This window comes from Phoca vitulina, unplaced genomic scaffold (assembly GCF_004348235.1).
Source record: "Phoca vitulina isolate PV1807 unplaced genomic scaffold, GSC_HSeal_1.0 scaffold19, whole genome shotgun sequence".
NCBI classification, from domain to species: Eukaryota; Metazoa; Chordata; class Mammalia; order Carnivora; family Phocidae; genus Phoca; species Phoca vitulina.
In genome coordinates this window covers 10272124-10415776 of record NW_022589722.1, presented here as the reverse complement: position 1 = coordinate 10415776, position 143653 = coordinate 10272124, and the positions used below count along the sequence as shown (strand labels likewise).

At 43.1% G+C, this 143653-nt stretch overlaps 4 protein-coding genes and 1 non-coding gene across 6 annotated transcripts in view; 3 read left to right on the top strand and 2 right to left on the bottom strand.

Moving 5' to 3' along the window:
* Window positions 1-44544: 44544 nt before the first annotated feature.
* Window positions 44545-44616, bottom strand: TRNAD-GUC. Its single transcript has one exon. It is a non-coding gene; the product is annotated as a tRNA-Asp (tRNA).
* Window positions 44617-45000: 384 nt separating this feature from the next.
* Window positions 45001-81730, top strand: LTA4H (leukotriene A4 hydrolase). The gene is made up of 19 exons (XM_032416317.1): window positions 45001-45285; window positions 51147-51277; window positions 52689-52809; window positions 54359-54427; window positions 56490-56594; window positions 57579-57631; window positions 60197-60269; window positions 60538-60678; window positions 61445-61468; window positions 61927-61997; window positions 62457-62568; window positions 63332-63476; window positions 64670-64773; window positions 65194-65264; window positions 67826-67880; window positions 73723-73818; window positions 75759-75841; window positions 76450-76554; window positions 77436-81730. Exons 1-19 carry the CDS (start codon window positions 45127-45129, stop codon window positions 77551-77553), a joined length of 1836 nt encoding a protein of 611 aa, XP_032272208.1. The 5' UTR covers window positions 45001-45126; the 3' UTR covers window positions 77554-81730.
* On the top strand, window positions 81727-108893 carry HAL (histidine ammonia-lyase). The gene is made up of 20 exons (XM_032416316.1): window positions 81727-82109; window positions 82713-82773; window positions 82880-82907; window positions 83238-83312; window positions 83402-83474; window positions 83580-83646; window positions 83947-83984; window positions 84589-84714; window positions 88166-88305; window positions 90071-90118; window positions 90759-90906; window positions 91669-91764; window positions 91853-91911; window positions 92829-92909; window positions 95474-95539; window positions 95617-95782; window positions 98201-98335; window positions 102193-102301; window positions 102401-102470; window positions 105509-108893. The coding sequence occupies exons 1-20, from the start codon at window positions 81863-81865 to the stop codon at window positions 105647-105649; spliced, it is 1974 nt and encodes a 657-aa protein (XP_032272207.1). The 5' UTR covers window positions 81727-81862; the 3' UTR covers window positions 105650-108893.
* A 123-nt stretch (window positions 108894-109016) lies between these two features.
* Window positions 109017-127696, bottom strand: AMDHD1 (amidohydrolase domain containing 1). 2 transcript variants are annotated; one of them, XM_032416265.1, is made up of 9 exons: window positions 127517-127696; window positions 126197-126303; window positions 124717-124781; window positions 122135-122412; window positions 119473-119698; window positions 117033-117157; window positions 113720-113813; window positions 112968-113128; window positions 109017-112091 (listed from the first exon to the last, which is right to left on the bottom strand). In XM_032416265.1, exons 1-9 carry the CDS (start codon window positions 127651-127653, stop codon window positions 112004-112006), a joined length of 1281 nt encoding a protein of 426 aa, XP_032272156.1. In that variant the 5' UTR covers window positions 127654-127696; the 3' UTR covers window positions 109017-112003. The 2 variants fall into 2 exon arrangements, 1 of the variants encoding a protein (XP_032272156.1); XR_004300911.1 differs by having other exon boundaries at window positions 112023-112091; window positions 112525-113128.
* Window positions 127697-137354: 9658 nt separating this feature from the next.
* Window positions 137355-143653, top strand: part of CCDC38 (coiled-coil domain containing 38) — a 29030-nt gene continuing 22731 nt past the window's right edge. Inside the window, exons 1-2 of the mRNA XM_032416904.1 lie at window positions 137355-138112; window positions 139495-139660. Of these exons, the coding sequence (XP_032272795.1) occupies window positions 137969-138112; window positions 139495-139660 (310 nt within the window). The 5' untranslated portion in view covers window positions 137355-137968. The remainder of the gene's footprint in view (window positions 138113-139494; window positions 139661-143653) is intronic.

The following is a 143653-nucleotide window of genomic DNA, read 5'->3' as shown; positions in this document are numbered from 1 at the left end:
TGTGTTATGCAAATATCCAGGTAACTTTAAGAGCTTTGTTTCACAGAACTAAAAGAAAGGTAGAGACTTTCGGTCCCATAGCCTGCCACGGGAGCAGAAAATGGAGATGCATTTCTCCCCAGGCAAGAGCATGGCTCAGAACTAGCTGGGTCTGGTCTACCAATCTAAGATTAAAAAAAGAAAGAAAGGAAAAAAAAAAAAGGTGAGGCATGCCATGATTTCTTTGACCATATTCTAAAAGGAAAGCCAATTACTGACTCCTTTCACTTACATCCAGAAACAAGTTTTTAAAAGTAAATCTTGCTATTTTATATCCAGACTTTGTAGCTTTGTGATATTCTGAGAAGTTTCATTTCATTCAGTTTGACAAATACTTATTAAGGGAATAGTATGTGCTTAGCTGTTTTTAGCATATTTGGTTCTGCAAAACGTCATGATAATTACAGAATGTGTTCTTTTTTTTTGTATACAATATGCTTACTAGTATCATAAGGAATGCTATACCATGTGAACTATTACAAAAGGAAGACACTACTGATTCGAGAACTAAGGATAATGCTAAAGTCCTGTGCTCTTATTAATCAATGGCAAGGTTGGAGATGGAAAAGTTACTCTTGTTTTCAAGGTAGAGAAAGGAGGGTGAACTCATACAGCTGTTTGTAGATCTAAAGTTATTTAAACAATCAGACCCCAAGGTGTTGGCTTACAAACTCCAAGCCTAGGAAACAACAAGATTATTGTTAGCATCCAAGGCCTTCTGTAGGTCTTTGAGCAACCCCTCCTAACTTACCCAGCCATCACCTCTGAACAGGTTTTTTTTTTTAAGGATTTTATTTATTTATTCATGAGAGACAGAGAGAGAGAGAGAGAGAGGCAGAGGGAGAAGCAGGCTCCCAAGGAGCAGGGAGTCCGATGCGGGACTCGATCCCAGGTCTCTGGAATCATGACCTGAGCCAAAGGCAGACGCTTAACCATCTGAGCCACCCAGGCACCCCCTGAACAGGTTTATTTGCGTCTCCAGCAGGGATTTTTCAAGGTTGGTGATGATCACCACTTTAAAATGTCATGACTCCTTGACTTTTCCCCATGCTCCCCTTCCCAATTCAAAGTCCTGGGTAACTGTCAAAGTCATTCATCATACTTTCTTCTGTTTAGGTTTCAGAAATACAAATGATGCAGTCTTTTGCAACATAATTGAATGACAAAAGATGATTTGTTTTGTTATATAAAGAACTCTTACTAATCAATAAGAAAATGTAAATATTCTAAAAACATATAGAAGATACAAATGGCAAATTCACAAGGTAATTAGTATAATTAGCCAATATACATTCAAAAAACCTGACTTTACTAGTAATCACATTAATATAAATTAAAATATCATTTTTCTCCAAACAAAAGGAAAAATTTAGAAGAGCAAAACAGTAACATAAGGGAATTCAGAAATGGGCCGTTTCATACATGCTGGGAGAAATAAAAATTAGCATGATATTTCTAAAAGTCAAAGTGCCTTTATAAGGCAAATAAACTGTATATATCTTTTTTTTATCTTTTTTTCCCTTAGGTTTTTTTTTTTTAATTCCAGTATAGTTAACATACAGTGTTATATTAGTTTCAGGTGTACAATATAGTGATTCAACAATTCTATACATTACTCAGTGCTCATGATAAGTGTACTCTTAATCCCCATCACCTATTTCACCCATCCCCCCACCCCCCTCCCCTCTGGTAATCATCAGTTTGTTCTCTATGGTTAAGAGTCTGTTTTTTTTTTAACTGTATTTGTTTTTGACACACCATTTCTTCATCTAAGAATTTTTTTCTAGGAAATAATCATAGATATGAGAAAACTTTAGTTAGAAAAAGGGTCACTGCGGAGTTATCATTATAAACAACTGGAAATAAATTCAACAACAATAAGATGAAATCAGGCAAATAAATGATGCTATGCCTTTTTAAAAAAGATTTTATTTATTTACTTATTTAGAGAGAGAGAGGCCACGAGTGGGGGGATGGGCAGAGGGAGAGAGAGAATCCTAAGCAGAATCCCCGCTGAGCGTGGAGCCCCATGCAGGGCTCTATCTCAGGACCCTGAGATCATGACCTGAGCTGATATCAAGAGTCAGACACTGGGGGCACCTGGGTGGGTCAGTCGGTTAAGCGTCTGCCTTCAGCTCAGGTCATGATCCCAGGGTCCTGGGATGGAGCCCCACGTCGGGCTCCCTGCTCAGCGGGAGCCTGCTTCTCCCTCTCCTCCCTGCTTGTGCTCTCTCGCTATTTCTGTCACTATCTGTCTCTCTCTTTCAAATAAATAAATAAAAATAAATTCTTAAAAAAAAAGAGAGACACTGGACAGATTGCACCACCCAGGCCCCCCATGCCATTTTTATAGAGTACTGTTTAACCACTCAAAATAATGTTGTACAAGGATACATAGCGACCAGAAAGATATTCACATATATTGTTAAGAGGGAGAGAAAGCAGAGTACAAAGAAATACACACAGAAGCATCTGATTTGTGTGTGTGCTTATGGCTCTGTGAGTGTGTGTTTCTAGATGTATCTATATCTGTGTATCTATGATCATTTTTATGTCCATATTCAGAAGGACGTTTCCCCAAAAGTTAACTGGCTATCTGTGGCTGCTAGGATTTGGTTAACTGACATTATCTTATTTAATCTTTACAACAACCCTATGAGTTAGGTTCTATTTTCTCCTCTTTTGCTGTGAAGGAAACCAAGGCTTAGAGAGGTCTAGAAGCTTCCCCAAGGTCCTTACTTACACAGCAAGTCAGGAACAGGGCTGAACTCAAATTGTTTGCCTTTAAAATCTACACTGTGTTTTTATGAAGGACAATGTAGTGAGTTATCTGTGATGCTAAATTTATCCAATAGAAATAATAGTACTTTTTAAGAGATCAGATCCTTCCTGCTTTTTTGAGATGAACATAACCATTCTGTAATGAAAAGATGAGATTGTAAACAGTAACTGTTTTATTTTGTAATGGCCTTAGTTAGGCCATTTAAAGTTGGTAACCTGATACCAATTCTCCCATTTTATTCTTAATTGCACTGGTCCTAAAATTTAAAAGTTACGGAACCACGGATGACTGGGGGAGCAGCGTCTGCAAACCTCATGAAACTATGTGTAAAAATGTGGTTATATGTGGCTACGTGCTTTCTTCCGGAGAGAGGTTCCATAGCTTCCTGGTTGAGCCTCAGAATCGTCCTAAGGAGATTAAGAGCCTCTATTTGATTGCTTCCCCCTTTATTATCCAACACACACCCCCACCAGGCCATGGGATCCCATCCCCTGAGACCATCCTTCATGAATTATCTTTTCCTTCCCCTCCTCTCCTATCTCTTCTCTTTATACCTTCAATCTCTTTCTCTATTCTGGTGCCTTCTCATTATCCTACAGATATGCCCTAATCTCCTTAACTCTTAAAAAAAATCTTCCCTGAGACCCTACCTCTCCCTTAAATTGTCATTCATCTCTTCACTCATACAACGAGAACATACTGAGTATCTACTCTATGTCAACTACTGGAAACAGAGATGAACAAGACAAAGTCTCTGTCCTTATAGAACTTCATTTTTCGTAGAAGACAAGAAAGACCTTATCAGTTAAGAAGGCTGTCAACTACAAGAATTGGAAACCTCACTCGAAGTGGCTAAACTCTTCTTAATGACACAAAGTCCAAAGGAAGGTGATTGCTAGCATCAGTTGTCATCAAGGACCCAGACTTTTTCTGTATTTCTGCTCTGGTATCTTTAGCATGTTGACTTTTTGCCATTATGTTTGTCACTCATAGTCACAAGATGGCCATGGCAGTGCCAGGATTCCACTTTCAGCATAGAAAGAAGGAAACAATAGAACAATAGTGTCTACCTCTTTGGTGAGGAAAGCAAAAGCCTCCTCCTAAACCCACGAGAAGACAGACTTCCTTCTGTTTCATTGTCAGGACGGTGACCGGGAAAATAGGCATCTGGCATCCTTGCATCTGCTTGCAAACAGCAGGTAAGAAGGGGGCTGAGAATGGCTGTGTGTTAGCCCAGACACAGTGTCCAAAACACATAATCAAACCAATAAATACAATAAATTCAAAAAGTAGCAAGGATATAACACACCACTCCTTAAGTATGGGTTGTGCATGCCGACTTCCTTCTGAAGAGTACAGTATCAAATGGGGGGAAAAGAGTAATTTTATATCAGATAACCTGACAAACACTACCTCAGCCAGGTGCCCAAGGTCGACACCAATAGTCATAAATCAAACCAGATCATAAATAATAAACCTTTGATATAATGTGATGAAAATGGTACTTTACCTCTATAGTCTTCCCCCCGCAAACCCATAACCCAGTATAATCATGAGAAAAACATTGGATAAATTTCAGTTGAGAAACATTCTATAAAATACATGACCTGTACTCCTCAAAACTGTCAACGTCATCAAGAACATTACCGCAGGGGCACCTGGGTGGCTCAGTCCATTCAGTGACTGACTCTTGACTTTGGCTCAGGTCACGATCTTAGGGTTGTGAGATTGAGTCCCGCATTGGGCTCTGCGCTCAGCGTGAAGTCTGCTTGAGATTTTCTCTCTCCCTCTTCCTCTGCTCCTCCCCATACTCTCTATCTAAAAATAAATAAATAAATTTTTTTTAAAAAAAGAAAAAAAAGAACATTATCACAGCTGAGAGGAGAACTAAATGTATGTACTGTGGTACCCTGGATGGGATCCTGGATGGGACGTTGGGCTAAAACTAAAGAAATCGGAATAAAGTATGGCTTAGTTCACATAATGTATCAATATTGGTTCACTAATCATGACAAATGTCCCACACTAACGTAAGGTGTTGGTAATAGGGGATATTGGGTGCAGAGGTGGGAGTATGTGGGAACTTCCTGTGTGATCTTTGGGATTTTACTGTAGATCTAAAATTGTTCTTAAAAATGTAGCTTATTTAAAAAAATAATAAGGGCTATGAAATAAGGAGAAGGGTTGGAAGGGCTACTGTAGATGGGATAGTCAGAGAAAATCTCTGAGGAGGCGACACTGAGGCCGAAACCCAAATGCTTATAGAAGCTGGCCATGTGAAGAGTTGGGGGAAGGGCATTTCGGGCAGAAGGAACAGCAAATCCAGGGCCTGAAGGAGTTTAAGGGAGAAAGAAGGCTCATAGGGCTGAAGCAAAGCAAGTGAAAGGGAAAAGGCAGCGGCTGAGGTTGGACAGACGGGCAGGACTGATGGAGCCTGGTCTGCAGATCACAGCAAGGAGTGTGTCACCTCCTCAGGTCGACTTCTGCATTTGACAGCATGAGAATATTAAGTAACATCATCGTATTAATCCCCTGTTGCTGCTAGAACAACTTACCACAAATTTAGTGGCATAAAATAGCACAAATTTATTATCTTACAGTTCTGTAGGTCAGAAGTGTGACACGAATCTCATTGGGCTAAAATCGAGGTGTCATGGGGCCACGTTCCTTCTGCAGGCTCTAGAGAACCTGTTCCCTTGCCTTTTCCAGCTCCTGGAGGCTGCCGGCATTAAGGGGCTTATGGCCCTCCTTCCATCCGCAAATCCAGCAGTCACGGCCCTCCACCCTCTGCTACCAGCATTTCATCTCCTTCTCTGACTGTCTCTCCTGCGGAGTTGGCCTCGCCTCTCTCACATATAAGAACCTTTGTGACACTGGGCCAAACCAGACAATCCAGGAGAATCTCCCCATCTCAAGATCCTTCACTCAATCACTCCTGCAGAGCCCCTTTGGCCATGTAAAGGAGCATTCACAGGTTGCAAAAATTAGGATGGAACATATTTGGGGGCCATTATTCAGCCTATAATAATGATAATAACAACAATAGGACTACAGACATCCGATTGCTGACTATTTTGTCAAGTAGGGGCATTTAAAAAAATGACCATATACCAATTACATTGGAAAGCCACCCACAGGTTTTAAACAGAGGAAAGGCACGATAATGGCCCCCATTTGCTATGGAGACTCCTTTGTGAGGATGCTGGTCTCCCTGAGAGATGTTGTCCTGCAGACTTCAGCCTCCCATTGTCCCCTGGCCCGGCACGCTGGGGCAGAATACAACTACACAGCTATAAGGAGTCATCCTGGATATAACCTCATTTATGTGTGAGAAGTTTGTTTTTAAAAACACCTTATTGGGCGCCTGGGTGGCTCAGTTGGTTAAGCGACTGCCTTCGGCTCAGGTCATGATCCTGGAGTCCCTGGATCGAGTCCCGCGTTGGGCTCCCTGCTCAGCAGGGAGTCTGCTTCTCCCTCTGACCCTCCCCCTCTCATGCTCTCTCTCTATCTCATTCTCTCTCTCAAATAAATAAAATCTTTAAAAAAAAAAAATTTAAAAACACCTTATTATAGAAATCTCAAGCAAATAGAAAAGTAGAAAATATAACACATCTCCATGCACCCATCACCCAGCTCCCACAATTATCAATACATATCATCTATGTTTCCACCGACCTCCTTCTCCCACTGGATTATTTGAAGCAAATCCCAGACATCATCGTTTTGATCATAAGTAAAAATTTTACCCCTGATTTTGTGCAGAGAAAGGTTGCAGGAAGAGGTAGTAGGAATGCAAAAGTAGAGGGCAGAGTGGAAGTAGACCAGTCAGATGACTTGGAGTAGGACAGCAGAAATGGAAAAAAAGAGATGTGGACCCATATCGTCGGGGCAGAGCTAACAGTCATAGCCAGTGGATTGTATGGAGGCCAGAAGGGAATGAAATGAGTCAAGGATGGCTGCTGGGGAATGGCAAACAATACTGAGCTCACCAACTTCTCCTTCCTCTTCCTCTTCTTCCTGGGCACACAACGAGACTACATTTCCCAGACTCCCTCGCAGTTAAGTGGGGCCATGTGATAAGTCCATGCTGATGGGATTTAGTCAGAGATAGTGTCTGCCCCTCCCAGGCTTCAGACCTCCCATGCAGCTCTCCATGCCTTCTCCGCTGATCAGGTGCAGAGATCCAGGACTCTGAGGCTGAGGCACTAGGAGAGTGCTTCCCAAATTATCTGTGGTGGGGATCTTTTCTTTTAAGTTCTAATCTGTCATGGCCTGCTGCTTTTATAAAATACAGTAAAAATAATTGCTGGAAAGATTAAATTAAAAAGGAGGCAAAATATAAGTCCAATTCAATTTTTGTTTTATTATTAGATTCAATAGACCTGAAATTATTCTGTCAAATTGCTATAATTTCTAAACACTCTCAATTCTATAATTATCTTGGCATGAAATGGTAACAAAGAGTTTATGAGCCAGCACTGGCCTGCAGACCACATTTTGAGTAGCACCTTGCAAGAAGATGGCAGAGCCAGGTAGATGGATCCTGGGTCCCGAACGGCTGTGGGGAGCATGGGCATCCCCTCCCCCGACACTCCCTCGCCAGCCAACAGACACTGGACTCTGACATGAATCAGAAAGAAACGTTTGCTCTGTTGGGCCACTGAGACACTGGAGTTGTTTGTTAGGACAGCGAGCACAGTCCAACTAATCCATAGGGTTTTGGTCTGAGCAACTGGAGAGATGCTAATAATTGAGATGGGAAGACAGAAGAAAGACCATCTCTCTCTTTCTTCTTCCTTTCAAGCCAAATTGCTTGAAAGTACAATTTAACCTTACTAAGGACTGTCTTAACTTACTAAAATTTGGTTTCCACCCTATCACTCTACTGAAATTGCTGTGCTCAGGGTGACACATGCAGCCTGCCAACCACGTACCAGTTCAAAAGTCACCTCCCCGGTAAACACTTGGCTGACTCCCTCAGGAAGGGGTAGTTGTTCTGACATCAGTGATCCCATGCCACTAATTTTAGATTAAATTACACTGAGCAAGGGTGGGGACCATTTGTGAAGAATGAATAGATTCTGCACAATATGGGAGTCATTTCTGTGTGAATCCTATCAACCTTCACACCGCTGAGCTGGGTGAGTCCTCGAGGACATGCACGATATTCCCACCACTGACACCTAACTGGGGCTTGTCCTGGATCCTCCCCAGTAAGTGTTGCTACCAGACACCCACTCCCACCTCCTCATGAAGGTTTAACACACACTATCCTCCAGGTAAAGTTCTAAGCTCTAACCAAAGTCCTTGAAGAACTTCAGTGTTCTGCCTATGGAGAGCTATCGGGGAAAGGTAGCACAGAACATTTTGTCAGTTCTTTCTTTTGCTTGTTATGATGCGGTTCTATTTAAAAAGATACCATCGTGGGGCGCCTGCATGGCTAGGTCGGTTAAGCGTCCAACTCCTGATTTTGGCTCAGGTCGTGATCTCAGGGTCATGAGGTCAAGCCCTGCATGGGGCTCTGCGCTCAGCAGGGAGTCTGCTTCAGATTCTCTCTCCCTCTCCCTCTGCCCCTCTCCCCGATAACACTCTCTCTGATAAATAAATAAATCTTAAAAAAACACACACACACAAAACTGCTACCATCCTACCAAGGAGTGTAAAACAAGATCCTGCTAGTTGACCGCAAGCAGTCAGCAACCAGCCTGAAATTCTTTCTTTCGAAAAGGTGAATCTTCAAGCCTGCTGTTCGTCAATTCGGGAAACATTTACTGAGCATCTACTCTTTGCTGGGACGGGGTTAGGTGCTGAGGATACAGCAAGAAGCAAAACAGATAACATCCCTGCTTATTATTAGCTTCCTAGGACTGCTGTAATAAAGTACCACAAACTGTGTGGTGTAAAACAGGAATTTTTTTCTCTCGCAGTTCTGGAGGCTGTAAGTTTGAAACCAAGGTGTTGGCAAGGCCACCCTCGCTCAGAAACCCACGGGGAAGAATCCTTCCTTGCCTTTTCCTAACTTCTGGTGGTTTGGCAGCACGTGGGCGTTCCTCGGCCTGCCGCTGGATGACTCCAATCTCTGCCTCCATCCTCACATGGCATTCTCCCTGAGTGTCTCTGTCTCTGTGTCTCTTTTTATATAGAAAGGACACCAATCATATTAGGGTAGCAACCCCAGTAAGTCAATATCTTAACTAATTACATCAACAACAACTCTATTTCCAAATAAGGTCACATTCTGGGGTACTGGGAGTTAGAACTTCAACATATCTTTTTTGCGGGGACACAATTCAACCTATAACACTGCTTTTATGGAGTTTATAGCTTAGGAAGAAGCCAAATAGTAAACGCATCATCACATAATTAAACATGAAGATGCCATTGTGGGGGTGGCTGGGTGGCTCAGTCAGTTAAGCGTCTGCTCAGGTCATGATCCCAGGGTCCTGGGATCGAGCCCCACGTCGGGCTCCCTGCTCAGCAGGAGCCTGCATCTCCCTCTGCCTGCCTCTCCCCCTGCTTGTGCTCTCTCTCTCTGTCAAATAAATAAATAAAATCTTAAAAAAAAATGCTATTTGTGGTAAATGCTCTAATGGTGACAAGAACAGGAAGAAATTATAACAAGAGAAGCTAAGCTAAGGTAGCGGTCAGTTAAGAGGGAATCAGAAGGAGGTAGTCAGGAAAAATTTCTCTGAGGAACCGAATTTAAACCGAGGCCTGAAGAATTTTCAAGCCTGGAGCATTCCTGGGCACGGAATGACAAATAGGGAGCCCCGGGCTGAGGAGAAATTTGACAAGGGACACATAAAAGACCCTCCACAAAGGGCTGTTAGAGAAAACTTGAGATGAAATAGAATCTCTCTCGTTTCATTCACTTCAATACTCTGAATGGCCCCAACAGGTTGTGTGTGCGTAGGAAATCCAGTTACTCTGCTGAGTCTGTGTAAGAAGGAAGATCTGTCCTATCATCGGGTTCTCGTACTATTTTCGTGATTGTTTTGTTTAGTCTTTTCAAGGACCATGTTGAGTGAGCCAAATTTCACTTACAGTCTTCTCCCTTTGGGATCTGGCTGAGGCTGCCGGGTGTTTTGTCTGACGAGGCAAATGTGATAGAGTCACTTCCAGTTTGAAATGTTTGAGAGAAACATGCCGTATTTACAAGATTTCTGGATTAGTGAAAATCAATGCGAGTGTACGATTTCAATCAGTTGCTGCTGGAATCATTGTGAGTTTTCAGCACAACACTGTTTAGTGAGCAAACCTCTGAAAATATGCTTTTATACTTTCCACTCACCCCCCCCCTCCAAAAAAAGTCTCCAAAACCCAGCTATCCTAAAGGGAGTTAAGACTTCCTGTAGCAGTAGACAAAGAATTGAGTGTTAGCTCCTTGACCAGGTTTGGATTACCTCCGAAGGCAACTGGGCCATCGTACGTGGCATATATTTTTAGAGTTAGATGGGGAGAAGGGGCGGGCTGTTGTAGGCTGTGCTGTGACTGGGTGTGGTGGGAAGTCACCCTCCCTCTTTGGGGACAAAGTGTCCCACCCTAAGCCGGATAGCGACATATCAGAGCTCAGCCTCGCAATGTCACCCACTGGCCTCTGTTTCCCATATCATCCAAGGTCAGAGAGACCCAAACCAACAGGGGTGACTCCACAGCCTCACAGGAAGCTAAAGCTGTGAGAATAAGGATGTGGCACCCCGTGCATGTCCCCAAGGAGCTGTCTGTGTACGGGGCCAGGGCTGCTTCCGGGCCAGCGTCCAGGTCTGCCGCTGAGGGCCAGGTGGTGTTGGAGTTGGCCCACTACCCCTCCTCCATCACATTTTCCAGGAAGGGGTGGGTAGGGACGGGTGGTAGGTGGGGACATTGTCGGCAATGAGTGTTGGTGTTTTTGAGTGGGAGCCAGAGCATTGTGTGTTTCAGGGGGTCTGGCAGACTGCCTCCACCTAGGGAGACGCACATGGCAAGACCGCCACCTCAGCCTATAGCTGATTTGTTTAAACTGTGCAGGGTCGGGTGGACACTGGGGTGAGTTCCGTCATGAGGGCCAAGCCTTTCTTCCCCCCGCCTGCAATCTCCAAGCAAATGAAGCAAAGGGGCTGAATGATGGGCTTGATGAAGTGGGGGGTGCTCTTTATTACCAGTCTTGTCAATCATTTCCAGGGGTTAGATGTTGACAGAGAGTTCTTTTCTTTCGATTGTCCAGTCCTGGAGTCTAGATCTTAGCTGAGGCAAGTGGACATTCATAATGAGGGTCCAGCTCATAGCCAGGGGAGCACACTTAGGCTATGGTGAGTTCCTAACTATTCATCAAACCACTTCCCACCGTGCTTAGACTCCTTCCTCACGGAGCCTTCAGGGGCCCGAGAATAACCCAGGAGAACAAAAGCAGGAGGAGAAGGTCCAACGCCAGAATGGTCAGCTTCAAGCAGCTCTCTAAGAACTTTTCTATCAGGAACGGATCCTGCCAGCAGAGTCTTCTTCAGGAGCCGCGTTGCTGCGGGGTTGGCTTGAGCTGGCCCCTTTTACGTTCCCTCTGATCACAGCTTGTGTGCATCTGGAAGCTTCAGCGCTGCAGGCCGTGTCCCAGCTGGGGCGCGTCTTCAGGGTACTACTGCACCGAACCTAGCATGTGTTACAAACTTGAGCATGTGCTAATTGACGCTGTACAATCATTTGGGAGACTGAATATTCACGGGGGCAGGGGGTGAGGGAGACTGATGGGGTAGAGCCCCAGAGGAGACCATCCCCACTCTCAACCCGAGACCTGAGCATAGCCTGGAACCCTGTCGGTTCAAAATTTCAGAGGCCTTCATAAGTTGCCAGATGTAGCAAATAAAAAATATAGGCCATCCCAGTAAATTTGAATTACAAATAGAGAACAAACACCTTTTCCATCTAATTATGTCCCATATATCACTTGGGATATCCTTGTGTCTAAAAAATATTTGTTCTTCATCTGAAATTCAAATTTAACAGGGCACCCTGTATTTTTCGCTGACAACTCTAACCCAGGTGCGGGATGCCTCCTGAAGCTTCTACTAAAGGCAGAAGTGAAAGGAAACTCTGCGAATGCTGGCTTCTTTATTTGATAATTAGCCTTTCAAGCAGTTCAGAGGCTGTCGTCAGCCTCCAGCAGGTGTGCTGATGGAATGACAGCTTAATGCAGAGAACCTGAATGGCCAGTTGTCACCCACCCAGCTGAAGGGACTCTTCACACAAAAAAAGAAATGTTGTCTTTCTAGAAAATTTAAACCTTGGGGTATTTTAGCTTTATCTCAAGGGCTAGCTGATGCCTTAGCAAGGAGCTGCCTCAGCCCATGCCCTGGGGCCGCTGGACTGGCTTTCTCTTCTTTCCTTGCTCACCTGGCCTCCAGCTGTGAGGAGGGCAAGCCCCACTTGCTCCCCTTGGGTATCTCTCCTCATCCCTCCATGGACAGTATTTCCCTGAACCTGGTTACCTGAGAATCTGGGCCACTACTTGGTGGGAAAAGCAATTTAAGGTTTGCCTGGAGGTGAAATTCCCATCCCGTAAAACTCACCATGTTAAAGCACACGGTTCCATGACTTTTAGTACATTCACAGTATTGTGCAACCACCACCTCTGCCCAGCTCCCAAACATTTTCATCACCCCAAAAGAGAGCCCCATTAAGCAATCTCCAGCAACTTACTTTTGGTTTCTTCAACAAACGGAGCGCTCCCCGTGAGGGAATGAGAGAAAAGGAGGCGGCACACTGCTTTGCTTTACAAGCTTAATCGCATGCCTTTCACTGGTTTGTAAAATGGAAGGTTTCCCAATCAGAGGGCCCCAGAAGGACAGGTGAGGCTCTGGTCAGGCAGGAGAGGGTGAGTGCAGGGCAAGGCTTCCCACGGAGGGTTCTAGAAGCCGCCAGGCTGAGAAACAATAGGAAGGGAGCCTTCCGCACGAAAGGGTGTCTTGTGAAAGGTGTAAATCTGCTCACAGATCACATTCTTGGGGGACAGAGTCAGGGCAGGGGCACCACAAAGGTGCAGAATTGGGCCTGAGCTTCCAGGTTCAGCGGGAGCAAATGACTCACTTTGGGGAGGTGCCGGGCCTTCCCCTGGACCGTCAGTCCTTTGAGGTTTCCTGATTTACAGGAGTCAGTTCCTTTCTCGAAGGAACCCCCGACTCTCCTCTCCAGAGGGACCAACCCTCCTCGTTGCATATAAAATCTGGTGCAACTGCATTTTTGGAGACAACTGCTACTTCCTGCAGTTGACTTGCAGCAGTTTTATTTTCCAGCTGGTTCCAGCTTCCTTTCTTCTTTTGCGGCCGACAGGGGTCCCCAGCTTACTGCACAATCAGAAGCTTCCTCGCGTGGAACAGAGCTGCAAGGGGAGCCCTTTAGTTCAAGATTTAGCTCAGGTATTGAGCTTCTGCCCCTTTTGGTAAAGGATGCGAGAAAAAGAACCAACCAAGAGGGAGATCTTCAGAGACAGCTGGAGCTACCAGAGTGCACAGAGCCCAACAGTCATCCACTCCCCAAACCTGTACTGAGTGCGTGTTTGCACAGGGCCCCGGACTAGAGGGACACAAGGCAGCGGCGGGCCCTTAGGTGTTGCGTTCTGGGTACCAGGCACTGTCTGGAATGCCGCACTGATATTCACTCATTAAAGTACAACAGTCCTGTGATTAGTGACATGGAAATGAGCTTGCCTGGTGGGGGGGGGGGGGGCGGGGGGAGGGGTGGGGGGGGGGGGGGGGGGGGGGCGGGGAACGTCATCCTCAGTGTGGTTCATCCTCTGTCCACCAATGCCCCAGCCTTCGAGAGGAATCCAAGCCCCTCCTTTCCCCTATGCAGTAATCACAGGACACAAAGACGTTGCAGTAACGACAGCAGAGAAGTAGAGGAACACAAATACGGCTACCCCTCTGTGCACGGAGTACCCCCCAAATATCTTTACCCCCCTCCGTTGCTCCCACGGTCCACAGAGGTGAAACGGCTGCCCACTCTGTCCAGCCTATGGACACTCTGCTCAGGGATCAGAGAAGTAACACATTCAAATAGATGCCTTAGATAACAGAACTGGGAGAATCTCTTTGGCCCAGCTGGAAGGTAACCAATCATTCACCCTGGGTTTGGGGGACGAGAGACGTAATTACACTTTTTCCTAATAGAGAGAATTTATTAAATGTATAACAATACAAGTTGATTTTATACCCTGATAAAATTTCTTTTAGATGAACAAATCCATAAATTAGGAAAAAGTCTTTATTGTGTCCTGTAGTGGGGATCAGGAAATATAGTCCCTGTGTTTTTCCTGCCACACTGTATTTAAATAGAACTGTGATCTCTCTAAACTACAGTCCATCTGAAATTATGTCTCACTTTCAAATGTACTCTTGAATGCTGCATGCTCTCACCTTGTTTCCTACCTTGGATCAGCCTGTAGATGCTGTGGGTGAGAGAGAGAGGAGAGAGAGAGAGACTGACTGAGATGGAAGTCTTTCAAAGAAGGGTTAAAGAGTCCGTTCAAATTAGCTTCTCTCCCATGGCGGGACTCAGAATCACAGTGCTTAGAAGAAGTGGGATAATGAGGGAGTTGCTGCTTGTGCTATTCCTTCCCTGGGAAGCTTCAGGAAAGGTGAAGAGGCTAATTGGCTGGTCTGGCAAATGATTCAAGATGAGTCCAAAAGAAGGAGCCAGCTGCTGATAGGAAGTGAATGGAGATTCACCTTCACACTGGCCCTCCGGTGGGGGGATGCACAGATGTGAAAAGCAGAGCCCTTGGGGAGAAAGCAAAGGCCCTTCTCTACATCCCCTGCCAAGAGGAAAGCAGAGAGGATTTGTCATTGCCTCCAGGGAACAGCCTTTGGGGTCATTTCAAGATCACCAAAGGAGTCTGCCTACGTTGCAAGCCAGTTAGCCTGAGCTTAGTGGCTTCAGGCAGCGTCCAGGCAGCGTAACTCGGGAAGGGCTGTGAGTGAGGCTTTAATGGCAGGAAAGCAGATGGAAATAATTGGTTTAAAATACTGGACGTGGGGCACCCTCTCATCTGGGATGACCTAGGGTAGTTGTGCAGGTCGTGCACTATAGAACGCTAGGGGACACCACTGACACGGAAACGGCATGCCCTAGGACCCTGTCCCCCCCCCCCCCCCCGCCCCCCCCACCCCAACACCACCACCGCAGCGGCAGCTCACAGCCCACGCAATTCTCTGTGGCAGTCCTACTCTTGACTTTCTGGAAGCTGAGCCTCCCATTCAATTTCATTCTCCGCAAGAAGCATTACAGCGGCCGCAGCTGCTGCCTGCATCCTCGGTTCCTCAAGGGATTGGCGGTGTATGTTTTTCTAGCATACTCACCTCAAGTATAGAAACTTCACTGAGTCACATTAACCGGGGGAGGGTAGGAAATAAGGAGAAAGGCAATATAAGTTGGTAAAAAAAATTCTGAGTTCTTATAATGACAAGTAATATCGTTATGCTTGAGTACGTAGAGGGAATCAAGATAGGGCTACAAATTTTTTTAAAAGAACACCTCTAAATAGCTTAAATGATGTTGTGAATTTACTATCTTACTTAACAAGAAATCCTATGGTAGGGCAGAAGCAAAGTTAGTTAATTGAATGCTTCAACAATGTCTAGAAAGATTTAGGTTTTTTACAACTCTCCCATGCCATTCTCACTTAGAAGGTCAGCTTTGACCCTCTGGCTACCTTACCTCATGGTCACAAGATGGCAGCCATGGTTCCAGACATTCCACACAAACCCCACAACATCCTTTGGACAAACAGTCATTTCTTGTGTGTGAGTGTGTGTTTGTGTGTAGGTATGTGCGTGTGCATGTGTATAGGTTCATGTGTGTGTTTTATCAGAGAGGAAAAGCTTAGTCAGAAGCACTCCATATTAGAATACAAGTTAAGCCACTAAAACAGAAAGTCTCAAAAATATGATGGTTTAAAAAGAAAGCTTGTTTATGTCTCATGTACCAATCCCCATGTAACTAAGTCTTTCTATCTTGTTACTCTGCCATTCCCTGGAGTTGTGCTCTTGCTTCAAGTTGGATCACAAATACCAACTCCCAGTCCGAAGAAAGTGGAAAAGAGAAAAAGTGAAGAACAGCAATCTCCTTATTAAAAACATGATCTGGAAATTAGACTCAACGCTTTTTCTCATAGCTCATTGGCCAAAACAGTCCCGTGGCCATACCTTGCAGTAAGGGAGCCTGAGATGTATAGTGGTTGGGCATATGCCTATCCCAACACCGGAGGACTGCTACTGCTCAAAAGGAAAAATGAACATGGGGAGGTAATCAATAGTCTGCCTCACTCCCCTTGTGGATTTCTGCTCATGTCTCATTGACCAGAATCACTTCACGTGATCGGATCTAAAGCATTCACTGCACCAAGAACGGAACCACTGGGGTTGGCTCTGACCAGGGTTTCTCCATCTCAGCACCACGGACATTTTGGACTGGATAATTCTTTATTGTGGGGGCGCTCTCCTGGGCTCTGCGGAATGTTTAGCAGCATCCCTGGGCTTTGCCCACTAGATGTCAGTCGCACAACCCTCCCCCTATTATGACAACCAACAATGCCTCCAGACATTGCCAAATCACACTGACTTGAAAATCACTGGCTCAGATCCAATAGGATTTTACCACAGAGCAGGAATAGGATGCTTCTTCCTCGAGTCATATTTGAATGAGATGGACACAAAATCAGAGCTACTCCCACTGGAGCGATGGAGGAAATAGCAACTAACAATGTCTGCTATGGTCAATAATACAACAAACGTCAAACAATGCTACCAAATGTAGCAATAATACAACAAATGAATGAACAAATGCTACCAAATGCAGGTCCTGTCAGATCATCTTTAATTAAGCTATTTATTCCACATATATATGTCTTGAGAGCATGCCTGAGGCCAAAGTGTTCCAGATACATTCTTGGCTCTGGAAATGCAGTAGTAACAAAACAAAGTACAAAATACTTGCCTTTATAGATCTTGAATTTTAGCACGTAGCTACCTAACCGTTCAGAATCCGCTCCAGAGGCGGTATAGAGTAGTAGGGAAGGAAGAACAAGCAGCAGAATTAAACATCCCTGCACCGATTCTGGTTCTGCCCCTTATTAGGAAAGTGACCCTGGGCAAGTTACTTTTACCTTTTCTTTCTTCTTTTTTTCTTATCTATTTTTCATTGTTCTCATCTATTAAGTGAAGGGAATAATACTAGGGACCTCTTAGCATTTATTTGGAGGATGTACTTCTTAGCCCAGCACTTAACACGAAGTGTCTCTAAACAAGCATTAGCTGTGTTCTAGCAAAAGAGCACTGGCTTGGGAGTCAGAAGGTTTTCATTAAACAAACATTTGTTGGGCATCTAATACGTGCTAAACTCAGTTCTAGATACTGGGCGTTCAGAGCATCAGATAGCTAAGACATATACTCTGTCCTTAAAGGACCTTCCAGGTTCAATACCTAGTGGGGTGACACTAGGGTGTGGGAGGTATGAACCTGGGTATAAGTCCTGGTTTAATCTGGCAGTTTTCTTTCTAGCACCTGGATCAATGCCCAGCACATAGGAGGTACTCAGTAAAATATTTGTGAAGTGAAGAAATGAATTAATGTTTCTACACAGAACAAAAATCCTGACTCACAGAAATGTTTTGTAAGCTTAAAAAGTCCTATGTCAATATCAGTGAAGTCAGGAAACTTGATAATCATTTGTCATTATCAAAATAAATAATTTCTATGCAAATTGAAAATACCAAAACTTTTTCAAGTGCTTGGAAGCCATTTGGCTTCTTAAATAGATTGAAATCTTGTTTATATTATTTTCCTAGTAAACTCTTTTCCGTAGTAACTGGGAAAGTTAAACTTTAAACCAACTCGTATCCAAATCATGGCAAACATGGGCAAAATCCAAATGAATGGGATTTCACTACATAATTTACCCGGATTTAAAATGGTTTAAAAGTTATCATGTTAAATTCATTGACTTCATCCATAAAAATACATTCAAATGTGCTTAGAACTTGTTTTGGCTGGAGATGTGGAAACAGAGAGTCATAACAAATGACACTTTACAAATTCTAAAAATTATTGGTGACAAAATTGAGTCTGTTCTTCCAATTCGCTTGTAATTATTTTACTCTGATTTTTATTATTTTTTTCTTTAGAGAATCAAGCTGTTTCCACTTAGATTACCTCTAAGCCTTCAAATGTGGCTATATTTAATATAAATCAGAGGGCAGTTGCAAAGTTTGAGTGAACACAGAGGCCCGAATTAATGTCATGTTGGGGGGAAGGGCTGTGGGGACTGTTACCACAGGCTTCATTTCTCTAAAATATTTTATTTCAATCTAGACAATTCAAAAGGTAAAGTGTTTGTTGACTGCCTGGGGGCAGAGGTGGAAAAAGTACAGGTAAGTTTTACAGAGAACTAAAGTTGGCAGGAAATTGCAAGATGAGATTCAGCTTGAAAATATAAATTTATTTACCAAGAAGGAAACTATGAAAAGATCAAAGTATCCATTCTCTCTTGCACATTCCCCCCAACTGATTCTGGGTATGACTTGCAAGACTAGGGTAACCACTACCCTACGCACTATATTAAAACCTGGGGCACTTTACATTTTCCCCTTGCTACTTTGCTTAAAATATGGGTCACTGCCCCAAGGTGCGTCGTGGTACTCAGCTTACAGCTTTGGCTAATAAGATAGGCTTTTGCATGCATGGGTGACTGCATTTCTTTTTATACCCTATAATCCATTTATATCTGGGGGTTTTTTTCCATTAAAAGGATGTGTTGAAATAAGAAGCATTAAGTCATAATCACAGAAAGCATTTTTACATATTCAAGACAAAGGAAAAGCTAGAACAAGAGTTAAAGACAAAAACAGGTGTGTCTCATGGAGATCCTTCCTCATTAAGTCAGCTGTTAATAGTGTCTGGTTTGACTTCAGAGATTGAGTGATGAATTCATTGTGAATCTTTTCTTAGGGACGAATGCCTTACAAAGAATTCTTCGCCATCGGAACTCACTGTACCTAACAGACACCTTTGGGAGATGTCCCCAACCCACAGCCCAGCCTCTGTGACCACAGCCTCTTCTTGGAGGGCTTCTTCAGGACTCCAGCTCTCACTGGTCTGCAGTGACGCCATTCTTGCCCCCAGGCCTCCAGACCTCAGGATGGTACTGGCTACTTGCTGTTGTTAATCTCCTGGTGCTTCTCCATCCCTTTTCTGTACCCTTCACTGTGCCCAGACCTCCATGAAACCATTGAAGTCTATACGTGTCCCACTTGTTTCCTGCAGGGACCCTGATGACCACGCTCCTTGTAGTATTTCCTATTGCTAAAAAAAGTACCACAAAGTTGGTGGCTTTAAAAAATTTATTACCTCACAGTTCTGGAAGTCAGAAGTCTAAAATGGGTTTGACTTGGCTAAAACAAAGGTGGCGGCAGGGCTTCACTCTTCTGGAGGCTCTTGAGGAGAATTTTCCAGCATCTAGGTAAGAGCCACATTCCTTGGTTCATGGCCCCTTCCTCCCTCTTCAAAGCCAGCAGTGTAGCATCTTCAAATCTCTCTTCCTCTCATCTCTGCTTCTGTCATCATCTTGGCTTCTCTGATTCTCTCTCTCTCTCTCTTGCCTCCCTCCTTCCCTTATAAGGCCCCCTAAGCATAGATTGGGTCCACCCAAATAATCCAGGATAATCTCTCCATCTCAAGATCCTTCATTTACAAAATCCCTTTGTCATGTAATTTACTCACAGTTCCAGGGATCATGGACATGGATGTCTTTGAAGGGGGTCGGGGGTGGGTATTACTCTGTCTACCACACCTTTCTTCAAGGCAAAGGATTCTTCTGTTTCCTTTCCAGACACTCTGCTCCCCCACACTCTATTTTACCCACTTCCTTCATACATTCCATCAAATTTTATCTGTCCCATTTCCCACTCAGTCTCAACCCTGACAGGTCAGATAGCATGAGGAATTAACGAACACCTAGAGTTCCTTGGTGATAATGGATTTTTGTGTTGCTCTTCCCACATTGTGTTTACATTTACCCAGTTCTCTACTGCCCCAAAGAAGGGAATAATTATGGGGCTTCCAGGTCTTCAGTGAAAAGATTATACTATTGGTATTTTAGAGACCACTGGACTGTCCTTGAAAGCCCAATATAAGGGGCGGTCTTGTCCGGAGATTATGAACTTTTGGAGGAACAAGATCTTATTATACAGTTAGCAGTTAAGCTTGGGCTCTGGATTGTTATTGTACAGTTAGCTTGGGCTCTGGATTCAAATCCTACCTGAATTAAAATCCTTTTGCTGTCATTTATTACCTTTGTGATCTTGGGCATGTTACTTAACCTCTCCATATTAGTTAAGAAAAGGCTAAGATGCTGTAACAAAGACACCCCAAAATATAGTGATTTAAACAAGAGAGAATTTTATTTCATATTCACATAATAATCTAAAGGTAGATGTAGGGTAGGCATGTACATGGCTTTGTCCCATAAGCTCATCTGGGGACCAGGTTCCCCCTATGTCCCTCTGCCCTTCCTCGTCCTGTGGTCCTGGTTTGCATGGTCAAACCTGGCTCAGGACTGCCTCATCCTTGTCCAAGCAAGGAAAAGAGGACAGAGAGAGCAAGCAGCCTCCTTTCAAGGATGGAACACTGAAATTGCAGGCCTCATTTTTACTCACACCCAATTGGTCAGGATTGAGTCACATGGCCACATCAAGCTACAAGGGAGCCTGAGAAATGTGGCCATTCTTGGGTATCCCCGGGTCCAGCCAGAATTCATCAGCTTCAATTACTTAAAGAAAAAAAGAGAAGATAGAAATTAGGGAGTCAGAAGTTTTTCATTCAACAAACATTTGTTGGGCATCTACTATGTGCCCTCCTAATTGGAGGCTCTGTTGCATTGTCTGCAGCTTAGTTTTCTCATCTACAGAATGAGAGCATAGTTTTGATGATTAAATGTAATACATGGAGAGGGATTCAAATTGTGTGCAGCACAGCGTGAGTGTTCAATAATGCTAGTTTACATCACAGTACTATATGCCTCCCCTTTCCCTCCCAGGCTTGGCTCCTAATGTCTGCTCCAAGGTAAAGGCAGACTGTGGAGGATCCAAGAGTGTTGGAGGCTCATCCTACTGGGTGTTATCCTGCTGGTATGGATGGACTGGCTGGTTACTGACATCTGCCTCAATGTTGTTGTAATATAAAAATCTATGCTATGATATGAATGATTCCCCCCAGAGCTGTTCAGTTACAACCTGTAAAACAAGCCCTAGGAAAGCTATATAAATGTTGAGGGATGGGAGAATAATAGGAAGTAAGAAAGAAGTATGAGAACAGAGATGAGACATAAAAGTGGTATTATGGACTGAATTGTGTCTCCCCCAAATTCGTATGTTGAAATCCTAATACCCAATGTGACTGTATTTTGAGAAAAAGCCTGTAGCGAAGTAATTAAGGTTAAATGTAGGGCCCTAATCTAATATGACTGGTGACCTTATTAGAAGAGGAAGAAATATCGAAGCTCCTTCTCGTCGTGTGCAAAGGGAACCATGTGAGGACACAGTGAGAAGGTAACCATCTACAAGCCAAGAGAGGGGCCTCACCAGAAATGAACCCTGTGGATATCTTGATCTTGAACTTCTAGCCTCCAAAACTCTAAGAAAATGTCTATTGTTTAAGCCACCCAGTCTTTTGTATGGTAGCGTTAGCAGACTAATACAGTGGGAAAAAGAGGAAAGGTTCATCACGAGAGAGGGCAGAGATTAGAGGAAAAGGAAGGTCAGGAGAGAGAAGGGGTTCAGTTCTTCATACTGCATCTGGGACTTCAGGAGGGAATTTCATAGACTGATAAAAGTCTGGTGCTTTGGTTAGTCCTTATAAGTGAGGGACTACTGCCACCTGGTGGCAACATACTTAATCCAGTCATTCATTCATTCATTCAACAAACATCTATTGAGCACCTGCTCTGTGCAAGGAAGGGTGCTAGGCAGAGGGAGTAATGTTAGTAAACGTTGATTAACACCTACTATGTGCTGAGCTCTGTCCTATGTGCTTTACACCAAAAAATGATTTAAGCTTCATCACAACCCACCACAATAATACAGCAACATGATTATTGCTATTTTACAGAGGAGGAACCTGAGATACTAAGAAATTCAGTAAGTTGCCCAAGAGCCTACAGCTAATACATGAAAAAGCGAGATCTTGAATCAGGAAGTCTGGCTCCTGAACTCTTCACAGACATGCTTCCTGCCCTTACAGTTTCTTCCTAATAAAAGGTAAATAACCAGAAGTTGTGTAAAATACTAATAATTTGAAATGGCAGCATAATGCTTTATTTTTTATGGATTCTGTGTTTGACTCGTGATCAAGAATCCTCCTCTTTAGCTAAAAGAGACCACATTCAACTGACGCAGTGTGCCTCCACTGGGTCAAGGCACTGGCCCAGACTGGAAGGGTTTTAAGAAAGAGAAAGCCCACGTTCCATGGAAGCTATTTCAGCAAGAGGGTGGAGAAATAAGTAGAAGAGGCAAAACAGGAGAGAGGAGAGAGAAAGAAACTATACAGCTGTACTATCCAATACAATAGCCACTAGTCCTTGTTTAAATTTTGATTTTAACTAATTAAATTAAATTAAAATTTTAATTCCTCGGGGCGCTTGGGTGGCTCAGTTGGTTGGGCGGCCAACTCTTGATTTCGGCTCAGGTCATGATCTCAGGGTCATGAGATCGAGCCCTGTATCAGGCTCCGCGCTCAGCAGGGAGTCTGCTTGAGATTCTTTCCCTCTCCCTCTGCCCCTCCCCCCTCAAATAAATAAATAAATCTTTTTAAAAAAATTTAATTCCTCAATTGCACTAGCCATCAATTCATCTCAAGTGCTCAATAGCCACTGTGGCTAATGTTACCATGATGGACTACATCCAGAACATTTCCATCATCATAGAATGTTCCATCTGGACTGCTGTAGATCCTTTACCCTAGAGTATGGAATCTTCCCCATGGCTGATTCAGGCATAGGTCACCCAGAGTCCACCTTGCGGCTGGCAGTCTGCAGGTCAGTGACAAAGCAGAAGAGCAAAATTACAACAACCCCAGAGCAAAACAGATGGCGCCTCTCTTTCCCTCTGATCTTTCCTGGGGCAGGCTGAGAGGGAAGAAGTTGAGTCTCAGTAGGACCTGGCTCCTTTTTTAGGGGAGGTGATGGGAAGCAAAGAGGGGTCTTGTTCTTCCCTTCCACTGGGTCCTGGAGCTGGTTGTAGGGTGTGCCACACATGACTTGCCAGCGTCTCTTACTGGGTGTCGTCTTGGCTGGTGGTTAGAGAAGTCGAGGCTAGCTTCACCTCCCAGTTTCGATTTTACTCGGGGCCTCTGTTCTTAGCTAATGCACCATTACATTGTCCAGGAACTGCCTGTCACCGCACACTGACTTGTCTGGGCCTCTGAACTCCCGGTCCTATCCCTAGGAAGACCTGAATGTGTTGTTTCATAAAAGTTCTTTTTTTGGTGTGATAATCATGCTTATTGGCTCATATGTGAGCCTCTGATTGTCTAACATTAATTCTTCTGTGATCAACTGGCAGAGATGGGTGATTTAGACAGGCAATAATCACCTAGTAATATTAAATTTAACTCAGTAGGCTGCTAAGGGGAAGTTTGCTAAAACACACAGACACACAAACACAGAATGGGGCGGCACTCAAGCTTTAATCTGGCTATTGTTCCAACTCACTCTGTATCATCGCCTAGTTCATTCTTTGTCTGGTGTCTGTCCCTTTCCTTCAATCCCACTCTTCAACCTGAGTCCCTTGATTACATTTTGTACCAACTAAGTCATTAGCCTCCATAAAGGTGTCCGTGCTGTAGGCTCAGGTCCCTCTAAAACACTCTTCAGCTAAATGCATTGAACAAATATTTACTGAGCATCTACTACCCCCAAAGGATTATGGTCCAGTTCACTTTGGTATCGTGGAAGAGCTAGCTATAGATACATAGTAGAATTTACCTACCGGTTCGTATTCCCTTGGTTGCCAGCGACAGAAAACTCCAACTGGCATAAGCTGACATAGGGAACTCATTAGCTGATCAAGTCCAAAAGTGTATCTTGAGTTTAGGTGGGTCGGGACCCAGAGGCTCAAACAATGTCACCAGCCGACTCTCACTTTCATTCCTTTCTCCCTCTCTTCAGTGTGGCTTCATCCTCAGGTACACTGAGAAGAGAGAAGGCTACCGGCAGCTCCAGACTTACACTGGAATCCTGTGTTTCTCTCCACAAGCTCCTGTCATGTCCCAGGATTCACTCTGAGTAGACCAACCTGGCTCACACGGTTGCCTCTGAACTCTGCCATTAAGGCAGGCTCTGATCTGGCTGGTCTCAGATCACACGGACCACCCCTGAAATCGGGGAGAGGTACGTCACAGAACTGGTGACAGAGAAAGTAGACTAGAAGCTGAGTAGATTTAAAAAGCAACAAATGTCTCAACAGAATGAAGAAAACGTAGTAACAACATGGAGAAACAGGTGCCTAAATCTGGACACCTGTCATGGAAGCCTTCGGAGCAGAGGGTAAACCTGAGCTGACTCTTGGGAAAAAGGGCAGGAATTTGTTGGTCAGGCAGGAGAAGGAGTGAGAACGGGAGGGAGGGGATCCCAGTGGCAAGAATGGCCTATGTGGTCACAAAAGAGAATGACCTATGTATCCATATTTTTGTACCAGGAAAAGAGCCTGATTCAAAGCCAGGCTCTGCCCCTCTAGTGCCTGGTTTGAATCCAAATTCTGAAACTTACTAGCTATGTAACGTTGGCTGGTTACTTAACCTCAGGTCAGTTTGGTTTGGTTTGGTTTGGTTTTTAAAGATTTTATTTATTTGAGAGAGAGAGAAAGAGAGCACAAGCGGGGTGAGGGGCAAAGGGAGAGGGAGAAGGAGAAGCAGACTCCCTGCTGAGCAGGAGCCCGGTGCGGGGCTTGATCCCAAGACCCTGAGATCATGACCTGAGCATGTGCTTAACTAACTGAGTCACCCAGGTGTCCCACCTCAGGTTATTTGTAATTTAGGTAACCTGGAACTTAACCAGGACAATACTTGTGCCTCAGTTTCCCCATCTGTAAAACGGGAAACGTAATAGTACCTACGTTACAGAGTTTTGTCAGGATTAAAAGAAAAGTGTAAAATAATAAAGGTCATCTATGACAAGCCCACAGCTAACATCATACTCAATGGTGAAGAGCAGAAAGCTTTTCCGTTAAGATCAGGAGCAAGACAAGATTGCCCACTCTCACCACTTTTATTCAACATAGTATCAGAATTAATATTGTTAAAATCTCCATACTACCCAAGTCAAGCTACAGATTTGATGCAATCCCCATCAAAATTCCAATGGTATTTTTCACAGAAATAGAACAAACTATTCTAAAATTTGTATGGAACCACAAAAGACCCTAAATAGCCAATACAGTCTTTAGAAAGAGGAACAGGAGGGGCGCCTGGGTGGCTCAGTCGTTAGGCGTCTGCCTTCGGCTCAGGTCATGATCCCAGGGTCCTGGGATCGAGCCCCGCATCAGGCTCCCTGCTCCGCGGGAAGCCTGCTTCTCCCTCTCCCACTCCCCCTGCTTGTGTTCCCGCTCTCGCTGTGTCTCTCTCTGTCAAATAAATAAATAAATAAATAATCTTAAAAAAAAAAGAAAGAAAGAGGAACAGGAGGGCATCATGTTCCCTGATTGCAAACTATATTACGAAGCTATAGCAATCAAAGTAGTATGGTGCTGGCATGAAAACAGACATACAGATCAATGGAACAGAATAAAGACCCCAGAAATAAACCCAAGTATCTACGGTCAATTAATTTATGACAAAGGAGCCAAGAATATACAATGGGGGAAAGGACGGTCTCTTCAATAAATGGTACTGGGGAAACTGAACAGTCACATGCAAAAGAATGAAACCGGATCATCATCTTATAACATATATTATACCAAAAATTAACTCAAAATGGATTAAAGACTTGAATGTAAGGCCTAAAGCCATAAAATCCTAGAAGAAAACATAAGCAGTAAGCTCCTTGACATCAGCCTTGGTAATGACTTTTTTTTTCTAATTTGACACCCACAAACAATGAATCGTGGAACACTACATCAAAAACTAATGATGTAATGTATGGTGACTAACATAATCGAATAAAATAAAATAAATAAATAAATAAAATTTGACACCTAAAGCAAAGGCAACAAGAGCAAAAATAAAGAAGTGGGACTACATCAAACTATAAAGCTTCTGCACAGCAAAGGAAGCTGTCACCAAAATGAAAAGGCAACCTGCCAGATAGGAGAAAATATTTTCAAATCATGTATCTGATAAGAGGTTAGTATCTAAAATATATAAAGAATGCATACAACTCAATAGCAGAAAACAATCTGATTTTTAAAAAAAAATGGGCAAAGGATCTGAATACACATTTTCCCAAAGAACACATATAGATGACCAATAGACACATGAAAAGATGCTCAACATCACTCACCATCAGGGAAATGCAAATCAAAGTCAAATTCAAATGCAAATCAAAACCGCAATGAGCTATCACCTCACACCTGTTAGGATGGCTATTATCAAAAAGACAAGAAACAACAAGTGTTGGTGAGGAAGTGGAGAAAAGGGAACGCTTGTGCACTGTTGGTGGGAATGCAAGTACAATGCGGCCACTGTGGAACACAGTAGGGAGGTTCCTCGAGAAACGAGAACTACCATATAGTCATTCTTGTTTCCTCGCTGGCTGCTTGAAGCTCGGCCACCATCACGAATGACACAGTAACTGACCCAGACCAGGCAGTTCATGACGGACGAACAACTACAGAGGAAACAATGCTCCGTGATGTTCTTCACCCCGGAAAGGCAACAGTACCTGAGACAGAAATCTGGGGGAAAACTAGCCAAAATGAACAAGACCACACCAGATGTCATCTCTGTATTTGGATTCAGAACCCATTTGGGTGGTGGCGAGACAACTAGCAAAGAAAAATGAACCCAACCATAGACTTGCAAGACATGGCCTGTGTGAGCAGAAAAAGACCTGAAGAAAACAGGGACAGGAACACCAGAACAGAATGAAGAAGGTCAGGGGGACTGCCAAAGCCGGTGCTGGTGCGGGCAACAAGCGAGCTGGAGACTGGACAACAGAAGGAGCAAAGGTTCTGCCGTGACTTTATCTGTGGTGATTGTGCAGATCTGTCATGAGAGGATTAATAAACTAAGAACTTGAAAAAAATAGAACTACCATATGATCCAGCAATTCCACTTCTGGGTATTTATCCAAAGAAAATGAAAACACTAACTCGAAAAGATAGAGGCACCCCCATGTGCATTTCAGCATTATGTGCAATAGCCAGGATACGGAAACAACTAAAATGCCCACCAGTGGAAGAATGGATAAAGAAAATGTGGTGTGTGTGTGTGTGTGTGTGTAATTCAGCCATTAAAAAATAAAATCTTGCCATTTGCAACAACAGGGATGGACCTTGAGGGCATTATAATAAGTGAAATAAGTCAGGCAAAGAATGATAAATACATACCATGTGATCTCACTTATATATGGAATAAAAAAAAAAAAGAACCCAGGCTTAGAGTTACAGAGAACAGATTGGTGGTTGCCAGAGGTGGGGGGTGGGGGGTGGGGTGGACAAAATACATGAAGAGGGTCAAAAAGTACAAACTTCTAGTTATAAAATAAATAAGTCATGGGAATATAATGTACAATATGGTGACTATAGTTAATAATACTGTATTGCATATTTTAAATTCTCCTAAAAGAGTACATCTTAAAAGTTCTCATCACAAGAAAAAAATCTGTAACTATGTATGGTGACAGATGATACTAGACTAATGGTGGTGATCATTTTGCAATGTCCACAAATAACAAATCTTTATGTTGCACACCTGAAATTAATCTGATGTTGTATGTCCATTATACCTCAAATTTTTGTTTAAAAGTTTAAAAATGTGTTACTATGTCTAAAGCACTTAGAATAAGCCCTGACACATAGAAAATGCTAACCTAAATGAACAAAATGTGTTTATTGATTAATGCTGTGCCATACCGAGTTCAAAATAATGGCCTACAATTTAGTGCAACTACAGATTTGGTTACTAAAAAAATCACAACAAAAGAACGACAAAACTTTACCTTTCTCATGATCATTTATGCAGATAACATTATATATCATATATACTCCCATTCCTTCTCATACAGAAATTGCTCTCTATCCAGTCATACTGTTGGCAAGATGTTATCCCACAGTTCCACATTTTATAGGAAATGTAGTTTCTCTTTCCGGCTTTTGTTTCCTAAGGTCTAATACTGCAGATTTATTTTAGCAGAACATTGCTCAATTTAGCCCACCCAGCCTCATGAGAAAACCTGACCCAAACAACCAGGAAGAGAGAAATTGAACAGGAAGTACACATGACCCACTCTACCTTGTGATCATTTCATAAATGTCAGGCTCTGAAATTGGGTCAATGGTCTTGTTATTCCTAGTCTCTGTGTGACATTTCCTTAATTAATTAATTAATTAATTACTGTATACATGTTAGGGACTTTGGTCAGATAGCTTCATTGTATTTCCTTCTTTGGAAACTCTCCAACCTCCACCCTTAAGAAACAATGACTTTTGAAATGGTCTAAGCAAAAGGAAATATATCTTATTTGCAATGTTTCATGCAGTGGGGTGAAGAAAGGAAGTTAGAAAAAGGCTTGTGGTGAGATCAGAGGACAAGGCCATGCTCAAAAAGGATGTGATCTGGGGTCACACTCCCTGGGTTTGAACCCCAGCTCTGTTTGTTGCAAGCTAGTGACTTGAGCAAATTACTTATTTATCAGAACCTCGGTTTCTTCCTTTGCAAAATGGGAGTGGTAATAATGATAGCGATAAGGAAAAATCTGTGTCCTCAGTTGGCCGACCAAGCCAGGGCTCTTCTGGGTTCTCTCTGCCCTGCTTCCCACATGCACCAAAGCGCCAAGTATGCAGAAGTAGAAGTGTATAAATTACCCCCTTTGTTTGTGCTCAGGGCTCAGACCTTTGGAGATCATTCCCCTCTGAGCCCACCTGCGTTAAATAAACCTCCCATCCTCCAAGATCTCCGGATGCCACTTGGTTCTTCTGTTGGGCGATCCAGTCCAGGTTCCGTAACATTTGGTTCCCTGACTGGGAAACCCAACCGCTCTGGCCCATTGTTGCCACCGGTTTGGAGCAATGGCGGGGCGGTGATGGAACAAGGGATCGTAACAGAGATGGCGCACCCTGCCTAATTTTCGGCAGTCTCCCGCCCCAGTCGCCTCAGGCCGGCCCCGCTCCGCTGTTCCTGCCGGACTCGAGGAGACTTAGCAGGTGAGGACCTGGTCCCGATGTCGGATTCCGGTAAGGCCTGGGGTCCCAGGACCCAGACAGGCCCACCCGTTGGGGTGGAAGCGGAGTCTGATCACCTCCCAGAGACCTCTTAGAGGTCTCACAGGTAGGGATTCCCAGGGAGGGAATGTATTAACTTCTGGAGCGTGAATGTGTGAGTGAATGTGCAGTCCAACCTGGCTTGCTCAAGCGGACTGATTCTGTGACTCCACGGGCGGGCACCCTTAAGGTCCCCAGAAGCCTACAGAGTCTGAGTGGGCCCGTCCGCGATTCTGTGGTGAACAGCATACAGTCTAGGGTGGCATCAGAAGAGATTCCGATCGTAAGTCACAATACTGAGACCGCTACAGCTAAGCTTCCCCTAAGCTCCTTTGGGACGGACAGACAGGTATCTGACTGGTTGCCTCACTACAGGGGGTATCCCCCCCTTGTCTGTCTCTGCATCACCGCACACAGGAACATCACCCTGGGATCAGGGCAGAGTAAACCTACGGTTCTAGAGACCATGATCAAAAATTTCAAGAAAGGGTTTTCGGGAGACTATGGAGTCAGGATGAACCCCGGCAAGTTGAGAACCCTATGTGAATTGGAATGGCCTACCTTTAATGTCGGGTGGCCTTTAGAAGGGACACTGGATGTCCCAAAGATTCGTCGAATATGATGAGTCGTAACAGGAGAACCAGGACACCCTGACCAGTTTCCGTACATTGACTCCTGGCTAGGAATTGCCCAGACCCTTCCCTGCTGGGTGCAATTCACTTGCAATAGGCAGGGACCAGCCAGGGTCTTAATCGCCTCATCCAAGTGACCTAAAGAAGATCGGCAAAAGCCCCAGTCTCCACAAATCCTAGCATCAGATCCTGAGGATGAACCGATCCTGCCCCCACCGAACGCACCCCCAAGACCGTCTACACCTAGCCCTTCAGCTCCAGACACTCCACCGCCATTGGTCTCACCGGCACCCCCAGGCCCAGAGGATCCACTTTCTCCAGGATCAGCAGCCAGGCCACGCCCCAGGCCAGGCATAAGTGCCCTCCAAATGCCGGTACGAGAGACGCAGGAACCCAAGAGGTGCAATGAAGATGGGACAGTCCAACCCTGCCATTCCATGATGTATTATCAGCCGTTCTCCACCACTGACCTCCTCAACTGGAAACATAACACCTTATCCTACTCTGAGAAACCACAGGCTATGGTAGACCTCATGGAATCCCTCTTCCAGACTCATCGGCCAACCTGGGAAGACTGCCAACAGTTACTCCACACCCTGTTTAACACAGAGGAAAGGAGGAGAGTAATGAAAGGAGCACGGCAGTACCTAGAAGAGCACGCACCAGCGGGAGTCATCAACCCTGCTGCCTGGGCTAATACAGCTGCACCCAAAGAGCACCCAGCATGGGACTTCACCACAACCAAGGGACAGGCCCACATCCACCGGTACCAGGAGGCCCTCCTCCGGGGAATCCGGGCAGGAGCTAAGAAACCCATGAACATGACTAAGGTATCCTCAGTCACTCAACAACCAGGGGAATCCCCTGGGGACTACTAGGAAAGATTATGTGAAGCCTACAGGATATACACTCCATTTGACCCCGAGGCACAGGAAAGCCAACAGATGGTAAACACCTCCTTCGTGGCTCAGGCTGCCCCAGACATCAGAAAAAAACTTCAGAAACTAGAGGGTTTTACCAGGATGAACATCACTCAGCTAATAGAAATTGCCAATAAGGTCTACATGAACAGGGAGGTCACAGTCGAAAGGGAAGCTGACAAAAAGATGAAAAAGAAAGTCAGTTTCCTTGCCACTGCCCTCAAAGAAAAGGACGACACAAAGGTGGGAAGACCCCGGCCACCGAAAGGGGGGAGACCCAGAACCCCCTTGGAAAGGGATCAATGTGCCTACTGTAAGGAGAATGGGCACAAGGTCCGACATAAATTCCTTTATCTACCTGATTGCCCCATCCCCCTCCTGGGCCGAGACATACTCTCTAAGCCTGGGGCTCAAATAACCTTTGAACCCACCAGACACACCAGCCTCCAATTGAACCCAAGGCAAGAGGAGATGGGGTCTCTAATACTAGCAATTACCATGCCAAGGGAAGAAGAATGGAGGCTATTCTGCACCCAGGCCCAACCGAGCAGCCCGCCGGAGTTCAGGCTCACCTTCCCTTCAGTATGGGCTGAAGACAACCCACCTGGACTAGCCGGGAATCAGGCCCCTATCATTGTTGAACTGATCCCAGAAGCCCAACCTCAGAGGCAAAGGCAATACCCCCTTCCACAAGAAGCTAAGGTTGGCATCCAAGAACATCTGGCCAAACTCAAAGAAGCAGGTATTCTAGTCGAGTGCCAGTGAGCCTGGAATACCTCACTCCTGCCAGTCAAGAAGCCAGGAGGGGGATACCGACCTGTTCAAGACCTGCAGGCCATCAATAAGGTGACCATCTCTCTGCACCCAGTGGTCCTGAATCCATACATCCTCCTCGGCCAAATCCCCAGGTCGGCCAGATGGTTCACTTGCCTAGATTTGAAGGATGCCTTCTTCTGCCTCCGCTTAGCTCTCCAGAGCCACCACTATTTGCCTTTGAATGGTTTAAACCTGATACAGGGCGCCATATGCAACTGACTTGGACACGCCTCCCACAGGGGTTTAAACACTCACCAACCCTCTTTGGGGAAGCGCTGGCCGCGAACCTCACCAGCTTCCCAAGAGAGGCCACACGATGCACCCTCCTCCAGTATGTGGATGACCTCCTCCTTACCAGTGACACACAAGACTGCACAAAAGGCACAAAGGCCCTCCTACAGCTCCTGTCAGACTCGGGATACCGAGCCTCATGGTAGAAGGCACAAATCTGCCAACAACAGGTCCGATACCTCGGTTTCCTCCTCACCAAAGGAAAGAGAGAACTAAAGCCAGAGAGAAAAAAGGTCACCATCTCCTTGCCATAGCCCCAGACAAAAAGGGGCCTACAAGAATTCCTGGGGGCTGCAGGATTCTGTCACATCTGGATCCCTGGGTTCTTGGCAATAGCAAGACACCTCTATGATCTCTTAGGGGGACCAGATCAAGAACCCCCTGCCTGGACTGAGGAAGCAGAAGCCGCCTTCACAGAGATAAAGACTGCCCTGGGGCAAGCTCCAGCCCTGGGCCTACCAGATGTAGAAAAACCCTTCAATCCCTTTGTACATGAAAAAGAAAAGATAGCGCTCGGGGTACTCACCTGTACCGTTGGGCCCTGGCAACGGCCAGTTGCTTATCTGTCAAAAAAGCTGGACTCTGTGGCAACGGGATGGCCACCGTGCCTCAGGGCGCTGGCAGCCACAGTCCTACTCATCAAGGAGGCAGACAAGGTCATTCTGGGCCAAGAACCTAACGTCGGCATCCCTCATGCAGTTGTGTCCCTCATGAAAACACAGGGCCACTGCTTCCTTTCCAACTCTTGGCTGGCACAATACCAAGGGCTCCTCTGAGAAAACCCACGAGTCACCCTCGAAACAGTAAGGACGTTAAACCCAGCAACCTTTCTCCCCATGGAAGAAGGGGAACCAGACCATGACTGCTCTGAAGTAACTGATGAAGTCTACTCAAGCCGTCCAGATCTGTGGGATCAAGCCATAAAGAATCCAGAGCTCATGCTATTAGCGATGGCAGCAGTTACCTACAATAGGGTGCCTGGAAAGCGGGTTATGCAGTAACCACAACCAATGAAGTCCTAGAAGCTAAGGCATTACCAGCTAGCTGGTCAGCACAACGGGCTGAACTATATGCCTTAGTCCAAGCCCTCACCCTCATTGAGGGCAAGTGAGTCAACATCTACACTGACTCTCAGTACACCTTTGCTACTGTACATATACACGGAGCCATCTACAAGGAAAGGGGCCCCTAACCGCAGCAGGAAAAGCTATCAAGAACAAAGAGGAGATATTGAGACTCCTCTAAGCCATCTGGCTTCCAAAGGAAGTAGCGATCCTGCACTGTAAGGGACACCAGAAAGGAGACAACCCCATAGCGTGGGGAAATCGTCTGGCAGATGAGGCAGCCAAGACCGCAGCCAGGGAGGACATGGACAGAGCCCCTTCCCTCACCATGGCCCTGACACCCCCAGAAGAAGTCCCTCCGCCCAGTTACACTAAAAAGAAAAAGAATGGGCCATGGCTGAGGGAGCCACCCGGACTGAAAAGAGATGGTGGATGATGCTAGATGGGTGCGTCTTTGTTCCAACAGCAACTGGAGGGCATCTAGTCAAGGAACACCAACAACTCACTCATCTGGGAAAAACTGCATTAGAGGCCCTTCTCAAGAAGCACTACTACATCAGTCAGCTGCCGGCACTATGCCAAGCAACGAGTGAACGATGCACAACATGCGCTAAAAACAATGCTCGGTCTGCACCGCGGCCCCCGCCAGGTGTCCAGAGGATGGGAGCAACCCCCTTCGAAGATCTAGAGGTAGGCTTCACAGATGTGCAGCCGAGCAGGGCGTTCAGATATCTCCTAGTAATAGTATGCACATACTCTGGGTGGGTCGAAGCCTTCCCGACCAGGACGGAGCAAAGCCAGGAAGTAGCTAAAGTCCTCTTGCGGGAGATTGTGCCCCAGTTCGGCCTGCCATTAACAATCCATAGTGACAATGGACCCACATCTATAGCAGACATTGTACAGGTCTTGACCAAATCTCTCAACATCACCTGGAGACTCCACACCGCTTACCGGCCCCAAAGCTCAGGGAAAGTAGAGTGGATGAATGGCAACCTCAAGGGAACCTTAGCAAAGTGTTGTCAGGAAACTAACCTCCCATTGCCAGATCTGCTACCCCTAGCTCTCCTGCGTGCTCGCTGCATGCCTGGGACACTAGGTTTCTCCCCTTTCGAATTAGTATATGGACGGCCTCCCCCATGCTAGGGAGCCTTCCAGGAAACCTACATCAGGTTGGAGATAAAAAAATAAAGGAGCAGCTTCAGGCCCTGGGGGTCACCCTAAATAAATTACAAAATTACACCACTGAGAGGGCCCCAATCTCCTTAGGGTCTCAGGTACACTCCTTCCAGACAGGGGACTCAGTTTGGGTCAAAGATTGGAAGAAAGACCCCCCTCAAACCGCAGTGGACAGGGCCCCACACTGTTGTTCTAACCACCTCTACTGCCCTCAAGGTTTCAGGTGTCACCCCATGGGTCCACCACTCCAGAGTGAAGAAAGCTCATCATTCAGACGAGGAGCTGCGCCAGTGAGCCAGACCTCATGAACCTGCTCCGGCTTCGCCTTCAATGAGACCCCACCGACAAATGGACATCTGCTCACCATGGTCCCTGGCTCTCATCGGCATGATTTCCCTCATCTTAGGAGTCCAACTCTACACTGTTGCCCCTCCTGACTGGACTTTCCCCCAGAGGCTTACTATTGCCATTGCTTATTGGGTGACCCTAGGGTGTATTACTGCACTTACTTGTCCACGGGTTTCATCTGCTGACGGGTTAGCCACAATGGCTCCCTCTAACTGAGGTCATAGATCCCACTTTTATTGGCCCTCTGCTCTCTACTCCTGAGCGCACTTCACCGTGGTTTTCCTGGCCCCAGTCAGTCCTGGTCTTCTGCTGCCTGGTGTGCTGTTCCTCCGCACTGCCTCTAGCTTGTCCGGCCAGGCAAGGGGGACAAACTCTCGTATCACCGTTACTGGCAAATGGACTTTCCAGCTTATCCCCCTCAGTCCCATACCGGCACCCCCACTGACTTCTTCCACCTGAGATGGACACCCACAGAAGGTTGACCTCCACTTTGATGGATGCCAACTTCTTGATACCTCCTGGGAACCTCATAGACAGTGTTGCTACCATGGTCCTCACTCAGTTTACCAGCTGGTAGATATCTATATCTGTGGGGGCCCTATGCCTCAACAGCCAAACACCTGTCCTCAGTTCTGCTCGCAAGCCTGGGGATGCGAGTCATGGGTGGCGACTTGTCCGGGAATGGAACGATGGTCCAATGGGTGGTGGAGCCTCAAACAGCACAGTGACATCTGGATTTCCTTGTCGTGAAACGCCACCCCATTCTCTTGCCCTAACAATCTCTATACCGCTCACTCTCTCAATCCTAGAACCCAATGCCACATCATGGGCTTCAGGAATCCCTCTCCTGTTGGGCCAATATCACTCTATAGGGACCGACCCCATGGCCAAGTTCATGATTAAGTCTGTGTTCGCCCCAAGCCTTGCAGAGTCAGACAGAAAATAACTTGCCCTGGCTTATCCCTGGGTCCCCCATCCTCACACAGCAAGCATCTATAGCACAACTGTTAGGTATGATTAATGCCTCCCACCAAGCACTTAACCACTCAAATCCAACCCTAGTGTCTGACTGCTGGATCTGTATGAAGCCCAGTCCCGTCCAATACCTGGGTGTCATCCTCAACCAATCCACCGTGTCACCTCCCACCTCGGCACCGGGGACCTCAGATTATCCCTTTCTGGCTCTGGTACTGCTGTATGGAAACTCTTCCTCTCCCGTCATGGGTCACAGTCGGGTCTGTGCGCCTAACAACACTTGTCTGGCTTGTGATCAAGGTGTATACATCTGCATCACCCTGCACAATCAATCATGCATGCTTGTCAGTCTCTTACCCGATCTTTCAATCCTCCCCGGGAGCGATGCCCCACTCATATGGAGACTTCCTAGCCACCCTCGACGTTCCCCCGCAGCCATCCCTCTTACCGTGAGTCTGCCGGCTGCAGCAGGTGTTGTCCTCAGCACCACTGGCGTCGGGATGTCTCAGGTTCCGTACCAGGGGCTAACTCAACAATTCACGGCCGACTTTTCTGCCCTCACTCAGTCAGCCCTGGCCCTGCAATGCCAACTCAATTCACTGGCCTCAGTGGTCCTCCAAAACAGGCGCGGGCTCGACTTACGGCCCTGCAGGGGGGGCTCTGCCTCTTCTTACAGGAGGAATGTTGTTTTTATGCTAATGAGTCGGGGGTGGTCCAAGAAACTCTGACCCAATTACAGGAACGAGTAAATCACCCGTGGGAAGCACTCCAGCAGACCACTTGGTGGGATTCCCTCTCACAATGGTTCCCTTGGTTCGCCCTCTTCATCGGCCCCCTCCTATTGCTTCTCCTCATAGTAGCATTTGTTCCTTGTATTCTTAATGCCCCTACTAGGTTTATCACTACTCAAATTGCTAAGATCAGACTCCAGTTGCTCCTTACTCACTATCGCCCCTTAGAAGATGAAGATGATGCCCTCTAAACTAGGTGTTTAAAGGGGCATCAAAGGGCGGAATGATAAGGAAAAATCTGTTCCTAAGATGGCCAACCGAGCCAGCAAGCGAGTCCCAGCCCCTGCCCCGGGGCTCTTCCGGGTTCTTCTCTCTGCCCTGCTTCCCACATGCACCAAAGTGCCAAGTATGCAGAAGTAGAAGTGTATAAATTACCCCCTTTGTTTGTGCTCAGGGCTCAGACCTTTGGAGATCATTCTCCTCTGAGCCCGCTGGCGTTAAATAAACCTCCCATCCTCCAAGATCTCCGGGTGCCGCTTGGTTCTTCCATTGGGCGATCCAGTCCAGGTTCCGTAACAGTAGTAGCCAGCCCACAACAAGGCTCCCAATGTCTTCCACCTCCTGGTATTCGTGTCTTTGTGTAGTCCCTCCTATTGTATCAGGGTTGGTCTGTGTGACCAATCAATTAACGGCAGAAGTGATGATTTGTCCCTTTCAAGGCTCAGTTAAAGCTGGAAAGAGAACTTTCCAGGGGCTGCTATTTCTTCTCCTTCTAGGGGACAGAAAGCCCAATGAATCCCCACTCTGATCACCAGGCCGGGGTGGAATGGCCAGCCCCAGTGCACATAGGCATCTCAGGTAAAATGTGATGGATTTCATTCTTTGGAAAGATATCTAGGGGTTCAGGAAGTGTGAGCTTTTTTTCTGAATTTGCCTTTGGTGTCTGACTATGTTCTTCACCATCAACATCTTTGGAATTATTGTTCCTTTCAATTACCATGCAAACTTCCAAAGGGGGGAAGATGCATGCATGCAGGCAGTCATTTGGGTACAGGTGGAAAATATTAAATCTCTAATTTTATTTATGTAAGCGGTCTGCTTCACAGAGATGACTTGTGAGATGTAATCAGAAACGACTATACTTTGTTCTTCTACTCTCCCTTTAACTTTTCTCAGGGGGCTGGCATTTCCTGTGCCCCGGGCCAAAGCCCTCTGCAGGCTCATGAATTTTCTGGGCACCCAGGTAATTCAAAGTTCTATGGTCCTGTTTCACAAACTGCAGCCTCAATGCCTAAGGTACAACATAAGTACAAGTGAGCAAAGGAAAAGGGCAGAACTGATGCTTCTGTTCCAAGATAAGGTGGCCACACTGATTTAACAAACAAAATGAAACAATGATGATCAAATCAAATCTGACAGGAAGGTAGCCCCTTGCCATACAAAGCAAAATTATGAAGATGGCTATTTAAAATTCAGGATTTATATTCACAATCATTGACAATGACCCTCTCAATGTATCTTGCACCATGAGATATTCATTAATTACATTAGCACACAGTAGAGAATTTATAAACAAGCAAAAAAAAAAAAAAAAACCCACCACATTTATTGAGGATGTGCCCCCCCAATTTTTATTGATATTGGTTGGCAATTAAAAAACGAGACTCCTGCTTTATGTTTCCATGCAAGCCTCACTGCTTCCAGAAAGATGCCCACAGACTTCTCCATTGAACTCCTACAGCATTTGTGGACAGGTCCACCTCAATATAATTTCATTATTCAGTCTCCCACTCTGATCTCTCGTGGTTTCATTTTATGAACCACGGAGTTCATAAAATGAACTTCCCAAGGACAAGCCAACATCCATGCTGCTTGCCACCCACGAAAGGGGCCTGATAATACCACAGAGGTGTATTAATGCCTGCCAGGAGTTCCACTTCCTTTTGGCCTAGAGTTGGGGAATTATAAAGTTATCCTAGCCCAAGAAAGACAAGGGGTGGAGAGTGGGCAGGGGGAGGAGAAGGAAAAAATTTTTTAAAGCTCAAAAGAATCTGGAAGATTTGCTCTGTTCAACTCCTTAAAGAGCAGAAATAAAAGCCAAAGCTATCACAAAATATCACTTAATTTCTAATTTTATATTATTCTAGTTCAATGATTCTTCTTGGACATAAAGAGGAAGCATGTGAGGACTGAGAAATTGTGAAATTCTGGGAATCCAAGCTCTCTTGGACAAAGCAATAACCTCAGTTTTTTCCTTCCCACCATCCCTCCTTCCTTTGCTCCATCCTCCCTCCCCTCCCTTCTTGGATTCCCCTTCCCATCCACTGAGGCCCCATGGTCATTTGTCCGGAGCTGGGTGCTGTGAGAGAGTTCAAGGAAGAGTAGGTATGCCCAAGAAAAGCTTGCCACTTTAACCCCTTTGGGAACAGAGAGATTGAAGGAAACAAATGCGAACCAACTGGACGGGCAAGAAGTATATGCAGTTGATTCTCCTTATTTGCAGCAATGACGCTCTATAAAGTCGTTGTGAATACTGAGTTAGTTATTGAAGCCTGAACCATTGCTCCCAGGGGAAACACAGTAGGGTTCTGCGAACTTTTAGTTGCATTTTCCAATCAATACATGACCCTGTTTTATGTGTGTTTCTGTCCAAAGTACCTTATTTAATATACAGTTGATTCATTACCATCACACTCATCGCCCACCGCACTCTGAGTCACGCCTGAACGAAGCTTATCTAACACGTGTTTGCTCTCCATGCGGCACATCATAGCCTTCCTGCGCTTAGGAACATGAGACAGCACTTGAGCATTTGCTTGGAGGACATTTTAAACAGTGAAATGACCGACAGAAAGCACAAAAATGTGAAAAACATGACATTAAACAGACCACAAAAAGGACACTCATTTATAGTATAAGAGGCAGAAAAAAGAAGGCTCAGCTTTGCCTAGTTCCAGCCCAGCTGAGAACGTTGAGCCTCAGGCAACTCAAATTCTTCACTGCTGTGTGTGTGTCCATAAGTAACCACGAAAGGGCTACAAGTATTGATTTGGGGGTAACAAATACATTTTAGTGAATGGACAAACTCACGAATATGAAATCTGCAAATAATGAGGGTTGACTGTGTGTGTGTATGTGTGTAAAGTTCCCATTCAGAAAAATGAAGGACCAGCAGGGGAAGGACAATACATGGGGGAAAATCTTTCCAGAGAACGGGGCAGCGAACAGAGGTGAGGGGAGTGAGCAGGGAGCGCCTTCCAGCCCTGTGACCTAGGGGAGCCCGTAAGGTGCATCTGTGGGAAAGGAGTAGAGTCTGGCTGGAGAAGAAGCTGTGTTGGAGGCCAGGAAGGGAGGCAGGGTGCGAGGTAAGGGGAAGTGCATGGCTCAGCTTGAGAAACACTGAAACACACATCTGTGGGAGAAGGTGAAGAGCAAGTCAACTATGTGAGTCTCTTACATGGGTTTGCTCAACTGCAGATACCAAGTATAAGAGGCCTATTATAAGAAATGACAAAATACTAGTTAATTCCTCAAACACAAATTTGTAGATGAGAAGACTGTTCAGAAGGAAAGCCTTTGAGGTTGGTCTTCGCTGCAAACCTACTTCATAAGCTAATAGCAATAACCTGCACTGTTGGCAAACAAGAGAAATTGGGCTCCAAGCCAGCCAACCTGAGACAGAAATATGGCTTTTGAAACCAGTAATGACACCTGCCAAGCCCCACTCATGCTTTAAGCCATCGGAACAAAAGGTGTAAGTACCTGCTCTGATGGAACACCCTGGCTACTTAGCAGGAAAAATGTAAGTCGAGCTGGAATCTCTGATTCAGAAAAAAGCCCAGTACAGCTGAACCTTATAATCAGGTACAACTAGAAAAGAAACAGTAGTGACTGAGAGGGAAAAAAAAAAAAAAAGGATGATCTAGATCAGCATTTGTGAAGATTTTTTTTTCTTGTAACTTGAAAACAGCTTCCCTTGCTGCGTGATCCACTGTCCCCTCCTCCAGCTGGGAGTTCACTGGGTCTGTGTCCATAATTACAAAGCCAGGGTTGCTGCAAGGAATGATTTTTGGCTTGGTGCAGTGGTCCCAAAGGAATGTCACCTGGCGTGGGTTATGCTGTCCAAACTTCAAAGCAGCACATCAAAACCTGGCTACAATATGTTCACCAAAAGACGTGTTCTGGAAGGTGCACAGCAGCAGCATTCGTGATAACTCAGAACCAAAAATTCCCCTAGTGTCCATCCACAGTAGAATGGATACATATATCTGGTCTACCCACACATGTAACACTACACAGCAATGAGAATGCATAACCTAGAACAATACACAGCAATATAAAGGAATCTCACAAACATATAAGCTACAATATCCAGGCATGAGAGCACCCACTATACATTTCTGCTTAAAGGAAATATACCTAGCAAAACATGTAGAAGTACTGTGTTGTTGGAAGTCGGGCAGCGACTGCCACTGGGGGCAAGGTTCACAGAGAATAGAAGGGAATTGGAGGGGGCCATCTAGTGGGGTGGTGGTAATAATGCTCTGTATCTCATCTGGGTACTGATTGCACTGGTGTGTGTTCAGTTTATAAAGCTCAGTGAGCTATACACTTATGATGAGTGCACTTTTATGAGTGGATAGTATGCTTCCATAAAGAGGTCTGTAAAGTGTTTCCCATTAGCAAGAGGACGGTAAAGGGTATTTTCTGTTGCAAGCAAACACATTGCCTGGTGACATGAGAGCACAGGGAAGAGTTCACAAGGCAGCTTTCTCTCAGCCCCAAAGGCAACAAAGAGTAAAGCACTGAATAAAAGGATCCCTGGGGTCTCATGGGAAATCTCATTTACTCATTTATATCTCTGTTTATCCATCCAATGAACATGCTCAGAGAGGGAAAAATACGCCATCTGGAAATTCAGGACACTCCATCTCATCAGGGAGAAGGACAAATAAATTGGAAGAACTCTGCCTTGTGCTTCTTTCATTTCTGGCCTCCCCAGCTGCCCAAACCTTTTCTTGGCATGAACAGACTAGAGATATGCTTAGTAAGTATACAATTCTTGCACAAACAAAAACAAATTTAACAGAAAAATGGAGAAACCGGTCAGGGCTGTCTCAACCATTTTGTGAGCTAAACATGAAAAAAAAAGGAACTAAAATAATTTCTTCTACTTTCTCACCCATTGGAAGGAGAACATGAAGGGCATCACATACACCTCTGTTCTGTTAGGACAAGAGATTCGACTAGACTCCTGCCCAGACTGGAGGGTGGGGAGACAGAGTCCTGGGAGGGAAAAGGAGAACTCTCTCCAGGAAAGATGGGGGCTGGATGGGGATTAAGGTTTAAGGAAGAGCACGAGAGAGCTGAGATCTTGCGCAAGGTGCTTTCAGCTTGACTGAAACCTGGCGTGTGTAGGTGATCCTTGCAGAGCTAGATAGAAATGGGAAGTCACGTGTTAATGCACCTATTGCAATTTCTCAATTTTCCTAAATATAAATATATTTCAAAAACAGATGTTGCAAACTCTCTTTAGAAGTCTATTTTGTCATGATCTGCTTATTTCCCATGTCTTGGTTACTTCTCATTTCCCAGGTCTTCCTAAAAAACTCTTGCTAACAAAACAAGAAAGAATAGATATTGAAATTATCAAAATAGACAAAATAAAAACCAATAGAAATAATACCAGCAAACACGTAATAGATGATCATGATACCAAGCACAATGCTAAGCACCTCACATACATTATCTCATCTCATCCTTTTAACAACCCCATGAGACACAGGTATCTCAGTTTTTCACCCAAAAGGATTGAGGCTTTGGGGGGTTTAGTAACTTTTCCAGGTGAGCAGTCAAGCTGGAATACTTCCTGTTCAAATGGCTCTGTAAGTTTATGTACTACTTCTTTTTATAAAACTTTATATAAGTCACTTTTTTCATCCTTAATAAAGTCTCCTTTTGTATATAAGCTCTGATATTATCCTTATTTTATAGAAACAATGGAAAACTTTATTTGTTAAACTTTCCCAATTCACCATTGGATACGAAGAACACTTCTATTGTTTGTGAATTGCTAATTTTGTACGCTCTATATTTGGGTGTCAGTGAAATCTTAGAAAATAATTGCTACTGTATATCTGTCTTTTGATTAATCTATTAATCAATTTGAGGCATTCATTTGCAGTTGCCTGTGACTATCTTCTTGAACACACTGGCATAAACTCTGTGGGCTCCTGGTAATCGATAATGGAAGACAATGATATTGACATTCTCTTATTAAGACAAATAAATTATCCTTCCTCCATAAGGAAGATCATTTGATTATGTGTTCTTTGACTAAATCAATTCTGTTGCATCATGTTTGTCACCCTTGATTTGGTAACACCTAGAATACTTTTAGGCCTCAAAAAATGTATGCAAATGTCAACCATGTCATGGATTCTTAGGCCCTATAAAATTCAGACTTTTGCAAGTATAAGATATTGGATTTCATGGTTTGGCATGTTTTTATTTTATTTTGTTTTCCTTTGCCTTGCTGGGGCCAACACCAGGACACCCCCATACATAGCATCTTTTTCTGTTACCGGAGCCAAATTTAATTGTTAGATCATTTTGATACAGAATGGAGCTATGCAGCTCTGGCCAATGCTCAAGTCATCAACTATCTCCCACACTTCTTAAATCTTTATTTTTCTCTTCTCTAGAAATCCTTTCACCTCTATATCTAAACATGCTAAAGGTTCTCTTTCCCTAAAAAAAAAGAAAGAACCCTTTCTCAATGCCATATGCCTCTCTATTCCTCTTTTGTCTTCCTTTCTCAAACTGGCTCTTGACAGAGCAGCCTATGTTCTATTTCCCTCTTCTCTTTCATTGCTCAAGCTACTGCCTACTGGAAGGCATCCGCCTTCCACTAAACTGCAAAACTCAACAAAACCACAATCCTCCCTACATCCACCCATTGCTAAATCCAAAGGAGGCTCCTTATTTTAACGGTCCTCCCTGCATTTAACATTGCTGGTTGGCTCTTCCTAATTTATTTCATGAGTTCTTCTTACTCTACTCCCCCCCTTTTCAAAAATTTCAGCTTTATTGAGGTATAATCAACAAAACTGTAAGATCTTTAAAGTGTACATTGTGGTGATTTGATATATGCCTACGTTGTGAAAGGACTGCCTCCATTCTTTAACCTTTTTTTTGTTAAAACCTCGTGTTCTCCCAGCTTTCAACCTGTTTTCACTGCTCTTCTCTTTACACGTGCGACTTGGGCTGAGCTTATCCACTGTCATAACTTTATATACCACATTACTTGACCTTCTCATATCTACCATAAACTTCCCCAGAGCTATGGACTTAAACATCAAGTGATTCACAGACATCTCCACTAGAGTCCTAGGAGCTCTCAAGCTCCACTAGAGTCCTAGGAGCTCTCAAGCTCCTAGGTCCAAAATTAAACTTATATCATCCCCACGTAAATCTGTCCTCTTCATATGGTCTCTATCTCTGGTTAATGATTGCTCACACGCAGAAGCCAAAAATCTGAGGATCATCTTAGGCTTCTTCTTAATCTGTGAATCCACTTGTCTCTTAAGTATTCCTTCCATTTCCCCCTTTCTCTCTATCTTTACTTATTCCTTATGTGAGGCCCCCACATCTTCTTCCTGGACTATTTGAATAGTTTCCTAACTCACCTGCCTCTGGTTTTGATAACTCCTATCCATTCTCTGAATAACTACCAGTGTTCTCTGGATGACATGAATCTGACCATGTCCCTCACGTGTTTACAATTCTTCAATGGGCCCCCCCATTCACGAATTCAGGATTAAAGATCCAGCTGTTTAAAGTCCTCTGAGACCTGTCCCCTTCCAGTTTCTCCAGTTTCAACTCTGAGGTCCCATCCCAAAAGAAATCATCCTTCAACCCTTCCTCACCTTCTGAAAGGGCCCCAGAGCTGAGCTAGATGTCCCAGCTCTGCATTCCAATCTTGCTGCCCACACATACTCCTATCACAGAATTCTCTCATTACAGTATATTGAAATGACCTTCCTAAGTTTCTGAAACGGGAATATTGGCTTATTCAGTTTTTGCTCTTCAGGGCCTGGAAATGTACATAATAAGCACTAAAGAAAAGTTTGTTGAACTGACAACAATTTAGCGTGTGTTGGGTTGCCAACATGGCAAGCCAGAAACGAAACAACTCTTAAAATGTAAAGCTACAGCTAATTTGACATTATTTCTTTCGTATTAACTTTTAAAATGTTTGGAGAAGTATTTTCATCGTGGTTGTTGTATTCCGATTAAAAAAAAAGAAAAGAAAACCAAAAAGCAGACTTTTCTGGTGCCTCCCCGTCGGGGAATCGAACCCCGGTCTCCCGCGTGACAGGCGGGGATACTCACCACTATACTAACGAGGAATCGCACGCAAGCAGCTCTTTCGACAAGACTCTTATTGCTTATCACCCTGCTCCGTTCTTATTATTGGCTACCGCCAATAGGTCTGACATTCTGCCATTGCCATTGCAACTTCCACCGAAGTTGAACGAAACTAAAATGGAAGCATTCGATTGTTCTCCCCGTTGCACTTCTGATCATTTCCGTCCGCCCGCGGTCCTCCAGCTGCCCCCACTCTCCTCTTCCTCCTCCTCCCCTTTCAGGAATGCTCCCGGTCCTCTCAGAACCTCTCCACACACACACTCCCAGGGAGCAAAGCGCACGCCTTGTCGCGCTGCACCACGGGACTTGTAGTTCCATCCACGCTACACCTCACTCTTCTCTCACTTTAAGAAACTTCCCTTCCCGGCGGGCGCCACGAGCCCCTCTTGCTCTTCTTTACCTCCCTCTCTCTCTCCTCTACCTCTCAGTCGAGTAGTCTGGCTGTTGGGTTTTCGCGTGCGGATCGTCGTGCGGAGAGACTCCCCAGAGCCATGCCCGAGGTAGTGGATACGTGCTCCTTGGCCTCTCCGGCTTCGATCTGCCGAACCAAGCACCTGCACCTGCGATGCAGCGTCGACTTTACCCGCCGGGTGCTGACCGGCACCGCCGCGCTCACGGTGCAGTCTCAGGAGGACAATCTGCGAAGCCTGGTACGGTGGGACGCGCGCCCAGTGCCCGCCTCTCCCCGGCCGCCCGCTTCTCGTCCCTCACCCCGCTGCTGCCCCTTCCCAGCCCCACGTTCGGGTCTGCCCCGCGCATCCCTCGGTGCCCCTCCACAGCCCGCAACTCATTATTCCTCACCTCCCTTTCAGCCCTCACTCATTTCTCAGCCTTCCGTTCCTCGCCCCCCACTCACCGTGTATCACCTCCTCCCAATCCCACTTCTGTCTCTGCATCCCTCCGTCACCCGCTACATATACCTCAGTGTCTCCTCCTGCACCCCACTCCCCAGACGCCCTCCCCAGTCCCTAGCACATCCTAGCACCGCATCCACGTCCTGCTCTCATCCTGCGTTCAGGCTTCATTTTAGCCCGAATCCTCCCTCCCCCGCTATCCTAGTTCCCAGCGCTAAGCCCCCTGTGGCCTCCCCATTTCCTGGGCCTGCAGCCCAGAACTCCCTCCTCAGGCCCCAAATTTCTTCCAGTCCCCAGCGCACCTTCCTCAGGCCATAGTCTCATCTAAGTCTCAGACCCTCTGCCCTGCCGATGTTGATCCGACCCTTTCCTCCCAGGCACCTTATTTCAGCCCGCACTTCTGCAGGATAGGACCCATCGACCCATGGGAGTCTTCCCTCAGTCCCTCTACCAGTCATTCTCAAACCCCGTAGGTTTGAGACCCCTCCCTACCCCCTGCTTGGATACTTCCAGTCTCAGCTAACTCTAGATACAGCTCTTTTTCTCCAGGGTCATGATTCTTACCACCCTTCCCTTCAAATAATGTAATGACGGGTGGATCATTCAGGCTTTCTAAGCATATCTCAATACAATGTATTATAGTTGGTTCCAAGGAGCGAGGAATTAATTGCGCTACTTAGAAAGTAATATACTTCTACAACATCGCTAAGCCACTTCAGTAATGAAAAACTTGTTTAGATTTATGGAATGTTATTAAATTATTTTATCTGTACAACATAACCTGTTTTCAGTGTTCTTACTCAAAGTGATAGTATTTGGATTGTACCTCTCACCTGAAGAATTTCATAGGTGAGCATTTTGGAAATAAGAGGGACAAGAAAAGACCAGCGACAGTGTATTGTGCATAGAGTATTGTGATATCTACTTAAGAACGACATTAAGCAACCTGATCACTGAATGTTGTAGGCTTGATGGTGGGAAATCAGTGGGGTCAATTAATTGGGCATAATAATAAATTTAGATAAGAATTGGTGGTTCTCATGACTCCTGTTTGTGTCATAGGAGTATATTTTGAGTTCATTAATGTGAACTAATAGAGCAGGTAACCTACTCTTTGTCCTTTAACATCTTGCTAGACTAATTCTGATTTGAAAAGTAGGTCGACTCCCCTATGTATTGATATTTAGTCACCAAAAGTACTACAAGGAAGAAAATAAGGTATTACAAGCAAGAAGGTAACTACTTCCCTGTAGGTTGTACTTTGGTCTGCTTGAAGTACCATGCTATCTTTTATTGCAGGCAGCTTAGCTCTGGCAGGATTGGCTGAAATCCCGTCTCAATGAGATTTCCCTTTTTATTAAAAGAAAGTAGATTTTGATAGTTTATCACTACTTACTGTGACCTTGCACTCTCACCTGTTTTGTACAAATAAAGGTTGACCTCTGATCCTTGAGGAAGCAAGAGACAGAATGCCTAAATTTTGAAAAGAATGTACCTTCAATGTTCCAACCTCAAAGCTGCCCGTTGTTTTTGCACTCCCCAAATCTGAGAGGAGACTTTTAAATCATGATGTCTGGTTGGCATGTCTGTTTAGTAAATTGGAGACTAGCATGATAATAATGTTAAGATTTTATACAAGGAAGGCTACTTGTGGTGACATCTGTTTATAATTGTTTGCTTATTTATAGTGGCAACTTGAGGCCAAGAGTTCGGTTTTACTTCTTCAAACTCAGCTTCTTTCCTCCACTAGATTACAGTCTCTTGAAGGTAGGGCTATGTTTCATGGCTCTTTGTATCATGTTCTTAGTATAGCACCTGCCATGTAGACACTCAAAAGTTTGATGAACTGATGGGTGAATTCAGTTTGAGTGCAGTGCCTAAGCCTTATATGGGCTGCACTAGTCATAGTGGTAACTGTATCTTGGAGGTGAGAGGACCCAGTGGCAGTGCTTGCTGAGGACATCAAGTGTCCTTGCTCTCTCCATTCTTGGAGTCCTTGATGCTGGGGAATGTTGAAGGAGCTCTACTAGGACTAAATCCCAGCTTTTCTAAAAATCCTTTTGAAGTTCTGGGTTATTTGTGCTCAAGTTCAGTGTTCATTTGTGATAACTTCCAAGCATTTGTTTCTTTTATTGAAATTTTCACCTTTTTTAGGTGTTCTGTCAGCTGGTGACTCAAAGAGGTTTTAATGTCTTGGCCAAGATCATATACTAGTAAGTGGCAGAAGCCAGGAAGTGAACACAGATCTTTCTGACTGCAAACCCTCGGGTCTTCACTAAGTAAATGGCTGAGCTGGGAACCAAATCAAGGTGTTGTTTTGGTTTGGGTTTTAACAATAACCCTATTTTTTTTTTTTCATTATGGCACCCTGCAAATAACAAGTAGAAAATGTAGATTGAGACATAATACTGAGGCCTAAAGTTTTTTAATTTAAGCGATGCGTTGTCACAGAAAGAATTTGAGTCCACTTAAAACAACATATACAGTATAATAAAATTAAAAACAATTTAAGAATTTGGAGGAAGAGAGAATAAGGATAGAGAAAATCAAACACATGGCGTAAGGCCCTAGGAAAAAAGAAGTGAGTTGTGAGGTTTACGGGGAGCTTCCCAGCAGCCTGTGCAAAAAGGGAATTAGTTATAACATGGCAATTAGCCAGCTGCTTAGAAGTAGAACTGTTTTTTGGGGTGTTATTCAATGAGGATACTGTGAGATATAGTAAATTATATCCCTAGTAACTTCCTACTGTTGGTAGGTCTGTTTCTTATAACTACATATGGTATCTCAGCCTTATATATATAGTGGGTGTTCAGTAAAACTTTGTTGAAAAGTACTAGTTCCAACTTTCAACCACCCAGTTTCCTTTTTTTTTTTCTATTACTCTTTTTGATCAATTGTTTAACAATATTTATTAGTGAAATTTGAAGGGGAATTTCTTAAGTAATTTGAGAATGATATTTGAGGTTAAGACTTGGCAATATATGGCTTAAACACTGCATTTTCTCTTTTCTCTTGGCTCAGGACTTGCTTCATGCATTAATTGATACCTACGATTTTTTCAGGCACTGTGCTAAACTCTGGGAATGCAAGCCTAAGTAACATTCTGTGTCTTCTTAGGAACCCTCAATCTAGTAGAAAACATACCATTCTAATGTGGTACAGTAAATGCTATAGGAGAGATGTGGACTGACTGCTATAATAAGTACAGAGGATATGAACAAGATTTCAAAAAATAGTCATGACAATAATCTGGCTCTTCTGATTCTGATTAGATTTGAGAAGTTTAGGCAATAGAGATAATCAAATATGTCCCTCTGGGAAATGAGCCAGTTGATTCATCCTTATGGTTGTAAAAGCAGTATAAACACGAGTAGTTATAGACATAGATATTCTAATCAAGTTTTTAAAATAAGTCAGATAGCCAGAAATAGATACTGGAATATGAAGGGACAAAGGAGTAACCCTATTCTTAGTAAAATATAAACCTAATAAAACCAAATATTCTGAACATGCAAGTGCAAGAAGATAAGTCAGTTCTACTAATACAGAGTAGCAATTGTTGAGGTACCCCTGAAAGAAAGTAACCCAAAAGGAATAATTACCTATTTGGAGGAAAACAGATGACACCCCTAACAAATTCAGCTGCTTTAAAAAAAAAAAAAAAGCCAAACCAGAATGGAGATTTCTCTCCACCTAAATATTGTTGACTCTAGAGAGGTAGAAATCAAATTAATGATTGCCCTTGTGACTTTTCCTGAGCTTATCATGCAATGAACTAGCCTGAAAGAGAGGTAACTGGCCTTCTAACTCCACATGCTATTGCCAGCCAGATTTCAGTAGAAAGATGCCAGAGGTAGGGAGATCAGATCGCAGGCAGTTCTAAGGCAGGGTCTGACCCAGAGTGGTGGTAGAAGGAAAAAGAAAAAAGTATGAGGACAGTGTGAAAGAAAAACGTGTTAATTGGCTATGGGGGCTTGGGCAGTGGGATCAATTGTGGATTATTTGAATGTCCCAAACCTTAGGTACCTTGTGGATTCTGTTAACGGAAGAGAGAAATCAAGGGAGAGAATGGATTAGGGGACATAAGGGTGGCTTCATTTTTAGAATTTTTAGAAGCCCATTGAATATGAGGCCATATTTCCCTTGGAAATGTCAAGCAGGCAACTAAGAGATCCAGGGGCAGTCCTGGGGGAAGGGATACCGACCGACTGTAGAAATAGTAGTCATCAGCACAAAGGAATTGGTTGGTGATGTGGGATGAGCGAGAACTAGGGAGTGTGTCCAATATGGCAAGAAAATCAAGGGATCCAGGGATGCTTGGATGGCTCAGTTGGTTAAACAGCTGCCTTTAGCTCAAGCCAAGATCCCAGGGTCCTGGGATCCAGCCCCACGTAGGGCACTCCCTGCCCAGCAGGGAGCCTGCTTCTCCCTGCCCCTCCCACTGCTCATGCTATCTCTCAAATAAATAAATAAAATCTTTTTCAAAAAAATCAAGGGATCGAGGCTAGAACATTGGGACAAATCCATTTTTAGGAGCTAGAAAGGAGGGGAAGAAACAGCATTAGACGAGTAAGAAAACCATTTATGTGTGAAGTCAAAGAAGCCAAGGAAAGGACTTCAAACAGATGATGTGGCCCATAAGGGTTATGAGCGGACAGAGGTCCAGATTACTGAGCAGAAAGACCTCTTGATCAGGAGGCATCCCCTTTCAGTAGCAGAGGAGTTGCAAGCCAGACTGAAGAGAGGGAAGGAGGAGAGATTGATGAAGAAGTAGAAATAGCAGCCACAGGTTGCCCATGGAGTCTAAGAAAGGGAGGAGACAAATGAATAGTTATCAGGGCAGAAGGATCAGGAGAGGTTTTAAACATAACATGGGAGACTTGTTTAGGTTGTTCAGAAACAGTCTTGTGGCATAGGAAGGTGGACGATTCTAGAACAAGAGATTAGTTGAGAGATAGTGAAAGGTATGGCCTCTAGGGCCCAGAGGATTAGGGGGATGGAGAACACTCAGAGGCTTGTTGCCTCTCCTTTCCTGCCCAAAGCAGTTGTCCAAAATGGGCCACGGCAAGTAGATACGTTCTCTCGGTCCTGTGTAGATCATTCGGTCGGACTTGCCACACCAGGTTGGGCTCTTTCAATATACATAACGGCGATGTACAGCCCGCTTATTTGCCTAACAAGTGCCAAAGTTTGTTTTAAATTCCGGATATATGAAAGTACATAGGAGCTGGACTATATGAATTCCAGGAAGAAATATATGGTAAGGAGTCATGGTGAAGCTTAAGCTATAGATGAATTTTTTTTTTTTTTTTTTGTAGCAGAGAAGTTAAGTTTTAGGAGACAGGGGCAAAGGCATTTTAACTTAGATTTGACTTACACTTAAAACCGTAAATTTGTGTGACTATCCCAGAATTACCTAACAATATGTATATGCAAACTTTAGAATGAAAAATCTTTCAGGAAGCTTAGAGTCCCAAGAGACAGGACCTACACTAACTTTTGACTCCTTTAATTCCTGTAATTTCACTCTATTTTACTCTCTATGAGCATCTAGTTCTATACTGTAATCATTATAGTTAACCTATATCTAATATTCATGTTCTCTGGTGTATATTAAACAATTTTCTTATCATTTAAAAATACTAATTTAATTCTAGACTTTGGATACAAAGGACCTCACGATAGAAAAAGTGGTCATCAATGGACAAGAAGTCAAATATACTCTTGGAGAAAAACAAAGTTACAAAGGATCACCAATGGAAATCTCTCTTCCTATTGCTCTGAGCAAGTATGAATGTTATCCTTATCTTTTATATAGCTAAATAATGGAGAAAAATGTTTTTAATTTAGACAATTTTCCTTTCCTATTTCTAGTTTGTGTGTATGTAGTAATTGGTGTTCTTACTGGTCTGCTGTTCAGATTAAAGCTTATAGTGAAAATTATATGTTCTTAAGACTCTAAAGAAATTCATTGTATAAAATACTCAAGAATAGAACTTTTGATAACTGTTACTTCTTTACTGATCATGGGAGTGGTCTAGAGTGATGATGGGTGCATGCCATCTTAAGGAGGCATTTCAGGATGACTTGGGAGTATATCCCACTCCCTGATAAATTGGGAAGGGGAAAAAGGGTGGAAAACCATTGGCCTAAAACAAGGGTGATTGACCCCACCTTTCAGTGGCCAATGTTTTCATGCCTTCTCTTGCTGTTTAAGAAAGAGAAGCGCAGGGCACCTGGGTGGCTCAGTCTGTTAGGCGACTGTCTTCAGCTCAGATCATGATCCCAGTGTCCTGGGATTGAGCACCACGTGGGGCTCCCTGCTCAGTGGGGAGCCTGCTTCTCCCTCTCCCTCTGCCCTTACCCCTGCTCATGCTCACTCTCTCTCGTGCTCTCTCTCTATCTCAAATAAAATAAATAAAATCTTAAAAAAAGAAAAAGAAGGGAAACACCCACACGTAACTTGTGAGGTAGATATCATTGACCCTATTCTACAGAGCAAGAATGATGGCCCAGAGCGGTCAAATAATCTGCCCCAGTTCACAGCACCACCAGTAGGTGGCAGAGGCAGGACTCCAGAGTTCTTGCTATTTCCTCATTATCAGTACTGCTCAAACTATCTGGGGCAAAGGACCAGTTCTTGTTATTTCCAGTCTGTCACAGACTGATTCTTTTATAAAATGCAATAAAAATGAATTACTAGGAAGAAGAGATTAAAAGCAAGCACACGTTTTGGATCCCTAGATTCAACGGACGTAAAAGTGACTCTACAAGTTTCTAAAGGCTTACTCCATTTCTTGACTTGTCCAGTAACCGTTTGCAGACCAGCACTGTTCGGTGTCATCCTCTGGCACCCACCGCTGTGTGGTGGTCAAACTTCCAAAATCATTTCTTCCGCTTTCCCACTGTCATGAAAGATTGCATGATACCACAGGTGCAAAGTGCGTGACACACAGTGGTGTATTCAATGAATATTAGTCCCTGTTATGTCTTCCTAAGCACTTGGCGTGGTAGAGTGGAAGGGATCCAGAGGCAGGCATTCAGGTAAGAACTGGGGACGCAGCATTCCTAGAGCTTACTCTCCATCAGTAACAAGACCTTATAAAATATCATTTGTATTATTTAGTCTGTGCATTATGAATTCAAACTTTAGTTAGATTAAATTATACTCTACTAATATATTTGTTTGTTGCATACAGAAATCAAGAAGTCGTTATAGAAATTTCTTTTGAGACATCTCCAAAATCTTCGGCTCTTCAGTGGCTCACTCCTGAACAAACTTCTGGGAAGGAACACCCGTATCTCTTTAGTCAGTGCCAGGTAAAAAAAGTTCTGGAATGATTTATTATACAAAAAATTCCCAGCACATTCAGTTTACTGAAGCAAAGTGGACAGTGGTCTTATGGATACTCAGGTCTTACCTAAGATAGTATTTTAATTTATGTTATAAAAATGATATATATTTTCATTGCTATCTCATTATTAACATATTCATATATCACTTTTAAAAAGAAACTCCCTTCAGTTTGAAATCATGTCCACTTAAAGTGGACTGTGTAGGTCATATTTATATTTATATTCCTAGCACCTAGCATAGAACTTGGCATTCTTGAGTGGACACTCAAGAAGTGGTTATGAAATAGAAAGGACAAATTAATAAGACAAAAGTAATAGGTACTAGTTATGAAAAATGTTAACAGTAAAGAAGTGGAGGGTGCCTGGGTGGCTCAGTTGGTTAAGTGACTGCCTTCCTGCTTCTCCCTCTGACCCTCCCCCCCCCCACTCTCTCTCTCAAATAAATAAGCAAAATCTTAAAAAAAAAACAAAACAGTAAAGAAGTGGAAAGTGAAAGGTCAGATTTTTCAGTCTTCTCCAGGTACCATTGCCCAGAAGTAACCACCACTGAGTTAGGTGTGCAACCATTCCAGACTTTCCTTATACTTTTACAAATGTATATGTTATGTAAACATATTAAATGACCTTTAAAATGATACAATTTAAACTATTTCTGTTTTCTGTTTAAAAACTAAGAATAAAGAATCCTATCAGTAGAGACAATCTGTCACAAGGGTAATACATATCAAACTATCTTCTGGAAGGGAAAAAAACTAATTCCGTTAGTAATTAAATAATTTACAACTAAAGGAACTCATTTCATTAAACACTAACTGTATTTTCCAACATTATATTAGATACTTTGCACGTTTAATCCTCTCAATATTCCTAAGTAATAGGTACTACCTTAGACTCAAATTTAAATACAAGTCTAGATGGTATTGAGAAAGACCGTTCTTTCTCCTTCCTTTTCTTCTTACTTTTTACTTTGAAAGTTTGCTGCAAGATTGGAATGTCAAGCGTCTAGCAACACTCCCCAAACTGTTTTCCTCAGAACATCTAATGGGCTTCCCATTAGATGTTAATAATTAACCAGAGCAAGATAGTTTCCTGTTAAAACAAGTGTAAGAATTCAAACAGGTTTCTTTATTGTAGGCCTTTTCAGAGTCTCCAGGAGGCTAATGTTCCAAATGACTCTTTAAGACAGGAATGTAGTAAGCATGGTTCTCAATTTCATTTCACTAAAGAGCCTTTTTGCTCAGGATCCCTACCAGCATCACTGAGTACTGCTGTTACTCTGAGCAGAGAGTAGGAGACGATGCTTAACATTGCTTCATGCTTCAACTGAAACGTGAGGATTGACCATACATTAAAATGGGAAATCAGACTTTTCTATCCGCGATCTGAAAAAAATGGGAGACGTAGTTTTAAAAAGAATGTGTCAAAGGGCAGTGCTGCAATTTTAATAATTTCTTAATGACTTGATTTATAAGAAAGGGGAATAGCTTTTTCTTTTTCCCTCCCCCCCTCCCAGGCCATCCACTGCAGAGCAATTCTTCCTTGCCAGGACACTCCTTCTGTGAAATTAACCTACAGTGCAGAGGTAAGTATCACAAATTATTAACTGAATTAAATGACTCATTTAAGTAAATGTGGTATAAATGATAAGCAGAGTTAATAACTGGATTTTTATAGTTAGTAATATTTTACTTAATTAACTTCTATATGAAATATGTAACAAAGAAGATGTGGACCTCATTTTGCGTCTCTTTTCTAAAAATTTTATTTTTAAGTAATCTCTACACCCAACGTGGGGCTTGAACTTACAGCCCTGAGATCAAGAGTCACATGCTCCAGCGATTGAGCCAGCCGGGCGCCCCTGCATCGCTCTTTTATTTATTTATTTATTTATTTATTTTATTTATTTATTATTTAAGATTTTATTTATTCTTTTGACAGAGAGCACAAGCAGGGGGAACGACAGGCAGAGGGAGAGGGAGAAGCAGGCTCCCCGCTGAGCTGGATCCCATGGCAGTGCATCTCTCTTTTAAAGGCAGTTTTGAACATAAGCATAATAAAAGGAAATGGGTACTATTCTGATTTTAAAAGGAATTCAGAATAGCGGACCTCAAAACAAGAATTTGGGGAAAACATCTTTTAACTTTAAAAAATTACCATTTGCAGCATTAAAGGTTCTAGAAATGCCCTCTATAGCCACGTGAACCTCTATCTAGGTCCCCTAACAGGCATAGATTGCAGACTTATCTGACTACATGTCCACCTGATTCCTGTTGTAGGTACTGCTAATCCTTTTACGAAAAGGACTATAATAATAAATAAGTACTAACTAAGTAATACTAAAGACATACATACCTACATATGTACATACTAGGTCCCAGGCCAGCCCTACTCAGACCAAGCAAATAGAATTGAGGACTAACCTGTCTTTATGGGGGCTTCTTGATTCTGAGATCATCCCACAACTGAACCACACCTAGTATGTATAGTGCTGTGGAAAACCATATACTTGGAGACGAAGAATCCCAGGTTTGGGACTCTTCTCTACCCCTTACTAACTGCATGACCTGGGGCAAGTCTTATGACCTCAAAACCCTGAGTTGTCTCATCTGTATAACACATCGCCACCTAAATAAAGGGAAGAAGCAGAACTAAATTATTTCCCGAGTGCTTTTTAGCTCTAGATTTATGGTTGTTGTAGCACTGGTTTTGGAGGTTCTGATTCTGTGTCTGCCTCAGAAATAGCTTTAAATACTGGGCCAGGCAAGAAGAATATGAAAATCTAGAACTTCACGGGATGTATGTTTGCTAGATCATTAATATTGAAGGGATAGTCCTTGATTCTAGCATTCATTAGAAATAAAACTCAGAACCATGGAGCTTGGGTGCACATTCAAGTGACCATAAGGGGGCTCCCTGCTCAGCGGGGAGCCTGCTTCTCCCTCTCCCTCTGCCATTCCTTCCACTGTGCTCTCTCTCTCTCTCTCTTGCTTTCTCTCTCAAATAAATAAATGAAATCTTAAAAAAAAAAATTCTTTTTTAAATGACCATAAGGTTTGCCCCATCAGCATCTTTTCCATACAAATTCCCAGAGAAAATATTTCACAGTTTTGGGCAATAACTCTTAGTTTCTCACAATCATGACCCTTAAAAAGCTCTTTGATTTGTAACTCCAAGTGTATGGTTTAAATATAAAACTGTTCAAAACTGTATTCGCTGTCCTAAAGTGAGTATACCTTGTGAATCTGTTCTGAGGGTGTGGAGGAGGACAGGGGTGACTAGCCCTGCCAGGAAGGTTGCTGGGCTCTTCTTCCCTACTTATTCTTTGCAGCAGTCCTATGAGGAATTACTCTTGTTTGATGGGGAAACTGAGGCTTAGGGAGATTATTTTCCCAAGTCCATGCAGTTAGTAAGTAGCAGAGCTGGAATTCTAATCTAGTTTCTACCAAATGCTCTTAACATGGATGGATGAATGGATAGATAGATACCTCACATTCATTTTTAAAGAAGCCAGTTTTATATATCGCTAATTTTATTTATAAACCTGATATGTCTAAACTTACTGGGCTCATTGTCTATTACACATGCAGTTTAAGATACATAGACTCTTTTCTTTAGAACTGGAAATGACTTCTCTTCTTGATTAGGTATCTGTTCCTAAAGAATTGGTGGCACTTATGAGTGCCATTCGTGATGGAGAAGCACCTGACCCAGAAGACCCGAGCAGGAAAATGTATAAATTCAGCCAAAAAGTAAGATCTGAGGGCCTCCTTTTTTATTCTAATTGCTGGTGAACTGTAAATAGCTTTTATCCATCCAGAGAGTAAAATTGCTTTTGAAATATTTCAGAATTTCAAAAGCAGCTTCTGTCTTTTGTGTTCTTCATTTCTTTTGTGCTTGTAAAATGTTGGGCTCTATTTACAGAGCTGGACTAAAGAAAGGGGTTGCTGGATAAGCAAAGTAGGGAGTGTGGCCTGATCCCATTCTCCCTCATCTCAGTTAGCAGCAGGTTTTCTGTTGTTTTAAGTTACACTTTTGTCCACCCTCCTACCACAGTGCAGGCCTGTGGTTATTTAGTGTTTACAAATGGAAGAGCTATATTAGACCCCCCCAAAAAAAAACCCAACTCTGTTACAGTCCTTAAGGTTAAAATTCCTATGTAGCTGGTAATTTGACTTGTATCTTTGACCTTTAATGAATTAAATGTGTTTATTCATGCTTTTTTTTTTTTAATTGACCTTCTAAAGAGAACATGTAATTGAACCACAGTGGACAATTTTGCTCCCACCCCAGCATCTGTGATTCCAAGCTCCCGAACCTTCAGCATCTTCTTATTGCTGGATTATTTTATATGTCTTTCAAATATACCAGGAGTGTTTTTAAAAAAAGGAAGTAAAAAATTGTTTTACGTCAAGGAAAAAACCGAAAAGCCTAAGAAAAAAGCACAGTTCCTTACAGGTTAATTTTTGAGAAATGCTTGAAATGGACCCGGTAATATTATGTGCAGTCATGTCTTTCACATTTCAGACGCTGTCTTTCCTAGTAAAATAAAAGAGAAATAGATGTTTTGAAATGTTTTACATCACAATTTTGAACTATTTGACCCCCTAAAAATGAGACCGGTGAGATTTGAAAAGGAATTTACTTACTTTTAAATATGAATTATCTTACTCTGTAACATTTCTAAGTACTAATTTGAGCATGTGTGTGTGTTGTTGTTTTTTTTGCCCCTTTAGGTGCCCATCCCCTGCTACTTGATTGCTTTAGTTGTTGGAGCTTTAGAAAGCAGGTGAGCTTTTGAACAAATTTTGAGGTTTACAAAAAGATTAAACTTCAAGTATCTTGAACCTCTGGCAAGATTAACTAGTAGCTCATTTGTGCACGTCTCAAGATACCAAACTGACAGCTCTGGAAAAATTCATATCTAATTATAAAATGTAAATAACAATGAATTTTAAATGAAAAAGTCTTTACCAGTCACCCTTCAGATTTTCTAGGTATTGCAGAATGAGCATACTCTCGCCTTTAGTTAGAGATCTGGATTCCAATATAAGTTTGAACTAGTCACTTCTCATAACTTCCATTTCCTCATCCTTGAAATTGTAATATCTCCCTTTTCCCTAGTTAAACAAGTAAGGTAAAATATGTTAAAGCACTTGGACACCTATAAATATTACAGAAATAAAAGATTTTATTGAAATTTTACTAATAGCTAGGGTGCCCTTCTTAATTTTTTATTAAGTCTTATTTCTTTTTTTTTTTTAAAGATTTTATTTCTTCATTTATTTGAGAGAGTGAGAGAGAGAGAGAGAGAGCACATGAGAGGGGGGAGGGTCAGAGGGAGAAGCAGACTGCCTGCGGAGCAGGGAGCCCAATGCGGGACTCGATCCCGGGACTCCAGGATCATGACCTGAGCCGAAGGCAGTCGCTCAACCAACTGAGCCACCCAGGTGCCCAATTAAGTCTTATTTCTAAACAGCTGAAAATTAAGAATATCTGTAGTCGTCACATTCTTTAAATTGCCAGAAATGTGGACAAGATCGAGCAGTCAGGTAAACTCAGATTCCAGGTCCAGCTCCAAGCAGTTACTATCCACATTCTTGGGCAGCTCACCTCTTGAGTTTCCTTTTCTTCACCTAAAGACTAGAAAGAACAGTATGTACTTCAAAGGATTTTTGTGAGGATTAACCGACCCAATATAGGTAAAGCTCCTGGCCTACAGGAAACACTCACTAAATGGTAATTCTAGTAACTGTCACAGCGCTGACCATTACAAGGGCTTATTGTATGCCGACCCCAGTGCATTATGGCATGGAACCCCCGCAACTCTGTAGAGTAGATGTGATTGTTTTTCCCATCTTACCAATAAAGAAACTGATGCTCGGTGAGTATTAATAACTGCCCCCGGGTCATGCAGCTAGGAAGCGTCAGGGCCAGGACCCAGATCTAGGCTGTCTGGCTTTGCAGCCCGTGGGGCCAAGACATGCTGGGTGGGATGCAACAGCCGTTAACCACCCAGGGCCTTCGATGTACCAGGAGTGTGAAATACACACTAGATTTCTAAACACCTAGTATGAAAAAAAGAACGTCAAATATTTCATCAATAATTTTTATGTTGATTACATCTTGAAATGATACTACTTTGGATATATTGGGTTAAACAAACTATATTGTTAAAATTGATTTCATCTGCTTCCATTTTGCTTTTTTCAGTTGTGACCACTAGGCAATTTAAAATTACATATGCAGCTCATACTTGTGGCTCTCATTAAATTTGTTGGATTAATGCGGGTTACCATTGCTACCCAGTGTGGTCTAGAGACCAATAGCTTTGGCATCACCTGGGAGTTGGTTAGAAATGCAAATTCTTGGGCCCTATCCCAGAGCTACTAAATCAAAATTTGCATATGAACAAGCTCCCCAGATCATCTGTATGCACATTAAAGTTTGAGAAGCAACTGCTCTCTCTGGGGCAGGACACCCTGGTGAACTCTTGTCTGGGGTTTGGTGCACGTAAAATTTTTAGGATGAAATTTAGATGAAAAAAATATTTTTGTGTTCTAGTCCTGTGTAAGTGATACATAGTTCTATTTGTTTCTTCTTTTTTTAAAATTGTGGCTAAAAACCCCACAAAATTTACCATCTTAACCATTTTTACAGGTACAGCTCAGTAGTCAGTAGTGTTCAGTATATCCACATTGTTGTGAAACAGATTTTCAGAACTGTTCCATTTTGCAAAACTGAACCTCTGTACCCTTTAAACAACAACTCCCATTTCCACCTCCCCCCAGCCCCTGGTAACCACCATTCTCCTCTCTGTTTCTGAGTTTGAACACTTTAGAGACCTCCTAAGCGGAATCAGAGAGTATTTGTTCTTTTGTAACTGGCTTGGGTTACTCAGCATAATGTGCTCAAGGTTCAGCCATGTTCTAGCACGTGACAGGATTTCCTTCTTTTTCTATTTGTTTCTTCTTCTATGAGTGTTCAACCTTTAAGTGCATAACAAATAACCTCTTACTGAGCCATGACTGGGTTTCTATAGTTGTGAGATTGTGAGAGGAAACTAGATCCCCAAAGTTCTTACCAGAGCCAGTAAGCTAATCTTTGGGGGCACCTTATGTCTCTGTTTTCATTTGGCCCAGACGGGGCCTCCTTATAGAGCTGCCTATTTACTGGTGTGCATACAACAGGATTGTATCTCAGAGAAGCCATTAAACCTCCCGTCCTCCCCAAAAGCACATGGTAAATCATACTCCTACTGTCAGGACGTGTAGATAGTACTTTAGCTCTTTCCTAGAACCAAGTAAGTAATGTGTCTTGAACTTCATTTTTATTAAGCCTTTTAATTTTGCAGGCAAATTGGCCCAAGAACATTGGTTTGGTCTGAGAAAGAGCAGGTGGAAAAGTCTGCTTACGAATTTTCTGAGGTTGGTCATATAGTTGCCCTTTTTAATAATCCTGGTAGACAATAGATTTAAGACTTTAAGTATGAAATGCGATGGTGTTAAGTGATATGGTAAGAGAATCAAATATCTCTTATTCTGTGTGGATTTGCAGTTGCTACTATTTTTGCATCAATATAATTTAAAATGAGCATCCTTAACTCATAACCTTCGTAGAAAGCAACAGGTACTTTGAAGAAATTCATCATTGTAATGACTAAGACACGTAAATATATATGCACTCATTTTCCAGACTGAATCTATGCTTAAAATTGCGGAAGATCTGGGAGGACCGTATGTATGGGGGCAGTATGACCTATTAGTCCTGCCGCCGTCCTTCCCTTACGGCGGCATGGAGAATCCTTGCCTCACGTTCGTAACCCCCACTCTGCTGGTAAGTGTGAGCATGTCTGCACGCACAGCTGAGTTCTCACACACACAGCTGGGTGTGAAGAGCCTTAGGCTCCTGATCATCTATTTGTTTTAAACAATATTTTCTCTTATTTATATACCTCTTCCTCCTGATGTTATTGCTTATTACGGTCATTTTCATCATCTCATTTTTTCAAAAGAAAATAAGTTGGCCATTAGGGAGACAAGACTATTATATTCAAGGTGTGTGGGGGCGTCATAGCAATATATGGACGAATTCTGTATGCAGACACAGAAACTAGACCATTTATACTTGGCATGTAGGGACAGGTCAAACAAAACAAACAAAAACTCACTTTAGCATGTATAGGGAAGGATTAGACCTACAGTATATAACTATAATTTATATGCCTTTGTATGCTACTTTAAATCACTACGGACTTTTCTTAAATATGCTGTGGGTAATTAGGAGAGAATAAGGTACATAAGGGAAATAAGAACAGATATAAAAAAGTGGAAGGAGAAATGTTTCCTGGAAGTTGGAGATAGGTATACTGGCCTTCCTGGTCATGGAAAAATTCCCAGATGAGGGAGAGAAAGAGTCATGCTATTTTTTTTGTCCTGCCTTTTTTTGTTTTATTTTCTCAATACATACTCTGCTTTTGAACCCCTTTGAGTGCGACAGTAGAAATACAGCGTACTATTAATGCTGGAATACGTCCTGATGTAGGCAGTCTTTTAAATATAGTCTGTAATTTGAATACTAAGGTAATTTTCGTCTTTTTTAGGCAGGAGACAAGTCACTCTCCAATGTAAGTTAAAATTTGTTATTGTGGTCTTACCCTCAAAAGAACTATTAAGTCAGCTGATTTTTTAAATATCCATTGTATTGTTATGTTGAAGATACACTTATAAAAGATAACTTAGGGGTTGTTATATTAACAGTTAGATTTAATAGATTTCATAACATTTTATGATCTGATCTCTTGAGATGTTTATGAAATATATTTTAATGGAAAGTTGTGTCCATTTAATATTTTCTAAATAATTTTTTGTTTCTAATTTTTTAAACCATACTTTTGTCTTTGGCTAAATGATGATTTGTTTGCTCAGCTAACTCCCTGAATATCTCAGCTGATGTTAAAAAAAAAATTGAACAATGTGGAACTGAAAGAACTAGAATGCTTACTTACAGAGTTATTTTAGAGTAAGGCGATCAATTCTACCACTAATCCCTTCCACTATTTACTACACATCATTTCCACTTTAGGTTATTGCACATGAAATATCTCATAGTTGGACAGGAAATCTAGTGACCAACAAAACTTGGGACCACTTTTGGTAAGATTTTTTTATTATTAATGTTTCTTTATTGGTTCTTCTTATTAATTTCTTTCCCTGCCTCCCGCCACTCTAAATTGTTTTGTGGCAGTATCTTGTTTTTCTTTGTCATCATCTCTTTGGTAGACAGTTTAAAAAAAAAATTCCACAACACTTGTCACACTGTCAGGTAGAGTAGGGGCATTCGGCTCGTGCTTGTTACTTAGTTCCTGGTAGGGTCACATTTTAATACACGGGCACGTAAAATGAGAATCATGGCTGGATTTTCCCCGCTGCCATCTGCTGGGCTGTGCTTCCCATTGTTCTGAATGGAATGCAGAGTAGCCAAATAGGCAATCTGCTTAGACTATAGTGTCCATGCTCTACAATTCTTTACTAAAGCCAAAAAGAAAATATCTTGATTAAATTGCTTGTTCCTTGCAGCTGTGCACTTTTTATTTACAAAAAACCTTTCTTCAGGTTAAACGAAGGACATACTGTGTACTTGGAACGCCACATTTGTGGACGACTGTTTGGTGAAAAGTTCAGACATTTTCACGCACTGGGAGGATGGGGAGAACTACAGAATTCGGTAAGTGAGTCATGCTTTGAAAAGCATTTCTCCAAAGTTGAATAGGCATTCGAAAGTTTAGTTTGTAAACTAGCTTTCCTAAGTAGCAACAAGAAAGCCATACTTACAGGTGTGGAAAATCAAGCAGATACTGGTATAATATTCCATTTTTTTTTTAAAGCTTTATTTATCTGAGAGAGAGAGTGTGTGGGGCGGCGGAGGGGAGGGGCAGAGGGAGAGAGAGAAACCCTGAGCAGACTCTGCGCTGGGCACAGAGCCCGACGTGGGGCTCGAATCGAGGACCCTGAGATCATGAGTTGAGCCGAAGCAAAAGAATTAGACACTTAATCCACTGAGCCACCCAGGGGCCCTGGTATAATACTTTATTGATACAGCGATTAGCCTGTGCAATGTCACGTTCATGATCAGTAGGACCTCATTGGGTCTTTGCAATTAATATAGTCAGTTACTTAGTTTGAATTTTTCAGTGCTCCCTCCTGAAGGCTGAATTTGCTGACCAGGCATTGAAACATTTTTCTAGTTTTTTTATAAGAATAAAGCCTACTGCTGAGCAGGAAATATCATGGAACATGACACAAGTAGCCATTCCATTAACAGACTTACAGAAATTTGTGCTAACATACCCTACAATTTCTAGTCTCTCAGTTTAAGTTCTAGATTCCCCTAAAGTTATCCCTTTGAGCGAAGTAATACTTCCTTATTAGTTTGCTTGCATGCTAATAACCAACATATTTGAACGTTCATCTGATTTTGTGTCTTGCAGGTAAAGACTTTTGGAGATACGCATCCTTACACCAAACTTGTGGTCGATCTGACGAATGTGGACCCCGACGTGGCATATTCTTCAGTGCCCTACGAGAAGGGCTTTGCTTTACTCTTTTACCTTGAACAACTTCTTGGGGGCCCAGGCAAGTAGTTGGCATTTTCTGATTTTTTTTTTTTTGAGGGCAATGTGAAGAATAAGGAAGCATTTTTAACTGTTGTTTTTGCTCCATTTTATTCTTCCGGTTCATTCTGTGTGTAGCTGCTGAAGAAAATCTGTATCATCTTCTAACGTGACCTCTCTACTTCAAACCTTGAATATGCTGAATTCAAAATCGTGTTCCATAACTTTAAAAAAAACTCATCAGTATTTTAAAAATTAGGAAAATAGTATGTACTCAATGAAAAAAAATTCTGTAGTACAGAAGTTTCTAAGAGTAACAAGTGAGAGTCCTTCAGCCCCTTTCCATTCCCCAGGTAACCACTGTTAGCAGTTTGGTGTGCATGGTTCCAGATCTTTTTCTAAGTATAAGTGAACAAACAGACAAATAGATTTTAATTACAGAAAATAGATCATTGGGGCACCTGGGTGGCTCAGTTGGTTAAGCGTCTGCCTTCAGCTCAGGTCATGATCCCAGGGTCCTGGGATTGAGTCCCGCATTGGGCTCCCTGCTAGGTAGGGAGCCTGCTTCTCCCTCTCCCCTGCTCATGCTCGCTCTCTCTCTCTCTCAAATAAGTAAAGTCTTAAAAAAAGAAAAGAAAATGGATCATTTTTACATATATAAAATTTGTTCTACCTTTGTTTTTTTTAAATTCAGCAATGTTCCACAGACATCCTTCCACGTCAGAACATACAAATCTACCTTATGCTCTTTAATGCCAGCAGAGTTGTCCATGATATAGATGTGCTGAACATATGCAGCCTTCCCCTTCTGATAGGTGTTGGGTGTTCTCCTTTGTCTGTGGACTTTGAAGGCCCTCCCTCACCTGCACACATTCTGACTGTCCCATCTTGTTCTCCTCCTCTTGGTCACACTAAGGCGATTGCTTTTAGAATTTGTGTTGTGGATTCCTTCTCTGTTTCTTCATTGCGTTGTCCTCTTACTTGTAATTAGGATTTCTCTTCTCCCTTCCACCAAATTACATATATGCTTCAAGGCCCAGCTTAAGTCCTACCTCCTCTGATTTGAACATTCTTTCACCACTAAAGCCCTTATTGGTTTCCCTGTTCTCTGAAAGTTCTCTGTTCTCCATGGTCAAGAATACCATACCATGCACCAAAAAAAATATTAAGTAGTTACCTTTCCATTAATCAGTTTTTTTTTTCTTTTACTATTAGAGGTTTTCCTAGGATTCCTAAAGGCTTATGTTGAGAAGTTTTCCTACAAGAGCATAACCACTGATGACTGGAAGGATTTCCTGTATTCCCACTTTAAAGATAAGGTTGGCTTTTTAAAAGCTTTCTTATTTTTTATGCCCAATATACCTGTATTTAATGGCTATTTGTTAGGCTGATTTGAATTCCTTAATAGTAGTATTGGTTTAGAATTTAAGACTCAACCTTTCATGGTACTTTTTCCTATGTAAAATGCGATCTCAACAACATGTGACTATTTCAGAGAGATCTGCAATAGTAGGTTTCAGAAATGTATTTTTTTGTATGTATTTAATTTTCCTGCTTCATTTAACAGAGTGCTGGTTAATATAAATTTATTTTAGGAAAGAGACTTAGAAATTATCTTGACATGTCAGTATAGACAAAATTACAGATTTGAGGACCTAAAAGTCTGTTTTTCTATTTATTTTTCGCCCCCATTGGAGAAAGTTATTCCGTAGCAACCTCGGTGTTCTTCGTGTTCACAGGTTGATCTTCTCAATCAAGTTGACTGGACCACCTGGCTCTACTCTCCTGGAATGCCTCCTGTAAAACCCAAGTCAGTACTTCCCGCTAATGCTTCCCTTCTTACTCACTGAAATCCTTGAGCCCATCAAAATACCTAACAGGGTTTGAGGACTTCCTTAAGCTCGTCCTAGTTAGAGAGTAGACATAGTAGGTGTTTGACCCTTAACCCTGAGGTCAAAAAAAAATTTTCCATGATATTACAAATATAAATTCAATTAACTGCAAATCATTATGGAATGCCTCCTTTCAGCTGAAGGATGGTGATACAGAGAAGATATTTTCCTTTCTGTCAAAACCTCTGCAATAAGAAATACAACTTTTATAAGTATTATGGTCATCATTACAGCAGTGTTCTAATTTGTCATCCCCATTTCCAGAGGAGGCACATTAGACTTAGCAAGGTAAAGGTCTCCTGCCGAAGTTTGCACAGTAAGTAAAGAGTTGAGATTCAAACCTTGGCAGGCTTTACCCCTCCGATATACTGCCTTTTAAACTAAATACTCTCTTCGAATCAGAGACCTAAACTCTGGTCCCCATACGTTGTCATGTGAGGATGCTAACTACCGCATGTTCCAGCCAGGATCATGCTGTTCCCCCCACCGGCAGTACTCTTTACCCAGGTCATTCCAATCTCAGCTCAAGAACTGCTTCCTCATGGAAATATCCCTTGACCTCTCTGACCAAATCCGGTCCCCATTTAGGATTTCCTGGTGCTGTGTATGGCCTCTTCATTGCTGTTACCACAGTAGTAATTTTAATTTGTGTGATTATTAAAGTCTTTCTCCACGAAGACTCCAGTCTTCCACGACACTGAAGCCCCATGAGAGCAGGGCTCTGATCTGGTTTTGCTCACTTCTTTTCTTAGGACCTTGCCATAAATAAGGGCTGCTTCCCTTTCCTGGGCTAATCCTTACCTAGTTCTTTTCATGACAATGAGAAGGAAGTTTCAGGACACCCAGAAAGAGATCAGCAGAGGTTTTGTATTGTCCTATTGTTCCTTACAAAATCAGTGCTAAGGAATGTTCTAGTTGAAGGTGATTTACTGCCTGAGCAATGTACCACCTCTGATCCCATTTGGTCTCCGGGACAAACAAAAGGCTTTCTCTTCAGTCCACAGCCTGGCTACTTCACGAAGATTAACTGGCAGCTACTTCAAAGGAGGACGCTGCTTTAACTCCTTTATAATCTCCCCTAGAGCACAAACTGTCTTTCAGAGGTTCAGAGGTAACTTCTAATCAAAACTCATTTCATTTAGGCCCACAGGGGCAGGAACCCACTGTTCTCTAATAGAAACATTTCACAGCAAGCAAGCATCATTTATGGACAAAGAGGGATGTTTTGCAAGAATTTTTGCACCTTATACAGTTTCTTCCGTTGTTGTTGCAAAACAGAGGATTTATTTTCTAAGTTGAGAACACACAGATTTTAGTGCAGTTTGCTTGGCTTTAATGGTCAGAGTTTGTTATTTCCACCCTTTTCTGAAAAGAGAGGAACAAAATCATCACATGATTTCGGAGTCTCCCAAGGGTCTCCCGTGACACCATCATTTCCCTGGTGTCTAGGACCGTGCCTGCCACGTAGGCATTCGCAGATTTGTTGGATGGTTTACAAAGTTGGAAGATTAGATAGTTGGAACAACAGAATGTAAAATCCACAAAAGCAAGGACTTTGTGTTGTCATGAGCACCTAGAACTGTGCCTGCCACACAGCAGACCCTAAATGTGCCCGCCTGAGTCCCAGCGCCTTCAGCGGATGCTACTGAAGCTTTTGACCATCTTTGCTGAGATGGTGAGGCATTCTCTCCGGAGGATAATCAGGTGTTTCATTAATTTGGTATCCACTTGGATTTCCAAGTTCTCAGATGACACCAGTATATTTAAGTCAGGTAGAAGATTTCCTATTTCCAACACTCTGGAGTTCTTTATCTATCTATCTTTCTACCTTTCTTTCTTTCTTTCTTTCTCTCTTTCTTCCTTCTTTCTTTTTCTTTTTCTTTCTTTCTTTCTTTCTTTCTTTCTTTCTTTCTTTCTTTCTCTTTTCTTTTCTTTTCTTTTCTTTCTTTCTTTCTTTCCAGATTTTTATTTGAGAGAGAGAAAGTGAGCGAGAGAGAGAGCATGAGTAGAGGTACGGGCAGAGGGAGAGGGAGAAGCAGATTCCCTACGGAGCAGGGAGCCCGATGTGGGACTGGATCCCAGGACTCTGGGATCATGACCTGAGCCTAAGGCAGACAAACGACTGAGCTACCCAGGTGCCCCCCGGGCTTTATTTAAAAAGAACGTTGAGGGGCGCCTGGGTGGCTCGGTCGGTTGACCGTCTGCCTTCGGCTCAGGTCATGAACTCAGGGTCCTGGGATCGAGCCCTGCATCGGGCTCCCTGCTCAGGGTGGAGTCTGCTTCTGCCCCTCCCTACTCTCATGCTGTCTCCCTCGGGCTCTCTTTTGCTCTTTCTCTCAAACGAATACATAAAGTCTTTAAAAAAAAAAAAAAAAGAACTTTGAAAGTTAAGTATGTTCTGTAACTTCAACATTGCATTTATGGAAAAGCAGGTACATTTTTATGAAATTTAATCTCTAGTATTTTTTCATCTTTGCAGTTATGATATGACGCTGACAAATGCTTGCATTGCCTTAAGTCAACGGTGGATGACTGTGAGTACTAACGTGTGATTTTGACTCCTTTTTGAATTGTACAAACATGTCTCTACTCAGGAAGGAGGTGGCAGGGACGGGAGCGGGAGGGTACTTTACTCACAAACTCACGTATTTGGAAAGGTCATTCATAAGCCAAGTTTGTCCGAAGTGGTGGCATACCAGCCCTCAATGTGTAAAGTTAAGTTTGGCTGGGGGAGCAAATAGATATTGGTGGTGTTAGTTCTCATTTTCTTGCTTCTTTTCAAGTCTTAAAAAAGGTATGCAGAAATACTTGCGTTTTCTCTTGCTTCTTTTCCTCATCAGTCATTTGTAAGACGCTGCTTCAGATACAGCCCTTCCCCATCCCAGGTCAATCTCAAAGGGTGTTAGGTGAGCGCTGGTGCAGCTGTTAGGGAAGAACGGAGGCCCTTCTGCTCTGTCGGTCGGTGTTAGTTGTTGACATCTGTGGAACCTCCTAAAGAAGAGCTTCTTTGTGTCTATCCTGAAATATAACCCTTAGAGAAACCAGAATGCAGATGTGCCCTGGGGAATGCTTTCATGAAAAATAACAGAAAATGTAGGAATAATCCTTGTAGGGGAAGAAAAGTAATTTTCCCTCTACCCTCTGAGTTCTCAGCTGAGACCTCTGTAATAAAAGGCAGATTACCAGGAGAAAAACAAATGTATTAATGTGTCTATCTCATGCATACAGGGGAGAGGCCCGCGGAAAAATGAGTAACTCAGAGGTGGCCCAGAATTCAGGATTAAATACCATTTCAGTAGGGAAAGAGAAGGCCTTTTAGGGGAAAATAAAGGATTTTTAGGAAAGATAAATGGGCCCTTAGAAGAATAGATAGGAGGTATGATAGTGTGGGACAAAGTTCGTCTGGGTGTGATGTCAGGTTTTTTTTTTCCTTTCCTGTGATCAGAGTCAATCTTGCCTGACTGATGAAACTCCCAGGGGAGGGGATCTAGGACAATTGGGTTCCTTTTGGAAGATCTGTCTTTAGGCAGATGAGTGCAGTTCAGAGAAAACCTCTCCTTGTCTTTCCTGTTTTTCAAGAGCCTGCAGCTAAAATAATCAGTATACTAAAGAGGCATATTTGGGGTAGCCTATTTTGCTATCCTTCATCCTGTTATCTTCAACAAATTTAGATGTTGCCTTTTGACACTTGTTTCTAAAGTTTAGTGATAAATAACAGTAAGTGATGAGCAGCATGAAAAAGACACAGATGAAGTAACGAGAGGTCACCAGAAAGAACCAATACTTCCACCTGGGGGGGTGGGGGAGTGCATTGAGGTTGGCTGCAGCATGGAGGAGAGCTTTGTCTAGAAGAGGGCATTTCAGCTAGGACTGAGGATGGTTTGGGCATGGAGGAGGTAGAGGAAGACATTCTGGGTGGGAGGGACAGAGTTCAAACAGTTTTTTTTTTTAAAGCAGCAACAAAACATGGAGCCTAGATGGAGAGGTGAGTTCAATCTGGTTAGAGCTTAGAGCCTATTCTTCTGGTTCATCTCTCAACCCTCCTCCCCACTTCTGACCTGGGGCCATCGCCACACTGACTTCCATTAAGTTCCATCAAGTTTCATGAAGATAGTGTTATTCCATTCCTTCATGCCTTCTACAGTCTGCCCGCTCTGCTTCCTCCCACCTTCGTTCTCTCCTCATCCCAGGCTAAGTAAGGCTTTTTCTTCCTTACCTCCCATAGAATCCTGTAAACAGCCCCATCACACCATTTCTGGCTTTTTTTGTGCTATCATTAAAGTACTCTTATCAGATTGGAACAAATCAGTCAGCCAGTTCAATTAACCAGTCAGCTAACTGAAAAAAATTGGTTAAAATTGGTTAAAGCAGGGTGTCATAAAAATTGATCATAAGGAAGACACTTTATTTTAATTGAAAACATAAATTACTCAAACTTTGACTATGGGGCCAAAGCTGTATGTCAAGTGCATAAACTAAATTCTTAATGAACCTATAACTTCTAATTTTAGTTTCTTTAAAGTGGAAATAGAATTTAAATACACTTGCAAAGCAATGTGTATCCCTTCTAGATTTTTCTGTTGTTATTCCCATCTTTTTACAAGCACCTTGTCTACAAATTCGGTAGCAACATTCTTTTGTACAGCAGTTTTTAAGTTAAAGTTGACTTAGATTTTTCAGAGCAATAAACTTAATATTTATAGAAATTTCTTTTTCTTGGCACTCTGCTTTGATCAGTTTGCCTATTATTCAACGAGATTTCCTGATTACAACTACAACTGACATCAACACATTTGGAGACAATTCTAGCTGATGTGGTTAACACATAAATCAACAGAGGGGAGGAGAAGAGCACAGGTACTCGGGGTGGCCCACCCACTCTGAGCATAGGGTGTGCCCTGGACATGAGTCCATTCATTTTACATAACGAGAGGGTGGAGAGTATCAGTTAATCTAATGAGTGGTTTTAGTGGAGCTCATTTTAAGGAAGCTTTTACTATATTTGTATTTTTTTACTGCACTGTTTGCATCTGTTTCTTTCACCAGGCCATAAGCCCCTTGAGAGCAGAAATTGTTTTTATTCACCTCTATATGCCCAGGGCCATCTACATTTATCCACTGTTGGATAAATACATGGATTAGTAGAGGGAAAACAAAGTTGGAAAGATAAATTAGTTCCCTATTACAGAGGCTCTTGATTGTCAAGCAAAGGACTGTAACCCATAATCTGTAAACAGCAGTGGATCCCTGAAGGTTTTTGAATTGCAAACGAAATGACTAGAGCTGTTTATTGGGACCCTTAGTCAAGCTGTGTAATATATAGGCTCAGCTGAGATGAGAAAGTTAGAGTCAGTAAGAAGGCCAGCTAGCGGTTCGGATGAGATAGTAGCTCAGATCGGAAGGCTTGAGGGGTTTGAACTAGAACAGTGCAGGAGGAAATAAAAGAGTTTAAAGATTTTTGAGGTTTAATTTTAAATAGCTAGTTAAGACCTTGAAAACCGATCAAATGTGGAGAAGAAGAAAGAGGCATAGAAAGCTCCAGGTTTTGAGGGAACCCTCTGACAGCTAGGAGAAGGAAGAAAAACAAATCAGGAGTAAGTCACATCAGGAAAATGGAACCAGAAACCCCAGGGAAAAGACACCATCCTTTAAAATAAAATATAGACCTCTTTCTGAAGATTCTCATAACATCATAACAAAGTTAGACTATTACTAACTCTTTAGATCTAGGTCAGGATCTTTTTGAGGGGGTAGAAAATATCTAGGCAGCTCCCCACCCCCAGGCTAGCTGTGCATGTCTGCACGTCTGCTGTCAGTACTTGGCCTGGACTGGGGGGCTTCCTGTGTTCAGTGTCGTAATGACAGGGACCAGAGGTCTTAAGTTATGGTTAGAAGAGGGGTTTCGTTATGTACACTAAATCATTCAGAAAGGCTTGATCCTGTCTATGCAGGGAGGGAAATCCGGTAATACCTCTTGCCACAGATCATGCTTCAGCTCTTCTACCCGTGTCTTGAATCGATGTTTTGTGTAGTTCACAGACGTGTCATGGAGAAAAGCCTAAGAGAGATCCAAGGGAAACGGGATCTTTTAACAACAGTGTGATGTATTAGGACCTCTGTTTTCATTTGAAAAATGTAGTGCAGCCCACCTGGTAAAACTGCTTCTGCTCCTGATTTCTGCTTAGATATTCCTTTAGGCTCAGCAGCCAAGGCGGACGATTATAAATAGTTCAGTATTAACAGGAACGGGCAGTGTCGGGGACAGACTGAGGACTCGTGGTCTATGGAACCACTAGTGATTACAGTGAGTCCTCTCGTTGCCTCATTTGATTGCTCAGTTGTTTTTCTTAAATATTAAATAAAAGCAGATGAAAAAAATGTACATCACCTGTTTGAAGGTGTAAAAATCAACTGTAAAACAAATGCCTATGTACCCACCGCTAACCTAAGAAATAAAATCTCACTGGTACCGTTGGAACACCCCTCCCCGCCTCATGCTCCTCACTACCCACCTTGCCTTCCCATCAGGGTAACCATCACCTTGACCTTTGGCTTATTGTTCCATTGCTTTTCATGTTTTTACCACTTATGATATATCCTTAACAGACAGTTTAAATCTGCGTGTTTCTGAGCAGAGAATGAGATCTGTAAGTTTTGATACTAAGGTATGGTTTCACGGTGAGATAGAAAGGGGAGGAAGGTGTAAAGTAATGTTTCTTTACAAGGTTATATATTTATACATTAAATTTTCTGGAAGGATATACAAGGAACTATTAGTTACTGAGGAATAGGACTTGGAGACAGGGAGCAAAAAAAAGGAATTTTTCATTTGGCCCTATTTGATTTTTTTTAAACATTGCATATATTTCTTTTCAACTTAAGAGAAACCCTAGTTTATGTAGAAGCCAGGAGGGAGGTTTCTCAAAAAGTTAAAAATAGAAATACCCTATGATCCAGTAATCACACTGCTGGGTATTTACCCAAAAAATACAAAAACACTAATTCAGAGGGATACATGCACCCCTATGTTTATACCAGCATTATTTACAGTAGTCAAACTATGGAAGCAGCCCAAGTGTCCATCGATAGATGAATGGATAGGAATATCTCTAATGGTATATATCTATAATGGAATATTGTCAGCCATAAAAAAGAATGAAATCTTGTCATTTGAAAGGACATGGATGGAGCTAGAGAATAATGCTAAGTGAAGTAAGTCAGTGAGAGAAAGACAAATACCATATGATTTCACTCATGTGGAATACAAGAAACAAAACAAATGAGCAAAGGAAAAAAGAGTGAGAGAGAATGAGACAAATCAAGAAACAGATTCTTAACTATAGAGAACAAACTGATGGTTACAGGGGGGTGTTAAGGGGGATGGGTGAAACAGGTGATGGGGATTAAGGAGTGTACTTGTCACGATGAGCACCGGGTGTTGTATGGAAGTGTTGAATCATTATATTGTACACCTGAAACTAATATAACTGTATGTTAACCATACTGGAATTAAAATAAAAAAATAATTTAAAAAAAAAAGAAACCCTAATTTGAAAGAATTTAAAGCTAGTTTTAAAGATTTAAAAATACTTACTTTGATAAGCTTTATTTAATATTTCTTAATCATATCCTCAAAGATTTTTGGCAGTGAATCCTAAATAGAAAAGTACAGACAGACTTTTCTTTCTCTTAGATGATTTCCAAGATTAAGTAGGAAAAACAGAACGTGTGGGGATGGAGGGAAACATCAGTTTGTGGTCTTATCAGTTCATTAGTGATATTTAAGAGAATATGCAATTTGATCCTTTACCCAAATTTTTAAATAGGCCTATTAATTAGTTGATATGCTTTTGTAATGTTTACTTTGAAAATCCGTATATCTTGAATGGTACAAAGGATGTCAAAAGTTTCTTCCACTTTTACTATTAATAGTCTAATTTTTCTTTTTTTTTTTTAAGATATTATTTATTTATTTGACAGAGAGAGAGACAGTGAAAGAGGGAACACAAGCAGGGGGAGTGGGAGAGGGAGAAGCAGGCTTCCCGCAGACCAGGGAGCCTGATGCGGGGCTCGATCCCAGGACCCTGGGATCATGACCTGAGCCGAAGGCAGCCGCTTAACGACTGAGCCACCCAGGCGCCCCAATAGTCTAATTTTTCTTAAGCAATACAGATTTTAGGAGTCATGTCAGCTCTTTAAGTTATAGTAACATCATCTCAAAACTATTAAAGTAGCTAAGGCTTAAATACATTTTTCACCATCTTATGCATTCTTGTATTTCTGTCTTTTTCTTAATCTTTACTTTTATGTCAGATAGACCAATAAATATTTTTAAATCGTACATGAATGGAAATAACCAGGTAACATTTATTTTAGGCCAAAGAAGATGATTTAAATTCATTTACCTCAGCAGACCTGAAGGATCTCTCTTCTCATCAGTTGAACGAATTTTTAGCACAGATGCTCCAGAGAGTAAGTACTAGCTCAAAACATGAGAAATTACAACGGGCATAACAAAAGCGCAGCATTTATGTCAAACCCAACTTGGAAAAAAAAAGTTAATGTGAAAACTAATGGAAAAAAATAACATAAAATTCATTCATTTGTTGAATGCTTATTATGTTTAGTGTTGTTGTGAACATGAAAATATGCAAGAAAGAAATATAGCATGTCCTCAAAAAGCTTATAATCAATCTAGTAGGAAAGGTCACACGTACAAAATTTGGTAATAAGAGGAGGCATATTTTAGGTATCATTTGAGAAAAGCTTAATCAGTGAAGAACAACTCCCTTCCAACTGGCAGTGTCAAGGAAAGGTTTGGTGGGAGTGGGCCTTGCTTTGCCCAGAGCAGTGTTAGCAGAGGTGGAAATTCAGGTCCCAAGCCTCAGTGTTGCAGAAGTTAATGAAGATAATTCTAGAACGGCTAGTGGCATCAGATGTGATGAATCTTGAATGCTAAGCTAAGAATTTTAGGTTTTGTTTTAGTAGCTAGGAAAGGAGCTAACATTTTTAACAGGAAAGTCATTTGAGGAAAGGGTGGGTTATCCTACAAGTACACCAGTGGATCAACATGAGGAACGTGGGTGGAATTCATTGGGGGACTTTTGGAGGACATGCAGGGGAAGCTAGTAGGAAAGGAGGAAACAGACCAGATGAGCAGGGGTGAAGGATGAAAGCATGGGGTTTGTGACTGACTGGATTTTGCGGTTAACAGGAAGGAGTCCAAGCAGATTTTAAGGTTTCAAACCCAAGTAATTAAAAGAACATGTGAAATGGCAAGCAGAGGCTGCATTTTGAGAGGGAGGGAAGGACGGGTCTTTACTGTTACACTGAAAGGCGCTCTTGGGTCTGAGGACCTTGAGAGGGATAGAGAAGACTAGACAGAGTTTCCTATGGAATCAACACAAAAGGACGACTAGGATTTAAGGCAACAGGGGCTTTGCAAGAATCCATTTTTAGGGCATCAAGTCACCGAGGTTTCATAAATGTCTGCAGCACCTGACAGGATGTCTCCGGAATAGGCATGGCAAAAATTAGTGAAAGCTGGGGGTCTGGGAGGTGACCTTAACCGGTGGACCTACCAAGGCGGACTTGGAGGCTAGCCGAGACCAAAGGATTTGGGAAGGGTCTGGCGCTCGGAGCAGAGATGCTTCCCCGAGCGTGGGGTGAGTGTTGTAAGAGGAGTCGTTCTGGGAGAGGACAGTAGCCACCCGCCGGGCAGCACCTCAGCCTCCCTGCTTGTCCAGACTGAACTGCTCTTCTTTCCTCCCCAGACTTGCTCCCCCTTTTAGCATGGCTGAAGATGGGCACGGGAGGTCTGTGAACCCCCTGAAATTGTATACAGATGTTTGTGTTTATACAGTAAATCTCTCTCTTTTCCCTGAGGAAAGGGTCCATTTTACTCATCAGGTTTTCAAAGGGGTCTGTAATATAAAAGTTTAAAAACTGCTATTTTGTAGGGATAGAGATCATTTAAAAGGGATTTCAGAGGAAATAAGCGAAGATAAAGCTGAGGATAATCAGTGAGGAAACAATTAAGGGACTGTGGTTTAACATGGAGAATGGAATAAATTTAAGATCTATAAGGTATAAGGAAGAACTTGAAAGACTCTGGAAAGGGTTAGAAAGTTAGTGTTCATATATACCAAAAAGTCTGAGGAGAGTAATTCTCATTTAATTCTTTATGTACCTCACCAGTTAAATTATCCCTTTGCTCCCAGTAGAACATCCTTATCCAGAATAAGTTTGCACAAAATTTATTGTAGTGTGCATTTGTTTCTTTTCTTTTTATCTAACATTTCTATATTATAAAATATTTAGGATTTTAATCTGGCTAAGAATTTCTCTCCAGCTCCTTTCTTCCAAGGAATCCTGTTGAAATGATACATCGTACTTCTTTATTTTGCTCTTAGGCACCTCTTCCATTGGGGCACATAAAGCGAATGCAAGAGGTGTACAACTTGAATGCCATTAACAATTCTGAAATACGATTCAGGTACATCATTTTAACTTGTCTCTGTGGAAGAAAGTAGAAACTAGTTTAAAAGGTGGAGAAAGGGAAAGCAGAGTTTGAGACATACAGGAGTTTTAAGAAATCCTTGTGAAATTTACTGCACTTGAGTAAATAATTATAGTGGTCTTTGAGGAATAGTTGCAGTACTGTAAGATGATAGTATTAATCTTTTTATTAGAATTTGTTCTAAGCTTCTCTTACCTTACCAAAAAAAAAAAAAGAATTAGGAATCCCGTGGTAAATAGGCATTCTTCTGCAACTAGCCAAGTGGACTCTGATATGGGAATAGTTGGAAATCTCTAATTCTGTTATGTGGTTAATCTTTCTTAATTCTGATCTGTAGTGTGAGACATAATCTAAACCTTTTAAGACATACGGTCTTTTTCAAGAACAAACTCCTCTTCACTTCTCCAATTACTGAATTGTATATACAAGGACTTGAGATTCTCAGAATAAAGACATACAGTGGTGTACAGCATAACTATAATGGGATTATTCATCATTACAAAAGTAATCTTCAGATATGCCTGTATATCCTGCCCCGTCCTCCTCGTTTCCTACCCCATGCCCCCTAAAAATCCACTTTCCAGATGGTTACGGCTCTGCATTCAATCGAAATGGGAGGAAGCGATTCCTTTGGCTCTAAAAATGGCGACTGAGCAAGGACGAATGAAGTTTACACGGCCCCTATTCAAGTAAGAAGCAGCTCAGACTGTGCTTTGAATTTATATCAGGAGTTGGGGGAACGCCCCCATGGGGTGGCTCAGTGGGCTAAGCTTCTGACTCTTAATTTCGGCTCAGGTCATGATCTCAGGGTCGGTAGCTCGAGCCCCACAGCCGGCTGGGCCCTCAGCATGGAATCAGCTTAGGATTCTCTCCTTCTCCCTCTGCTCCTCCCCCCCCCTTAAAAAAAAAAAGGAATGGGGAAGAACAATCTTAGATGTTTTTCCTGTTGCTAAAATACTTTGTAAAACACCATCTAAAAATAATATTTTTAAATTTGTTAAAGAGTGTAGGTATAATTTGGGAATAGGAATGAACACTTCTAAATATTTAAAATTTGAAGTAATTTCATTAGCTTTTTTAGAAACATCATATATGGATTACCTACTATGGGCCAAATCGGTTTAGACACTGGTGAGAAGGAAATAAATAGAAAACAATCTTATGTACCCAGAAAGATCTTTAAAAGCAAGTAGGAGATAACTGGGGAGTAGGCAGGGACACAAAAGAACCTGAAGTTATTGACAGGTAACAAGAAATGAGCCGGTAAAGGCACACCTTTTTGATTCAAATGCTGCAATGAGTTGGAAGGCTAAGTTGCTTGATGTATACTAAAGCAGTGCTTGGTAGAGGGGAAACAAGTTGTAGCTTGGCTGCAAGACAGAATTTAAGAATATCTTGGTGAAGTTATTTTGACTATGGATTTGGCAGGAATTCTGAAAACTATAGAACCATGACACAGATAGTCGTGATTAATCTTTTCATTTACTTCACAAGTATAATAAAATTATACTTGCCAAATAAAATATTACTTACCAAAATCAGTCATTATCCATCTTTGTTCCCTCACCAGGGACCTTGCTGCCTTTGACAAATCCCATCATGAAGCCGTGCAAACCTACCAGGGGCACAAAGCAAGTATGCACCCGGTGACTGCCATGCTGGTGGGGAAAGACTTAAAAGTGGATTAAGGACCTACCAAATGCTGATTTCAGACATTTCACTTTTTTAAACGGAAGAAATATTAAAAAGTTCAGCTCATATTGTAACTAAAAATGTTGTTTTCGTTCTGGCTTTTTATTGTTTTGTCAGTGATTTTCATGAATAAAGCTGAGCTACCTTCCCCCCCCCCCCCACCGGTGCCATGGTCTTTGTTAGGTGCATTTTAACAAAGTTTAATCTTTTAATTTATAAGTGTAAAATTTTTCATTAGTTACATATTTAGTTTTCCCAGCACAACCACAAGAGTGTCAGCGTAGTATTTGCCTGGTATTTTAAGTTCTTTAATTTGAATCTGCCGCATGCCAAAAATTCAACATGATGAGAGCTCTGCTTTTTAAATAACATGAGCACTCAGGTGGATTTGCTCACCCAGCCACACAGTGGGCATAGTATAAACGCACTTTTCCAAAATGTATAAACTCTCCGGGAAGCACTCTGCTCCCCACCCCCAGATCCACCTGCTGCTCCACTGGACTTGTCCTGCCCTCCTGTCCATCAGGGTCAGATGACTGCCCCAAACCCCAGTACTTCCCATCAGTCCCTCAGATACTCTCCTGTCTAAGCTGATTCATCTCCTTAATGGTCACCAAACATCCTTCACCCATGTAGAGCATGCAGCACATAGGGGCAATAATACAATGATAATACCCATTATACACACATATAATACATACTGGAAGTAATAGAATGACTTGAACCAACTAAGAGAGTAACAAAGCATCCCATGAGTACACGGTAGTACCCCAGGGCGCCTCTGCACGCAGTCTGGGAACCACAGTCATATTAGTTAGGATTCTTTGATTGTAAGTGACAAAACCCAAATGATTAAAAGTCAGAAAAGGAAAGGGAGGATTATTTTAAGGATACAGGGTAGGGGGAGGTTGTGAGAACCCATGGACAGACGGGAGAGGACTGACACCTGGAACTGTCAAGGGAGCAATACTCTTTCTTGTCTCTCATTTCTGCTTCTCTCCAGCTTTGCTGTTGTTGTAAATAGTTCTTATCACATGGGAAGACTGTCTCAATTCCAGATTCCCAGAGGTGGGAGACTCTGACTCAGCTTGAGTCCACCCTGGCCAAATAAACTTTAGCAAGAGGAATGGTGTCTTAGAGTATAAATGTGGGTGAGGGTGTCATTAAATACACAAAAAGTGCTAGCATTAGCTAGAAGTCTTAAAATAGGCGCAAACACCCCAGAAGGGGGGCAGGTATCAAAGAAACAGAGATTCCTGTCCATCCCCGTAATCCCGAGCTGCTCGCTTGCTTACTGTCCTTAGCAGTTCTCTCCTGGACACATCTACACCGAAATGATGCTGTTTCTCAAGGCTCTGCTGTCACTTGTCTTCCAGGCAGGAAGACCACAGGTGAGAGTTCAGCTCACATCCCTGGTATATAATCAGGTTCTAAGTGATTAAACTTCAGCAAATCCACAGACTCAAATGATGCTTTTGAAGGCTTCCCCTGCCCCGTAAGCTCTCCCCGCGCTCTGGGCTAATGTCACATTCCAGTGATCACTGATGAGTGAGCCTGGAAGTGAACTGGGGCAAGGGCCCCCAGAAGGGTGGCGGTGAAGGATGCTATGATGCAGGTAGAGGGCAGTAGACACACACATCACAGGTTTGCCTGGGGCCAACTCAATGGAGTCCACATTTACACACTTCAGCTACTAAGCGTGTGATGGATGTCTTTGTGCCAGGCTGGGATATACATATAATTTCTGGGTGAACAAATATAAGTAATTTCTATATATGGCTAAAGAAGAAATATGCTAAAGCAACCTGGGGAAGGGCTACTTAACCCAACCAAAGGGTTTAGGGAATGCTTACTGGGGAAGAGAAGGCCTACACTGAGGCTTACGAGATAAGAAATACCTAGCTAAGCAAAGGAAGTTGGAAGTGTGTTCCAGATGGATAAAGAGTAACAGAAGTAAAGGCATAGACTTATGGGATCTTTGGATCATCAATCTGGACAGTGAAAATAGCTGTCTCTGCTCCGCAATGCCTAGGGCATGAACTTGAAATCTTCAAACTCACGTCGCTGGGAGGTGGTATCATCTGGAGGCTTCTTCCCTCACATGTCTGATGTCTGTCCTGAGATTATGCAAAAGCTGGGCTCAGCGGAGACTGGCAACTGGAGTGCCCAGGTAATTTGGGTTTTCTCACAGCACAGTGGATACTTGGACTTCTTATTAGTCTTCTTGGTAAGTGCAAACATCACCAGAGAGTAGCACCATGAAGGCAGAGAATGTATCTCATTTTATTCCCAGCACCTAGCATCGTGCTTGGGATAGAACGCTATCTCAATAGTGTTTGAGAAATATTTGTTGGCTGAGTGAATGGAGGAGGTAGAAAGTTGTGCTTCACATCTAAGGGCCTCGGTTTTCTCAGAGAGGTAAGAGGTAAGGTCCTCCTCTGAAAATTAGAGGAGGTGGATGTTGAAAAGCAGGGTGAATGTTTTGGAAACTTGCTGAGGGGGAGGGGCAGGTAGAAGGACAGTGCCGTGATGTCACCACCACAGAACCTTCCGTAGCAGAGGCTTCCACCAGGTGAACACAGATAGCAGTCGGTTGTGATGACCCAGGGGTTGAGTTTTACTCCATGCAGGCATAGGTTTAGGGTTATAAAAGGATTTCAAAGTAGTAAAGAAAGAGCGGCCCAGGTAAGCAACAAGGACGCCGGCTTCCTAGGAGAGAAAGTGAGGAAGCTGGTGGGAAATGGAGGGAAGGAGGAGCCAACCAGAGGTCAGGTCCAAGGGCAAAGAGGACTGAAGGAAGGGGAGAACTGGAAGGCTGGAAGGTCATAGTCAGAAGGTGGGGTAGTAGAATTTAAGATTTCTTATGTGCATCAAATTCAGGTGGTGACAAATTCCAGAGTGCGGTCAGGATGTGGGTGACTGAAGTGCAAGTTTCAAGGAGGGGTAGTTCTTTCTTTGTATGCTTCTCAAGAAGCTGTCAGGGAAAGAGAGATTCTGAGTGTTTGTGTTTTCTGTGAACAACTGTGTCTCTATTCCCAACACAAGTCAGTTTTAGTGGAAACACATGTCAAGATCTTTCTGTTGCAATAATCAAATCTCTAGAAACTGGCTTATTACTAAAATGCTGCTTATTACAACAGTGCCCACATTTCTTTGATTCCTTTTTCATGCTTTTCAGGGTTCCTTAATCTACTGGTAATGAACTGGGTGCAGGGAGCAGTTAACTGTGTTGAAGATGCTTAACTGGATTAGGGATATCCACGTACCAAGATGAAAGAAATTTAGAAAGCAATATAGGTATACAGAGCATTCGAGTGCAAATAATAGTAATCACAAACACTTCTGGAACATTCCCAATGCACCATGTGCTTTACATATTACAAACTCACTTAATCCTCCCTAAAGCCCTTTGAAATAGGCGCTATCATTATCTCCAGCTTAGAGATGAAGAAACTGAGACCCCAAGAAGTCAAATAACTTGCCCAGAGGTCACATAGCTCGTAAGTGGCAGAGCCAGGATTGGATCCCAAGCAGATACTGCAAATACAGCAGTGAGGCAGTTTGCCTCTTCCCTTTTGAAGAAAAAACAGAGGCTAATTAATAACTTACTTGCTCAAAGCTAATGAATGGTGGAGCTGGAGTCCCAACCATGGCTGTCTGAGCTATTAACCATCAAGCCACAACAGCTCATCCATCCAGATGGTGACCTTTCCTTGTGAGAATGATCTCTGACTTTTGCAGTCTCCCTTGTGGAGGGACAGCTTTAGAAAACCTTAGTGGTGGCAGGGAATAGTTGCTCAACACATGTTTGTGGAATAAACAAAAAAATGAAGATTACCACACTCCCTGGTGTCACAGTGGACCAGAAGGTGCATTTTATAGTTGAGTAATTCCAGATAAAAACAGGAACATGGTGTTTATAAGCTGCCCTCAGTGGAGGAGAACACAGAAGCCAGGGGAGAGAGAAATCGGGGACCCTGAGAGGCCCCAGCAAGTGACAGCAAGCACTGGGACCCCCAGCACAGGAGAAGCCAGGCCTTGTGTGAGTGGGGCGTCACCACGCAGCCTGCCTGCATCCCCCTCTCCTGCCCCAAGCTCAGCTGTGAAAACCCAAAGGGACACCGTGCGGCCCTCAATAAATATTTGTCCAATGTGTGGATGAGTAAAGGCAAGAGAGGGGGCGTGTTTTGGAAGTTCATCCCTACCGACCACACCTCAGTAGTCACTCCCAGATAAAACTCTCCCCGCCGGGCGGCCACCACGGACAGAGGAGCCGGTGTAGGGGCCCCCTCGGGACGCAGAGCCATGCCCAGGTACACGGTGCACGTGCGCGGAGAATGGCTGGCCGTGCCCTGCCGGGACGCGCAGCTCACCATCGGCTGGCTGGGCCGCGAGGCCGTCAGGAGGTACATCAAGAATAAGCCAGACAACGGGGGCTTCGCCTCGGTGGACGACGTGCGCTTCCTCGTGCGCCGGTGCAAGGGCCTGGGCCTGCTGGACCACGAAGACCCGCTGGAGGTGGCCCTGGAGGACAACGAGTTCGTGGAAGTGGGTGAGTGGCCGAGTCCACGCATGCCCAGGAAGGAGGCTCGGCGGTCCGGCCATCCCAGGGAAGGTGGGGCTGGCTGTGAGTGAGCACGCACCTGGGAGAGGGGAGGCTTCCCATCCCCCGTTACAGCAAGGCCACGGACCCAGAAACGAGCTGACTTCCTAGAATCGTATGCCTAGTAAGCTGCAAAGGCTACATTCGAACCCAAGACTGCCTGTCTGAATCCCTTTGCCGTTCCAGCATCATTTTGAAGATCCTTCTTCCCTTCAAAAGCACCTCAGCGGACTGGAGGCCAGTGGAATAGACCTAAGGGGTTTGGATTGAAAACAAAATAAAGCTGGGGGTGGGGGTTGGGGTCAGGGAGGGGGTTAGATCTTGAACTTCCGTTTAAACCCCTGCCCACACCTGACACCTGTGTCTCTGCCTTTTGCCCTCCTCCTTCACAAAGATGCTAAGAGCACTTGAAAGCCCCTGAGGTCGTCTTAAAGCAGCCATTTCTATGGAAGCCAGAGGCAGTGGAAGAGCCCTTTCTTGGCTTACCAGCAACGCCGAATGTGGCTCTCCGTTGCGATCCGTAAAGGAGCCTCTCTGGTATTCTCGTTTCAGTTATAGAGGGCGATGCCATGTCTCCTGACTTCATTCCATCACAACCAGAAGGAGTTTACCTGTATCTTTTCCTGCAGGCCGGATGGTCTGCTCTGGGGGCTACTCCTGCCAGGGACTGGGCTGGGGCTTTGTCACACTACCCAGGGTTTTCCTTTACCTGGCTTCAGATACAGCAAATACCGGGAGCCTGAAAAGGTAAGCTTCAAGTCAACACTCTTTTTGTAAAGAAAATTAAGTTCCCCTCGTTTCAGGACGGGTAGGGCCAGCAGAATTTATGAGCGAACATGTATCAGTTAGCACAGGGCTTTATCCTGCTCTATGGAGTTAGGAAAAGGCATTATGCTCATTTCTAGCTTTCTTTACTCCGCCTCCTCTTGAGCAAGCTTTTTCACTAGCACAATTATGTTTCAGAGCAGGGATAAAATCTCTTGAGTGTCCAAATTCAGTTCTGCTTGAGGCTTCCCTACGCTCTTGGTGGAGCAGCTAAGCTGCTCAAGCTCACCGGGGTCCCCTTCTTTTGTACAGTACATTGCCTTAGATGGGGAAACTCTGACCACAGAGGATCTGGTCAACTTGGGGAAAGGACGCTACAAAATAAAGGTACGGGGGAGGGTGGGGAAGGATGTCCTCTGATCTTTTTCACTGCACATGGGAGTCTTCAACGGGCTCAGCTTTGACCGTTTTCCTAGCTCACCCCAGCTGCTGAAAAGAAGGTGCAAAAATCCAGGGAAGTCATAGATAGCATCGTGAAAGAAAAAACTGGTATCCTTTTCTATGTCATACAGTTCTTTTTATTGACTTTTAAAAAGTGGCCTGCATCTAATGGTACCATGTCTGTTATTGTTTTGTTTTGTTTTTTTGTTCTAGTTGTTTATGGTATAACTACAGGTTTTGGGAAATTTGCCAGAACTGTAATTCCTGTCAGTAAGCTAGAGTAAGTCTGATTCCCCCCTCCTCAGCACACATTCACATGCCACCTGCCCCCATCTTTGAGATTTCTTTCAACAAGAGAAATAATTAACACTTGCCCCAGTTTCCAAATGAGGAGGATAAATCTCCTGTTCACTTGCATATGAGTTGGCATTGAAAACACAGGCTTGCTGGTTTCTTCCATTGCATCACACTGCCTTATTCTGTCCCACCAAAGATTCACCTGTTCTCCCCTTCATTTCCCCAGCTGAGGGGAAACTTTCACTGTGAGGTATCTAAGAGAGATTTTCCCTTTCTCTTCCAGAGAGCTCCAGGTCAACTTAGTACGTTCACATTCTTCAGGTAAATCATTTCAAACATTAAATGACTTCTAGATCTTGTTTGATTTGGTGAATAAAGTACAGCACAGTGTGAGGTATCCTGTAACAGCCGTGAATAGCTAGTGCATTCTAAAAACTAGTACCAGTTCTGGCTCAGGTGGGAAAGGAAAACAGAAATCAAACAAGACCACCTTTCAGCTGAATCTCAGAAAAGGAATGGGCCAAGTAGAGGGATGGGATTGGGGCAGGAGCATGTATATTGCCATGCCAACAGAATGGTGCATTCAGGGAACGAAGTGAACTTAGGGAATGTGTTCATCAGGATGAGGTGAGATGGGAAGGTCTGTCAAGAATCCAGGCTGGGTGCTATTCTAAGGGTCTTGGGGAAGGTGGGGCTCACTGAAGCATTCTAGGAAAGAGAACTGAAAAGGCAAAACTGGGGTTTCCCATTTTTCTAGAAGATGGGACTTTAAGAAGCAGGGCAATCAGGAAGGAGAGCAGTCCAAATATCTGAGTCAAGAAGAGAAAGGTGGTAGGAGACTGGACGGAACTGGAGAAAGATTTGGGAGATGGAGGTAGAAAAGACTTTGATTCTCTGAGAGAAAAACATCAATTCCGTTTTGCAGGTGTTGGGAAACCGCTAATCCCTGAGAGATGTCGGATGCTCTTGGCTTTAAGGATCAATGTCTTAGCCAAAGGATACAGTGGCATTTCCCTGGAGACCCTCAAGCAAGTTATCGAAGTATTTAATGGTAATGCCATGGGTCCCCAGGCTGACCCTCCATTGAGGCTGGGCATGTACCACAGGTAGACTTGGTTCATTGATGGCATAGTGAGGAACTAGCAGAGACAAGACGACATAAAATAATGGAGATGAATGGAAATGGGCTTGGAGAAGAGGAGGATAGCTGAGGGGGTGAGGGTGGGGACAGAGATGCTTACTCCTGTATACCTTCAACTCATTCTTCATCACCCTTCACTTAGTATTTGGCATCTTTAAGTCTGGAACAAACCCCTTAAGTCTGTCCCTGAGCTCAAAGCTGGAGAGAACCTTTAATTCAGTGATGCCCAGATGTGGTTAGAGAGGTTGCATCAAATCATCTGGGAAACACAATGATTCCTGGATGTCCATCCCAAAGACCATTTCAGTAGTTCTGGTTAGTGCCTAGGAATCTGAAATCTTAACGCTCCCCAGATGGTGGGATAACCAGACTTAAATAACTGAAATTTAACTTCTTGCGAAGATAGAACAGAAATGTAAAGAGATCAAAGATTTGCTTCTGGACCAGGAAGCCATCTTGTGCCAGGATACAATGCAGTTCAGCTCTTCGGACCTTACTTCTCAGGACAGAAAAAGTCCAACATGGAGACAAGATTTGAAATGCTTGGGAGGCCACTATCCCTTCTCACAGATAAGGATGAACAGTATAGATCAGTGCAGGCTCAGGAAACTCTTTGGGGTGAAGGTATATAGGTATATAGGGCACCTCTGGGTGCCCAGAGTTCTGAGAATTCCTAGGGTGAACTATGATCTGGAAGCTGGCCTATGGATGGCACTACTTTATCCTACCGACATTATTTAGAAGTTGGAAAACGCACTGCTATTAGGAGTCTGAGTTTACTTTAGAAAATAGAGGACTTTTTTTTTTTTTTTGTAACTGAGAATTTCCTCCAAAATAGTACATGTCTGTTTATAAGTGGTGGTGAGGTAGCAGGCTACGTGCCTAGGAATCTGGGCAAAAAAAGAAAAAGAGACTATGTTGCCTATAATTACCTCCTCAGAGAACCCCTGTGAATACTTTGGTGTGCCTTATCCTTCTAGAACATTTTATATTATTTTTCTGGTGTAAATATTTACATATTTCCAAACATTCTCCAAGCATTTTTTTCCCCCCAAATAGCTTTTAATGGCTACACACACTCTTTGGCCAAATGGAAGTCTCTTAATTCCATATTTAGATCATTTCTAACTTGTTTTTAGGAACAAGACTATAATGAACAACAGCTAGTTCCTGATCTTTAAGATACATTATTACAATTTCTAAAAATGTCTAGGTCTGATTAGAACATGCATAGGAAATGCAAAGGGGTAGAGGACCAAGGAGGAGTAAAAAATTAAAGGAATAGATAATCCTTATGGGGATTTGGGTTTCAAATCACCTTTCTTCCATACAGCCTGATCTGGATTTTTTCTATGTACAGCGTTCCCCCAACAACCTTCACACAGCAAACCTGAGTATGTCCTGGCTAAAATCTGTAATGCTTTCCATTGTCCTTAGGACAGAGTCTAAACTTTAAAGAAAAATATTTCCTATGATGTACCTTTCATCCTCATGACTTATTCATTCCATAAATGGAAGCCTGGACTCCTCCCAATCCCCTTCACCCATTTTGCCCAGTGCCCCCACCTCTGTCAGCCATCAGCTTATTCTCTATGAGTCTGTTTCTGTCTTTTTGTTTTGTTTTGTTTTAGATTCCTCATATAAATGAAATCACCTGGTATTTATCTCTGTCTGACTTATTTAGTATAATACCCACTGGGTCCATTAATGTTGTCACAAATGGCAAGATCTCATTGTTTGTTATAGCTGAGTAATATTTCAGTGTGTGTGTGTGTGTGTGTGTGTGTGTGTGTGTGTGTGTGTACACACCACCTATTCCTTATCCATCCATCTATCAGTGGATGCTTGGGTTGCTTTCATATCTAGGCTCTTGTAAATAATGCTACAGTAAACATAGGGGTGGCATATATCTTTCCAAATTAGTGTTTTCATTTTCTTTGGATCCAGTAGTGGAATTACTGGATCATATGCTATCTCTATGTTTAATCTTTTGAGATTCCATACTGTTTTCCACAGTGGCTGCACTAATTTGCATTCCCACCGACAGTGCACAAGGGTTCCCTTTCCTCTACTTCCTCACCAACACTTGTTTATTCTTGAGTTTTTTATTTTAGCCATTCTGCCAGGTGTAAGGTGATATCTCATTGTGGTTTTGATTTGCATTTCCCTGATGATGAGTGACACTGAGCATCTTTTCATGTGTCTGTTGGCCATCTGTACGTCTTCTTTGAAAAAATGTCTATTCAGGTCCTCCGCCCATTTTTTAATTGGATTATTTGGTTTTTCTGGTGTTGAGTTCTATAAGTTCTTTATATATTTTGGATATTGACCCCTTATTGGACATATCATTTGCAAACATCTTCTCCCATTCAGTAAGTTGTCTTTTCATTTTGTTGATGATTTCCTTCGTTGTGTAAAACATTTTATTTTGGTATAGTCCCAATACTTTATTTTTGCTTTTGTTTCCGTTGCCTGAGGATCCATATCTAGAAAAATGTTGCTAAGGCCAATCAGTAATTACTGCCTATGTTTTCTTCTAGGAGTTTTATGGTTTCAGGTCTCACATTTAGGTCCTTAGTCCATTTTGAGGTAATTTTTGTGTATGGTGTGAGAAAGTGGTCTACTTTTCCCAGCACCGTTTATTGCAAGACTATCTTCACCGTTGTATATTCTTACCTCCTTTGTCATAGATTTATTGACCATATAGGCACAGATTTATTTCTGGGCTGTCTATTCTGTTCTATTGATCTGTGTGTCTGTTTCTATGTTAGTATCATACTGTTTTGATCACTGCACCTTTGTGGTGTATTTTGAATTCTGAGATTGTGATACCTTCAGCTTGGTTCTTTTTTCTCAAGGTTGCTTTGACCATTTGGGATTTTTTGTGGTTCCATACACATTTTAGGATTCTTTGTTTTAGTTTTGTGAGATATGCCATTGGTATTGCGATAGGGATTGCACTGAACCTGTAGATGGCTTTGAGTAGTATGGACATTTTAACAATATTAGTTCTTCCACTCCATGAGCACAAAATATACCAATTTTTTGTGTTGGCTTCAGTTTCTTTCATCAGTGTTTTCTAGTTTTCACAGTACAGGTCTTTACAGTCTAAACTTCAAGGGGCTCACAAGAGATGGCTTTTTGCTACTGGGAGGGTGCCCCTTCCTGCCCCCCCCCCCACCTTATTCCCCTCTGTCTTTTATAACAGCTCAGCCAGGTCCCTTAAGCATTAGCTGTGCTTGAGAAGTCGTCTTTCCCAGGTATTTGTGCCATAGAATGATATTAGCTCCTGCTGGGGGAGGTTGGTCTCACTGGCAAAAGGAGGGTAGCCAGAAGTAACGGGTGCCTCCTTCTCTCCCAGCCTCCTGCCTGCCCTACGTTCCAGAGAAAGGAACCGTTGGCGCCAGTGGGGACCTTGCCCCGCTCTCTCATCTTGCTCTTGGGCTAATTGGAGAAGGGAAGATGTGGTCTCCAAAGAGTGGCTGGGCTGATGCGAAATACGTAAGACTTTAATAACAACTTCCGTGTGCAGAAGTTTCCCCAGGCTGGATGCCGGCTGCACATGCATGCTTTATGGCACCGAATCCTTGCGGCAGCCCCGTGAGGGAGCCGCTGCCGTCCCTGTTTTGTAGATGAAAACTGAAGCTTACAAGTCAAACTGGGTAAGGCTCTTAGCTCCCATACTTTACCGTCAGGCTTCTGGACTTGGTGGTCACCTTGGTGAAAAGGTACAGTGGCCGGTTGTTAATCCCAGCAATTTATTCTGCAACTAAAACTCTCCTAGTACCTATCCAGAAGGTCACACACTGCTGGGAATTTCAGGAGTTGTAAAACACAGAGGCTCTTCCGGTGCCTCTCCAGGTCACACACTGTTGTGAATTTATTGAGTTACTGGTCTCACGGTGCAGAGCCGTGGATCACAGCACTTACTATATGGCCTCTGGAGAGCTGGTTCCATTTCCCCCCAAGCTCCTACCCCAATGGCAAAGCAGAAGGGCTTGTTTTTGATAAAGCTTTAATGTTTTCCTCATCCATATCCAGATTCCATCAGAGCAGCCCAAAGAATTATTTGAAGTGTTACCTCAGGTCAATTGCTGAGAGGTCCCTCAGTGAAAGGGCAGAGGACCAAGGGGGAGGAAGAAGTTAAGGGAACAGATCATCCTTAGGGGGATACAGGTTCCAGATCACCTTTGTTCCCTATGGCCTGATCTTTATTTCTCTGTGTACAGTGTTTGCCCAGCCCCCTTCACACAGCAAATTCCAGCATGTCCTGGCTAAAGCCTGTAATGCTTCCCATTGTCCTTAGAATGAAGTCTAAACTTAGTGTGGTTTATAAGAGTCTTGTTGGTCGAATCCCTCCCCCTTGGTTCTACAGGAACTGGAGGATCCTTACAGCTGGAATGTGCTGTGTCAGGGACAGAGGGACCAGCACATGCTCATTCTTCTCTTCCCCACTCACTCCTGCTCCTCCTTCTGAGAAGTCCTCAGAGAAACTTCCCCCTCTGCTCCTCTGGTTCTTTTCCCTACCCTCCAAATGTCTTTAGCCCCTCCTTTGTGCTCTCCTAGCATCTTACGTGCTCATTTTCCAGCAAACCCCATGCACTTCCTACGTCCTAGAGCACTTAACATCCTCTTACTCTGTAATTGCCCCTGAGCTAGTCTGTCTCGGTTTTCCTAGGCCAGCCCCAGGCCAACACCCAGAAGAGTCTGGTGTGTAGCAAGTACTCCAGTAAACTTGTGATGTGGACAAAGTGAATGGTATTGACTCTGTCTTCCTTCCTCCCTAGAGGGTTTTTAGCATAGTGACTGTTTGACTTCTTTTATTTCTGTCAGTGTTTAGATAAGTAGGATGAGGGTGGAGGACTTTTTAGGTCAAGCTCTGGAGGCAGAGAATTGAGGACAGTCAGGAACTCAGCCTCATACAGTACAGGTGCTCATATGTGCTCAGGAAGCAGCAGGAAAAAAGGGAGTCACTAAGGTGGAAGCTGAATACAAAGGACCTAGAAACCAAAATTCAGGGTTACTTCTGCAGACACTAAGCCCCTGATTTAAGTATAAAAATTATGTGAACTAGAAGTCTGCTTTCAGACTAAAGAACAGAACTAGAGCATAGACCAGAGTAGATGAACAGAATCAATTCACGTAGGTCCAACCTTTTATGAGACAGATCTTTAGGCTTAAGGATATTTTATTGATTCCTTATGAAATCAGAAATAGGTTGGTATTTCACTGGGTACCCATTTTTATCTTTTTAATCATTCTGCAGGTCCTGGAAGCTCATGGATTGAAACCAGTTGTTTTGAAACCGAAAGAGGTAAAGAGATTCGAGGAAAATTTACTCATTCTTACAAGTCTTTATTTATAGACTATTTTCAGTCTTAATATCTGTCTCTCTGGTTTCTTAAAATAAACGTGGTTTTCATGTTTGTTAAAAGTTTGTCACTGAAGAAAGGACTCCTCCACGAGCATTCAAAAGATTCTTCATGCCACAGAGGCTTATGGGTTCTCTTACCTAAGAACTTAAACTTCAAATCGGGATCCCTAAGGATCCCTAACGGATGCTGTAGGTCAAAATCCCTCAGGGTGCTCTCAAACAAGTCTTGGACCAGAAATGTCTTAAGCTGTCTTGTCCACAATGTTGACCAGTTAAAGAAAAGCAGCATAATTAGGAGCTAAAGATTTTATATGCAGTCCTATACTGGAGGTTCATTGCTGCCTTGAGAATGGGGATACGTAACAGGCGTTTCACTTGCCAGGTTTATACTAACCATTTCACACAGGATGGCACTTAATCTTCCAGTGCTTACTGAGCATTCCTGCCCTGCACTTTAGAAAACATAAACATCATTCAGCTGACTGGTTAACTCTTCTCTTATGGAAGCAAAAGATATGAAATCAGCTTGTACATGGATTACAATAAATACAGCAAAGGACTTATCTCTTCCTTTCCAAAGGGGCTGGCACTCATCAACGGGACACAAATGATCACCTCCCTGGGCTGTGAAGCCGTGGAGCGAGCCAGTGCTATTGCGCGCCAGGCAGACATCGTGGCGGCCTTGACCCTTGAGGTGCTGAAGGGCACCACCAAAGCCTTCGATACTGGTCAGCATGGCTCTTCCACCGGCTTGCTATTCAGTCAACCAGAACTGGTTGGGTGGACTGGTCCAGGTCTTTAGACATGAGAGTGGTGGGGGTGGACGGTAGGGGAAAAAGGAAATACCCAAATGCCTATGGCATACACAATATTGCTACAGCTCCCTCTAAGTGATGCCACACTTGATCTTGAAATGACCACGTTTTACGGACAGATGCTGACTCTAGAGTTCACCCAGAATTCTGGATCACCCAGGTCTGACTCCCATCCAACTGTGAACTGTCTTAGGAATCTGCTCACAGGGTTTTAGACCTAGAGTGGGATTAAAGTTGGTCCCCATTAGAAAATTGGGAGGGAAAAACTATAGAAGTCGTAGCTTACTTGGAAAGTGGTGAATTTGAAGACTCCCTACCATTATATGTAGTGGGACAGAAAAATGGTCTAAAAGTGATTGAAAACTGTCAAAAATTGGCCACTGTGGAGCTCCCTTCCATTATGTGAGCCTAAATCTTTTTAGGGTAGACCCAGGGTCTTGAGTTGAATTCCCAGTGGGCTCAACACATAGTTTGCACTTGGATATTTAAAGTAGAAAAAATGCGGTTGATGAGGAAAATCTTGCTTTTGGAGTGAAATTTCTAACTGTGAGTGCTGGTAAGAACCTCTGGGACTTCTGAGGGCTTGTGTCAGCAGCGTGGATGATCCTGAACCATCAGTGGTAGTTCATTCTAATATGAGAATTGCTCAGACTTCTTCTCCTTCATCAATTCTAGACATTCACGCAGTCCGCCCTCACCGTGGGCAAATTGAAGTTGCTTTTCGGTTTCGGTCACTCTTGGACTCAGATCACCACCCATCTGAAATAGCAGGTCTGGGCATGTTTATGTGAGTGAGCTCATTTGGTGGTGTGTTTTGTGGAAAAATTGATCACGTGTCCCTTGCCATCCCCTTGCACAGAAAGTCACAGGTTCTGTGATCGTGTTCAGGATGCATACACCTTGCGCTGCTGTCCACAGGTAAACGAATGAAAAAAGTCTTTTTATTTTCCAATTCAGGGCGGAAATAGAAAAAGAGGAAAGTGTTAAAACAGTCATGTAAAAATAATAATAAAAAATAAAAAAATAAAAAGTCATGTAATGGTCAATTATAATCCAAATGTCTTTACTGCCTCTTTTAAAAATTATGCATATCATACTTCCATTTGTCCCGTCATTGTAGAGTTTCTATTCTCCAGGATAAGCTGTTTGTTTCTTTTTGAATTGCTTTGCTCAGTTCTCTTGTACAGAAGCACAAGAGACAACTTGCTGTGTTGGTTTACTGCTGTAGCTTTTAAAAAATTCTTAGTAATCACATCATCCTAATCAGTTAGTGGAATTTTACTGGTTCTCTCTTTTAGATTCCACAAGAACGAGCCTGACAGAGATGGTCACAGGAAAGGCGAATCATAATTCAAGTGCACATCATTGTTGTACCTTATCTGCATTTAATAAGCAGACATAAACCATCACAAATAAATCTGTGAGGCTTAACTCTGGATAAAAAAAAAATGCAGCAGACAGGAGTTGGCATGAGGCATTCAGCATTGCAGAGGTTACAGCTCGTTTGTGTGTGGCAGTTAGTTGGATGAGAGATTAATGTACTTCTCAAGAATGAAACAATATTTCATTTTGTGCCAGATTCTAGTCTAGAGTGTAATCATCAAGAATCCTCCCTAGAGTAAACACCTTCATTTCCTTTGACTCAGCAAGTTCCATTCTAGCTAGTTGATCGAAAACATTTATGGGAAAGAACTGCTAAATTAGCCCTATGGCACAACCAAATCCCAGTTTTAAAACTTGCTTCCTTGCTATTCTAATATGAATATCAGACTCTGTGTGACAGACGCCATTATCAGTGTTTTCAATGTACTCACTCATTTAATCTTGTATTGTAGGTCCATGGTGTGGTGAATGACACGATAGCGTTCGTGAAGAACATCATTACCACAGAACTTAATAGTGCAACAGATAATCCTGTATCTTTTGACTGCTTACTAAACTGTAATTGTAGAATTCCAGCTGGTACTTTTAGATCTGCTGAAGTGATCATCCGGTGTAGCATCTCTGTTCTGTTACTCCATTTCATCGACTAAGTACCTAAGGTTCAGAGGTTAAGTGACTTTCTCTAGATCAGAGCTGGTAAGTGACAGAGGCAGGTCTGTGCACCTAATTTCACTTCAGAGTCTAACATGTTGTGCTTTCCAAATGGACCCATTAAAGGCTAAAGGAGATATTTCCAGCATTGGCTGAGAGGGTTCATGAAGACCTTTGCTGCTGAGATTGCTGATAGAGGATGAAGACATAGGTCACAAGTGTGACTGTGGGGACCCCGGGCAGGTTGGCATTGATGCAAGCCTTCTTGGTTCTAGTGACACATTAAACAGAAGGCAACTTGTTAACACTTACCAAAGTACTGCTCAAAGAGTTATGGCTTTCCTCGTCTCAAGTTTTTATTTTTGACATGGTGTTTCAGTCAGTGTTTCCAAATTTTACAAAGAATAGTAAGAATGCTTCCATTTCTCAAAGATGGAGCCCTTCTTTCCTTCATGGTGTGGGTATCGCAGAGCCATTTATTTCTGCTTTGGAATGTTCTTTGATGGTATAGTTCCCTACAGATGTCGAGGTGATCAGTCACAAGTCACACTGGCAAAGACTTCACAGAGATACTCAATACTGCCTTTGAAGACCACCCAAGCCCTTAGGAATATATTTTTCCTATCCCACATCTGCCTCAGTTCTTAACACCGGAGAAAGTGCTGAGTTAACAACCCTGGAAGCCATTCCTAGCTGAGGTTAGCAGACAGGTTTCACAGCAGCTGTGTAAGATTTACCCAGTGTGGTTTCTCTGACAAGCTTACTTCAGGATGTATGTTTTATGTCCTCAGTGTCAGGTTATTTTACAGTTAAGTCAGACCCACACTAAGTAATTCTCAACTCACCTCAACACCACTCCACCCCTCTCCCCCCACCCCACAATGGAGTAGCGCTTTCATGAAGTCTATGTAAGTCTTGTCTCATCTATCAGTTCTTGTAGAAGAGAGATATCCATCCTACACTTACATAATTTAGACTTTTTTTTTTATTTGAGAGAGAGACTGAGAGTGTGAGAGAGTGAGAGAGCATGAGCAGGAGGGAGGGGCCGAGGGAGAGGGAGAAGCAGACTCCCCACTGAGCAGCGAGCGGGATACAGGACTCGATCCCAGGACCCTGAGATCACAACCTGAGCTGAAGGCAGGTGCTTAACCAACTGAGCCACCCAGGTGCCCCCATAATTTAGACTTGAAAGGGTATCTTATATAGTAAAAACAAAGAGTATATATATAAAATAAAAATCCATTAAATTAGTGGATATGGGAGAAGGATAATTCCTCACTAAATTCTTCTCCCACCACTTGCCCCAGCAAAAATTTCAGCCAAAAGTACTTTCCTTTCTCAATTAAAGATTAATTATTGATGAATTTCCAATAAGGTAATATTTGGGAGTTCTCCTGCAATACTGGTGTTAGTTGAAAGAATATTCTTCTCAATTTTTCTATTATAGATATAAAGTACCTATTACACAGTTGCTAAATGTTATGGAAGCTAAATTCTAATTACCATACTCTGATAGCCAACAAACAAATTTGGAACAACTGGAGAACTGAACATGCTTAAGTTCTAAGTAGGTGCAGAGATTACTTGTTATAAGGATTCAGAGAATGGAGAGAAAACTAGGGCCTGCGATTGGGGGTGGGTTAGTGGAGAAGAGCCAGTGCTGGGCCTAATAGGCTCATGGTTATATGTACCGAAAAGGGTAACTCCCAACTTGGTGAAGTTAATGTAATACATGCACCTCCAGCTCTTTGGGAGTCAGAACCTTTCTCACACAGAGTGAGTTCCTAGCTGATAAATAATAAATATTCTTTAGTCCAGGAGGTATAAATCAGCTCTCTGGAATCTTTAAGAAGGGTCTGTTACTGCCTTTGTCTGGGTGCCTGTTGTTCTAAGTGAAGTGCGTGATAGAATGGAATGATCCTTGAGGGCATTAATATGCTCCTCCTTAGATGGGTTTGCAACAGCCCATTGGCTGCCATTTGCTATGGATGCGGCTGCAGGATCACTGAGTAGAGAGCTTGAAAATCTTCCCAGAACTGATTGTTCCAGACAGTTTGGTGGTTGCTCATCAGCAGAGTCTTCCATTCAGCAAATTCTTCTACCAAGCACAAGCTCACATTGCCCCCTGAAGAAATAGAACTGGTGTCCTGGTCTCTGTTCTTAGTTTCAGATACAAACTTTTTGAGGGAAAGTACTAACTAACCGTTAGACTATGATAGTTATGGTGTTTGAGAAACTCTAATTTCAGAAAAAAAAATTTCATGTTCCATGTTTCCTTGGCCCCCAATTAGGTGTACATGATTCATCTTTAAGATTTTGGGTATTTGTTTTGTTGTTTCTGTTTTTGTGTCCCTTTATGTCAACAACTTGTAGACTCTCCTTCCCTCCTCCCGTATTTGTACAAGGGCTACAAGTGTTAAAAATTAGCCTTAACCTGTTTTGCAAGATGGTTTTTGCCAGCAGGGGAGAGACTGTTTCTGGAGGAAACTTCCATGGTGAATACCCAGCCAAAGTAAGCTTTTTAGAATTGTTCCTGACCCTGAAAGCATATTCCAATTTAAGCCAACTGAATTGAGATACTCTTTCTAGGCCCTAGACTATTTGGCCATTGGAGTCCATGAACTTGCTTCAATTAGTGAAAGAAGAATTGAAAGGCTCTGTAACCCCTCTCTCAGCGAGCTGCCTCCCTTCCTGGTGGCTGAAGGTGGTCTGAACTCTGGGTTCATGATTGCTCATTGCACTGCCGCGGCGCTTGGTAAGAATACCGCCCAAGAATACTGCCCATTCCCCAGAACACAAGCCTGTCCATTTCATCTGAAAGTCACGTTTTGTCCTTGAATGCAATCTTTTTGCCTACCTCATTTGCATCCTGCCGGTCTTGATAGAAATGCAGAAGGGAAGTCTCTAGAAAAAAACTAAATAAAACCTAAACAAAGCTAGACATAATAACACCCTAATAAGTTTGTAAATGATGAGGTTTCCGTAATTTCTCTGTAGGAAGCAATTTGATACCACATAGGAACTTCATCTTTGTAGCTTTTTCCCTAATCTCAATTTGAAGACTATCAGAAGGAAAAAGACAAAGATATCTACAATTATTGGCAAAACTTGAACTGACCTGAATGATTAAGCTTTGGGTACATCCTATTAGATATACCAACCACTAAGAACATAAATATGTGATTACAATGTGCAAAAATGCTTATAAGAGGATGCCCTCCATGAAAACTGAGCTTCAGTGTAGCTGATTTCTGACTCAAAACTGTGAGTTAACACATCAGAACAGGGTCCGGTACAAAGGACGTGCTAAGGGCTTCATTTATATTTGCTCACTTAATGGTCACAACAATACCATGAGGCGTGTACTATTATTACCTCCATTGCACCGATGATCTGAGAAGTTAAGTGACTTACCCAACACTGGACAACTAGTAAGTAGAATTGAATTCAAACCCAGGCATTTTTGTTCTCAAATCTGTGCTCTCACTTCAATTAATGTGGATCTCATTTTAATCCATACTTAATCCTAAAATATGGTTGCCAAATTTAACAAATAGAAATGCAGGATGCCTAATTAAATGTGAATTATTTGGGACATACTTGTACTAAAAGATTGTTTTTATCTGAAATTCAAAGTTAACTGAGCATTCTGTATTTTTTTAGGCAAACCTACCCAAGAGGCAGGAGAGCATGTGCTTAATTAAGAACATAGACTCTCGGTCCAAATTCCAACTCTGCCATTGATCAGGAGTGTGATATGGAGCAAGTTTCTTAATCCTCTTACTCTCAGTTTACTCCTCTGTTAAATGGAGCTGATAAATTTACCTAATGGGACTGATTTGAGGATTAAATGAATTAATGCATATAAAGCCTTAGAACTGTGCCTGGCCATATTGTAAGCACTAAATAAATATTAGTTGCTATTAATATCACTCCTAACCCCTTCCTCACCGAAGCCTCACATGAAAACTCTACACAACCCAAAGGAGTCCCTGAATTCATTGTGTCCTCCTCCCAGTAACTTCTAATTGCTCGCTTACCTCCTTATTAAAATACTCCTTTAAAGGGTAGCGACTTCTCACACTAACATAGGGAGGTAGTGGTAACTGATCTAGAAAACATTAGGGACTTCGGAAAGCTTCATTTGAATGTGTTTGGCTTTCCCTAAACTGCCTATTGAAGTTGTTCAACTTGCTTTCATTATAATGAAATGGGTAGTTTTCTTTTTCGGGGACACGTAACTTCTCTTTCTGAACTTCTCTTTGTGAACGAACCACAGACTGCATATCCATATAAGGAGGTTTAGGGTCCCAGGACCTGGGACTTGCAGTGCTTGAAACCTGGAAAGTTCTGGGAGGACCAGGACGAGCCGACCACCTGGTCTGCATCGCTAGATTATCTCAGGATCCTTTATAGCATAGAGAACAACTGAAGCTTCACCCAGCCACTCTCGGGAGCAAAAATGTAAGGGAGAAAACTCTCTCCATGGCTTCTGGAGCCAGGGAGGAGCTCTGGAATCTAGGTCCTCCATACTTAATGTGTTGTCCTCGAGCCAAGAATCCAGCCATCCACTGAGAGTTTGTTAGAACAGCAGAATCTCGGGCCCCACTCGAAACTCGACATTTGCATATTGACAAGATGGAGTGAGTCATATGCACAATAAAGTTTGATCTAGGCCATCTCTAGAATTTCCCCCACCTCCCCAAGATATGTCCGGCGGTCATGGAGCCCTCTGTCATCCCTGGATATTCTGAGCTGTGAAATCTCCTTGGTCAAGACCTGTGGGCCCGGTCTCCATCCCCGAATAACCACCCTGAATTCTGATGCCTCCCCTGGTGGCACAGTCAGTCCATTGTTCTCGAGTACTTGGAAAAGCCCATCACGTCTTTTTTCCCCTATTCTCCCCAGCACGCTAAACGCTTCCAGTGTTTTCAACTAGGCTTTGTAATAGGGCTCCTATCTGGTCTTACCTCAGAACTCACTATTCCCTCCTTTTCAATTTGATATAAACCCAACCTGTTTCCTTTTCCCCAAATAATTTTGGACCATCTGGTGTTTCGATAACAACCAAGAGCTCCTGGAGAGGATACTCCATGCTGCCGAGCACATTGGGAAGCCAACGTGGCAATTTTTCCTATTAGCAGCATACTTACCTTGCACTGGCCTCTTGCAGTTTCTGAGAACAAGGCTCTGTGCCACCCCTCGTCTGTGGACTCTCTCTCCACCAGCGCTGCCACGGAGGACCACGTCTCCATGGGAGGATGGGCAGCAAGGAAGGCCCTTCGGGTCATCGAGCATGTGGAACAAGGTAAACCCAGCCAGTCTGGGACGGCGAGCCTCACTGATAAACGACTACATCTGCGATCCTCAACATAGGATCCCTACCGGAGGATCCCTACCGGCAGCATTGGCATCACCTGGGAACTTGTTAGAAGGGCAGATTCTTAGGCCCGGCCCCAGACCTGCTAAATCAGAAACTCTAGAGAAGAGAGCAGAACCATCTGGGTTTAACAAGTCTTCCGGGTGATTCTGAAGCTCGCTGAAAATTAAGAACCACACCTGCTGTCTAAGCAGGTTCACTGGTTGGCTTAATTTTTTAAACAATTGAAAACATATTCAAAAGTGGAGAGATTAGTACCATGAACCCTCCTGTACTCTGACTCAACAGCACATTTGCTTCATTTTTTTTTTTTAAAGATTTTACTTATTTGACAGAGAGAGAGAGATAGCGAGAGCAGGAACACAAGCAGGGGGAGTGGGAGAGGGAGAAGCAGGCTTCCCGCGGAGCAGGGAGCCCGATGCGGGGCTGGATCCCAGGACCCCGGGATCATGACCTGAGCCAAAGGCAGACGCTTAACGACTGAGCCACCCAGGCGCCCCTACTTCATTTTTTTCCTTGACTTTTCTTATTTTCATGCAAATCCCATGACATTATTTTCTTCCCTTAAATATGAATGCTTTTTTTATCCACCGTGATGCCATTATCATATCAAACAAAAATCAACAGTAAGTCTTGGCAACACCGTTGAATACATATTCAAAATTTCGCAAATATCTCAATGCCTGTATAGTGGGTTTGTTCAAATCTGGATTCAAGGCCCACATTTTAAATTTGGTGGTCAAAGTTTCAAGCTTCTTTTCATCTAGAACAGTTCCCTCTCCCTTTTTTTTCTTCATGCCATTGACTAGTTAAAAAGACAGGTCAGTCTTCTGTTAGAGACTGGCATTCTGGATTTACCTTTTAGCCTCCTTGTGGTGTTACTTTTAACTTGCTCTCTGCATGTTATCTCTGTCCCCTGCATTTCCCGGTTGTTGTGGAAGACTTAACAAGATTCAGATCCATATCTTTCAGTAGATAGTTCCTAGGGTGGAGCTGTATTAGGCCAACCTCTCCCTGCCTTCTTAATTACTGCTTGTTTGTTTTTTTAAAGACGAATTGCCTTCCTTTAAGCATTGTTATCTAAGCTACTAAGTTTTTGCAGCTGTATCAGAAGCCGTTGGATGACAAAAGAATATCACTACAGTAATGCCCCCCCTTATGGAGGCTGGGAGGATGTTCCAAGACCCCCAGTGGCTGCCTGATACCACGGGGAGTACCAAGCCCTTTGTATACCATGTTTTTTCCTATACATACATACCATGATAAAGTTTGATTTATAAATCAGGCACAGTAAGAGAGTAACAAGAATAACTAATCAAATAGAACAATTATAACAATATATTGAAATATGTTAGGTGAATGTGAACTCTCTCAAAATACCTTACTGTACTTTACTCACCCTTCTTGTGACAATGTGGGATGACAGAATGCTTACGGGGTAAGATGAAGTGAGGAGAATGATGCAGGTGTTGTGAGGTAACGTTAGGCTACTCTTGACTTTCTGATGATTGTCAGAAAGAGGAAAATGATGAATCATCAGAAGGCTCACCTGCTTCCAGACCGTGGTTGATTGTGAGCAACCAAAACAGCAGAAGGTGAAACAGCAGATAAGCAAGGACTAAGGTATTTTAAGATACATGTGGGAGAGTTAAGTGCTCTTATTATTGAGATATAATTTACATACCACACAATCACCCATTTAAATTGTACACTTCAGTTGTTATTAGTATATTCACAGAGTTGTGCAATCACTACCACAAATCAATTTTAGAACATTTTTATCCCAAAAAGAAACCTTGCACCCTTGACCTATCATTCTCCCATTCTCCCTACCCCACCCTGCCCCCAGGCTCAGGCACCCATGGATGTACTTTCCCTTTCTGTGGATTTGCCTATTCTGGACATTTCATATAAATGTCATACAATATATGGTCTTTTGTAACTGGCTTCTTCCAGTCAGCATAATGTGTTCAAGGTTCATCCATGTTGTAGCATGTGTCAGCATTTCATTCCTTTTTTATGGCCAAATAATATTCCGTTGTATGGCTATATCACATTTTGTTTATCCATTCATCAGGTGAGGAATGTTTGGGTTTTGTCCACTTTTTGGCTAATATGAACACTGCTGCTATGGACATTTGTGTACAAGTTTTTGTGCAGATGTATATTTTCATTTCTCTAAAGTGGAATTGCTGGGTCATATGGTAACTTATGTTCATCTTTTTGAGGAACTGCCGGACTGTTTTCCAAAGTGGCTCTACCATGTTACATTCTCATCAGCAGTGTTTGAGAGTTCTGATTTTTCCACATCCTCACCAACACTTGTTATTATTATCTGCCTACCAAGGTGTGTTCCTAATGTCCCCATTGAACATGTTGCTCTGGCCAAAAGCTTAAGGAGTCACACTTGTCAGTTCTCAGATCTTCTATCCAATTCATCAGCAAATCAACCTTACCATCAAAAGACACCAAATCAAGGCTCCGTCATCTCCTTTTGACTGGTCTCCTTGTTTTCACTACTGTTCTTCTACAGTCACCCCATATGATAACTAGGGTGAGGTTCTTAAAATGTAATTTTGACCACATCATGTTCCTGCTGAAAATATGCCAATTCCTTACTTCTGCTCAAAACAAAATCCAGCCCCCTTCCTGTAGCCTACAAGGGTCATGCGTGATCTGGCTTCTGGCTCTTACTGACACCTCTCTCCATTCCATTCCCTACACTAGAACCGTGGTGGTTCTTGTACCCGCCAAGGACACACCCGTACCTCAGCCCTGTGTCCTTGCTGGCCCCTCCGCCTGTAATGCTGTTCCCCTAGGCCTTCACGCAGTTCACTTTTTCACTCCACCTTGGTAGCTGTGCAGATTTCATCTCAGATGTCTTCCCAGTCCACCCCAGCTCAACTTCTGGAAGTTTCCAATTCCTTATGCATAAAGTGAGGGGACTGCACTAGAAGATGTGAAGTTTCTTCCAGGTCCAAAATGGATTCCATGACTTCATCCCCTCCCATGGTGACCTGTCTGTACTCACCAGAGTTTGGAGTGTGCTTCATAAATTTTAAGAAGTCAAATGTTTTTAGTACTCCATTTCAGTTGACCACGTAAATGGTTTGATCAACTTGAAGCTTCTAAATTATTTTCTTGGCAAATAATGGAACCCAAATGTACAGAAATTTAGATTTCAGTATTCAAAGTTGATAGCAAAGTATGGTACATTTAATAAGAGTTCTTAACTAGGGGGAAAAAAAAACATGTAAAGACTGTTTTATCAAGAAACCTAAAGTTGGCAAGATACCCATTTCTACAATTTCAGTTTTAGTGGGCTTGGGAGCCTCTGAGTTTGAAGGCTTGAAAGGAACGTTATAGAATTATCCAGCTCGACAGAAGATTTGCTCATTCACTGACTCCTTCAGTCCTTTGATGAAAGTCTATGTGCCAGGTATTTCAGGCCAAAGGGAAACAGCAAGACTAAAAACAAATGGACATTTACACAAAGGTAGAAATAGGACACAGATGCCATCCATCTTGATCAAACGAAGGAAGAAGGAGAGAACTAAGACATTTACCTGGATAGCACTGCCCTTCTCAACATTAAAGATACAGCCAAGGGGGTAGAGAAGCAAATTTTAAATGGTAACCAAATACCAAGGCAGCTTCATTTTACCAATAGACAGAGAACCGGCCACCTCTGAGTTGGCTAGAGTTGGCTGTCAACTTCCATGTGAGTGACGTCCCCACAGCATGAAATCAGCTTCAAACAGCTGTAGCCTCCACCTTTCTCGTAGTGCTGGCCATCGAGCTTCTTGCAGCCTGCCAGGGCATAGAGTTTCTACGCCCGCTGAGAACAACCACTCCTCTGGAGAAGGTCTATGACCTGGTGCGCTCTGTTGTAAGGTAAAGTCCAACAGGTCCCTGGATGTGACATCATTTCAGAACTGTGAACCCTGGCAGCAGTTCATGTTTGGCTGATAGTTTGATGTGCTTTCTCGGTAGGCCCTGGATAAAAGATCGCTTCATGGCTCCAGACATTGAGGCTGCTCACAGGCTGCTTGTAGAGCAGAAGGTAAGTTGGCCACTTGGCTTACTTCTTAGTTTTGGGTCATTATGGGAAAGCCAAGTGGGAGTGGGGACTGAAGAAATATTGTCTTACTCTCTGTTTCCTGTCTGTTCCTTGGACGTGAACAAAAAGGAACTTAAGCAACTTCCAAGGCAACTAAAACGCTATTTGATAAACTCTTAAGTGTCCCATGTTGCATCCAAAGATTGACTATCTAGCGATTAGAAACTGAAATGACTTTAAATGGAGTGTGGGACAGGTATTCATGAGGAGAAAATGCGATGAAAGGTTAATGGATCCCCTTCACCAACAATATTCTCTTTCGTTCAAAAGCATGTTCTCTTTCCGTGATGCTATCACCACCACCTCCAACTGGCCCAATGACTAAACAGACCTGAAGACAAAACAAAGCCCCAGGGTTTTACTTCAAAGGTCTGTGGGGCTGTCTAGCGCTGTGGTTTGTCCTACCCCATCACCCTGGGTGAGATACGGGTTCTCTTTACTGCTTATTTCCTCTGGCTTCATTGACTATAGATTTATCCAACAGAGTCAGATGCCTCATAGGCTGACTCATTTTTTAAATATATTTTTTAAAGTTCTTTGACCTTTTGTTGTAATTTGTGGGTATCATGTTCTCTAGAATTTCTTGATTTCCGTTGGAACCATTGCTCTGCTCTTGGGGAACGATTTTTCCCTTTCATCTTCACACCTGTCATTCCTAAGTTGTGCCCTACACCCTTTGAGGGGAAGCCCCTCATGTGCCGCCAACTTTGGTGCTGGTAGAGAGGTGTGTGAGGGGTTAGCCTTTTTTATTAATTAAAATATACCTGACATATAACATTATATTTGTTTCAGGAGTACAACAGAATGATTTGATATCTGTGTATTTTGCAAAACGATCACCACACTAAGTCTAGTTAACATCTGTACATAGTTATAATTTCTTTCTTCTTGTGATGAGAACTTTTAAGATCTACTCTCTTAGTAACTTTCAAATATGCAATACAGTCTTATTAACTCTAGTCCCCCTGTTGCATATTCTATCCCCAGGACTTGTTTATTTTAAAACTGGAGGTTTGTACCTTTTGACCCCGTGTACCCGTATCGCTCACCCTCTGCCCCCCACCTCCAGCAGCCGTCAGTCTGTTCTCTGTGTCTCTGAGTTCGTTTGTTGTTGCTGCTGCTGCTATTTAGATTCCACATACCATAGAGATCGCACAGTCTCTTTCTCTGACTCATTTCACTTAGCATACTGCCCTCACAGCATTCAGGTTGTCACAAATGCCAAGAGTTCCTTCTTCTTTATGATTGAATAATACACACATTGTCCTTATCCGTTCATCTGTTACTGAAACCCAAATTCGGCTGCCAATCCCTTGAAAGACCAATATTCAAGAGATGAGTTTTGATGGGAAAGGAATATGAGCTCTATTCAGGAGGTCGGCCACCTGGGGAGAAGGTGGGCTCTTGTTCCAGAGCCCACTCCCGGTTTCTGCCAGGCACAGAGATATTTAAAGGGCCTAATCAGCTAAGGGAGTACAGCGGTCTGTGACATTTCTTGCCGACGTGCAGACTTGATGATGTCAGCTACAGAGTTATCTTGGTCCTTGGCGGTTGTGCAAGAAGTTCTAGGTTTTTGGTGCCCAGGGGTGGGGGTCAGTTGAGCAAGGAGGTCTGGTTCCTTGGTACCCAGAGGTGGCACAAGAGTGTTCTGTTCTTTCTGCAAAGGAGGGCAAGAGCTACACATGTGCAAAGGGAAAGGAAAATCATTTATGTGTATGACCTTAAAAAAGAAAAACATTTGGATAAAGATCGCTGGGCTAATCAGAAAGCCAAGGCGGCTTCCAACAGACTTGCCGGCCTCTGGGGCCTGGGAAAGTTCTGGTCCTTCATCCCCCAAGGCCAGAGGTCTGCAAATCTCAAAGAAAGTCAGTTAATGCTGTTACAATCAAGGGCCTTAGGTCAGCAAGCAAGAAGTGTGTTACCTCGACTCAGGTTAACGCTTAAGACGGGCTGGAGCGCTACTCTACATCCGTCAGTGGACACTCAGGGGCTTTCGCGTCTGGCTGTTCGTAAATAAAGCAGCAACGACCATGGAGGCGCAGGAGTCTTTTCGAGGAAGTTAGCCTTTGCAAGGATACACTTTCTAAGGTAATACAAAAGGATAGGAAATGCTCCTTGGTTGTTAGCAGCAAGCTGATAAAAAGCAGCTGTCAATCAAAACCAGGACCTGAACCTGAGAAGACTCGATGCCTGAAAGAGAATAGGCTGGTGGGCGGAGCTACAGAGCAAAAAGGGTCTGAAGCGCTGCTTCTCAAACCGTCTTGTGCATATGAATCTCCTGGGGGTCTGGTTCCAGGGGAGGCCGATGCTGCTGGCCCACAGGTCACACCGGGAGCAGTAAGAGTGTAAGGAAAGAGAGCACCTGGATGGCTCAGCCGGTTACACGTCTGCCTTCGGCTCAGGTCGTGATCCCGGCGTCCTGGGATCGAGTCCCGCATCGGGCTCCCTGCTCAGCAGAGAGTCTGCTTCTTCCTCTGCCCCTCCCCCAGCTCGTGCATGTGCGCGCTCTCTCTTTCTCTCTCTCTCAAAAATAAGTAAATAAAATAAAAAAAATTTTAAAAAGAGTGTAAGGAGTAGAGCACATGCGCCATGGAGACCCAGCAAACGAGGAAATCCACTGCCCTATTCAAAGCTTGTTTCAGAAAACGCACATTCATACCTTTGAGCAATTTTCCTTAATTCCGTCCACACTGAATTGTCCAGGTTTTGTTTGTGTGTTGGCTTGTTTTGCTTCCGAAGAGTAAGCAGCTGAAAACCTCCTGGGTAACTTTAGAAAGGCTTTAGACTTTGTATTTTAAAAGCTGCTAATGCAACCAAAGACTAATGGACACAGATCGTGTGTCAAATGGCTCATAATGAAAGCAAGCAAACAGCTGCTACGTGCCTACTCCGCCCTAGACGTTTTGATCGGATGAAGCTGATGCTTACTGGCATGTGAGAACAATGTCATCAACATTCTGACTCTGTTTTATCCTTCTCAGGTTTGGGAGGTCGCTGCACCATATATTGAAAAATACAGAATGGAACATATTCCAGAATCCAGACCTGTTTCTCCAACAGCCTTTTCACTGGAATTTCTACATAAGAAATCCATCAAAATTCCAGAGTCCGGGGATCTTTAATGGGCTTTGTCATAGATTAGCAGCTCAGGTCCTTGGTTGAACAGCAAGCAATATCATGCTGAAGAAGAGGCCTGAGGACTTTCTTAAGGAGATCAATCCATTATATTGTTCAGTTCTGCTAAAACCTCCTTTGCTTAGGCTGGTGACAGCATTAAATTTGCTCACTCTAGCACTGTGTTCTTGTTGACCTGGTTTGAGACACAGAAGCTGTTTTCAGATTATAGGAGTTTTCTTTCTTCCTTAACAGTATCAACAGGCCACAGGCCATTTAACATTATTTGAATTTGAAACAGATTGATGATATTCTTTTCCAAAAACATTAGACTTTTGTGAATCTTTTTTCTTTTATGGTTTGAAAAGCTCTCCACTAGATAACTGTGGCTGTTTGAATTATACCACGATATGATGAATGTTCCTTACGAGGCTTTGATCAACAACATCTTCTGAAGTCATAATTTGTCCTGAAGCTTCTCTTTCTTCTATTAATTGCATCATAGTATAGTCAATAGGTCCAACGAGGTTTTGTGTAAAGGATTGCTATTGGAGTGGCCCTTACTGATATTTATCAAATATCACTATACATCTCAAAAAAAAAAAAAAAATCTCAGATGCTTAAGCTGGAGTTAGAGGTTAGTATTATTACCTTCTTACTATGTGTTAGTACTTTATTCACAGTCCTTTAACAACCCTGCATTAAGAAGCCTCCTGTCCCACAGATAAGGAATCTTATCAAAGGTAACCACCCCCTTCTCTGTAATGGTAATCCTTAAAAGGAGGAATTATTGACAAAGGTCGATGGGGCCCTGGGATGTGTTACCCAATCTGTTTTTTCCTCAAAAAAGAAGGCAAAGGGCCGTCTGGGATCATCTGGATGAAAGACGGGTTGGAGGAGCTCTTGGCTTCCCAAGGCTAACTGTGACTTCGCACCTACGTGTGCAAGGGCGTGCAAGGCACTCCAAGGGCGGGAGCCTGGGCCCACGGCTCTAATACATCTACAGTGGCCCGAGGAAAGAACAGACACACTTGCCAGCTTGCTGACCCGCTTCCAGCCTGAAACGGGTCCAACGGTGTATTTCACAGTAGGGTTTCACTCCTTAGCTGGCACCCCGCCCCCAGGAAAAGGTGGAGACCAAAGTGAAAACCGCTGCCTACAGCGATTCGGTGACCGAAAGTGGGCCGAGGAGCCTGTTTACCGAAAGGCCCTTCTGGGGACGCTGTCCTTTGCTAAAGTGTCAACAGGCACGAGTGAGGTTTCTTCGTGCTTAGCCACGAAGCCCAGTCGAGCCAGTAAACCCAGTGGTCTGGTGGCGGCTCTTCCCAGCAGTCTGGGGAGGACTGGATCCCCACGGGCCTCTGCGCTCTTCCGGGGCACTTTCTGATTGAGTCTTCGAGACAGCTGTCTGACAAATGGATTATCACATGCCTCCAAGAGAATGTCAAGGTAAACATGGAATAAACCACGTCTCAGTTGTCTTACGTCGTCACACTGGTCTTAGATTTTTATAACAGAGTTGAGCACCTCTTCAGGGAAAGCCTATTCTGGCTGCAGTTAATCAGGTTTCTGAAAGGTTTGGTCAGTGAATATTAGCACATCGCCGCGTGTCGTTAGAAAGTGTGGTTGATTCCGCTGTCCTTCCCGTGGAGTAGCAGCAAGGATTGGAGGCATCTCGATGTCCTCCCAGCAGGCTCACCCGGGCTTCTTCCCCTGCCGTCTCAGGGCAGCCAGAGGGCGAGCCCCACAGCATGAGGGCTGATATACTTCTACAACGCCACACTTGCTAATGTCCTGTTGGCCAAAGCAAGTCACCCTTTCCAGCCCAAGCCAGTCTGGGAGAGTAATACTCAATGGCATTGGCATGTGGTTTGCGGTCCGTTACTGTAACAATCTACCACGTACGTAAAATCAAACATAGAACCTGAAAAATTCGAGACACTTTTCATTACTACTTTAAACTTTAATCTTATCTTTGTGTCTGGTCACTGGATTATTATCGTTTTATTAAACCTTCTCATTATCTCATGACTAGCATGGTCATTTTGCCTTTTGGGGGTTATTTGGTTAAAGGTATTAATTTATTAAATGTAAACATTAGAAATACACCAAAAATCAAAGCCAAGAAATGTGTTTCAGCCCACAGCGTAGGCCTGGTGAGTTACAAGGTGTCGCGTTCCCTTTGCTTAGTGATCAGTGCCAATGAGACAGAGGCGACTTTTCCTGGAGGCTCTGAGAAAATGTTTTCTCTCCCGAGAGCCACAGTAGCCAGGCTTTCTCATGCACCTGTTTGAGGTGAGTGAGGAGGAGGCATAGAGCACCCAGGGCTGTTGACAGCCCGCCCAACCCACTGGGGAAGCTGGCCTTGGGGTGATGCCAAAGCAGAGGGAAGGAAGGAATCTGAGTCTTCAGCATTATTGAGCTGCTGGAAAAACCTGTCCTGAAGCTTGTCCTTCTGGTGAATTTCCAAGGGTGAGCTAATATACTTCCTTACTTCTACAAGCCGATTTTAGTCAGATTTTGAAATCCGTAACTGTTGGCATCTTCCCTCCCTCCGCTATCTCTGAGGTGCCGTACTGGTACATCGATATCCCATGCAGTCCTGTATTCAGAGACGTCATCTAGTTGGGAACGTGAAGTGGCCATTACTGTGCCAAGCGTGTGTCCTAGAGGAAAGCACCATATAACCACAGCGCCTTTGGATCATCAGGGAGGCTGCCTGGAAGAGGTGACTGAGCTGGGTTTTGAGTGTTGGCAGTCAGAGAGAGAAGGGAGGAAAAAGGAGAAATGTAAGCTAAGCGTCAATGTCAGAAGACATCTGTGCAGGAAACCAATTCTCCGTTTGTCCATTTCTATCATTAAATAAATGGTGGCCAAGATGGCCCTGGTCTTTGCCCTCATAGCTTATAGCCTAGGTAGGCAGTAGGGCCAGAGGATTAAACAAACAATGGCAACGTGCAAGGAGGAAGATGGGAAGATTGGGACGTAAGTAGAGGCCAGATCATCAGCAAGAGCATGAGAATTCCTGCTAATGGTACAGGAGGGGAAACAAAACTCTACCAGCACAGGACACCTCAGATCTCGAGGGTGGGTGAGCCAGGACGGGTTGCCGTGGCTTATTGGTGGTTTCTACACTCTGGGCGCCAGGTTCCTGATGCCTGCAGCAGCTGTAATAGAACCACTTGGAAAAGATGTGCCTTCGTATTTTGGAATAACTTTCCACCGGATAAAAATCTAAGGGGCTGGCATCGACTTTATCCTTTAACTGTTTACTGTAATAAAGACCAAGATGCTCATGCTTGGGGGGAGATTTGGCAAAAACAATTTAAATTTTAAAAGTACTGTGTTTCACCAGAGTTCCTTTTAGGAGACCGCGCTTTTAATACGCCCTGGCTTTGGCTCTACTTTTGAAAGTCCGTCTTACCGCCCTAATTGGATTGTAAATTCCCCGAAGGCAGGACCCTGTCTAGCACTAGAATTTCAGAGATGGAGGGAATCCAACCTCTACAGATAAAGAGTTCAAGAAGAAATCAAAGGCCAGATGTCAAGCCGCAGATGTGTGTTTCTTCCAGCACGCCACGTGGCCTCACCTTTCTCCCATGGCATCTGGCGCGTGCACCCTCAATTCAGTGGGGGTGATACTACGCACAGTGAGGCAAAAATTGGTTCTTGGGATGCGGAAGAACTTGCATATTATGATGGTTTGTGGTCTTTTTCCAGAGCTCAACCCTATCTGATAAAATCTTATTCTGTAGGGAGAAATTTAAGTTTTCTCCTGGTAGGGGGGTGGCCTGATAACTTTAAAAGGTTGAGAAAAGAAACACTGATCTAGCCCAATGGGGAGCACACAGTAAGGGTCTTCACATCTCACTTACTGCCCGTTGTCAGAGCTTTCCACCTGGACCTCTAGCACCTGATACCTCCTACTCTCTCCACCAAAGGACTGGTTCAAGGTATCTTGCCAGAGTCCACTCATACAACACATGTTTGAGTGCCTACTGTGTACGCTAAAACCAGATTAATTTTTTTCTACAATACTCTTGTCCTGGTCCTAACTTGTTCAGACATTTTCAGTGGCTTTTCCTGACTTGAAGAATGAGGTTCCTACTAGTGAGGCTGACATTCAAAGCCCTGTGAAATCTGACCCAGCCCTAGCTCCCCAAGGAGCTAGGAGGGTTCACAGATGATCTTCTGAACACTTCATAATGTTTCATCCGGGAGCCTTTCTCTCTCATCAAAATCCTTCCAACCCCCAAAGTGAAGAAGGGCAGCCCACCTCTCCACTCAACCATGAAACTGTTTCTTTGGTTTTACTTTTCCAGTGTATTCCCCCATGAGCATCATCCTTTGGCATTATATTAAGGAATTCGTATGCTCTTTTCAATCCACAAAACAAGTATTTTCCTTAACACTGCCTTCCTGGGTTGGCCTACTTAGTGTGTTTTAATTAAGTAATTTTCACTGTGACTACCAGTATGTTTGTACATTCATGAATTCATTTACTAATCACCTGCTATGAACCAGTCACCACATTTAGATCCTGGCGCATGAGGAGGCCCTGCCCTCTACTAACTTACATTCTAAAGGGAAAGAGAGTTAAGCCACAGTGCCATGAAGGACGGGCTCACGGCAGGGGAGGGACTGGCTCTGATTTCCCACATAGAGAAGAGCGGGAAAGCAGTCCAGGTAGAGGGAACAGTGCTGCAAAGCCTGGAACAGCAAAAGCAAACGGTGTTTTGAGGCACAGTGTGAAAGCCGGTGTGGCTAGGGTCTAGACCGCAGACTGCGGCACTTCTCAGACTTTAACGGGTGTACAAATAACCTGGCCGCTGGTTAAGACACAGATTCTGATTCAGCAGGTCTGGGGTGGGGCCGAGGTTCTCATTTCTAGCAAGCTCACAAGTTGCAAGGGCTTACAGGACACTGGCCTGGGAGGACTAAGGCTGTTCTGGGTGGGTATCTTCTTCTCCTTTCATCTGAAAAAGACATTAATGCTATTTGTTTAAAGTGAATGTCTCCTAGAGGGAGAATAAGATGCACTTCACCTTCTTATTCCATAGGTATAGAGATAGACTTCTGTGTTTGAACGGACCTCGTATTTAGTTTTAGCCTTTATATCTATCGCCTGCATCCCAAACTCCTACAATTGAGTAGGTGCTTGGTCACAGGGGAGGGTGACCATGCACGTCCCACACCCCCTCAAGAATCCTTACCCAAGCATATGAGGGACAAAGCTCCGATGACCCCATGTTACTGGACAGTGACAGCAATGTGCACTGTCACCCATAACCTCTCAACAAGGAGTATTTGATTTGATTTAAACGGAATACAGTTAAGCCTCATTGATTCAGCCATTTTTAACATGAAATGGGTGATAATTTGGTTAATCTTTACTTCTCAAATCATTTATTCATAAATAGGACAAAGTTTAATAATACCATTGTGATTATAAGGATGATTAAACATTGAAAAACATTTCAAGTAAATTCATATGGCTTTAGAAACACCTATTTATATCATCATCCACAATTTCTTTATGTGTAATTATGTAATTTGTTCATTTCCTAAGAAGCTGTAATAGGTAATACCACCAATCTACTTCCGGGGCTGGAAACAACAATAGTGACAATACATATTTATTGAGAGCTATAAAAATTTTGTTATACATTTGTAATGTGAATAATCAAACTCTTAAAAATGATTTTTAAAAATTACATTATCAGATTTGGTCCAAATGCATCCATTCTAGGAAGGCCCCCGTCCCCTTGTATAAAATGACGAGTCTTGAACTCTGCTGTGAAGCACTACTCCTGGAGTCAAGAAGAAATTAGAAATAGAAGGACACCCTACCTCAGGGGACACTCATGCATTTGAAGAGCTTATAGAAAGGCAACCTGTGTGGGAAAAGGACAAACTAGCTGCTTATAATAGAAGGCTACATTTGCTTAATTTGGGGCATATCACTTGGATTTCTCACCATCCCATAGTTTAAAAACTGAAACTTGAAAAGCACAAACAAAATGGGAATTTCAAGCCATGTCTACCTAACTGCCAATTGCTTTTCCCCACGAAGGCATTCTGATGATACTCTACCATATTAATCTTCAAAATATTTGTAATAAATCTCTGTGAAATGATTTAATGTTCTGAGATTATGATCTAATTGATTTACCTGCTTATACGTCCAGGTGCACATGTTAAATTAAAAGAAATTAATGACTTGGTTTTTTTCAAGTGGATTAACAAAGCACTGAAATATATTTAAGTGACATCACTCTGGTAAATTACTACGGTATTTTAACTTTTACTGCAACTGCATTGACTTATATAGCCGAAAGGTCTTCTCTTTCCTTTCAGATCTTTCATTTTTTATAGATGACTTTTCCTTTAGCTACAACATATTCAATTAATTCATGATGGCCTCCAAACTGGTAAATCAAATGTTCCCATCTAGAAAGAAATCAAACATACTTTAATGCATACAAGCCAAAATGATCACTTGGTCAATAAATGCTAATTTAGAAATACATTCTCTAAAAATTTCTTTATACCCTGTCATTGATATTCGGGCTTTTTAAAAAAATAGTAGATTACTATGATAACTAGCCTATGACTTAAATATTGTTTAATGGTATTGTTGAAGTATTTGACCTTAAAATATTTGATCCGATTAAGCGATATACAAAAGGTGACATCAGCATTATTTTCAATAGAGTGAAGAGTAGAATTACAGAGTCGCTTTCTTCAGTTGAATTTGAGGACCAAAGAATGCAGTAGACCTGCTAGGGTCAAGGATTTATGACTTTCAGATTTAGAAAAATAAGACTCAAATTGTTACATCGGAGACCCAGTTGGCAGCCGACTGTGTGTGAGTAATACGAACCCAGGAGCAGGAAAACGGAAACAAGGCTTTTGGGATCTGGTAGGAGTGAGAAGCCAGAGCGGTAATGACTCAGACGCGGGTGACCAGCCGGAGCTGGAACATGCACGGCCCAGCACCAGCTGTAGGTCAGAACTCCAGCAGAAAAACAAGAACACAAGCCAGGGGGCACAAGTCCAAAGTCCGGGTAAACAGAACAGAAACCTGGAGATCTAGGACAGATGGAAGACAGATGAAGAGACCGGAGAAGCTGGTCTGTCTACCCTGTGTGGTTTAGGACTCCTAGGGAGACTTGCTGGTTAGAAAGGGGTGCTGATAAAGGAGATTGGGGCGCTTCTGGGCCTACACAGAGCCAGATGCTAATATTGAGCAGAAAAGCCATTTAAACCCAGCCTACATATTACAAGGGGCACAAAATAAAATAGCTCCGTTGGGAGAACACTCGCCTGGACGAATTGATGATAATGAGATCTCCCTGTTTGCCGACTTCCAGAGATCCATGTGTGTGAGATTTTCCCAGGGCATAAGCTGCGTTGATGGTGGCAGCGGCCAAGGCTTCAGGCATGGACATTCTCATGTTCACGCAGGCCAGGTGCATGACCACTGGCTAAGGCAGGGAAGAACCGTATTAGAGGAAAGGAACAAAATGGTAACTGCTACCTAGGACATTTCTCAACACAGCACAACCAATAATGGAAATTAAATGTCTGGGAGGAACTGGCTAAACTGGTATGAGAACATTTTAATTTACATGTGAAGATTCTTATGCTTTGGAAAAGATTTCTTTATTAGAGAGATTACCACCCCCACCCTCGGGTATTGAGTATTTATTTACAACTTTTCAAGACCACTGGCTATGTAAGATGAAAGCCCACCTCCATGCTTATTTACTAAAACTTCTTTGAGCTTGTGTTATCCTCCAAGACCAGAGTAAGTTATCATCAAACCACAACGCCCAAGGCTGAATCAAAAAAATTATGCAGATAGAACTTTCTCTCCTCTCTCTATGCCTAGAGGCATTCATGTGGCACAGAACTATCCAATGACCCTGCTGTCTACACTTTTTTTCCTGTTTCACAAGAAAATCGTTTCTTAGATCTTTGGTACATTTTAACAGTTAGTGAACTATTTTTAAATTATTCATACATGTGGCGGAAGACGGTTTCTCTCCTTAGAAAGTCACATTAAAAATAATTACCATTGAAAAGCAATATGCATTCGGGTTGAAATCGCTGCCCAAAGCAACGATTACCCCTTCATCCAACATCTTCCTAGCGCGAGGCTGCTTCAGTCTAAGAGGAGGGGAAAAGAAAGGAAGATGTCAGTCTCTGGAAGCAGAGCTTCTGCAGATTAGATATTCGGAATGGAAGCCAACTTAAGATATCCAACCCCTCTGTGTTCTGGAAGAAGAAAGAGACACTCAAGGTTAAGTGATGAGTGGTGAAGTCAGGTGGAACCCAGGATGCCTGATTTTTATCTCTGCTTTTGAAATGACTTGCCCATGACTAATTTCTTTAATTTGGCAGTGTTTATTTTAGCATTTTTTTTTTTTTTATTTTAGCAATCTTTATATACTTTCAGAGATTCTTGCTAAGGAAGAAAAATATAACTTAGTTTTTTTTCAAATGTAACACACTTTTTTTTTGACTCCCAAATATAAACAATGAGGTTAAAATAATGCTATTTTTATTAACTTCCATTTTGCAATTTTTTTTTTTTATTCATCTCTCCCCCCCTCCTTGGGGGTGGGGAAGGGTCTCAAACATTTTTGGTAGGCCCTTTAAAGTCTTGAAGGCCCAAGAATCTAATACATAAAATGTCTGTGCTTCTTCCTGGGTTGCGTGTCTCCTTAATCTCGTTGGCAAAATATTGTTCTTTAGGACATGACTCAAAAGTTATGTCAGGGATAAACAGAGCCAAACACTAGCTAAAGGGGTGAAGACAGACTGTATTCAGTAATAACTACTGCAAAAGGGAAAGGGTCCAGTGTGGTCTGGACTCAATTTTGATTTGTGCAGTGGTAACTGGGCATTTTAAAGAAAGAAAGAGGAAGTCGGGAGGAAAAAGGGGCGGGTCCTTGAGAAGACAATCCTGGGTGGTAGAAGATTTATATCTTAAAGGAGCAGAGAAAGGATTTATAATTGCAATTACAACTGCAATTTGTAAAGTAACTGCTCTAAGAGGAAGTCCAGGGGCCTCTCTGCCAATCAGCGGGTTTTGCTGGAACAAACAGTAAATTCCCCTGGCAGGCTGGGCTTTCTCAGGCAGGCATTGTAAGGGGGCCTGGGTCATCCTAGGCAGACAGCCCTGAGCTTTCAGAAACTATGCTAGTGTTTATTCAGGCTCACAGTGTTGGGGGGAGGGGAACAGATGAAAGCAGTTGTCTGAGAGTCTACAGGTTTATAGGCCAAGATGGAGGCCCTTGAAACATTCACGGTCGACGACTGACAATTGGCAGGCCTACCTAAGATAATGTTCTCAACCAGGATAATGTATGAGAGGAGGCAGGTGAAGCAGGGATAAGAGTGAGGAAAGGTAGAACTTAAAATCTCCCCACAGTTCTTTTTTTTTTTTTTTTTTTAAGATTTTCTTTATTTATTTGAGAGAGAGCACGAGAGCGGAAGAGAGGGAGAAGCAGGCTCCCAGCTGAGCAAGAAGCCCATCTTGGGGCTCAATCCCAGGACCCTGAGATCATGACCTGAGCTGAAGGCAGACACTTAACCCACTGAGCCACCCAGGCGCCCCTCCCTCCCACAGTTCATTCTGACGGCCTCGCCTCCCCTCCCCTTCCAGAGATACTTAAGGAGGAAAAAGAAAAAGTGAGGCTGTAGACGTACCGAGGGAGTTCCAGAAAAACTGAGGTAAATGTATCCTGAATAAATTTAAACAGTATACACAAAGATGCGTACAATAATGATTACAGGAAGTGGCATAAGGCCACTGTTATGCCAGAAATGAGAGTCAAGAGAATTCAGGGCCCGGCAGGGAGCCCTGCAGGTTGCTCCTGTTGGAGAGCTCAGAAAAATAGTGGAACAGAGAAGCCAGAGAGAAAAGTGGGGCCTTCTCTGCAATGTTTCCTGTTGTCCAAATTGTATGGTCAACCCATCCTGCGGTGAGCACAGATGGCCGCCGCCTCTGGCGTAGGGACAAAGTTCGGGCTTTTATTGCTGAGCCGCCCTTCACAGTGCAAGTCTCAGATTTTTGCTCCATCTTTAAGAGATTCAAGGGGAGGTAAAGGAACCCTTTTTGTCAAACATTATTCCTTGGGTGATGGAAAATTAACCAGATTAAGTATTGATTGATGACTTTGATTGATGACTATTGAGACTTGCTGGAAATGCCAAGATTCCAAGAATGGTTATTGATTGGTATTTCCTGGTTGCAATCTACATTATGTCTACTCTTTAAATCAAGAGAACAGTAATAATAAGAGAAATGTATAATATTACCCCTATGTGTATAACATCATAATATATTTGAGAAAAGTACTGCAATATTCCTCTCTTCTCTCTTATAAAAGTTACTTGAAGGCGCCTGGGTGGCTCAGTCAGTGAGCGTCCGCTCTTGATATCGGCTCAGGTCATGATCTCATGGTGGTGAGATCGAGCCCCCTGTCAGGCTCCGCACTGGACGTGAACAATCTTTAGATATTCTCTCTCTCCGTCTCCCTCTGCCCCCAGCTCACGCGAACTTGGGAGCGCCCTCACTCCCTCTCTCTCTCTATAAATAAATAAATAAATAAATAGATAGATAGATAGATAGATAGATAGATAGATAGATATAAAAGTTACTTGTAGCCTGGCTTTTCCATCCCTGAGGCAGAGTGTTTCAACCTCAGCACAGTTCGTAATTGTGGCCGGATAATTCTTAGGCAGGATAATTCTTTGCGGTGGGAGGTGGTTCTGTGCGCTGTGGGACCTTTAGCGGCTCGAGCCTCTACCTACTAGATGCCAGTAGCGCCCCCTGGTGGCGACAACCAAACCGCAGTCATAAAGATGGGCTCTGGACTGGGTGTATTCAATCCATAGAGGGCAAACAGCAAAACTCCTGGGAAGATTTCACAAAACATACTTAGACGTCTCCTCCTTCCTCCCACCCCCGGGGATTTATGAGGACTGTGGGGCCCACTTGCGTCCTCTTAGTAAAAAACAGCTCCTTCAGATTCTGAACACTGCTTGATATCCCTAACATCTGATGCATGTTTTTTAAAGTAGAAAGCCTATTTCATTATTTCTAGTCATAAAAGTAATGCATATTGATTTTTTAATTGGAAAATTCCAAAAATGAGGGGGAAAAACAAAAGAAAGCAAAAGCTCCACTCTTCCCAATAATCTCCCTACTCAATGGCCATTTGGGTCTAAGCGCTTTCCTGGACCTCACTCCAGAACTGGCATCTTCCATGAGCTCAGTTTTCCTGATCTGCATTTTTAAGGAATGTGGAAGGGCAATGAAATAAGACTTAGGCCTCTGGGTCTGTGTCCTCGCGGCTGTCACCCCCCAGGGCAGCTCACCTCAGCATGTAGGCCGTGGTGGGCAGAAGGACGGCCGAGCACCTGGCCATTGCCATGGCAACGATGCCCTCATCGCTCGCTTCTTCCAGGTGACTGATCGCCTGGGCTCCCAGCTCAGCCCCGAGCTAAGCGGAATGGGCAGAGAGAAAGGTTTCACCAACAGCAACATCAATCACCAAAGGGCCAGAACACTGGTTTCCCTGCAAAACTAAGCAGCACTCTTTGTCATTAAAATGTGTTGGCAACTGCCTCTGCCCAGCGCAAGCCCCCAGTGGTAAAAGGTTTGTGATGGACATTCATTTGAAAATTAGCTCGTGTGCTACTTCAAAAACTATCCTTAAATCCAAGTGCTTACTGGGGCGCCTGGCTAGCTCAGTCATTAAGCATCTGCCTTCGGCTCAGGTCATGATCCCAGGGCCCTGGGATTGAGCCCCGCATTGGGCTCCCTGCTCGGCGGGAAGCCTGCTTCTCCCACTCCCGCTCCCCTGCTTGTGTTCCTGCTGTCGCTATCTCTCTCTCTGTCAAATAAATAAATTTTAAAAAATCTTAAGAAAATAAGTCTGGGCTCAGCTGTTAGAAGAAAACCAGGAGGAGGTAATGCTGATGATAATGAGAACATGGCATTAAAGTGGGTTTCTTCTCAGCGTGACACATTTGCACACACACACACACACACACACACAGTGCCCCAGGCTGAAAGGTGATTCTGTTAAGCATTCCAAGGAAAGGGAAAGGAGACTCATTGTTGACCTTAGCCCGTGGCCCAGGGAGGCAGCGATGCCCACACCAGAGCAGAAGGGAGCCGGCCCCTCGTCAGCAGCTAGCTCGGGTCTAAGAGCATTCTGGTTTGGTGCTCTCGGGAGTTGGATGCTCCACAGACTCTGCTCCCCAGGCGAGCTTCCTTCTAACCTTGGAATCACCTTCACTTTCCCAAACTCGATTTGGTCATCCCGGGTATTGACCTCTGTTTAATTCACCGGTTCACTCTCTACAACCAGAAGTATCTTGTTGACCACCTAGTTCACATTCATTCATCAAACATTCCACAAATATTTACTCACTAAAGGCCACCTGTCTACCAGGCACTGTGCTAACCTCCAGGGATAAGGCTGTGGAGGCACAGGGACAGTCCAGGAGGGATCTCAGAGACAATTTGAACACGGTGGGACAGGCACAGGGAGGAACTGTAACTCATTCTTGGAGAGGTTTGGGAAGGATGCCAGAGAAGTGGTAGCTAAGAGGAAACACGGAGCGGAGTTAGAGTTAGCCAGGCAAGGGGTGTTCGGATGAGAGGAGGCACATCCAGAGGCGTGGGGTATCGGGTGTCCTAACACTATTTATGGTGGCTGGCCATGGTCAAGAGGGCAGGGGAGGGGAGGGGGGAGGAGAGAAAGAGGAAGATGGGAGGCAAGCAAGAGCTAGATCCGGGTAAGCCTATGGCTGTGGAGTTTGAAATTTGTCCTGCCAGCCCAGGTGAGCCTTTCAGTGCTTTCCAGCACCAGAGAGGAAGAGAAGATGCGCGGAGGGCAGGGATTCAAGTGCGGACAAGCTTGGACACAGGGAGAAGAGCTGTTGCAGGAGTCCAGCTGAGAGCCACTGCTGGTGGTCTGAACTAGGCGGTGGGGGGAAGAGAAGTGGACCTAGACAGACTCAGCAGGCAAACCTGGAGGCCTTCTGGTTAACTGAAATGTGACAGGGGAGGGGGAGAGGAGACAAAGTGACGTCCAAGTTTTTCTCTTAGGCAATCCGTACATAATGGGGTCATTCACTGGGCAGGAAACACAGGACCAGATCTGGAAGCGATATTAAGAGATCACATTGGACGTGTTGTGGTGGAGACACGTGTGGAGTGTCCACATCTGGTTTATGCCCCAAGGGCAGTTGTTTATTTCACTCTAGGGCTTAGAGAGACATCTCGACTCACAACTGCGGGGGCTGTGTCTGTCTTATTCACTGCTGAATTCTCAGTGCCTGGCACATAGCACACACTCAAATATTTGTTGAAAGCATGAATAAATGAATCTGAGCAAGACGCAGAGATCAGAAGAGCATCCTGGACTATTAACGGTATGCTCTAGCAACGTTCCCCTGGACGCTGCCAGACAGACCCCAGCAGCTACGTGTGCAACTCGCCGACTCTGCCAGTGTGGCTTCGTGTGCCAACCAAAACAGGGCACGGATTTGCTAAACAAGATCACGAAAGTGCTTCTTTTTCTACTAATCCCACCAGCCGGCGATCATACAAGTCAATGAGCAGCAAAAAAGTAAATTTCTAACAGAGGTCCGGGATTCCAAGGCTCTACCGGACCAATCCACACATTGTTCAAACAAATTTCCCCATTCTCTGTCTTTTCAGAAGGCTACTCCCACCTCTGAACAAACTAATTAAGTTTTCCATAGCATGAGTGTTGACAAAGGAAAAGCAAAAGGTCAACCACACCTCGGCAGCCTTCATCGGGTGCAGCTCATCCCCATGGAAGTTAATCTGTAATCCCATCTCTTTTCCACTTTGAAGAATCCTTCTGGTGGAGCTGAGATCAAAGACGCCCTTCTCACAGAACACATCTATATTGTCCACATGGATTTCCCCACTTCTGCCAAGCTCCTTCAGCTTCGGGAGGTGGCTATTGATGATTTCATCAGCAGCCTCTGGAGCAGTCTTTCCTCTGGGGGAAGAAAATGAGATTACATGGGGGGAAATTTTTTTTTTTTTTTTAATTAAAGAAAGGGTTTTCTGGCACTCGAAGAATCTCACAAACTATGGGCAAATGACCTCAAGCCTCAAGAAGGTAGAGAAATAATCAAAGCAATAACTCAAGAGTCTTAACAATGAGGACACAGCAGAGATGTTGGCAAGACTTCTGTAGGCACTGACTCTGTACACAGAGACTCAAAGGGCTCATCCATTTCTGGCCCAGCCGTGTTGCCTTCGAGAATGTCAGCAAGGCCAGCCGGCTGAAAAACGGAATCTGCTTGCCAAGGACACTGAGAGGGCATCCTGGATGGTTCCCTAACAACACAACTGTGTGCTCCTTAGCTGGACTCTCGTGATCACTCTGCCTTTTTCTTCTTCCACACTGTTTCTAGAAGCATCTGCCTAAGGCTTCTTGTCTCACCATTTGGAACTATGGGGAAAGAGGATTGTGGGAGGCCCTGAAATTCTAAGATTCTGCGGTAGTTATAGATCAGAAAGGGCTGGGCTTTTGCAGTCAAATAGACACAGAGCTCTCCTACTTGCTGGCTATGTAACTTTGGACACGTCATGTAGCCATCATTTGGCATCCTCTGAGCTGCAGACTGTATCGCTGGAGATCAAGACACAGACCTCAGAGACTCATTGGCAGATGGAGAAAATTTCTGTAAAACTTTAGTCCTGTATTTGGCACACAGAAGTCTCTTGCTCAGCAAAAACCATTTTGATGGGAAGACAGAAGTGAACCGCGAGGAGACAGGCGCTCGCATATGTTGTTCCTAATTCTCAAGACAATCATATAGAATTATGTGTTATTTAGCTATTTTACAGATGTTCAAAAAAGTTGAGTGATGCCCTCAAAATCATGCAGTGGGAAAGTAGCAAAGCTGGGTTCAAACCCAGGTCTGGTATGGCTCCAAAGCCTAAGACTTCTCTACCATGTTACACTGCTATCATCCACCTTATGTTCCGTTTGAAAAAAAAAAAAATGTTTTCTATAGATGGATGTCCCAAAAGTCTCAGTGCAGTTTTAAGTTTTAATAATTTCAGAAGTACAAATGCTAAAAATGTACAAAAACATCATTGGAAATATTAAGTATTTATGTTTCTTTTCTACTTAATCAATTTTGTGAATTTTTAATAATAAATTTGTTAATTTTTTATTTTCTCTGATTGAAAATGGTAAACAAAAAATTAACATTAAACTTATTTTTCAAACTGCGTGAAACTAAATAAATGTAAAAATATATGTTATGAAACTTTCAAATAATTTCTGTAAGCCTGCAGCACTTATGTATCTAAGTTATCAAAACTCAAAACGGCACTAAGACTTTGCCCTGTTAATTTTCAAGTCCTGGATTTTTTTTTTTTAAGATTTTATTTATTTATTTGAGAGAGAGAGAGAATAAGAGCAGGGGGAGGGAGAAGCAGATTCCCTGCTGAGCAGGGAGCCGGATTAGGGGTTAGATCCCAGGATGCTGGGATCATGACCTGAGCCAAAGGCAGCCACTTAACCGACTGAGCCACCCAGGTGCCCCCAAGTCCTAGATTTCTTTTGAAACTTTTAGTTCTGGAACTGGGGGCCTTTGGCTCTAGAAATTCCAGGACAGATAAGATGCAGATGCAGATGCAGAAAGGACAGAATTCTCTACAAGAAAGCTATATAGGAGAAACTTTAAATAAAAGGAAATCTAAAAAACATTTACAAGAAAACAAACATGTTTGCTGCTAAACAAACAGATGAACAAAAATAAAAACTATTCTGAGTCATCTTGACTTAAAGATTTGATCTATCTCCTACAGAGTGTTACTTTTAATCTCTAAAGTGCGATTATGTGGTCATGGGCAACTATTTAAAGTAATACCTGTTATTTTAAAGGATCTAGTAGGGGGCATTGCTTTCTGTTAACTGAAAGAATTTTGAACATCTCCTCTTCCTCCTTCATCATTAAGGGACTAGCAAACAGATGGGTCTGGTGGGGATCACCTTCCTAAAACCACCCTTGCAAGGGGCGCCTGAGTGGGTCGGTTAAGCGTCTGCCTTCAGCTCAGGTCATGATCCCAGGGTCCTGGGATCGAGTCGTATATCGGGCTCCCTGCTCAGTGGGGAATCTGCTTCTCCCTCTACCTCTGCCCCTCCCCCCTGCTCCTGTGCTCTCTCTCTCAAATAAATAAATAAAATCTTCAAAAAAAAAAAAACCACCCTTACGAGATGACTATTACAATCAGAACACCTTTCTAACAGCTTCTACTGAGCTCTCTCTGCAAGAACTAAAGTTCAGATGCAACTCCACTCCCCCCCCCACCCCCCTGCGCCAACACATCCCCACTTAGGTACCAGCTGACCCCTTCCTTCTTTGTTTTCAATGCCCCCTCCACGCCCCAAGTCAAGCGCGCAAGCTGAGGTTACTTTGGCACCGAGTGAGCCGCGCAGTAGGTGGCTGAGATGCCAATGGGCAGCTGCCGCCGGGCACGCTCAATCACGCGCAGCATCTTGAGCTCTGTCTCCAGGTTGAGGCCGTATCCGCTCTTGCACTCCACCAGCGTGGTCCCTGCCCTCATCATGCACTGCAGCCGCTCCTGGAAGGAGCAGAACAGCTCCTCCTCCGAGGCTTGGCGAGTGTGCTCCACGGTGAAGTTGATCCCTCCTCCAGCTTGGTGAATATCCATGTACGTGGCTCCTGCCAACTGAACACAGGGCTCCCCCTAGGCTGGGCAAGGGCGGGAGGTTGCAGGCAGCTCCACAGAACCTCCACCCGGAGTGATGTTCAAAATGCTATGTCAGGGACACCAGCAGATCAGAAAGCATGCTGGGGTACATGGCCATGAAGCCCCGACCCTGCCAGGGCATCTTAGGAAGGACTGGGGAGGGCAGAAATGAGAGAAGTCAGGTGGGGAGCACTTAGGGTCTCACGCAGCAGCGGCAATTTACCAACCAGCCCAGAAGTATTTCAGTATTCTAACAACCCAGCTGGCCCCAGTGTGCACCAGCTAAGTCTCTGTCTACCCCTAGCTCCTATGAGAAAACAAAGCTTAGGCAATTCGGGAACCCCACTGCAGTTATTCCAAATATCCACGAAAGAGCCCCGGGGGGTTTCCACCTCTCCGTGTCTGGCCACTAGAGTTTGGGGTCTGACCTCTGTCACTCAAGCAAAGAAGCTCTTCCTGGGATCCCACTGGGCTCCAGTTACTCTGCGCAGCAAGGAGTGCGGCACAAATGAAGTACACCAGCCCGGGTTCTGCCAAGGTGAGCTGGAGAACTCACCCCGTACCCTTCCCTTCTCTGGACCTCACGCTCCCCATCTATGTAATGAGATGTTGGACTGCAAATCTCTAGGGTTGCTTTTTGGCTCTGCAATTGTGTGCTTTAATAAAGAAGTCTTAAAAACAGCTCTAGTTTGTTGAAGAAGGTACCCAGTGTCTGAAGAAAATTCTTAGCTGTTAGGGTGTACACTTGAAAAAAAAAAAAACAATGTGAAGAAAAGACATGGAGAAACCTTAAATGCATATTGCTAAGTCAAAGAAGCCGATCTGAAAGGCTATGTACTGTATGAATCTAACTAGATGATGTTCTGGAAAAGGCAGTACGATAGAAACAGCTGGGGCGCCCGGGGTGTCACAGTCAATTGAACATCTGACTCTTGATTTCGGCTCAGATCATGATCTCAGGTCGTGAGATCAAGCTCTGCATCAGGCTCTGGGCTCAGTGTGGAGTCTGCTTGGGATTCTCTCTCTCCCTCTCCCTCTGCCCCTACCCCCCCATCTCTAAAATAAATAAATCTAAAAAAAAAAAAAAGAAAAGAAAGAAACAGTGAAAAGGTCGGCGGTTATCAGGGTTCAGGGAGGGACAGATGAATAGGCAGAGCACACAGGAATTTTAGGGCAGTTCAACCACACTATGTGATACTATAATGGTGGATATGTGTCATTATACATTTGTCCAAACCCACAAAATGTGCAGCACCAAGAGAAAACACCAGTAAGAAATGTGGACTCTGGGTAACAGTGATGTGTGAATGTAGGCTCATCAGCCGTAACAGAGGTACCGCTCTGGTGGGGCGTCTGATCATGGGGGGAGGCTGTGCATGTGTGCGGGCAGGCATGTGGGAAATCTTGGTACCTCTCACTCAAGTTGGCTCTCAAAAATAAAATCTGCTCTAAAAATTAAAATCTATTAGAAAGAAACAATGTGAAAACAGCTCCAACCATGGATTTGAGGGTTGGCCCTGGCTAATTAATGACTTGTGACGTAGACTACACTTTATGTTTCTTAGTAAGTCTCATTTTTTGGGGGGGAAATACAAGACTTAATTTATTTTTATGATTAGCAATATATTTTTCCAAGTTTGAACCAATGAATGGTGAATTTCAAACTGTATCCTGGAGCCCCTTCAAAGACCCCCCAGGGGTGGAGAAGTGAAATGGGAGAAGGGAAAGAGAGGTGGAACTAGTGAGCAAGGCAGCTCAGCTCTGTTTTTGGGTCTTAGGGGTTTTTTGGTAAGATTTTATTTATTTATTCGAGAGAGAAAGAGAGAGTGAGGCGGGGAGGGGCAGAGGAGGAGGGAAAGGGACAAGCAGACTCCCCACCAAGTGCTGAGGCCAACCTGGGGCTCGATCCCAGGAGCCTGATATCATGACCTGAATCGAAGTCAGACGCTTAACCGACTGAGCCACCCAGGCGCCCCAAGGCAGCTCAGCATTTTTTTAAAGGGAGGATTCTAAAACATACATACATACATATATACATACATAAGGATTCTACAGCTAAAAATTTTTGAAAACTATTATAATGATTGCTGGGCCTGTGCAAAGTATTTGGAGAGTTATAAGTTAGTTTTTTTGCAATTTATTTTCCATAGTCCAGGCCAGTAAAAATATCCATGAAAAAGAAATGTAGGCATATGTTGCAAAGCCTGATAGCCTACCAACTCTTTAGAAAGACTTGTCTGTATTTGTGCCTTATTTTGATTTGTCATCATTTACTACAGTTACCTTCATTGCAAACTCGTGAACTCTTTCACCAGCCCATACTGGATGTGTGTGTGCATCCACCAAACCTGTAATCAATAAATCAAATCATCTTTAAAGCTGAGAAATAGAAAGCCCTTAGATATCAGGCAGACTATCCCGTACCACTCTTGGGAAAGCAAGATGATGGTCAGCCATCTTGGAGGAGGGTGGGGGGAGGAGGAATTTGTCTGTAGGTTCCCTCCACAGACAGGGAACAAGAAGACTCTCGGCATGGCTGGTCTAGAAGGCTTTAATGGAAGAGGGTGATTTGGCATGATGAGAATATCCATTAAAGAAATACAGCTCCTTTTGCCCACTAAGTCCATGCTCACCAAGCAAGCTTTTGAAACAGGATGTCATATCTATCAGTTGAGCAAAACCACGGACTATATCACCAAGGAATAATCTGGGTGTGAAAACAGAGTACAATCTCTCCCAACTTTGAGAAGGAAAAATATGAAATCAGAAATATGAATCTTCCTTCAAAGAGAAATGTAGTTTAATTGAAGAGAAACTATAAAGCAATCGTGTGAACCGTTTGTTTATCCAAACGGTTCACAACTCAAGTGAAGCGTGGCTTTCCATAATATTTAAAATACTTGGATTAAGTGGATTAAATGTCTCGTTAGTGGTTCTGATTGGACGAAAAATCAAGAATCTCTACTCAGATTGCTTTCTAGTATTTTCTGCTCTTTTTCATAAGCTTGCACTCTGACTTTATTTCCTGACTCCCAAGAGATGGAAGATAGAAGCTCTATCAGATACGCACAGTAGACATTTTAAAAATATAAATCTTAGCTTCTGTGTTTTGTGTAGGACTCAAAATTTGTGAAACTCGTTTCAGAGGATTTCATGAAGCCAGAAAACATAATGTGGGAAATGATGGTTAACAAACTGATTTTGTTGTCAATCACTAAGATATAAACTTCAGTGAAATCTCTAGGGATTCCCTCCTCCCCCACTTTTCGGCCTAGAGATGTGTTGTTTCACACTCCATGTAAATTTAGAATCTATTCTGGTATTAGAAGCAGCAGCTTGCCCTCTCTGCCTCCCATATGAAGTAGATTAGTAAAGTTCTTCCAACAGCTTTTGAACCTAAACACAACACAACCTGTTTCTCTTCAGCATGTGAGTGGGACAAAGTGACATAATGAGTGGGTTTGATTCCCAGCTTGCCCTTTCCCTGTCCAGCAATCTTGGGTAAGATATTTCATCCCTAAACTGGAGTGTTCTAAACTGTAACATGTAGATAAGGATACTTACCTTACAGGGCAGTTAGAAGGATTCAAGATGAAAACATGTTTGCAAAGCACCTAGACATTCAGTAGTAGAAATTCAATGCACGGTAGCTATTATTATATTTTAATATTATTTCGAGACCCTATTTAAAAGAAGCTGCCACTCTTCCTCTTTACATTGCTAAAACTGGTTGAAGGGCTTTACTGAAAAAAGAGGTTAATACCCGGCAAGATGCATTTCCCAGAACAGTCAATTCTTTCTTCGAACGTTTCTTCAGAAAACATTTTTTGGATCGCATCAGCAGGACCGATGGCTTTTATAAGCCCATCCCTGAAGAAAAATCAAGAAATAATTACCAAAGTTTGGGGAAATACTGTGGAAAAGCTGACTAAGGATTTAAAATATGTTGCCCATGTCTTTTGGTATCAGTCAACATTTATCGTATTTCCTTCTTGCATCTGTGTCTTTGAAGAAAAAAAAAATGACTGCAGCCGCATGGAAGCCAAAGAGTCAAATCATATGTATAGAGATGGCTAGTTGTTCCCCAAGATCAATGTTCCCTTTTCCCCACAGTGCTAGATTCCTAAATTTTAGCTGAACACATGAACACCCAGAATGAAGCCTACATTTCTGGGTTTCCCGTCATCCACGTGCCGTCATGTGACTAAATTCTAACCAATAGGTCTGTTTTCTCTTCCTATTTTCCACTGTCTGGAAGGTAGACTCCGTAAGGAGAGGTGGAGCAGCCATCTTGGATGAGGGAGTGAGAAAGGGTTGTGCACAGCAGAGGAAGACAGTAGGGCCTCAGAACTCCATAGAGTATGGCCATCAATTAGCTCTGGATTCCTACCTCTGTGCACTTCTGTTAACTGGTTTTTAACAAATTTTTAACAGTAACACTGGGAATGTTTTTATCCCTTTGTTAATTAAAAACACACGGTCCCTAAAAGCTGGACTCTTGCACAACCCTAAGCAGCCTCAGATAAGGGCTGAGCCCATCTTGCGCAATCGCGGGGCGGTGGGGCTCTCCAATTCAAATCGGCATCGGAACCCCACTCCCACTGCAGGTTCCCCCGCCCAAACTTTGGCTGTTCTTTTAGTCACGTCTAGCAGGAAGCACAGAGGGTTAAATGAAAAAAACTGAAAAATGTCCTCTTTTTCTGAATTTCCTATCAGCCCCAAACCATCACCATCTGAACGTCTTTCGCGGTTCTCAAATTTAGTATACAAAGGGGGTTGGGCTGGAGGGTGTTTTGTAAAAATTCAAAGTCCCAGAACTCCACCACAGAGATGCTGATTCCAAAGACCCGGGGGTAGGGGGAAGAGGGACGGGGGTTCAGCCTGAGAGCGTTTTTTTTTTTTTCACCGAATGACTACCCGAAGCTGTCACACCAGGTAGGTAGCAGCAGGTGCCTGAAAGGCCCGCGGTGGCTCCCTGGATGAGGGAAAGCTTTTACCCGCTTCCCTCCACAGCGCCCAAGTTGGGGAAAGGGGGCCAGGCCGGGCCTCGGCTGCCCGGTGCCCCCAGCGCGCGGCCACTTACGTGCCCACCACGAGACTGGCGCCCTCCAGCACGGCCAGGCTGCGCAGCGCGTCCCGCGCCAGGAAGCGCTCGCCGCGGCCGCACACCATCACCACTTGCCGCGCGTTCTCCAGCAGGAGGCGGTGGCCGCCAGCCATGTCGCCGCGCGCCGCGGGTCTCCGGGAGGCCGCCGGGCCGGAGCGCGGGGCAGGCGGGCGGGCCGAGGAGGGCGCGGGGCGGCGGGCGGCGCCGCGGGGCAGGGAGGGTGGAGCCGAGGCGGGCGCTCGCCGCCGCAGTCCTGCCCAGCTGCCCCGGAGAGCGCGCCTCCCCCCCCGGCCGGCGCCGCGGCGGCGCGGGTGCCAACAACCCGAGTGAGGATTAGTAATAAACGCGATCATGGAATCTCCTCTTTTTTGGTCGCCCAGTCAATGTTCAGGGTAAATGTGGTGGAGACCACTGTCCCTACTTTCTAGATTAGGAAACTGAAGCTGGGTTACCGGGCTCCGTTGAACACAGGGCCAGGCGGAAGGGGGGGTCCCCGAAGGGCCAGGGCGCCCAGATGGGGCTGAGTGGGGGCAAACCTCTCCCCAGGGGCCCGGGCGGGAACCGAGCATAGAGACCCGGGAGGGGCAGCGTGGGGGAGACCCGGGAGGGGCAGCGTGGGGGAGCCCCTGCCCAGCGGGCTGGGACGCGACGGGCGGCCGGCAGGGGGAACCCGCGGGTGGGGAGGAGGGGGGCGCGGTGGGGGAGTCGCTCCTGGGTCCGCGCGGCCGTGGAGCAGGGTGGCGGGTGCCGCGCACAATTTTCGGTTGGCCAGCTCCGCTCCGGGATCCCCTACCAGAAGGTCCCCGAGATGAAGGGGGATCCTGGCGGGGGAGGATAGAGCCGAGACTAGAGAATCCATTGGCTCCTCTGCCCAGCGTCAGCTAACGCCTTCCTGAAGGATAGGTTTGGACCGGCTCCTGGATCCAAACTCTTGCAGGTAAACGTGGTTTCAGCTCCGTGTCCGCCCCCACTCCTCACCCCAACTGTATCTGGGGGGGCCTACTCTCAATTTGCCGCCAAGGTTGGAGACGGAATCAAGTTTGTTTAAGGAAGATGGTCTGTAATTCTCACCCACATCTCTTCTCACCTCTTAACTGCTGTGAAAACATTGGCAGGCACTGGGTTTTACCTCTTAATTATTTTATTTTGTTTATACACTTTTATTAGAAGCTCTGTGTTAAGCTGTGGAACGTACAGACAGGAAAGGCACTTTCCCTGCCTCGTAAAAACTACACTCTAAAGGAAGACACTTTATAAACAGGAATAACAGACCATCAAAGGCTGAAGCCTGTAAAACCATAAAATATAAAAGTAAGTAAATTTAGGGTTATTTTAAAAGCCACTAAAAAACAAGAGAAAGCAAAAAATCCTTTAGATGAACACAATAAATAAGAATATACTTTAGCTTTGTATTTTGGTCTTACAAGAGAGAAATCAATTGGTAGTAAAGAGAGAGGAAAGGAAAAAAATGGAAAAGAGTTCAATAGAGAATGTGAGTAAAAGAGACCCTGACGGCGGGGGGGGGGGGGGGGGGTGTGTGTGTGTGGGAATCCATATATTACTCACTGGGCAGACACAAAATCACAAACAGATGTGTGTGTGTCTATACACAGTTTAAAGAGAAAGGTATGTAGAGAGGAATAATACAAGGGAAATAGAAATAGTGAAGAGCAAATACATAAAGTCACTAATTCATAGAGAAATATTAAAATTTTCTAACATTTCTGCTAAAGACTTGAATCTGTTCCATTTTGCAATCACAGGCATATGTGCAGATTTATGAAGTTGTAGGGGTAAAGGAGGGGGTGACAATATAGAAATATAGAAGGCTTTGGGTCCCATAAACTGGTCTTAATCCCACTCTGTTACTTATGAGCTATTTGACCTTGGGAAATGTCCTTAATTTTCCCAAACCTCAGTTTTCTCATCCATCTCCTCATGGGGTAATTGTTTTATGGACTTGTTTGAGCTTTAGAGAAGATGAAATGGAAAACACTTTGCCCAGTGCCTAGCTCTAAATAATAGGTGTAATTCTTCTTATTATTATTATACTATTACTACTGCCGCCGCTGCTGCTAGTTTATTTTAATCCTGTTATTTCTCCTCTTGGTCAATTAAATTCAAGAGATTTCAGCCAGGAGTTCATAGAATGTACCATGAACTGAAAGCTTCCAAGTTTTGGGGAAGTAAAAAAGAAGAAATGGTCATTCTATTCACGGGGCTGTTGATTTGTGGATGAACGGAGTGCGTTGATTACAGTCCAGATATCCAACATGGCCTGAAAAGCCCCTGCAAACAGGAAGTTTGCAGAAGCAAGAAGGACAAGAGTGGGCTTCTCTCCCCCTTGGTCATTTTTAAATACATAATTATAGATAATTTCCTCAGTGATAACCAACATCCCCATAGCACTTCTTAGTTCACATAGTACTTTTTACATCATCTTACATTGGCCGTCTTCTCCTGTTCTCCTCCTTCCTCTTGACCCCCAGGTGTTTTTTGTTTTTTTTGTTTTGTTTTGTTTTCAGTTTGCAGAAGGGGCAGTCAGAAATGTCAACAGGAAAGTCCACACAAAATACGCCAGCGGGGCCTTAAAGGTCAAGCTGAAGGTAATTTCCTCATCCCTGTGCTCTGCTACTGACCTAATCAAAAGAAGCAGGTCGTTGAGCAGGCCAAGGACCTAGTGGCTCCTGGCTCTCAGGTAAACAAAAAATTGCTAGCTCTGGTCTCCCCACACCATCCAAGGACACAGTTTACAGCCCTTTCTCCTAGTATTTGTCCAAGTGGGTGGGAAGGAGGTGGGCAAAAACGGAAAGGCTTTAGGTCTGAATCTGTCTAAATCTTTGTTTGCGTATGGGAGATAAACAAAGCTTTTTATCTCCTACTGAGAAACTGGAAATCCATTTTCACTGAGTTGCAGAGAGAGTTGTTGAGAAAGTCAAGCAGAAACTGCTTCAAATAGTATCTGGTAAATACTGTTATTGTTCATTGTATTTGGAGTTGGTCTTGGACTTTGGGATTGGGCATTATAAAACCCCATTCCTCTTTTTCCACTTCCATGAGGCTTGGAATGTTAAGAATGTGCACGAAGATGGGTCAGGTTCCCCACGTTTGCACTGATATTGCTGGTAGATTCCTCTCCAATGAACTGGTTTCGAGAATTTGAGTTCAGGGTTTCTTACGAAAGCTGGTCGTCAATTATCCCTCCTTTTCAAATGCTGGTGGTTATTCACAAGACATAGCAGACTAGAGAGAAGACAGATCTGGATATCTGCCTTGAAGAAATTATAGGCAATTATTTCCCTATCAGCCTACCGTGAGTAGGCACATTGCATGCATTACCTGTGTTTGAAAATTGCAACAAGCCTGTTAAGGAAGGTATTAGTATCCATACCAGATAGAAGAACCTAAGTTGCACTGAGTTTCATTGGATAGGCCTAAGAGAAAGAGCTGATAAGAGCCAGAGGCAGGATTCAAACCTGCCTGCCGTCAAGGCCAAGGTCTTTCCATAGGGTCATCCATGCTACCTCTGTGATGATACACATCAAAAATCTGACTCAGCGGCCACATAATGTTAGAGGAATGCTAGCATTAATTAAATCAACCGGTATGGTGTTCACTTGGGAGAACAGTATATTTTACACCCATACCCCCTTAGATGTCTAACATATCTCAAATGTAACATGTTCCCAGCTGAACCTTTGATCTTCCCAGTTGCCCCTTCCCCCACAGCTGCTCTGTCTCCATCGATCAAAACTCCATTCTTTCTTTCCTGGGCTCTTTTTTTTTTTTTTTTTTTAAGATTTTATTTATTTGCGAGAGAGAGAATGAGAGACAGAGAGCATGAGAGGGAGGAGGGTCAGAGGGAGAAGCAGACTCCCTGCTGAGCAGGGAGCCCGATGTGGGACTCGATCCCGGGACTCCAGGATCATGACCTGAGCCGAAGGCAGTCGCTTAACCAACTGAGCCACCCAGGCGCCCTCTTTCCTGGGCTCTTTATCTCATACCCCACACCCAAACCATCAGCCAGTCCTGTAGGCTCTACTTTCCAAATGTAGCTAGAATCTGACCACCTCTCACCACTTCCATTATCTCTTGCCTCCCAATGACTGTAGCCTCCCAACAGGTGGCCTTACTCCACCCTCACCCTCTTGTACAGTCTCTTCCCAGCTCAGCAGACGGAGTGGTCCATTCCAGATTCTCATTTCACTGAGGAAATGACCCACAGGGCCCTCGAGATCTCTCTGATCTCATCTATCACTCCGCACTTTGTTCACTATGCTTAAGTTCCACGAATTTCCTTGCTGTTCCTCAAACACACAGGGCATCCTTCCTCTTTAGAATGCTTTCCCCATGGGCTTACACTGCTATGGTGCTCACTGAGCACCTGATGCTGTCCAAAGTGGGGGACACATGTTAACTCACTTAACCATCTCATGAGGTAGGCGCTATTCTTATCCGCCCTTTTGAAAGATGGGGAAATTGAAGCGTGGGGATTAAGGAGCATAATGAGAGTCCATGCTCTTCCCCACTAGCCTCTGCCACCTCTGAAAACGATGGCTTGAAGTCACACATCACCATTTTAAAGCCCTCGTTTTTCTGAGCTCTTCATCTTTTTCATTTGTCAGAAGTTGGATTTGAACATATATGTATTTTTAAACATATATTTTAGATGTGAATTTGCAGGCATTTGCCATGCAATCCAATGACATTTTCCCTCTATTTCAGTACAGAGCCTTTGTTTAGTCATGCTATTTTTATTTTGCACAACAAAGACATTCACTGGCTTTGACTTTCTTTTCCTGGTTGGCACATCATATTGGTTTAGTTCAGAGAACCTTATAATCCCTTCTAGGAATAGCTGGCTCTCTTCTTCTCTCTTCTGTTCTTCACCAACCCTTCATTAATCAATAGGGAGATTAAAAGTACATAAGTATAGAAGTATAACAACTTCTAGAGATTACTGGTTCCATTCAACATGTTCTATGAATTATTGGAGAGCTGGAATCAGAGCTCTAGCAGTTGGTTTAGAAGAATGAGAACTTCTGGTCTTTCTAGGAGGGAAAAAGTGCCAGAATCCATGGATAAAGATTTTTGTTGCAGGTAGACTTAGGATAAAGTGAATGAAAGTGGGGATGGATAGGGGAGTGAATTTAGATAGATAAGAGAATTGAAAGATTAAAATATGTCAAGAAAGAGGTGAGCAGAATCTTAGGGATTTGGATGAGTGCAGCGTGTGTAAATATACAAAAACCTCCTAATATTGGCCATCCAAATTCCAAATACATCAACCCAACAGACTGTCATCAATTTTTCACCGACCCTTCTTTTCCACTGTCAGAATGAACTCAATGCCTGTGGAAAAAAATCTTCAGTAATCTGAAAAAGTATAATATCAATGACATAGGTTTTTGTTAGTCTTTTTCTTTTATAAGCTTTAACATAATTTCTTTTCTCTCTTTCATTTTTGTTCTTATAATCACTGGAAGTAAAATCACATTCTCCTTGGTAAATATTAGCACAAAACTTCTCCCACTTACTGAGTTTGCTCGGGGTGCTAGGTGCCCTGCTTGGTTGTTTATACACATTATGTCATCGCATCCTTTAAAAAGCTTTAAGAGGTGAGATTATATTCCCATTTTATGGAATAGGAACCTGAGGCTCAGAGCTGCTAAGTAATTAAAATGTAGGCCCCACGAAGAAAGTGTGGTGTTTTGGTTTTTTTTTTTTGTCGTTTGTTATTGTTGTCATCGTTTTTAAATTGTCCTGTTTCTGGCATCCAGAACAGTACCTGGCACACAGTAGATACTCAATAAATATTTTTTGAATGTTAAATGATCTTGCTCACACATCTGTAAATATCAAACGAACAGGCTTCTGTGTTCCAAAGTCTGGATCTTTAATCATCTGCTACAAACGCCTCTGGGAGTCTCTTCAACGTGGCTCTTTAAGAGAACTGAGGCAAAAATTTAAACAGGCAACCTGAAATAGGCTGTTTGTCCCATTGTTACTGGTGTGGGCACACCTTTTTATATAAATTCCTGAATATCCTTTTTCTTCCCCCAAAGAAAATAGCATTGTTACTTTTTTTATTGTAAAAATAATGCAAATTCATTGAGAAATAATAATATAAAAAAAGTGTAAAAATTCAAGACAAGGATTAGGGTGAAACAAGGGAAACATTTACCTTTGGTGCAAAACCTAAAGGGGAGGGCAAACACAAACAACATTTTAATTCACTACTTTTAAAAATAAAAGTTAATGCAAAAAATTCCATGATGAACAAAATGTCAAAAATGTACATAAAGGCGAGATCTGTGGGCCCGGACAAAGGTGTGGCAAGGGAGGGGCTTGCTCTCCGGGTCATGGGGCACACAGTCAGATCCTGTCTGTATTTAAGGTCTTGATATTTTGTTCACCATGGATTTTTTTCCTGCATTGACTTGGAATTTTTTAAAAATTGCATTAACATGTTATTTATTTTGGTAACTGAGTTTTGGGGGCTACTTCCTTAAATTTTGCACCTAACCCTAATCCCAAACCTGATAGAAATTCAAGGAGAGGTTGCTCCAAATCAAAGACCACCCCTATTAATGTTTGGTAAACAACTTTTCAAAACATCTGATTTGGCAGGTGTTTTTTTTATCCACGCTACTCCCACCCTTTTGAAATATTTTGTTTTTCACTTTTAATATATAGTTAACGGAGAGAATAGTGACTACAGAATTGTTTTGAGGGGCCACGCGGCAATCCGTGTTATGGGTATACCGGACTTATTTAATCAACTCCCTGTTTATTAAATAACACGTCAACAAACATTATTGTACATACTATTTTTTGCCCACTTACCTGATTATTTTCTTGGGATAAGTTCCCAGATTTGGAATTGCTGGGCCAAAGAGGTTGTGCTTTTAAAAGCAATGAAGGCTATTTGGAATCACTGGCTGTTGAATTTGCCCCTTTACGCAAGGTTTACAGAATTTTTTTTTTTTTAAATTTTTATTTCAATTCCAGTTAGTTAACATGCAATGTTCTTTAGTTTCAGGTGTACCATTTAGTGATACATCACCCGATGCTCAGGCTTACAGCATTTATTTTTAATGTCTTTCCTTTTCTTTGGACAGGGCCAGGAGACAAAATGTCATCACATTTTTTGCCGATATCACTGGCTCCTGAAGGTAAAGAGGAAATCTGTCAATGAGCTCTTGCTTTGTGCCTGGTATGGTCAGTCTCCACAGTGAATCGGGGCACGTAGCAAAAGGAAAATACCAAACGACAAGCATCAGACATGGCCTTTCTATGTAAAGAGTTTATGAATGGCCTGCTGAGAAGGTTCTCTTCCACTTTTTAATTCCGCAAAGAAAAATCTTCACATCAGAGAGGCAATAAATGGTCATATTTACCTAGATTGCTAGGGAATTTCATAACATAAGACAATTAACTAATTATTTGTCATAATAAAGGACATGAATAACTACATTTTATCAAAATCTGTCCTCTCCTTTCCTTTTCCAGCCTTTCTCTCCTCCTCCTGCTTCTTTACAAGTAAACAAGGAATTCATATTGATCGGTATAGAAGAATAACTTCTTTGTCACTTACAAATTTGACAAAGCTTTGAACATTGGATAACACCAAGAGTGTGTTACAGGTAACAGGCACTCTGTAGGCACTTTCCATGGGCTCGGGGAAAGTCATGCCATGGATTCTCCCACAGAAACTCTGGAAGGAACCAAGCCAACACCTTCATCTTAGACTTCTGGCTTTCAGGACTGTGAGAGAATCAATGTCTGCGGTTTTAAGGCCCTCTTTTTGTTGTGATTTGTTATAGTGGCCCCATTTCTGTGAGACTAGGAAGTGATTCAGGTGGGGAGAAGGGTTGGCTAAGGGCCAGTGCTTAGAGTGAGTTTATAATTCACTCATTCAGTTTATAACAATTTTATAACAAAAACTTGTTAGAATGGGTTGAAAGTGGTCCCTCCAAAATGGTAGCTCTCCGTGTCCTAACCCCTGCAACGTGACCTTATTTGGCAAAAGGGTCTTTCAAATGTAATTGAGGTAAGGACCTCAAGACGAGATCATCCTGGACTTAACGGTGGGTCCTAAATCCTAAATGACACGTGTCTTTGGGAGAAAAAGAAGTCCCTGTGAACACAGAAGCAAAGATTGAAGTTACATGGCCAATGAATGCCTGAAGCCACCAGAAGTTTGAAGAGACAAGGAAGGATTCCCCCACAGAGCCTTTGGAGGGAGCATAGTCCTGCTGACACCTTGATTATGGACTCCTGAACTCCAGGACTGTGAGAGAATAAAGTTCCGTTGTCTTAAGCTGCCAAGTTTATAGTTTATTATAGCAGCCATAGGAAACTAATATACTTGGTGTTTAGAGTTTAGTTTTTTCTATTTCTTTATAACCAAAAGGAACTTGGCTTTGGACTTGGAGGGGGAAAAATATCTTGTGAATCCAGGACACTGAAACTTGGTTGGACGGGATTTAAACTCGGGCATTCAAGACTTTAAGCCACCAAGGGTGGGGTGGACAGTAAGTTTGTGAGGTTTATCTTGGGAGGAGAGAGGGTTGGTTGAGGGAGAGATGTCCAGCCTACCAATGATCACCCTTTGGACAGCATCAGTGGTCCCATCCTGGGATGTTGGGTCTAGCTCTGGCCTGAGAGTGGTGATATAGGGTACAGGTCATGAACTCTGTATGCCTCTCAACCCCAAGTCCCTTTTGGTCTTTGACTTCTGTTGCCTCCTCCTGGGCCTCAGCCTGTTGGCTATGCCCTTCCATACTCCTGCTGTCTCCAAGCCCAGCTGCCTGGACCCACCCTCACCTGTCTTTGCTCATGTATTATAAGGCCTAAGATTTCATGTATTGCCTTGGCATCTTTGAGCCTCACAGAGCCACAAAGACCTAACTGTAAGTCTTCCTGTTCTTGCCAGATTTGACTTCCACCCAGTGAGACACGTTCCCCACCCAGCAATTTCCTCATCAGCTGGACCAGTTATACTCTACTGGTTTTCATCCTGATGGGTTTCACAAGTCAATTATATCCTCTTCGGGGAAGCAGGGGGCACCTCACCCTCTCGTTACTACAAAGCCTGCTTCCTGCCATCCCTCTGTTTCACTCTGCTCCTGACGTGGCCCTGCATGGCAGGTGGTGTCCTCCTCCCCAGCACTTGAGTATAAGTGACTAATAAACCGCTATCTATCTCATCAGTCCAGAGTAGAGTGTCATATGTTCGGTCATCTCATACTATTTGGGGCAGGGGGTCCTTCCTTTACCCACAAGGTGAATCGGAGGTGATCAGAACACCGCACACTCCGTGTTGAGCTCAAAGCTTCCACTCTGCAATTTTCTTTCTTCCTAACCCATTACCTACAGATAAACCTGCCTGAGGTTTCTATCCCAGACATTCCCCACTTTCCCAACTGAATCCCTGGGCAAACATCCAATTCTCAGTCCATTTTAGAACATTTTTATCATCTCAGAAAGAAACCTTGCACCCCTTAGCCATAACCCCCTAACTCCCCACCAGCCCTAAGCAACCACTAATCTCCCTTTTGGCTCCATGGATGTGCCTATTCTAGACATTTCATGGAATATAATGGAATCTTATAATGTAGGGATTTCATGTGGCTTCTTTCACTTAGTATAATATTTCCAAGTTTCATCAGTCTTAGAGTATGTATCCTTCGTATGTCTGATTAATATTCCATTGTATGGCTATACCACATTTTGTTTATCCATTCATCAGTTGATGGATATTTGGGTTGTTTCTATCTGTTGACTATTATGTATAATACTGCTATAAATATTCATGTACAAGTTTTCATGTGGACATATGTTTTCATTTCTAGGAGTGGAATGGCTGGGTCACATGGCAACTATATGCTCAACTTTTTGAGGCTGTTTTCCAAAGTGGCTGCATTATTTTGCATTGCCATTAGCAGAATGTTAAGATTCCAATTCCTCCACACCCTTGCCAATACTTATCATTATCTTTGGTTTTTTTGGTTTTTTTTTTTTTTGGATGACTCTCTAGTATGGACCGAGGATGTCCCTAAGGGTAGTGGCTGTGTCTATTGCTACCGAAAGGGCAGTGTAATGGTAATAGTACATATATTTGTAGCGATGGGAAGAAGCAAAATCTTAATGCCTCAAAATATGATCCCACTATCCTGTAATAGGCCCCCTTATCTATTCACATAACAAATACAGACTCATTCCCCCTTAAGTATTAAGCACTGTACTTGGTGCCATGGGAAACAGACAGATGAGCTGTGTCTTTGGCCCTTGCGATCCAGGCCCTGAATCTCTGCCTCAATTGGAGAGACAGAGGCTGCCTGTGTTCTCCTCCCAGAGACCCACCTATCCACCTGCTCCATTCTGGCTGGTGGAAGCCTTGCCCTTCTGGTCAACAGAGCAGGGATGACACATGTTTTTCTTTTTCTTTTTTTTCTTTTTTTAACAGATAAAGGAAAAGATGACTCAGTCCAAAAAGACAAGCCATATAAGATCTTTTTCAAAGATCTGTTTCTTTTCAAAGAAAATGAAATGGCAGCAAAGAAAAAGGTAAAGTTTGATTAAAAGCCCAATCCAAATTAATGTTAGAAATTTATCCTCTTATCCATCACTTTTATGAACTTTGCTGGGTTAAGACAAGGGGTCAGGTGTGGGTGTATGCATCGCACACTGTGCTGGGGTATAAGCACGTACAACAGGAACAACATCCAGCCCATGGTAAGGACCTAATGATCACTGCCCCCTGGGGGAAGACAGACACACTGTGACCATCACATATGACAAGTATGGTAGATCCCACTTCATTGATTCTAATGCCCATAATTTTTTCACATTTTCTCATTCCTGAAATTGGGATCCAGCTTATATAGATGGGTTGCCATGCCAGTGCATAAAACAATAGTGCATCTACAATAAATGGTATCTTAGAGTTGATAAAATACAGTAATAGAGCAAAGGACATGTAGAGAAAGGAGTGACCATCTTTGTTGGAGAGAAGGATAATTGTGGTGGTGGTGTGTATGTGTGTGTGCGGTTGTCTCTGTGCACGCACGCACACAAAGACTTAACTGAAGACATAGCCAGAGCTGAATTGTTAAGAGTAAGTTAAAATTTGCCAGCCAGATACAGATAAGAGAATGTATATGTATGTATTAGGGAAAAGGGGCAGAGAAGGAAGTAGGAACAAAAGTGGAGGAGGGAGTCATTTTAGAATTATTTGGTATGAAGCTAAACCAGAGATGAGGCTAACAAAGCTGTGCTTTGCAGTTAATCTCACTACTTATATTATTATACCATTTATTACATGATTTGAATTTCAAGAGGTTTGCTTTCCTTATTTCTAGAGGTAAAGATTGATCCTATTTAGAATGAAGAAACTAGAAATGCTCAATAACAGATTCATCTGTAAGGTGAAGGTTTTATGCTTGTGTTAAATAGTTTTATTGAAGGTGTCCAAAATTAAATTGAGCAAAGATTCATGAATTTAAAAAAGGCTGATTTATTTATGTCTACTGGGGAGGTCCATTTCCTCTCAAGTTTTCAATTCAATTCCACAGAACCAGTCCTTTCAAATCAGTGGAATTTCCAAGTTACCTGCAGCTGGGCAACACAAGGATTAAAAAATAAAAATGAAAATGAAAATAAAGCCAGAACACTTTTCAGGCTAGTATTTATGATGTACATGTTTAGTAAATATTGAATGTCTTTATATTTGTGCTCAGCTTCATAAGAGAAGGAATTGCAAACTATACCCGGTCCCTCAGAGATTAAGAACTCAAAGTCGTTTGTTTAATGTATTAGTAATGAGAAATTTACCAGTAATGAGAAAAAGACTTATTTTGTAAATGATATTTTTATATCTGATTACTATTTTTAAAGACAACATTATTTTGTTATATTAGAAATTCTTTTAAACTTTTGCACTTGGGCAGGAAAAAATTATGAACCGCAGCATGAAAGTCTACCAGAAGTCTACTTTTTCATCTCGAATGAAGAGTCGTTCACACCTGGGCCAAGGAGCATTCTACTCTGACACAGCTAGGGGCTCATTCGAAAAATTTGGGCTAGATCCCACTCTTATTCTAAGATTAACAGAAGGTAAGTCTAGATTACTGTTTAAGAATATTGTTTTGAATATTTACTGTTGATGTCAGGTTTAGGGGCTTTCCTGGAGGTAAAAAAAAAAAAAATAGTATGCTGTCTCATACTATGGTTGGGGGGAGGTACTCTGTAAATGGAAACTGAGAGTCGGGACAAAATCTATTTTAAATAAGAAAACATACTTTTCCAAGAAATAGATTGTTACTCATTTTCATGGCTCTAAGGAAGAAAGTCATTGCCAAAATGATACAGTATTAAAGGTTATGGCTAAGGCCATTTAAACTCATTTCTAAATGTAGAAATATATAGAAACTTTCTAAAGACAAGTGTTTATTTTCCACGCCATACAGCTCATATATCCAGAATCAGGAAGCTAACAGAATTAAATAAGTTTTCCTGTTGTTGCAAAAACACAACCTGTTTTAATGGCACTTGAGAGCAACATGATAAAATATTACAGGATATTAATTATTGCTCTATGAAAAGGAACAATATGTTAATCAAAATGTCATGGACTTTTCTTACTTATCAGATCAAGAAATGCTTACAAATGAGACAGAAAGCAGTTTGAAGTGAGGTTGAAGTGATTAATGCTAGGATAATGGGGTCATAAAATCTTCCCCCAAGATGAGTCTTGTCTAAATTTTTAAGTTAAAATTAAAAAGTAAGGAAGAAAGGAAGGGAAGAAGGGAGGAAGAAAGATATATTGAGTGCCCAGGATTTGCTGTGGTAACTTAAAAATTGGGTAACTTTGCCAAACTGTGATTAAAAAAAAAATCTTCAGAGAACAACAAAAAAGAAACACTTGGGAAAGAACTTTGGAGTCAATAATTAGTGTAGAAGAGGGAAGCCATGTTAACTTGTTTAGATCTTGGAGGTGCACGTTCTGCACTACAGTTGTACGAAGAAGTACAAATGTCAGCAGCATGGTAGTATCAGTGACTATACCGGATAGGATATAGCTAGATCCAGTCTTGTGTCTCAGAGTTCACCTCTGTAGAATGGTGAACCCTAAGTCATCAAGGGCACTTAAAATATATGACATGTTTTAGAGTTCTACACAAAGCGGCTAGCTTCAAAAATCCTTGCCACTACCACTTCTGAGAGAACTAGCAAATATGGCTTTGCAGATGACCCTACTCGACACCAGGCTGGGTGACAGAGGGGTTACTGGTCTCTTAACAGTAAATGGCATACAGTAGACTCTTAAAAAGGAAATGGTAAAATTGTTTGGTATTATCCAAGACAATCTGGGCTCTGTCAGCAATGGAAATCAGGTTGTCAGTTTCTGCTGATTACACAGATAAGCAATTTAGACATTTTCATTGAAAATAAAGAAATCCCCCTCAGACTCTTTCCAATTGTGAGTTGCTTTGGTTGAAACCCCCATTTCCCAACCTTACATTTCCTGCCTGAATTCTGATTAAAGACAAGCCTATGTGATGTGAAATGGGCAAGTGACCCCTACTTTGGGAGCCCAGTTATTTTATTTTTGTGTATGCAATAGTAGGCAACTACTACATCACCTCAAAGAAATTACACAGGTAACTGTCACAGACAGATGGATTAGGCTGCAAAGTAGAAGTGCCCCCTCCAGGCAGCCGGCAGCTTGACTGTGGTTTTACTCTCAAAGAGCAACAAACACCTCTGGATCACATCCCCAGTGAGTGGTGAGGTACTCTGGTGTTGAGGAACACTAGTGCTTGGAAGATGGTTTTGTCATACACGGTCTCTTTGTTAAAAAACCTTCCGGATAGCTAGAAGAGCCAAAATGGGAAACCCACTATCACCAGTCTATTTAGACTTGAAGAATAAAATCACATCAACTCAGCCAGATAGTATCATGTTAAAGTAGCCTGAAATGGTAAGCATGACTATAATATTTAGCAAATGGACAGTATAGGATTTTTTTATATTGAAATGTATTCCAATTCATGTGACCCATCATAAGTGACCAAATGAAAGCTACAGTAAGCACTTTCATGCATCTTTTCTACTAAAAATATTTTTAAGTAAATTGAACCTGAATCTGATCAAGCAAACATGGGAGACTGAGCACATGCTAAATAATACCATGAGTATGCAATCTGCCAGATCCATTAAACAGGAAATTCTACAGGGAAATTGGTCTGGTTTTTGTTTTTGGTTTTTAAGAGAGGGAGAGAGGGGGTGGGGTTGGGGCAGAGGGAGAGGGAGAGAGAAAGAGAATGCTAAGCAGACTCCAAACCCAGTGCAGAGCCCAATGTGGGGCTCGATCTCATGACCTGAGCCAAAATCGACCACCCAGGCACCCGTGATTTGGTTCCTTAAACCAATAAATGGCATGGAAAAATGGTAGTGTTTGGGAGGAAGTAAGGGATGGCAGTTATAGGTAAAAAACTGACTTTAGGAGTTATACCAACCAAATTGATCTTTGTTTAGATTTTAATTTTTTTAATTCTAAAAAGTTATTTTTGAGACCACTGGGGAAGTTTGAACCCAGACTAGGTATAAGATGATACTAAGGAATTGTAGATCTTGGAGGTGCATGTTCATTTTGTTTGGGATGATAGTTGTATTATGGCTATGTTTTAAAACTTTTTTATCTGATAAATAAATACTAAAGTATTTATGGATTAAATGATAACGATGGCTTGGATTTGCTTTAAAATGTTCTAGTGAGGGGGAAACTGAGGGGTGACAATAGATGAAACAAGAGAGGTAAGATGTTGATTGTGCTGAAGTAGGTGAGAGGTACAGACAGTTCATTTTATGGCTCTAATTTTATGAATGTTGAGGATTTCTATAATAAAAAGCTTTTATGTGTTAAAAAGAAAACCATTATAACTAGGTGCTTATTACTTTCACATATATTATTTTATCTAATCCTCAACAAAATGCTATTAGATATTTCTGTCTCTTCTCCTCTGATGAAAATGGCTCAGTGAGATTGAATCACTAATTAAAGGTCACTAGGTGGATGCAGAATTCAAACCAATGCCTGTCTGACTCCAAGGCTTGTTGTTTGTCACCCATAATTACAGAACTATTTTTTAATGATTAAAATAATCATTTTATTGCTGCTATTATTATTGACCTGGAAAAATTAAGTGTTTACTCATTCAAATTGTATTTTTAATAATAGCTAACAATTGTTAAGAAGTTATTATGTGTTGGGGTACCTGGGTGGCTCAGTCAGTTAAGCGTCTACTCTTGACACACTGGGTGTGGAACCTGCTTAAGATTCTCTCTCTCCCTCTCCCTCTGCCCCTCTGTGTTTTACAGCATGTTGCTTCACTTCCTTCTCACAATACCACTATGAGGTAGAGATAATAGCAATAACCCACTTAGACTGATTTGTGCTGTGCTCATAAACCATTCCTAAATTTCAGTGCCTTGCAACAACATAAGTTTATTTGTCATTCACCTTTCAACGGTGGTGCTTTTCAATGTGTCCTGCACTGAAGGATCAACCCCTGACTGGTATGTTGCTGGAGTTAAGGCAGAGGGAGGAAGAGGGAACCAGTGGTGGTTCTTACAACTTATGCTTGGCAGCCACACAGATCACTTCCACTGGCATTCTGTGAGCCAAATCAAGTCAATGGTCAAGCCCGATACCAGTGAAGAGAGGGAGAGATAATCTTCTTCCAGGCAGGGGCAGAAAATAGTTTGGAACAATAATACAATCTACCACTATTAGGATCCTCATTTTTACAGACAAGGAATCTGAGGCTTGGAAAGGGTGAGTAGTTTACTCACGTCCTCATGGCTAGTAAGAGGCGGAGGCGGAATATGACCCAAGGAGACTGTGGGCTCCCCAGTGCAGCGCGGGCTCACTGGTTATTTGGGAAACACTGTTTTGTTTCTACTTCTATTTACGTTTTAATCAAGAGACTTTGTTCTATACCACATTCTGTTGGTTTTTCATGAAGCGAACATTGTTGAAATGCAGCCTATGTGTAATTTTTCCAGAACGAATAAACCTTGAAAGGAAACTTTGGTCTTTTTTTA

Excerpts from the sequence above, each read along its gene's own strand:
- HAL (XM_032416316.1), top strand. The coding sequence starts at position 81,863 with ATGCCCAGGTACACGGTGCACGTGCGCGGAGAATGGCTGGCCGTGCCC. Across the intron at positions 83,985-84,588 it reads AGTACGTTCACATTCTTCAG|GTGTTGGGAAACCGCTAATC; the intron begins GTAAATCATTTC and ends TCCGTTTTGCAG. Across the intron at positions 90,907-91,668 it reads CACCAAAGCCTTCGATACTG|ACATTCACGCAGTCCGCCCT; the intron begins GTCAGCATGGCT and ends CATCAATTCTAG.
- AMDHD1 (XM_032416265.1), bottom strand. The coding sequence starts at position 127,653 with ATGGCTGGCGGCCACCGCCTCCTGCTGGAGAACGCGCGGCAAGTGGTG. Across the intron at positions 122,413-124,716 it reads TTCACGAGTTTGCAATGAAG|TTGGCAGGAGCCACGTACAT; the intron begins GTAACTGTAGTA and ends CCCTGTGTTCAG. Across the intron at positions 119,699-122,134 it reads GCGGCTCACTCGGTGCCAAA|AGGAAAGACTGCTCCAGAGG; the intron begins GTAACCTCAGCT and ends TTCTTCCCCCAG.
- LTA4H (XM_032416317.1), top strand. The coding sequence starts at position 45,127 with ATGCCCGAGGTAGTGGATACGTGCTCCTTGGCCTCTCCGGCTTCGATC. Across the intron at positions 57,632-60,196 it reads GTTGGAGCTTTAGAAAGCAG|GCAAATTGGCCCAAGAACAT; the intron begins GTGAGCTTTTGA and ends TTAATTTTGCAG. Across the intron at positions 73,819-75,758 it reads TAGCACAGATGCTCCAGAGA|GCACCTCTTCCATTGGGGCA; the intron begins GTAAGTACTAGC and ends TTTTGCTCTTAG.